Source organism: Nyctibius grandis, chromosome 1, assembly GCF_013368605.1.
Source record: "Nyctibius grandis isolate bNycGra1 chromosome 1, bNycGra1.pri, whole genome shotgun sequence".
NCBI lineage: Eukaryota > Metazoa > Chordata > Aves > Nyctibiiformes > Nyctibiidae > Nyctibius > Nyctibius grandis.
The window spans coordinates 17,031,970-17,176,148 of NC_090658.1; the positions used below are offsets into that span (position 1 = coordinate 17,031,970).

The 144,179-nt window shown below is 40.5% G+C and overlaps 2 protein-coding genes across 5 annotated transcripts; one reads left to right on the forward strand and one right to left on the reverse strand.

Moving 5' to 3' along the window:
• The first annotated feature begins 8,497 nt into the window (after positions 1 to 8,497).
• FBXO11 (F-box protein 11) lies at positions 8,498 to 89,218 on the forward strand. 3 transcript variants are annotated; one of them, XM_068412512.1, is made up of 23 exons: positions 8,498 to 8,955; positions 47,501 to 47,628; positions 47,748 to 47,829; positions 54,537 to 54,681; positions 56,035 to 56,164; positions 57,223 to 57,306; positions 57,388 to 57,520; positions 63,657 to 63,763; positions 63,862 to 63,973; positions 69,045 to 69,151; positions 69,237 to 69,374; positions 80,767 to 80,984; positions 81,291 to 81,376; positions 81,458 to 81,552; positions 82,521 to 82,643; positions 82,749 to 82,834; positions 83,202 to 83,278; positions 83,390 to 83,533; positions 84,435 to 84,545; positions 85,734 to 85,841; positions 87,197 to 87,305; positions 87,707 to 87,805; positions 87,887 to 89,218. In XM_068412512.1, exons 1-23 carry the CDS (start codon positions 8,853 to 8,855, stop codon positions 88,014 to 88,016), a joined length of 2,655 nt encoding a protein of 884 aa, XP_068268613.1. In that variant the 5' UTR covers positions 8,498 to 8,852; the 3' UTR covers positions 88,017 to 89,218. The 3 variants fall into 3 exon arrangements, with proteins under 3 accessions (XP_068268613.1, XP_068268697.1, XP_068268782.1); XM_068412596.1 differs by having other exon boundaries at positions 54,540 to 54,681; XM_068412681.1 differs by lacking the exon at positions 8,498 to 8,955 and adding an exon at positions 13,188 to 13,205.
• Positions 89,185 to 104,205, reverse strand: MSH6 (mutS homolog 6). 2 transcript variants are annotated; one of them, XM_068412382.1, is made up of 10 exons: positions 104,036 to 104,205; positions 102,574 to 102,776; positions 99,632 to 99,807; positions 95,599 to 98,143; positions 93,988 to 94,253; positions 93,248 to 93,365; positions 90,924 to 91,013; positions 90,285 to 90,436; positions 89,889 to 90,088; positions 89,185 to 89,354 (listed from the first exon to the last, which is right to left on the reverse strand). In XM_068412382.1, the coding sequence occupies exons 2-10, from the start codon at positions 102,731 to 102,733 to the stop codon at positions 89,273 to 89,275; spliced, it is 3,789 nt and encodes a 1,262-aa protein (XP_068268483.1). In that variant the 5' UTR covers positions 102,734 to 102,776; positions 104,036 to 104,205; the 3' UTR covers positions 89,185 to 89,272. The 2 variants fall into 2 exon arrangements, with proteins under 2 accessions (XP_068268483.1, XP_068268390.1); XM_068412289.1 differs by having other exon boundaries at positions 95,599 to 98,146.
• Between the last annotated feature and the right edge of the window lie 39,974 nt (positions 104,206 to 144,179).

Consider the following 144,179-nt stretch of genomic DNA (forward strand, 5'->3'; position numbering starts at 1 on the left):
AGCTAATTAGTGGCAAATAAACATTCAAGACTCATTACAAAGATTGTCACCCTGGAAGTGAAACAAATCAATATTCCACACAAAACAACCTTTACTCAAAGTCCTGGAGTCTCAAGATGGACAGAGATTGAGGGACTACGCTTCAACTGGCAACACCATAGTGACAGGCATCAAGATCAGTATGTTCGGAGAAGGTGAGAGATGACCCACTGAGGACAAGAAGACAAGAGTTCAGAGCTCACCAGAGAAACAGCGTCATTGGGAAGACAAAAAGATCACAACCGAGCCTTTGACTGATGTGGTAAAGATGGAATAGGAAAACCTTCTCGTTCTAGAATAATTTAGGATGACAGCTAAGCAAGGGTTCAGAGATACCTGCAGGATGCTACCCTGAAAATCTATTGTATTTTGTCAAAGTTATCCTTATTAAAATACTTTCTGCTGTTGATTAGCTGATTCTGCTGAGGTATAGAAATGTTTACATGCAAAATAGAATACAAATAGGAGCACAAATGTCCCCACCATGTGGATAACTGGAAAAACCATGCAGCACTAGAAAAAGTCATCATAGATATTGACCTGTAAGACACTCCTTGCCAACTTATCTGCCACTTACCCTCAGCAGTGGAAGTCCAAAGCTCCTTGAAGGCAACAACCAACATCACCACCACGTGGCAATGAAGAGAAATGAACTACTTAAAATCTTGACGTAGCTTAACATCTATACTCACTGTGTGATCCCAAGTTGGTCATCTCTTAAGCACATGCTGCCACCTGCTTAAATGGATAGATCAATCAAGAAGCATAATGTGGTGCTTCAGCAGCAGCCCAAACAGATCCTACAGCAGAGCAGCTACGTCTGAGAGCATTCCAGTAAAACATACCTAATTAAAGGTGACTTTCAGCCGAAGGCCCAGGGAAGTGCTAAAGGCATGCTTCCAGGATCACAGTAAGTCAATCTGTGTGCAAGCTTCCTTCACCACACAGGGGCCAACCCTTCCCAACACTTCTCTGTGCTAACACTTGCACATGTGCCTGAAAAATAGCTGTGCTTTCAGTTGGATTAGTTTTCAGTCGGATTACCTCCTCAATCTGTGTAACTGCTGCTGCATGAACACTAGTTGACAGAACAGGGGACATGGTAGGGGCAGTAAAAACATGCCTGTGAAGAGCAGGATTGCTTCTTAATGGCAATGACAGTTTAGACCCTAATGCTCTTCAGGACATTCAAAAACTCTTTCTGGGGAAATATCTTTCAGTCACAAAGATAAACAGACCTTTTCCCCTCGCTCATCAGATAAGCCATGACCGAGAGATCTAACCGAGATTGTGAGATTGAGAAAAAGGACATAGATTCTTCTCTTCTAGCTGCCCAGTCTAGAGAAGGAGCAAACTGGCAAGAAATACATGTGACATGCTACACCTTTTTTTTTTTTTTCCCCTGGGTGGGTTCATGGGAATTAATTTCACAACCTTTCTATATTTAAAGAACTCCTCTGTAGAAAAGGATACAGTTTTGGAGCAGGACATTTAAAATTACATTGGTCTACCAGCCAGCAAAGTGAAAAACTGTAATATTCCTCATATTCTCCCTTTTTAGCATGAAGAGCTTGTTCCCACCAGTAAACAAAACCAGTTGTTGGTAGGGTAAAATCGTCAGATAACACCAATAGCACCCGCACCCACCTGCTCTCAAGATTTGAAGTGAAGGCAACTGTACCACACGTATTCATGTACTGATGGCAAGACTACAGACACTTTCAGCTTCTTGTCTCCAGGACTGAAAGAAGAATCATTTCTCACTGCTGACCCTCCTCTGTACGGAGATACCGAATCCCATTTAAGAAGCAACCCTTCTGATGCTCTACAATGCCACCAGCAGTTTGACACATTGAAAATTAAGATTGGGGTTTCTGGTGGTCATTTCACATTTAGCTGCTCATAATGAAGATGAAGCAAAGTGTCCTTAACTGCTCCTGCCACTCTACGCCTGTCTTGGATAAGCATCAGGGAACATGAGTGCTTTGTAAAAATGGGGAGCTCAGAATCCCACTGAGAGATTTCTGGAGGAGAACTATCGTCAAAACCAGCAAAAACTTCCCTAAAGAAGCCATTTTTTTCTTTGGTAGGTCTAAATCTGGAGGCAGGCCCTCATACAACTCCAGCCTCTTGGTATTAAATGATTGACTTTTCCAGTTGGTGGTATTGGAGGTACTTCTTGTAAACCTTTCTTGTTTCAATTATGTTGGAAGATTTGTTCAGGCTGTATCTTCTCCAAGGCAATATAAACAACAGACATATCAGCCATATTTGGGGGTGGGAAGCCCCAGTTCTAAACACAGAACTTATCATATGGACGTGTTGTTGATGCAATGAGCAGACCAAAAGTAGACTCCAAAATATAAAATATGAGTCCAAGACAAGTTCAAAGCTATAAACTAATGGCAAGACCTAGGGAAATTTCTTAAATCTGAGCCACAGATTTGAGAGGAACTACAAGTATAAGGTGTAGCTCATGCTTTTTTATCTCTGTACATGCACGTTTGAAAAGGAATAGTGAGAAGCAAACCTCAAATGAAAGACAACTGAGTCAAAATATTATCTACCTCAGTATTACATTAAGGGTCTAGACAGATCATTCGGGACAATCATGCTATTTTGACATGCCACCCATAAAATTATGTGATTTATACCCAGTGTATTTAAATTAATGTTAGCAATGAAGCTTTGTATCAGTTCAGACTATCCGAAACATCTAAATTCAGTACAATCCAGAGGACAAAGCTTGGGAACTTCAGTGGAGGGCAGTGGGTGTTACTGGTAAAACAAGGCTGCAAACGTAAATTGGATGCTTGAGACAGTTCCACCTTCACATGCCACAGATGTCATCACTCTACCTCCTCAACATAAATTGCTGTCATTGACCGTAGGCTGGTCCACACAGTGACATCTCTGCCCCAACACTACCTTAAAATTGTTATTCATGCTTCATCTCTAGTACACCCTGTTGCTCCTTTCACTTAGAGCTCCAGACCTCTTACACCCCTGATTAATAGCTAGGATTGAACATGCCATTTTCTCAAAATTTCATCGACACAAAGGTCGCTATCAAGCCCATTTCCCACACGCTCCCATATACAGCACACCAAGCTGCACAATCGAGCACAGTACCCAGCCCCACTACAAGCCTGCTTCTGACTCTCAAGTGCCAATGGGTTAGCGCCCATGCAACAGCCCGGCTAGAGGCCAGCACTCGGAGCTCTGATAGCAGCCCACAGGAGCACCCCCCCACCTCATGCCTCCCTCCTGAATGCTTTTCCCATCAGCTGACATGCCTCAGATGGAAAGAGCTTCATACCCCTTCTCCCTTCCCTGAAAATACTCCCAAAAAATCCAGAATGCAGGTGATGTGCATATATCTATCTGGTTATGAAACTTCTACCAGGACAGCCGATAATGCTTTAAAACTCAGACACCATCCCTCCAGGAGTTTTTTCAGCAGTTACTTTTATTAAAAAAAATAATGAGAACTGAAGTACCATTCAGGCTTCCAGAGAGCTTCTGTTAGGGCAGAATCAAAATTAACACGTTAGATAAACATACTCCAACAGTCAGGCGAGCTTATATGAAACACCACACATTTCCCCAACTCGAGGTCTTTATTCTTCCTGTAGAAACCAGGTTGGTACAGCAACAGAAAACATCCCAGCCACAGACATTTCACCCAGAAAGCAACCCACTAAGGTCAGCTAACATCAAGCTACATTTCAGGAGTCATGGACTCCACGTAAATGGATGGTAGATTTACGAGTCTTTTTCTTTAAGAGAGGGAAGATTTAGCTGCATTAGATGGGATGTAAAACAACTAAGAGGAACTGCAGGTCAGAGAAGTTGTGACAAAATGGCATTAATATTTTTGAGCTGCAGAGCAAGCAGGTTCAACCACTTCTAGGTATCAGTATTTCTGAAAGGCTCACTTCTTGTAAGAAACAACCCTCTAAGTCTAAAGAATTTAAAGTCAGTAGTCCACACTGGGTCAGTCCCAAATCTTTAATGCAGTATTTTTAGTCCAGGGATATCTTAACAGCTTATGAGATGGTTAGAAATAATAGGCAAAACTCTTATGCTTCTGAAAGCAGTAATGTGACACTGTGGAGAAAGCCTTAGATAAGGACTCCTGTACCCTGGGTTCTATTCCTGGCCCTGTTAATAGCCTGTAAATGCTCTTGGGCAAGTAATTTCAGCCCTTTTTCCTCCACTTTCATCTGTAAGGAGAGGGATAGATGTGGCTCCTTTGCAAAGCCATTTGAAGATATTAAAAAGCACAAAACTGACTTCTTGTATTTCTTGTTCAAATCCATGAGCTGTAGCTAAAGGCTCTGAGGGGGGCTTTGTGTAACAAACTGCAACAGTGCCCTCAAAATATTTCTTGTTCTCTCACAAATATTAGGAAGCAAAAGCTAGTGAGAATACTGTGCATTTTCCACTGAATTGCAAGCCAGCAAATTCAGTGGGGTTTTCTCCAATTTGCAGTTTCTGAACAATTTTTAAATAGAGCTTTAGGCCATCATACACAAGTTGAAGTTTGTTCTTACTTATCTTTTCTGAAGCCCTTAGAGTAATCCACAGATCACCATCCATTGAAATCTATTATCCTAGACTTGTTTTGATCGACTGTTAAAGCAATACTCATATCCCCAGGGCAAGTAAGGATCATAACAGCTTACATCAATCTGTCCCACATTCAGAGCATTTCTAACAGTCTCTGAAGCAAGGCTTTTCAGGTTGCTAGTGGATGTGTACATTAAAGGGAATAAAATAGTGGTAATTCCTGCAGATCACCCTGGCCTGAATCAGCCTTGCTGACTTAACAGTTTACACTGCCCCACACCCATTTCTCAATCCTGCTTATTCTGTGGCCCCACCATCTCTAGTCTCTCATTTATTCTCTACTGAGATTCTAGAAAAGGAATACTTAACTGTTCCATTATCTTGATCAGATCTTCAAGTTGTTTTAACTGCCGCCTTCACTTTAGAGAGAGTCAGCCAAATCAAAGTCATTCTTGTCTCTGCACATCACCCTCACAAACAAATAGGAAGCCCTATATCGGTATTTCCTTCCCTACAACTTGCGCTACTTCTCTCTCTGAAGCTGCCTCATTAGCTACAAAGCTTTAGCTACAAAGCTCTAACTATTCTATGTTAACACGTAATTAACAAGTTACTGTTATTATCACTAAGCACTCTGTGGCATCCCTTCCTCCATGCAAGAAGGAAGGTAATTTCTTCAAAGCAGCAGCCAACTCTTCATGTGCACACAGAGAACCAAATATCATTAACGTTTAAATACATATACATTGGAAATTCAGTGCAGCTTAGAAGATAGTCTCATTTGAGCTAGCACTTGACAACTCTGCCCAAATTGTTTATGCTGTAAATGCTCCAAGTAAACTCTTCACCCAGGTCTTATGCCTTTCTGTTCATAATGTGAAGTTGTTTGTGGGTCACCAAAAGGTGATTTGTGGTCAACATAACCAGTCTAGCAAGCATTTATATTGTAGACAATGATGCAAAAAAAAAAAAAATCATGGTATAGTTTAGTTCCACTTTCCATTCCCTCTCTTCCCAATTTAAATAAAGAAAAAGCTGTCTTGACAGAGGCAAAATTATCCTGCCAGTATAAACTGCACCTACATTCAGGAATGGTTTATTAGTACATCATACAGGATGGTTTAAAGTACCTCCACAGTGGTCAATACAATGAAGCCTTACTATTAGTTTGGACTTTGTGTCATTTTCATCACAGAACAGTGTTTTTCCTCTCAGAGGCTACACAGCATCAATGGAGGCACAGGATGGCTAAGTGTAACATTTTAAAGATTGACTTATAAAACTGAAATTATGATGATCAAATCCCAGTCATCACAAATCAGATAGGATAGATTTAATTTTGTTGTTAGAAGAGATACAGAATTCTAGTCAAAACTGGTTTTATGGGTTTTCAGGCTTTCTAATATCTGGCCTTCTAAAGCGCAGCCAAGAATATTGGATGAGAGCACTGTAACTATTTCTCTACTCCGTGCCTTGTAAACTACCACTGAATGCTTATAGGTATCACTTTTTGCACCAGTAATTTATTTACTAACTTCAAGTTTGTCTTACTCAGCATATGAGCCTCTCATCATACCAACTCAGAGCATTTTTCAAACTTCTACATAACTCTACATAGATTGCCCTCAGCACATTTTGGCTAAGTCAGCAGGACTACATACTGGAACTGATTATACATAGATTCACATTATTCCAATTTATATTAAGTTCTGCCAGACTCCCACGATCATGTCCCTAACACAAGTTACCACCTTAAGAAGCTAATTACAAAAAGTGGTTTTTTAGGCTAGGAGATCACTGGGTTTCAAACTAGCTCAAGTTCAAGACTTTTTAAGAAAGTCTAAAGCCTGCTCTGATTCAAGTTTTTAATAAAGTTTTATTCCAATATCAGAAGCTTTAGATTCTTATATGCTTTAGGTGAAAATCAGTTTGTCATCCATCGTGATCCTTGAACAGGTTTTCAAAGATTTAGACAGAGTACTGTAAGTTTGGAGTACACCAATACTGAGCAGTTCCAGGCAATCTTGGGACACTAAGAATTCATTTGCTAGATCTTGGTGAAGAGAGCACAACTAGAACAGTTGAACAGAAATGAAGTTAAACTATTAAAATACTATATTTTAAAGATTATAGGTTTTTAAAGATGGGAAAATCCCTAACCATGTCACAGTAAGTTCAGCACAGTTCTTGGGTACGGTCATTCTTCCCACTAAAAAGTTGAAGTACAGTTTCACAATGCTGGTATCAGAAGAATAAGTATTTTAATGATATGTACTTGTAATTGTGTAGCTCTACTGAATGTTTAGTACACTAGCTTGGTAATTGTTATGCCAGAAACTGGCCCCAAACAGTGACATTTACTCTCTTTCCCTATGAAGTTCATTTCACAATAGCTTAACTTGATTATTTCTTCCCCTACTATTAGAGAAGGTGGTAAGAATTACTTTTCTCAGGCATGGAAAACAATTCTCCACTATTTCTCCAGTCATTCCTCAAGGCAACAGAATGCTAAGTCTAAGATATGCTCCTTAATAGCTACTATAAGATTTCTCATACATTTATTTCTGCTCTGATATGAACTTAGAAGTACAATTTCACTGTAATTTGCTTTAGAAGCACAAGTATAAATGTTTTTAAAGCTTATTTTTAAAGCTGCCATTTCTTATTATATCTTTATTTATCAGCTTTGAACAAGCTCCTGCCTAATGTGTTTTTAATTACAGTCATTTACTTACATTTTATACCAGATAATACACTTTTCCTTCACAGGTGCACACATGGGCCTTGGTTCCGCAGACTCCAAGCACTTAGTTGAAGTATGACTACACACTAAACCCACCTTTGCAGCATTAGAAGCAGACTCCTGAACAACCCTGCAAAGAGAAGATATCTTCCTTACTGCTTGGATTCTACCATCCATTTTATTAAGTGATTTCTGAAAAGGAAAAAGAGCACAACTAACTTCAATCATTTTTTTATGCTCAAATACAAATGAGGAGAAGCCTCATATGCTGTCTAAACTGCCAGGCTAAGACAAATATCATATTGTTGTATTAGCAAAAGGTTAACAACTCGAGTGTGCACACTGACCAAGGAACACAAACATCCCCTGAGCGAAGAAGTTACCAACCAGCCTGGAAACAAGCAGCCAGTACGTGGTAACCGAAACACAGACAGCACCCCCGGCCCAAGCTGCACCGCAGCGGAGCCCGCACCCGGGGCACGGTTACCAAGGGACACAGTACACACACACGGCGCCCTCGCCAGCCGCCGCCGCCGCCACCCTCCCTCCCTCGCTCCTACGTCCCGCACGGCCTCAGCGGAGGGCTGCGGGCACTTGGGCCCCTCCAAACTGCCTCTCCTGCTGCGCTCCCACCTGGCTGCCAACGGGCGGGCCTCGCGGAGGTCCTCGGCGGCACCCGTGGCGCGAGGCGGCCGGTGACAGGCGGCCGGTGACAGGCGGCCGGGCTGCCCTCACACAGCCCGCTCCCGCCAGTCCTCCCCCTCCCCCTCCCCCTCCCTCTCCCTCTCCCTAGCCCCCCTGGCCTCCCGCGGATCCGGTGGGACAGGCGGCCCCACCAGGCCCAAGGCCCAGGCCCCGCGGCCGGCTCCCGCGCCCTCTCCTCACGCCGCGGCAGGGCCCGGCATTCCAGCCCACAGCGCACCGCCCCCCCCCCACTCCCGCCGCCCCGACCCTTATATCCTGCTCCGCCACCCCACCCCGCGCCGCGCCGCTCTCCCGCCCGCCCCTCTCCACCCCGCTCCTCATAGAAGCGGCGTAGGGATTGGCCGCATAGCCGCCGGCCGGCTGTGTGGGAGGCGGCTATTGGCGAAGCGCGGCCGCCAGCGGCCGCCTCCCCCCGAGTGTGTGTCTCTGGCAGTGTCAATGGCTCCTCCTGCCACGGAGCAGCGACGGGCTTGAGACGGGCAGGACCGTGGAGCTCCTTTAAGAGAGGGATTTTCGGGGGGGCCGGGGAGGGGGGCCGCGGCGCCAACGTCCCCCACAGCCAGCGCTCGGGAGAGCCAGCGGCCGGCGGCTCCTCCGCTTCTCGAGCGAGCCGGTGAGGAGGCGGTAACGGCGGCGGGACCCCCGCCTGGAGACACCCCCCCCTCCTTCCCTGCTGCCCGCTGCTGCGAGGCGGCCGCCCCGGGGCTCCCTCCTTTCCCCCCCCCTCCCCGACGAGGCACCGGTTGCCGGAGGATTCCCCCCCTCCCCTCCCGCCACCCACACGAGTCGGCAAATGAACTCGGTCCGAGCCGCCAACAGGAGACCCAGGCGAGTGTCCAGGCCGCGCCCGGTGCAGCAGCAGCAGGAGAGGAACAACGCAGCCGCCGGGGATCGGGGTAAGTCAGGCGCCGCCGCGCCAAGCGGGGGCCTGCGCGGGGTTCGTTGGCGGCGCTGGGCCCCGCCGCGCCCGGCTGGGCACCGGCAGGAAAAGCCCAGGCTGCTTCACCCTTGGCTCCCGCTCAGGCCGCGCTTTGTTTGGCTTGGGCTCTGCCCCGACTCGGGGCCGCTGGGCCCTGCCGCCGAGCGGGAGGGAGACGGGGGTTCGGCCCCTTCCCCGGCCGCGCTCCCACGCCCGCCGGGGAGGTGGGGGAGCCGATCACCGCCGGCTTTTCGGGACGGAACGGGGCGAACGCCCCTCGGAGCCCCCCGCCCCCTCCCCGGGGCCTGCGGGGAGGCGAGCTGCCTTCGCCCGGGGGAGCCGGTGCCTCCCCGCGGGGAGCGGCGGGCTGGGCCCCCGGGCCGGCGGAGGGGAGAGGTGACGCGGGAAGCCGCGGGGGGAGCGGCGCCCGGGGGCCTGCGGGGCCCGGGGTGGGGGGGGCGCTGGTGCGGGGCAACTTGCGCCGACACCTTCCTCGCCGCCGTCGGCGAAATGGTGTCCGGGGGCGGCGGCCCGGGTCTCGCCGAGGCTCCGCGGCCCGCCGCGCCGCGCAATGTTTGCTGCGCAGTTGGGCGCCCGGGCTTCGGTTACAGCGCCCGGCGGGGGGGCGCGGGCCGCGGCCGATCGGCCATTTATTTACCTCAGCCACACCGCTCGCGCCCGCCCCCGCCGCGGCACCCGGCGGCCCCGAGCCGGCCGGAACGGAACGGGGGCTCCGGCCCCCCGCGCCTCTGCCCTGCCCGGCGGGTCCGCCCGCGGCGGTGAGGCCGGGGCCTAGCGTAAAAATGTTGACAATTTGGAGCTAATGGGGGAGAGCACCATTGTCTGAGGGGATGAGGAAGCGGCGAGGTGGGATTCCTGCCCTCATGGAGCCCGTGGCAGGGTCGCTAGTGCTGGGGTACGGGGTGGTGCGGGTCCCTCAGCCCTGGCACTGTCGCCCCGGTAATGGCTCTTGGGGGTGCGAGTGTGCGTGTGCTCCCTGTGTGCGGGGTTGGTGGTTTTTTTTTTCTTTTTGAAGGCGAGATGGGGGTGGGATTGGAGGAGACATTTTGCATGTCTTATCTGGTGGATTGGATTTTAATTTTTTATGCATTGGCTGTCACAACTCTGGCATGATAAAGGAGACTGATCTGTGGTGCAGTTTTAGATGTACTGGTGTCTTTTTTAAATTAAAAAAAAAAACCTTCGTTGTCATCTGAATGTCTTTTGTTTGAGTATCTAGGGTATCACGTCGAGAGCAAGGTATTTTAACTACGGAGATTCATCGTGATAAATATTTCAGTGCGTTTCATGCAATCAAAACATTTTAAGCAAATGAAGTAAAGCAAATTTAATCTGAGGAAGTATTTTTAATTCTCCATTCCTCCCCCCCTCCTCTCCCTCCCCTTCCTTCCCCCGCCCCCCCTTGCACACATTGGTCAGAGCAAAGAATGTTACCCAGACCAGATTGCTGTGTATATAACCAGAGGATGTGATGTCTTATGCCCAATTATGGGTCTTGTGTAAACCTTCAAAAATCTTCAGTAATTATATAATTAAAATGACTTCTCTGGTATACTGACATTTAAAAAAAAATGAAAAACAACGAAAAAGAAATTCCTCTTCTCAATGACATGCACTGAGGGTTTTCATCATCTATGTTCCATATGGAGAATATAGAATTTTTTTCAACCCCACAGTTTACTTTTTCTTTTAAACGGATGAAACTATAACTTAGTTCTAAAAGGCATCCGGGGAGGTGTGCTTATGGATTAAATGCTGTGATTATTCGGTTTTACGTTGGACTGCCTGTCTCAAACTGTTCATATGTTATTAATTTGCTAAAGATACAGGCAGAAACTTTTTCTGTTAAAATATGAGGCTGCATTTTATTTCTATTACTCTGACATTTTGTGGGACTCTACATTCACATAAGTTTTTTTTCACATTGTTCATTGCTGTTTACTGCTCAGTGGTGATAAAATTGTAAAAAATCAGGTTCCACAGTTTGCTGAAATTACTGTTCCATACGGATCACTGCTAACTTTTTCCTTGCATTTTTGAAGGTCAGTTGCGCTAGGTCTGACTTGCCCAAAAACATATCAACAGCATTAGGGTCTTTTGTTACTCGTGTTATATCTGCGTTTGGGGTGTCTCTAGTGCGGTTCCTTTTCCTGTCTCAGAACTTGGAAGGTCTGATCCACTGTCTTTAGAAGCTAATGCCAGTTTTACCTGTGATTTTGATCGCTTTGTGCAGGGCTGTTACTGTAAAGGATGATGAATAATGCTACTAAATTATAAGCCAATATACTAGGGTTAAACTATACCTCACAAGTCAGTGGTGACTTTTTTCACCTTTATTCTCAAGCAATGTAGGTCATCTGAAAAAAGGCTGTAGAAAGGAAGCAGTATAAGTTATTAGGAAAGGGTTTCTATTAAACTCGGATTTAAATTTGTTTAAAAAAATTGTTAGATAATGTGAGTGCAGCTATGATTAAATTAAAATTATTCTTTGTTATTAATTTCTTTCCTCCTTCATATTACAGCACAGTACAAATATCACGGAACAGAGTTGATGATGTAGCACATAGTTAATCTTTGGAACTTCTTGTTGTTTCATATCATTAAAGTAGATTGCTTAGTAAAATGTGTGGTAGGTCTTCAACTTTATTTATTATTTAATGCTGCTTAAGTAGACTGTGTTTTGCTACTGTGTAAAAAGCTGTTACATTTTCACCAGTGGGTAAAAATCAAGTAATGACTCCTCTGTTATTAATAAATAGATCACTAGGAAAAACATGCTTTTATAAAAATCCTCCATCAAAGGTTCCTTGTAAGGGTTTAAAAATCACACAAAGCTGTGTTTTATACTGGGTAGCGATTCTTATTTTAATGTGTTTTATATACGTAGTATGAATAGATCTAATGAATGCATAATCATGCTATCTATATTGTAACTTGATAAACAATGATTGTGTACCTGTATTCTGATTAGTGGGGAAGGGAGATCATAAATGATTGCAGATAAAAAATTTTTCTCCCCCAAACTCACTGTGTTGTACAGCCAAGATAAGATGTCATCAGGATATACTTCCCAAGATGTTTTGCCTTATGTTCTGCTGTTCACACCTCCCTCCATCTAAATTAGCCACTCTGGCTACACTATGCTACTTCTGTTTTACCTTCTCCCTCCTGATCTCTCCCCAGTCACCAGTGGGGTTGCCAGTGGTTTATTCTGTGGTTTTGGAATTCTGCATGAAGGGTACAGAATAGATGGGTTCTTTCATTTTCTTTGGGACAATGGTCTGCCCAAAAGGAAATCTAGACTGGGTGATGTCTGTGTTTAAATATTCCTGTGTTTGCTTATAGTGCTATTTTTTTTTCCTTGAGGTTATAGGTTTGGCTACAGTATTAGGAAGAAGACAAGGTTAGACACTTATTTAAAAAAAAAATCTTGTCCAAAATGCAGCTAAAACTGTCAACCTCAGAGCCATCACAGATGAATTTTTTTTTCTTGTTTCTGTTCTTCTCAGAATAATAATACGTTAGTGCATATGTGCTTCTTTATAACGTCAGCACGTTACTGGATGTGGTACTAATGAAGTTCTGAGCTTTATGTCCGGTATTAAGTGCTTTTCGAATTGGATCCTGTATACTGTTAAGTACCAAACGAGTAGCACCATGGCAGCTGCGTCTGCCACAAGCCTGCGCGTTCCTTTTACGTGGTAGGGGTGTCCATGTGACAAGGCAGTGAGCTGGCTCTGGAGCTGCCTGCGCCAAATGCTAACTGCTTGCTTTTTTTTTTTTTTTCCCCAGGTTGATTTTTGGCACAAGTGCAAAGGAAGGGATAACACTGAATGCCTGTGGGTGTGGTGGGACTGTGGCAGCTCTGATTTAGATTGGGTTAAGCTGAATCAATACTTTGGAGTTGGGGCATATTTAATACGTACAGCCTGTAAACCGACCTTGCAAGTTTGCTTCCCCCTCTCCCCCCAATCTATTTTCGAAAGAAAACAAGACTTATACACCCATACAGTCTGTCTGTCACTCTGTAACTTCTGAACTTGTTAGCTCATTCCAACCAGATTTGACAAAGGGGTGTGAAGTTCTTAAGTTTTGTGGAAAGTATTGGCTGGGCAGAGGAAGAAGACAATGAGGGAAAGACATTTATAACTTATCCTCTCTACCCATGCCAAGAAGCAGCAACCAGCTGGCCTGTCAGCACACAAGGTAATTGAATTAGTCATTTGTCTGTATAGGGGACATGAGGGCTGGAAGTACTGGGAGAAAGAGTAGGTTAGGCTGCGTAAGACACAAACGTGTAGAAACTAAGCTCCAGTAGACTTCTTGCTCACAAAGCTTGAATTTTGTAATGTTGAGATAAATATCTCAGGAAGGTTAAGGAGTCTTTATTTGGCCGTGTTTCAAGTGCATGTGTGTAAGCATGTGCGTGATTATATTCTTTTTTTTTTTTTTTTTTATGTATGCACCAAAGGCTTATATTGGTGTGTGCTGGGCTGTAACAGTAACTCAATTAAATGGATCTTACTCTGCAGCAAATGCCCAGACTTGCATCAAAATAACTAAATTGGTTTCAGTTTTTGTAGGATCATCCTTTATGGCAAGAAGTCAAGAAGTCAGGCATCAGTTACTCCAGGTGGAAAGAATCTAGTTCAGGCTTTTCCGTGTTCCTTAAGAGAGTCCTAGGCTGGGAAAAGGTATATTTACATATGGATATGTAATCCTTGTTTCTGCAATGAAGAGTTTCCAAAGTCTACTTTACAGATTAAAGTTTTTATAATCTATAAACTTGGTACTTCAAGTACAACTTCTGTTTCCCAAAGCCTGATTCTGCATCATAAGTACAAAAGGAGTGTCTGAGTACCTCTGTTGTCCTTCATGTAGGACAAGTGCCTAAATTTATGCTAAAGCTTTCTGTGTGATTTGGAGAGATCAAAATCAAGTGTATTTGTTCTTGGTTTACACAGTAATGTTCATTGCCCATAGTTTTGTTATATTTTGGTCATTCCTAAGACTATTAACATCTGTTACAGTTTCCCAGAAGTACCAGATCTTTTTTTATTTAGTTTCTGTGTTACAAAAACTTGGAGCCCAATGGCTTAAGTCAAGAGGTAATGAAGTCTCCTACATCGGTCTATTTGATCTCTTTCTGCTCTGGGGGAAGGTTATGCTCTATGCCCTCCCGCAGTTATGGAGTAGACCAAAGCTGCCCAACGTATGGCAGGCTTTTATTGCAGGTGTGCAGGGCATTAGGCATGATAAACATTATGTGTGCTGGATGTGGAGGATTTAATGTATACGCATAGAACTGGAGCGCTGTGAATGCGTTGTCAGCCCAGCAGCAGCCTGGGAATGTCAGGCTTGCAGCTCGCTTTACATCGGCAGTTTCCTCACCATCACGGTGACTCTGGCATGCCTAGCAAGGGCTGAATTTGCGGTGCCCGTGCAGAGTGACTGCTGTGTGCGTGTGCTTCTTCATCGTGTTAAGAACATGTGCTCTGCACGTGCACCGTGGTGTCATCGGGGAGGCCAGGTGGCAGCCAGAGGGGGCTGCCACTGCAGCGAGGACAGCTCCTTTGGCCCACCCTCTCCTCTGCATCCCTTCATAAAGGGGGTGAGTATGCACCACGCGTACTGTAACCTGGGTCACCTGTGGCAGCACTTAAACTTCCTCTTACAGCTTGTGGCTGTGAACCATTTGGTCTGCTAGTAGTGTGCTTCTCTAAGATTCCTAAATTGTGCTGATTAAATGTATTTAGCCTTCTATGTTATAACAGATGGTGTAGGAAAAGTAAATCAGAACTGTGCAATGTGTGGACAATAAAAGCAAGAGAGGAGAACATGACTGAACCAACAGGCATTAAGAAAATGAAAGGTTTGTTCAGTTGACTGTCATTACCTAATCCTCTCATGTTTTCTGGTTGTTAAGTGCTCCTGTTTGTCTCTTGCTTATGTGCTGTTTCTCTGTTCAGTACTTGAATAGGAGGGGAAGCATACTTGGTGATTTTTGTTATTGTTCATGGTACTAAACTGCAGTATCTGAGTATAGCCTAGGATTTTAGTCTGAGTCCTTCAGTTCTTGATGAAGTGAGCGGGGGTGGAGGGGGGAAGAAAGCAAACTAAAATGTACAGTGAAATTACAGAACATCTATCAAAATTCTGCTTTTATAATACGTTGCTGCTTTTGAAAAAGTCTTAAATTCTTGTAAAAGAGGAGAGCAAGATCTAGATGTAGATTCTAAAGTAAAGAAGAGACTCTAGAGGAATGTATCATTTAAATTGTACTTCCTATTAGAAAGTTTAGTGAACTTTTTTTGAGGTGATTAAAATCTCTGAATCTGGAATACTTCTTAAAAGATAACTTGCATAGCGGTTATTGTGGTTCTTCTCAGTAACGAAGTTTTGCTGGTTATACTGCTGCCTGTTCTTAAAAGGTTGTTCATCAATACCTAGAAGCTGGGAGGGCACAGACAAGCAACAGACTAACACTTGCAAAACATACAGTTCTATCAGCAGGCTTTTAGGGACTGTTTTTTATGCTCTCCTCTGAGATACTCCCTTTAGTTACATTTTGACAAGATAACCCAGTAATTTTAGAGCCTGGTTACTAGAGGAAGGGATCATCCCATTATTCCTGCTTCTAGCCCCACGTTCTTATCCCCTGCCTTGCCTCAGCACTTGTAGCTCCCTGAACCAGATCACCAGGGAAACTAAGCCTCCAAAACACAATGAATGGTTATCTGCTGGTTTAGCTCTTCGAACTGACTGCCTGCGGAGTTTGGTGAGCGTGTAAGAGAAGTGGTCATCAGGTGGGCAGTTGGGAGTGGGAGGCAGGGGGCAGGATGGCCCCTCGCCCTCACAGCTAACGTGAGATCAGTTTAGCTGTCAGGTGAGACGGGAGCCTTGCACGGTGACTGGCGGTGGTCCTGTTCGTTTGAGAGGAGCTGTCGAAATGCTGCTGCGGCTCCGTTCTACGATACGTGCTATGATATGTACAATGAAACCCTACTGTTCGTTGTAACAGAAACCTGCAGTTTCCACTCCATTGCCAGGTTCATCGGGTCCGTCCTGATGTCTTAAATGTGAGAGTTCAGGCACTGCTTTGTTCTAGGACCTTGAGCTGCTGCGTAGTTGTTTTCTGCCTAGAAACATTGTCGCTGAGGCTCCTAGGCTTGTTTCTGATAAGTGGCTATATTTTCTTGGTTCTACTTAGTTTATTCAGCAAAAGCGTATGGAAATATCATTCCAGTACTTACTGGATATTACTGGTATTCCAATATCGAAATAATAGTAGTGTTTATCTTCTTGCACAACTGGTTCTGTGTTCCAAAAAACTGATTCAGCTGTATAGCTCTACCATGTGAGTGCCAGTCTAGTGTTGATAGACTATATAAAGTTTTTCCTTAGTTTTTCTGTCCTGCTTGGCTTCATTGAGCTTAGTAGGTGTTTGCAGTAGGGTTGTTTGTTTGATGATGGTTTTTGCAGTTATTAGTGAAAACTGATTTTAAAAATGAACTAAACTCCTTATCAGATGTTGCTCTTGGGCTGGGAAAATATTGGGAATGAACAGTAAGAGTACATGTGGGTTATTCTAGCTGTAGGCCACTGGAAGGATGGTATTTTTGCGTTCCAGAGAACTCTTCAGTTCCTAGCTCACGAACGCAGCCTAGAGAAACAAGCATTCCTGGGAATGAGTTTGGGAAGCAGAAGCTTGGGTTTTATCCTACTATGAATTGCCATTAAAAGGCAAAATTAACAACCCTACTTGCAATTATTACACTTGTTTTGAATAACCACTGTCCAGACCAGCAGAAGAGCTGAATTTGCAGTCTCATGGTCATCATGCTATGTGCATGCTTTTATACCAAAGGACTGGTTAGCGTGAATAGGTCATATTGCAGTAACTATTTCCTTTTGGTAATCCCAGTTTATAGGTGTTTGGAAACAGCCTGTTTGCCTTAAGGGCTCTGATTTGAGGGTTCTCTTCTGTTTCTTGTTTCCAGCTTATACCTCTAGAAGCAAAGGTTCAAGGGTTTAGCTTCTTGCTTTCTAAATAGCGGTGAGCTGTAGCTCTATAGCCAGTCTAAATTTCAAGCTGTCTTTGTATTTGGACAGGTTATTGTAGGATGACAGGTTACCATATGTCAGCTGATCTGTGGTATCTGATTCACAGTAATTGTTCATGTGTGTGCTCTTAGCCTGTGGCAAATGGAAGGTAATTTGAGTTAGCTTGACCCTCTTTCATTATGCTCTTTCAAGACACTCCCTTCTCCACGTGGATTGTTAGACCCACTGGAGTGCCTTGGCTAAAACAATAATGCAGTTTCTGTCCCCAAGCTAGTTTGGGTGTATCTATATAACAGTAAGATGAGGACTTGGCCACAGTTTCCTGTATTGTTGCTGTTTTGAGACCGTACCTTACCGAAGGAGTGAATACTACAAAGATGCTACCCTGAAAATCAGGCAGATGTTATAATTACCATGTGTGTTTTTCTTTAGCAAAACTTACAAAAGCTTTATTAGTGCATTTTAAAACACCGCAAATAAGTAGTTTATTTCACAGTATCTTGGTATACTTCTTTCTTGTTTTTAAAGAAGTAGGTTTTACTTCAAGTTCTTTCAGAAGATGCGTGGTAATTGAAATCATTCTAACATTGCAATAATGCTTTTGGATGTTCTAATTCAAAACCCACTGAAATCCTGGCTAGCTGAAAGATTCCTATTGACCACGAATGGCACTTGGATTTGATCTGAAAAATGACATGAAAGGTAAAACAATTGATTTTCTTTTTAGTGCTTAGTTCGTATTTGAAATTTGATTTTGCAACAGTAAATACATAGCTATCCAGTCTCGTTTATCAGTAATTGTTAAAAATCTAAAATACTACTTAAATGCATATAGGAAAATACTTTTCAGTAGTCAGATATTGCCACCCTGTCTTCCTGCCTTACTGAATTTCTGAGGCTCCCAAAGAGAAACTCAGAACTGTCTCTTGAATCTACCTCATTTCCCCTTCTCCTGCGGATGAATCTGGTTAGTTAATTACTGCAGTACTGATCTTATGTGTATATGACATATAAATAAAGCTTCCTCCCCATTTTTCGTTCTTATTTGGCCAATGAGAGTTTTTTAGGATGTATTGGGTAAAATTTACAGTTCCCAAGCTTCTTGTACTTGGGAAAGTGAGTGGAAAAGTGTGACTTTTTACTTTACTTGGATTTCAGTCGTCTTAAGGCATAGGCCTTGGTGCAGACTTCCTGTAGTCCTCTGAGAAATAAATAGTTGTGAAAGTTTGTCAGTGTACCTTTAGAGAAAACTTTATGCTGCAGAAGCATAGGAAAACAACTGATTTTAGCCATTTTTCTAAGAGCTGAGGACAAAATGGATGCTTTTTGACTAAATAAGCCTTTCCTGACTGTTGGGAAAGAAAGAGACCAGAAAGATGACCCAAATGCTGTTGGGTCATCAATTTAAATTGTGTGCAGTAGCTGTTCAAATTAATGTTTGCTATTTCCTTAAGTTGTTGCTGTCTTGAAGGAGGAAGGACAGCAACGTTGTTTAGATGGTTGTTATATTAGTCTTTGGCAAGATGTGACACTTCACCTTTCTCTGAAGATGGTAAGATCTGTGACCATCTTTTTTTGTCAGAAAGGTTCTGCCCTTTCACCTTCTTCAGCAGTTATTGAAGATCAGTTATTCAGAATAAACCAGAGTTTACTCTGGAATTTCACTTACTCTGTTTTGACCTGTATTGACTGCAACTGCCCAAGTCAAGAAATGGATAGGGACAGGAGATAGCTGAGCTCCATCCTTTATGACCTTGGAAGGTGAAAGACTGAAAGTCTAGGGTGGTTGCAGTATATGAAAGTGAGTAGCAGGTTTTCCATCACAGAAGAACCATTTTATTCACCTCCATTTGGAGCCTCCTCTCTGTCTCCATTTTTAACTCTCTGCAAAGCTATAGAGTAATTGAGCCTCTAAGGCATTTGCTTCAGATTGTTGTTGAGAGAACCTCCTTCAACACAGCTTGTGCAGTTGTTTGGCTAGCTGAGCATCAGTGGGAAGGCAGGAGGTAAATGCTTTGGGCTACTGTTGCTGTCTGGATGACTAGAAGAAGAATGGGTGTGATTGTGGTAATGAGTAATACCTGAATGACTTCAGGTGGCCTTTGATAAAAAGTTTAGACCCTTTCATACCTTGCCAAATTTCTTAGCAGCAGCTGCTCATTGATCAGCAGCTTGTGATTAACAATCTGCTGATACACTTGATATCAGTATGGATGCTTGCCATTGTCAAATTTTACCTTAATTTAAAAGGTTTGAGTAACTGAAAAAGGCATACCTGAGTGGGTTCAGTGGGTGTCTAATGCAGCTCTGTTCTGAAGGTAACGCCGTCGTAGTACATGTCGATGTGGTGCTGGATTTCCCATTTTGTCTAAGTAATGTTTAAACATCTAAGTTTGTTAATGTTAAAAGTGTTAACTGGAAGTAATGTTTTCTGACAGCTCCATCTCATGTAAACCTATTTTTTAAATGCCAGAGAAGAATAATAGGTAAATTTATTCTGATTTTCAGTTATAGACAAAATAACCTTAATATGTAATTTTAAAGGAAAATCTATTGGTCATGCTAATGTTGAAATAAGCACTTTATCCTTTAGGGGCTTCTTGCTTTAGTATAACTATTAGCTATAGTTTCCACATTTTATTTTCAGCCCTATTATGAGTATAAAGGAAGTGTTAACTTGTTTGTAAATATGTGGATAATGTGGGAAAACAAAGAACAGGAAATTAATTTTAAACAAAATTTTATTTGAAATTTTCAATGTTGATATTACGTGGTAGTCCGGTTTAAGATCAGTTTTCACATTCACTTCATGACTTTTTCAGCCTGTGTTTTTCTGGATAACTTTTTCAAGAAACTGATGTGCACTGTGCTGTGGGTTGCTCTCATGCTGCTTAATATGGTGGAAGTTAAAAATAGGTAGTGTATGGAAAAATCATGATTTTTAACTTCTCTATTTGAAAGGCCTACCAAGCAATACCTGCCATCCACTGATGCTGTCAGAGTGTGTTCATTACCATGTTCTTGGGTAAATCCCAACAGACTGACTGCATGGTATGTTTCATTTATTTCAGTTGTCTTAATGACCAAGATCACAAAGAGCACTATGAACTGCCAACATTTTTTTTTTGCCTGTGTAAGATTTAGAAATGTTATACAGTCGTGAAATCAAGAACAGTGGCTGAAACACTGAGCATGCTGAAATCCTAGCAAGTTGCTCACAGTGATTTTCAGACTAAATAGACTTTGGGTGCCACCCCAATGTTTCTTCCTTAGCAGCAAGCTTGGACCTCCAGCATTCCTCTGGACTACCACTATTAGCAAACAGATAGAGTCTGTTGAAGTAGTACTGTAATGGCCAGGGAAGGCAGAAATTTTCAACTGTTTCTGTCACTTGAGTGGTGGAAATAATTACCACCTTCATAATAAGGAAGTGTAATGAGCATGTTTTAAATAGTAAGAAAAACTGAAGAAGTGATCTGTTTTAGTATCTTGTGATGTTTTGATGCAAATGTAGCCACTAAAATTATGTGTGCGTACTGTGTGTTAAACATTCACTATGATTTTTCTTAATATTTGTGTGTAGGGTCCTCTTGGCAGAAAGGTTATATTTTTCAGTAATACAAATCCTCTGAGTGCATTATGGTGGCTGGGGGAAGTGCTTGAGCCTGGTTAAGTGTTCTTTTGTAACATTTCTGGGATATGTATTTTGTCTTTCTCCTAAATTCTTTAGTACTGCAGAAGTGGCCAAATATATTACAGAAAATGAATTTTAATTCTTTAGTTTGTGAAATCAAAATATGGTTTGAGAAAGGGGCAGAGGGGGATAGATCAGAATAGGAAGATTTGAGAACTTGGTATCCACAAATCGTGCTTGTGTTGGTTTTGTAGATCAGTTAAAAAAAACAAACAAACAAACAACCTGTTCCTTTTTTATGAATACAGGTAAGTGATACTGAGGCATGCCTCTTCCTCCCACCCCCCCAAGCAGATATTTTTCACATATGTGGAAACAAAATTCTTAAGTATCCCTTTCTCCAAACCTAGCTGGCAAATTCTCCCCACCTAGATAAAATTTCTGTTAGTGAGAGTCTTGGTAAAAGACTTAATGATCTTAGGGGTTTAAATTAAATAATAAATTACCTTTTTTGTGACTCTTTTTCTTTTAAGAATAGGCTCATATGTATGTGTGCATATTTAACTTTTTTTCTTTGAAGTGGGAGGAGTAATTCAGTGGTTCTTTGTTTCCTCTTTCAGTGTTTCTAGTAACAGTAATGCAGTGGGTGGAGTGAGGCTGAGGTGCAATTTCTAGTCCAGAAGGTTCCTGACTTACTGATCTCTTCACAGAAATCCTTATTTTTGCATATGCTGAGAGTTTACTTGGGAAGGAGCTGTTCAAGCATTCAGTGATGTAAAAAGATACTAATCAGTGCACTCGACTTTAATCCTTCCCTTCTGCCTGAAGGTCTTGGGTTGGTGTTGCAGTAAATATGGGGAAATGTCTCTTATCCCACCGTTTCTTACAGTGATTCTATTGATGGCCTACAATAATTTCGGGTAAGGTAAAGGATCCCCTTTGTTTTACTAATTTATAATAGAATAATAGAATCGTTTTGATTGGAAAGGACCTTTACAATCATCGAGTCCAGCCATTAACCTAACATTACCAAGTCCACCACTAAACCGTGTCCCTAAGCACCACATCTACTCGTCTTCTAAATACCTCCAGGGATGGTGACTCCAACACTTCCCTGGGCAGCCTGTTCCAATGCTTGATAACCCTTTACGTGAAGTAATTTTTCCTGATATCCAATCTAAACCTCCTCTGGCGCAACTTGAGGCCATTTCCTCTCGTCCTATCACTTATTACTTGGGAGAAGTAAATTGGGTATTTGTCTTGCAGTACTCTTGTGTCTTGAAGGCTTTCAGTCTCGTCTGTAGCTGTCCTCATTGCATACCTGGGATGTAGTGAAGTACCATTGTTCCTGACTTCAGCAGTGGGAAATGAAAGCGTAAAAAAATGATGTAACTTGGCCAAAGTCACCAGGGAAGTCTGTAGGCACGGTTTCACCGTTGGTTTAAGCAATGTAATTCCAGATGGCCACCAAAAGGGATTTTCTTCCTTCCTTTGTTGGTTTTAGTGACAGTGCACCTGTACTATCACAGGCCATTGTGTGAGGGCACTGGTGGAAAAAGGTCTGTACCCTCCTTTCTGGCAGTATTATACCCTTAAGTTGGTTTAACTTTATCATGGTACCACATCTGTGGCAAAGCACAGAATTGAACATGATGCTCTTGGGTTCCTGTGGTTGGTAGTCTAGTTTTGAACTGTACAGCCTCTCTTGGTACAATACCTGTCTTCTCTCTGCACTTATTTTAGTGTTCAGCTCATCCCAGGATAAAAACTGGGTGGTTGAAGTGGGCGTCATTGTTCTCAGTTGTCATTTGTCCTGTGCACCCAGCTGATCCCTGTTCAAGGCAAGGATCACTGAATGGCTCAAAACATGGTTGCGGTGGTGCTTTAATCTTTCAGGGCAGCATATTAAGGTAAATGGGAATTGCAGTTGGCTGGCTTAATTATGCTATGCTGAAAACTGGAGCTGCTCTTGAATTGCCACGTGAGCTGTACGGCCATCTGTCATTGGGGCAACAACTTGTATTCTAAGGGGCAGCTGGCAGGGTTGAGGCTTGCTTCAGCTGGCAGACTTTTTTTTTTAATTTGTCTCTGCGTGTCAGTCAGAGCCCGTATTTGTGGGTAAGGAAGAGAGTAGGGGTTGCCTTAATTGTGCAATTAACTTAAAAAATCCCAAGAGGAACAGTGGGCATTTCTGTGAGAATAAATTACGTTCGTATAACTTGCTTTCTGTGTCCTTATAGACTGTTTCTCACAGTTTTGAGGTATAACAATGATGTGACAGTTGTGAAGCCATAGGTGTGCCTGTGGGCGCACTGAACCATACATATGGCACAAGAAAATTATACATTCTTACTAAAATGTAGTGTTATGTTGTGAAAGCACAAATACTGAAGGAAATACATTGAGAGACAATCTATAGAAAGGATCATGTGGAAGATTCAAACATTTAGATTTTGCACTAGTTCTTTACAAACTTTATATTATAGGCTCCTGAGTAAGGGCGTGGGAACTCTTAGTGGTATTGATCATATGGACACGTTGCTGTGAACAGAGAAGAAAACACTAATAACGTCATTTTATCTGGGGAAGACTACGTGGGTTTATGAAAGGTAATTATTGGGAAAATAAGTAGTTGGAGAAAACACTGCAGCTGGCAGTCAAACAATATATGGCTTCTAATTTGAAATGCTTTGAATATTTTAATCAGAAGAGGAGGTGCTGTTCCCTCTCTTTTTGTTTGGTTGGTTGGCTTTTTTTTTTTTTTTTTGTTCAAGACCAGGAATGAGTTGATAGTTTACTGGTTTCGGGAAGTCTCAGGGAGCCTGGGACAGCATTTTACATTAGCTCTTGCATAAGTCTAACTACTATTACTAGTTCATCCCATACAGCTAGCTAATATGCTGTGGGTAGAGAGTAGGAAACAGCATAACTTTAATTAATAATGGATTCTTAGTCCTCAGTCATAATCTGGGCTGGTGCAGATGATATTCTGCTCTAACTTAAACCAGCTGCTGGCTGCTCTAAAAGGACCTTTATAAAGATAATGATAGCTGGCATATATGTGCTCTGTCCACTTCCCCCCACTTTTCTAGCATGTCCAGTAGACCAGAGACCATTAAAGGGAATATGTGCAACATGCATTTATTGACTTTGTACTGGTAAGAGACACTGGTTTGGTCTCAGAATCTGTCTTGGTGTTGATTGTGCTTTTCCAAAGTTTAGAAATAATTGGTAGGGCCCCCAGGTTGTTAAGGTTGGAGTCTTATGAACATGCAGTAGGACGTGTCTGAAGCATCTCCTCATTGCTACATGTAGCTCAGAGAACAGTCTGGAATTAAAATTTTCTATAGAGCTGTCCTACTAAATTATGTCGTTTACTAAGTGAAAGCAAATTTTTGATGGAAAACTTCTTTTTTGCTTTCAGATGTGGTGGAAGAATTTGCTTTTAATAATTGCTTCAGATTTCCGGGAAATCATATTTAGTTCTCTGTACTTTTCAATCTGGAAAATGTAGTTGATTTGGAAAAAAAAACCAAACTCATAATGACTTGGAATAAAAAGTTACAATTGTAAGTACCAGAAAGGGTACTGACAAACTATTGTACTCGTACTGGCAAAACGAAGTTCAGTGGCACTTTCAAAATTACTTCCAGTGTAATTATTTCTGATAAAGGATTTACTTGATATTGCCAGTATTTTGAGATGTTCAAGTCCATGATTGAGTTGCCTCGATTTTGATCTTTATTCTGGCACCGTATGTAATAGATGTATGTAATAGATACATTAGAGACAGCTTTGTGTTGGCAACCATGCTGTCTTGTCTGAGGCTGTCCCATTGTGGGGTGGAGAGGCTGTGGAGTCTTGGTATTATATTTTTTTTAATGTTTTTAATTTGTGTTTTAATACACATTGGTCTCCTGTCTCCAATGTCATTTGTGGTGATGAACGAGGAGAATGTGGTGGTATGACTTTTTCCTCCCCTTCTTTTTATCTCAAGTCTCTTCTTTGTTGGGAATCCAGAACTCTTCTGTATATACAGTGAGCAACTAGTTCATAGTAAGGTTTGGTTTTATAGAAGATTAAAATTCATTTTGAACTGCTCTTTACTCAAGATGTCTGCAGCTCTGTATTTGTCCATTGAGGGCACCAAACCAGGTCTTTTTTGGCACTTGTGTCATTGACAGTTTTGTTGCTGTGTTGGTTCTAGAAGTTTTCCCTTTGTATTATTTTCTTCCGTTCTCAACACTGTCATAGCTGAAGGCTTGCATTTCTTCAGCCATAGTCCATTACTTTTCCTTTAATGAAAGCTTTTCTCCTTTCCCATTTGTTTTCTAAAGAACACAGAAGATATTTTTAAAAGGCTTTTTTCTTTTCCTAAAAATCTAAGCTGAAGTGGCAAAACTGGATTTTGGTTTTGAAATGCACATGACGTCTTTTATTTTACTTTTTAAGTTTGAGGGCACTAGCTCTCAAGCGTGAAACGTGATTAACAAGTTTTTCAAAACCTGTTATGTTATCTCACAGCTCTTCACTTTGTTTGCAGGAATGCTGACATTTTCTGACTAATAGATGGCAGCAGGTATAGTGTAAATGGTTCTCACCCTTGGAATATAGAAGAGTTTGCTGCAACAAAAGATGATTTTAGTGTCTTACCTAACTGCTGCTCTTAAAGTCTTGTTAGCATAATACTGTTTTGTGTATGCTTAATTATATGTATTCAGCAGTTTACTGCGTGGCAGTAAATCTAGTCTGAGCTCCAAATACGACTTTTACTCTCCCAGTCTAGGTTGTTATAAATGTTTACTATTTAATTTTTTTCATTCTGGTAACTGCATTTTACTAGTGCACTTGATCCAGAAAGTATCTAATATGTTATTGCTGTACCCTTTACTTAGTACCAGATGGAAACCCCAATGTATGTGAATTGCTTCTCTGTATGTTTTAATTAAAAGTAATACGTGTGTATTGCTTAAAGGAGCTGTCAGCCTCTTGCCTGGTATGCAAGGCTAGAGTTGCTTGTGGACTGTTTCTTATACATGGTGCCTATGTATGTACTTTCTTTTTTTGTTGAGTGGTATGGACTGCTATGTTACCCACATCTCAATTAGGACATAGAGCTGTTACCTAGCACCAGCAGAGCACTTTCTTTTGGGGTAGGACGGTTGGTGTTGGGAAGAGGGTATGAATAGCAGTTTCTTCAGCTGAAACTACAGGAGAAGTTACTAGGAAACAGGAATTTATAAGTTTGTATTGAGTAATTCCTCTCCTATCCCCTATTCAGGAGAATTGGAGGGTGTTCTGAACAAAGAAGAGTTATACAGAACTTTATTTTTAATTGCAATAGGTGTAGAGGTTCAATATAATTATTTTTTTAATTAACCTAAAGTCTGAATGGTTACTGTTTGGTGGTGTGTTTTGTTTTGGTTTGTTTTTTTTTCCCAATTTCCAAATTACATCTGATATTAGTCTTGCACAAGAATTTAGGTCTCACTTGATCACAGAATGCTGGAGTCAAGCAATGAATGAGTCGTTCTCTGATAGCGCCTTCTCCCTTTCCTGGCTATGTGGGGAGTCTGGGCTCCTAACTTAGGTCATCCCTCAAAAATGGATGGAAGAGTCTTTTGAGCTGATCTTTTGCTTATTATCTTATTTTAGCTCAAATAAGCCATATTAGCAAAGCCATGGCTGCCTTGGAAAGGGCTCACAGAGTTCAGAGACTCCACAAACTCTCCAGGCAACCTGTGCCAGTGCTTTGGGCCAAAGAAGTCTTTGGTTTTATTTTAAATAATATTTGAGCAGTTTGTCCTCCAGAAGAGATAATTACCCCTACCGAGGTAGGGGAGGAAACGTCGCAGCACTTGTCATTCATGATGGATTTCCTTGACTGTTGGGTTGCTTACTTGGTTGGTGTCCCTCCTGTTCCATATCCCCCACATGCTGTTGTATTTGGTTTTGTTGTCTTTATTGTTACAGCTGTCTTATTTTTCATGTACCGTATGTGCACACTCAGATAATAAAAAGTAGTTGGATGAGGATATTTGGAAATTCAAAACTTTGAGTACTCCATGCAAGTGAGGCAGGTGATTTTTCTGCTGAAGAAAGACTTAGGGTATCTATTCCCAGCTGTGTCTACAGAGACTAGTTGGTGACTGCAAGGAGGGAGAGGTTTATAATTTTGCAAGTAAGGCTAGTAGGAGTAGAGGAGAATCAAGTGCAGGTAAGTGTCCTGACTGGGGGCATGTCTTGTCCTGCAGCCTCTTTTAGTCATTAAAACTGAATGACCAAAGGTAGGAATCTTAACCTCACTTGGAGAAGTCTGCTTCATTGTCAAAAAGTGGAGGTAACTCAGTGGTTGGGTGCATCCTAGTGGGGGACAGAAATGCAAACACAATTTTATGAAGAGGAAAAGGCAGAGAAGATCTTAGCAGTGGTTTATATTGTTGTTACTGATGGGTGGGTGAAGGCTAAATGTATCAAGCTTCCACGAGAAGGAACTGAAGGGAGAGAATCTTAGAAATGAGTGGATGTATTCTGGAGTGTGTTTATTTCTTTGCCTGAATGATTATGAAAGCAAGTCATGTTTAAACAGGTAGCATATACTGGAGGATTGTGCTGTGAAGGCTTCGTCCTCTTATTTGTGCTTTATGCCTTGAACTTTCTGAAATATTTGGGTATCAGCCACAGCTGCTGGTGGCTAGTCACTTTGTGTACTGATTTGTAGGTTTGGAATCCTCCTTTGCTGCCTTCCATGGCTTTTTCTGGAAGTGAAATTTGTAGTCCAAAACACTGAAACCTCAAATTTTACGGAAGCTTTGCATTATCTAATCTTATCTGTATTAATAAATTTGTACTAGTACATTATTTAAAGATCAGATAGGAAAAATATTTCACATTTCTAAAACAAAGGACAGGTTGCTTCATACAGCTTTCTGTTAGGGTATGTGAGGGAAAAGTAAGTAAAAGTGAGGAAAATGTGGAAGAGGTGAGATGGTGGTGGAATTCTTTGTTTTTCATGTTGCAAAAAATGAAGAGTCTTCTGGAAAGGGATTTATCGTTCTTGGTAAATCAATACTAGCCATCCCTCCTTAACAGAGGTAGAAAGTTCTTAGGAGAAATACTTGTTCCTATCAATATACTAGTTTTTGAAGTTGGGAACAAAAAACCCAATAAACCCAAGTCAACTAAACCCCAGAAAGCTGACCCAAACGGCATATTTATAGCAACTGGTTATAGGATGGATATTGATATATGTGGAGCAAAAAGAGTAAAGATCACTATAGAAAACTTCTGGATTAACTTCAGAATGGTGAGACAGGATGCGTGCTGAAAGTTAATATTTTAAAGAATTTTTCTTAAAATCTGTATTCTGGGTAAAATAGTGATAAACATTACATGTGAACAAATTACTTCAATAAATATACTGGCATTTTTAATATAAAATGTTTATTTGTTCAATCTATAGAATATGAACAGTTTGGTTTTTAAATTAGCCATAGTTTGAGAATAAACATTTCAACAATTCCATCTGTTGAGATGTTGAGAATACATCTTAAGACAATTTTTGTGCCTATGTTGAGCATGAATATAACAAAGATGGCTGATATCCTGTGTGCTCAACCAAAGTACAGGGGTAAACATGGCAAAGCTCAGTGCACTTGTAAAATATCCTTGAAACATATTAGAACACATAGAATATTCCAGTTTTGCTAGTGGAAAAACAAACAATGAACAGATCTAAGGGTGCTGTTCTGGATGGAGTATAATTAATAGTTGACAAGTATTGTATATTTTTGTGGAGGAAAACATCCGCTTACTTAGTAGGATGGATTTAACTGGGTTAGTGACCCATGTGGCATACTTTGAGTGTACAAAATGTACTTTACTTGCTAAAAATGTTTTGAATGCTCGTGGTTTAAGAACAACTCGTGAAGGATTCTTTTCTTTTGAGTATTTAGTGATACTGAATCTGCTTGTGGCTATCCTTGCACTTCAAATATGACAGACTGGATGAACGTAGTTGCGTAATGGGGGCTTTTTATGCTTCCAAATGGACAGTGTCCTGTACGTTCTGCACGCGTAGGATTTGAAACTTACTGTGATCCATGTACTGAGGTTGCGCTCTATACTCTTGCTATCTTATGATAGGCATTGATCTGCTGAGAAAGTGGATGTGGCACATGGAGTGGCTGTTTAAAAGGTATCATCAGTCTGTAGATGCTTTGCATGCAAGGTTTTCCTCTAGGAAGACTTAGACAATCTAGAGAGGCTCTGTTTGAGATAAAGGTTCTAGATGGTCAATAAAAACCTCTTGTCTCTAGAAGTGATGGTTAGTACTGGATTGGGGCTGAATTGTTGGCATTGACAAGTGTTCCCTGAAGTACTGCAGTTTTCCAGTATGAAATTATGCCTGAAAGGTGAAAGGACAGGAGCAGAATGAAGCGGGCTCTGATTCTTCTCAGTCTTTAAAATTCTTTCTTTTTTTATTGTCTAGTATCTGTATGTACACATGCATAGCTCTTACTTTGTGACAGAGGTCTTGAACTTTCCTCCACCAAAGACAGAACCTCCTGTAAGTCCTTTGAGAGTCTGAAATATAAAGTAGAATATTTTTTTTCTGGAAATATTTTTCTGTACTTCGAAAACATATCTGAGAGGTGTCTGTTAATGAAAATAAATCTCTATGGTGATGTCTCAGTTTTGTTTACTTGATAATTTCTGATTATAACAGGACACTTCCAGCTACCATAATATTTTCCCAGAGTATCACTGTAGGTAGTGCAATGCATCTGTCTGCTACTAGTCTCCATTGTGCCTATCAACTGGAAATAAAGATTTATTCCATCGTCATTCAGGCACTGGCCTGTTCCTCATCTTGTGCCAGTATCAGAAATCCACACAGCAGTGACATGAAATGATTCACTGACTGTTAAGTATTACACTTCAAAGATAGCAGCCTGATTTGATGTCAGGCTTCATAGTTTTTCAATCATGGTTTGACTGATGCACCAAAATTTCTTTGTGCTCCTTACTTGTTAGTCATCAATGGTGGCATATGCTCTGACATCTAGGGGAAAAAAATATTGTCAGCCAGCTACAGGGTTCTTCAAGGCGTAATCTGTATTTCAAAGTAGCCTGCCTTGTAGCCTTGCTGGCTGGAAACCTTAGGTTCCACGAGGTTTGAATAATGCCCACCCCTTACTTGGGAGCATAGAGAAGCCATGGGCTGCGTATTTTCTTCACAAGTTTAACTGCTGCCCAAAGACTTTTTGGGGGTGTTAGGTTTGTGAAACACATGCATGCTTCTATGGCATCAGGATGCTTTTGTTATCTTTGGGGTGGAGGGAAGAGGTGGCCATTCTATCAAAATTTCATTTGCACAGAAATGAGCATGACTGTACAGTTTGCAGGTTCAGTAAAGAAAAACATGGGATAAATGTGGTTAATGAAATTTCGGAGATCAATTCAGTACCAAAAGTCCTTAGCATTAGCACAAGGTAAAGTAATTCAGATCAAATGTCAGAAATTGTAGTTCACTAGATACTTCTTTATTGTCACCAGCAGTTTTCAGTGGTATTTAAATTTAAAGGAGTTCATAGAAAATACTTATTTTACCCCTGCTGTACAGCAGTCATGTCTGAAAGAAGCAGCAGTTGAAAGAATATATGCAGCAATGTCTTTTAAACTCTCCCCACCTACTTTTCACAGAATCAGCTAGGTTGGAAGAGACCTCTGGGATCATCGAGTCCAACCTTTGACGACCTTTGACGTAACACCACCATGTCAACTAGACCATGGCACTAAGTGCCACATGTAGTCTTTTCTTAAAACACCTCCAGGGATGGCGATTCCACCACCTTCCTGGGTAGCCCATTCCAATATCTAATGACCCCTTCTGAGAGGAAATTTTTCCTAATGTCTAACTTAGCCTCAAGCTGTGCCAGGGGACGTTCATGTCCTCTAGTCCTTTTGGAAGACATTAATCATTTATATGCTCATGAATTGGGTAGAGTATCTCGAGATGGCAGTAGCCAGTTCTGGATTGGTTCTATCAGTTTCAAGAAAGTCTTTGAGGGCAGTGTTCTTAAACTATGTGGCCCTCATCCCTGATGGTCAACGAGGAGAGGAAATGCCCGTAAGCAAGCCAACAGGGACAGAGATGTGAACATTGTTCACACAACCCCTAAACACTGCACAGTCAATGTGCAGGTATAAGCCTGTGTGAAAACAAACCCAACATGGTTACCTTTTGTGTCTTCTTTTCTTCCTGTTTCAGTCTTGCTTGCAACCATGTCTGTGAGCTCTTCAGGGTGAGTTTGGGTTTTCCCCCCCTGCTTTAAGTGTTTCAAGTGACTAACTTGGCTGTGTTTCCAGGTGCTACTGCAAGTGAATAACGGTGGAACAACTGAGTAGTTTACAGGTGTGTCAGATTGGTAAGTTCAGAACAGGTGAAAGTGTGACAGGATGACTTGATGGAGGAAACTGGAAGTAAGATAATGATTACAAAGACTGACAGAAAATAAGGCCAGAAAAATAAATTCAATTTACTGATGTTATATAACCATCTTAGTGCAGCCTGTAGATTCATTAGTTTGAGAACATACTTTGTAAGGGAGAGTGATTGCGTGTGGCTTCACTTCTAGCAAATTGACTGTAATTTAGAGTGAAGGTGTAGGAGGTTGAATATATTATTATTCTGGGTTTCTAGCTGGTGTGATCTTGTCTAGCATATGAGTTTTTTAGTGTGTTCAGCCAGCGTGTGTTCTAGCATGCTTCAATTTGCAGTTGCAAAGATCCTTGAAACCATGAATTGGCACAGTAGCACTTCTTGATATTTTTTTTTTAAATTTGTTTTAAACACTGAGGGCCTAAAACAATAATATGGAAAAAGAATGAATTAGCTCTTTTTGTACCAGGAAGATATTTACAGATTTGTACAAAGATGGTGTACAGCAATAAAGTAAGTATTTCATTCCACATGGAAGATAAAGGGAGGGGAAAGGCACTGTTTTGAAGGTCACCCTTAAGTAGGTGGTACTTGTAAGCGAAGTATGTCATCCATCCTGGCACAAACAGAAATGACTGGAAGAGCATGAGGTGGGGATAGGAAGAGAGCAAAGGGAGCGGAGCTTGCTGCAGTTACCTCTGCTGGACACCCATCCTTTCTGAGCCATGGGAGAGCTCAGCGTGCACAGCCCACGGGTATGTGCCTGGCAGGACTGCCAGCCTCTGCTCAGGATGCTGTACCTGAGAGGGCTTTACTTCTGAACAGAGGTGGGAGGCTATCAGTGCTCTGTTCCCACCCTAGCATTTAATTTTGAAATCTTAATTCTCTTATGGAAAATCTGTTGAATGTCTTGGGCTTTGTCTCACTTTCATTCTCAGCTCTAGCGGTAAGGGATAAATCTTTTCCTATACCTCTGTAATCAAAGCTTTTGTTTTTGTTATAAGCAAGTTTGAGCAGTGTATATGAGATCACATGATTAGGCAGGAGTTTATTTATTTCTGTGTGGCTATCTTCATGCTCAGCTTCCAGGGTGAACAGAAATATCTCTTTGCTTTTTGGAAAAGTCTTTAATGTGAAAAGGTGAGGAGCTTTGAGTCTTCCTGTTTGAAACTTCTGCAGATCACCTTTGAGACTGACCTCTTCTGTATTTTTTTTTTCTGTAGATATAATTAAAGAAATTGAAAGTGATGTTTTGATCAGTTCCTCATCAGCATTCCATTTTCTAAAAAGGTTGCTACTAGTCTAAAATAGCTTTTTGTTACAAGTACCTCATCAGTTGCTAGCACCTTAGCTGTTTGTTATTAAATAAACATAGTGTGTTTGTAAAGGCTTGGTAATGTTTCACTTGCCTGATAAAGTGTGTAGAAGTGCCCTATGATGTTTTACAATCTAACTCCTGGTCAAAATGCTTGGTAATGGTGTTTTTTCCCCTCAAACCTCTGGACCAGAAAGGTGATGAAATGAAACTGAGTCTAACAGTTGGGAAGGAATGAGGTAATGTATGTTATGGGAGTCTAAGAGAAGAAGGGAGTTTCTATAACTGCAGAACACTTTAACTCAAGTTATATTTTAGTACTTTTAGACAAATCTTTGACTTACTGTGCTGAGGACGTTTTGATTTAACCTAAAATATTCTTCTTATTCCTTCATAATAGATTTCTTGCTGACAAAATGTATTTTGGTACAGATTCTTTGATTGCTTAACATAGTAACACTTGCCAGTGTAGAAGATATCTGTGTTTATATACCAGTGTAAGCTACGTAAAGCTGTGTAGTTTTACATGTGTATGGTTGAAAATACTATGGTCTGTCTTCCTATCCTAATGTCAGGATGTCTGGGATTTTTGTGTGTGTGGAGTACTCAGCAAAGTGAAAATGGGCTGAGGTTTTCAAAATACTAATGTACTACAAATTTATGTTTTATGACAAAGCATTCCTTGGGTAAAAGCAGTTGGATTGCAGCTTCAGTGTACTAGCAAGGCCATGTAATAGGAAAGCTAGAGGGTAAATACTTAGAAGTCTTTACGTGTTCAGAAGGAGTGGGAGAGCTGTTACCTGCCTGATGTGAGAATGCTGGAGTCAAGCAATGAATGAGTCGTTCTCTGATAGCGCCTTCTCCCTTTCCTGGCTATGTGGGGAGTCTGGGCTCCTAACTTAGGTCATCCCTCAAAAATGGATGGAAGAGTCTTTTGAGCTGATCTTTTGCTTATTATCTTATTTTAGCTCAAATAAGCCATATTAGCAAAGCCATGGCTGCCTTGGAAAGGGCTCACAGAGTTCAGAGACTCCACAAACTCTCCAGGCAACCTGTGCCAGTGCTTTGGGCCAAAGAAGTCTTTGGTTTTATTTTAAATAATATTTGAGCAGTTTGTCTTCCAGAAGAGATAATTATCTGTAAGATTATTTGTCATACAGAACTTATCTGAAGGTTTGTTAGCCATCTGTCTTATTTGTAATATGATGTTCCATCTTAATGTTAATACTCTTTATTCCTGCAGCGTTTTAAGGATATAGTCAGATGACCTAAAAACCACAATAAATTAATACTATGAAGTGGCAGCCCTCCTCAACCGAGGTATTGCAACTCACCTAGTCAGTTGACGTACTAAGTAAAATTAGTTTGGCTAAATGAGAGGTGTTTATCTTTTCGGGTGGATCAGTGTGTTTGGCACTGTTCCAAGGCTGTACACCTGTGACTCTTCTCTTATGATGTATTTTTTGTATATATATCAAAATTGTCTGCAGAAGAATGCCTGGACAGCTATGTCTATGCAAACAGCTGCATTTCTATTCTGTATATATTGTTTAACTTTTTATCAACACTAAGAAGTGCTAAAAGGGACAGGATCAAACTTGCGTAGGCTTGTTGGGAGTATGGGAGTAGAGGGGGAGTCAGCACTAGTCATGGGATGGAGGGGAACCTCCCCATGGGGCAGCTGCCATGGAAAATCTTGACATCTTTTAATACTCTCTACTCAGTCTTTTTCCTTTTTTTTCTTATTCTTTCTGTGGAAAAAAAATGAGGAAATGTAGGTAAAATAATCAGAAAAAGGAGTTTAATGATTCAGGTTTTTTCTGCATGTGTTTTGTCCACTGACTCTCCAGAGTGTCTTGGTCTCTAAATACCCTGCTTTGTTTGTATGCCTCAGAGAAAATATGTGAGGCAGGTGGATAATGATGGAACTATCCAGACTTGAAAGGAGAAGTTGTGTATTAAGATGGGTCAGTTTTCTAAATAATCTTTAATTTTTTGGCATGGCGATAAAGAACACTTCTTCTTCCTCTTAAAGCGTCTTTAGGTCCTACTGGCCTTCTAGCATAAGGGTTATTTTTGATGGCAGTTTCAATCTGTATTTTAACATCTCACAACATGGGATTACTCTGTATAGTGAAGGGCTTTGAGAGTCTGGAAGGGGCTGTGTTATTGGACTCTTTCTCCAACCATACTATTTCCCTGTTGCTTTTTGTTGCATATGTTCAAACAGCTTTTACAGTTAATGCACATTGTTTTTAAATACTTTTTAAAATAGAAATTTACCATACTGAGACATGATAAATTATAGGGAGTTCGTAGGAAGTGTGGTGGGTCAGGACTTCAAAATCGGTGTGGAATAAATGACAAAGAGCCATCTGTCTGGTCTTAAAATGGGTGAATATCCAGAACTGTGAAAATTAAGCAAAACAGGTGTTCAGGTGCATGAGAAGGAGGACCTGTTTAAGACAAGGAAAAGTTTAGGATTCTGCTGTAGGTATACAGAAAGACTGGACATGAAAAGCAGTGGAGGGAGGAAGAACAACCCTATTGAAAACTTTCAGCACTTAGTTCTGGATAATTTAGACAATATGAAAAATTAATAGTTCCTCTCTGTTTTGTGACTTACACTTGCTCTCAAGTAACAGCCTGCTAGTACTTCATTGTCTCTTAATATTGTTAAGAATTAACTTGAAATGCAAATAGCAAAAATATCCTTTATTTGGGGAGGGAATCTAAAAGGCTTTTTTTTTTTTTCATGGTGTTTCCATATTGTTTCGTATAACAGCTTTAGCCAGATTGGGACCATGAGAAAAACAGTTGAGAGATGCTTAGAAAAGAAGCTAGATTTTTTTTTTTTTTTTTTTTTTTTTTTATGGAATTCTCATAGTTGAAAGTAGTTCTTCAAGATACAGGGCATCATCTGCAGCGTTTTAAACTTGAGAGCATTCCCTGAAAACATGTCTGAATTTGAAAACTCTTAAATTAAGCTGCCATTAAGTTTTACTTCAGAATTTCTCAGAAAAAAACCTGTATCTGCAATTAGTCTTGCAATTGGCAAAAGACATAATTAACAGCCAAATACACTGATTTTTGCCCTCCACCCCCACACACTCCTTAGCAGTTGCAGCTGTTGGTGTTTTAGCCTCTGAAGTTTTACCAAAAACGGCATTCCTGTGTCAAAATCAGTTGTATTAAGTATTAAAAATGTGGTTTTCTGAAGTTCAAATACACTTAAATGTATATATAAACCCATGTGTAAGAGCTACTCACAATGTGAGATGACAGTATTAATAGAAAATAGTAATGGACATTTAATAGATACTAAGAAAAAGCTTTTAGAAGTTAATTGATGGAGCATTTCATGCATGATACTGCCTTTAATGGTAAAAATACATCATCAGTCTGCATCTGACAGCATGTTTCCATTGCAGTTGAAAACAGGGGAAAGTTAAAACTAGGGGAGCGTCGTAGAGTGGTTGGTTATGAAGTGCTGTGGAGTGAGCTGGGAAACTAATGTGTATAGAATTTACACAGCATGTTTAGGTTTAAAAAAAGAAGTATGTGTCTTTGAAAATAAACATGGCTTTAAAAAAGTTCTGTTTAGAAGGAGATGAAACAAACAACAAAGGTAGAAACTTGGATTAATATATTAAAACTATGCCATTTGGTTTTCTAATAAAAAATCAGGATGTAATTTTTTTTTTTCTCCCCCTCCAGATGACCAAGAGCAGTAACTGCTGGGTTGGGGTGCTTAGGAGATCCTTACTCTACAGGGCAAGGAAGATCAGAGTGTCCTCCCTGTTCTGCAATTTCCGTGAACATATAATACAAAACGTTGTTTCCAGCTTTCCCGATGATTGTTTTGCAACACATGTTGGCAATGGAAAACAGTCATGTTCTTTCAATTTGTATTTATATAATGTATTAGTATGGTAAAACTTGGTAGAAAACCTGTTTAATTTTAGCTCCCAGAGTAGAAGGCTTGACTATGGATAGTTGCTCTCTGTATAGGGTTTACTTCCCTTTCTTTCTCCAAGCAGCTTGGGTTTAGGTAGGCTGTTGGCCCCTTAGTACTTTGGGATTTGGTGTTGATAGCAGTTTTTTATTTTTAGTGTAGCTCTTAATGAATTTAGATTTGAATTAGAAGTTGCCTACTACACTGATGTTCCAAAGTTTGATGACAGTTTTCTTAATCCATCTTAATAACATATATGCTGGCAAATAAGTAACGAGTAACAAAGCGTTTTCTTCCCGTGCCCTGACGATGCTTGGTTTTACCATAGTTCCACATGCTGTTTTCTCACAGTCGTTTCCCTGAAGCTAAGCAGAGCCATGCTTTCCTGCTCTTGTCAGGCACTTTGGAGTTTGTACTTCAAGTGATAGAATAATAGGAACAGTCATTTAGAAAAGTTTTCAGAGTAAGTAATGATCAGATAAGTCTGACTTGGTGCATACAAACTTTGCCACAGTCTTGTAAAATTCAGCCTTATTACAAAGTACATTAGATACAACATACTTTTGAGTGATCCAAGGATAGTAAATGCTTGCTTTCTTTTTTTCTGTGTGCTTGTTTCTGGCATAATTGTAATTCAATAGCCTTGCTGAAAATCAGGTTAAAAATAACTATATACTGTAATAGGGTTCTGTCTTTTTGGTGAATAAAAGACTAATTTGGGAGGATCTAATAATTTATTTTTTTTGCTCCCCAATCTGTAGTGTATTTAAGTTTTCGGTATACTGTTGCTCGTCATGTTGTTCATATGGTGGCATTTCATGTTTTTGGGGTTTTTTTTTTTAGCTGTTTTTTTTTTCATTTCAGGTGTAGCATTTGAAATACTTGTCTAAGTGTTGATTGTAGTACTGGGTAGGAGGAGAAAGTAGCATGTATGTTTAATATCACTGTAGTAATAAGTTAGGGGAAATAGCCAAAAGAGGTAGCAGAATTAATATTTTACCTTTTGCAGTTCACACAGTTACCTTTTTCTAGTGACATGCTCTTGGATATCCAAAATTGTGAGGAGTATTAGCTCAAGGTGTTTTTTCCTCCCAGCTATCTGTCAAAGTTACAAGATCCAGCTTTTTGCCTCTGGACTGTTTGGTGTTCCTCTGCTTCTTTCTAGACTAATGGTTGGTGTGAATTGCCACCGCAGCTGAACATGACTTGGAAACTTTGCTTGGTACAGTATGTATTTGCCCATCTATACCAGTAGGGATTTCTCCAGCAAACTACACTGTTGGCTTGTATTGTTTCTCAAGGCTATGTCAAAGTGTTATCTGGGATCTATAAAAAGTCAAGAATCACACTAAGATTTTCTTGGTGACCCTCTGTTTTCCTAGTTGCATTAAATCATATAAAGTGCTTAAGTTGATGGTTCCTGGTTCTTGATTATTATTATTTTTCTTCCTCAGATGTAACATAATAGTAGAATACAGAAAGGGAAGAATGACAGCCAAACCCAGTAAGCTTTAAAGTACTATTAATGTACTTTTTCCTCCTCTTGCTTCTTTCTTGGAGGAAATAGTACTGACTGTACCCCCCTTGCCCCCGAGCACACAGGAAGAACTGTCTGGCCTTTCATCTTGGTTGCCTTTTTTTCCCCTTAGGTTTTTTAGCGACTGCAAGACAGATCCATGACTGCCTTTCCTTGTCACGATAAGCATTTAAGAAACTTAATTCTGAAGAACAGTAGGAAATTCCTAGTTTAGTGTATCAAAACTCTCCTTGACATAACTAGGTCCAGCTGGGCCAATGTATTGATAGATGTCACTCACTTTTGATGTAGAGTCCATATAAGGCAGATGGCTTTGCATGGCAAGTATCTCCAAATCTGCTACTACTCTTAGTAGCAGGAGATACGTATTTTTTGTCTGTCTCTGTTACAACAGTGCTCTGCAGATGTGGCTTATGGCAGGGAAATCTGTGGGAGGCTTTCATTTCCTGAAAATTTGGTGAAGTGATTGTGCCCTGAGATTATGCTTTACGGAGTTTTGCTTGAATAGTTGCAGTAGTGTTTAGTCATAATGAGACTTGTAGCTATGTGGATTGTTTTATTACAGATAAACTTTCCTGTCCTTTGAAGGGGAGCCATGTTTCTCTGCGCAAGGTTTCTCTTAGCTTCCCATGCATCACAGAAGATCTCTGCAAATGGATCAGTTACGGGCCATAGAAAATTTGCCGTATAAATTGTAGCTGCATTAAGTGAAATCTCTGCATTCTCACTGACGTTACTCATTCCTGTACTGTGGGTTTCCCCCCATTTTTTTGCAAAGATATCAGATATGCAAACAGAGAAGAAAAATTAATAGTGTCATGCTCATTCTTTCGTTCCAGCAGTGTTAAAGGCAGTTACTCGTGCAGGATGAGATTAGGCTGGAAATAATTGCCACTGGAAGTTAATAAAACCAGGAATTTCCAAACTTCTAGTTCATTCTTTTTGGAGTTTATGGGTATCAAGAATATCCAGACTTACTCTAACTGAAGAATGTAAGCTTTCTGCTTCATAGCTCAGCTACTGTCTGCTTATTAGAAAGAACCTATCCTCACAAATATCTCATATTTATTTTACATATGCTAGCTGTTATCTAGCCTGAGCCAGGCTGTCAGACAAGATGGAAGTACTGGTTTGTCTTAATGGCCATTCCATAAAACTAATTTACTTAATTGTCCCAGCTGACCCCAGCCAGAGTTTGCCCTCTTCCCAATATGTAAGTTTTGGAGGATGGTTTTCATCCTATCAGTGTCCAGCCGTTTTACTAACAGCATAGTTCAGGGAAGCGAGTTATCTGTTGGGTTTTGGCTTTTTTTTTTTTTTTAACTGCCAGTGACAGTTTGGTTCAGCAATTCCTGTGTGCCACTAAAGTGCATGTGTTATGGTCACTTGGTGTTGCTGTTGGAGTCTATCATTTCTTCCTGTCTGAGATACCATCTCCTGGTAAGGTGGGTTTTTTGTAGGGGGGAAGAGGAAGAAGGGGTTTGTGTTTGTGTTTTTGTTTGGTGTTATTTTCCATCACAGTAGCTCTAAGGGTGTGGTCACAGGGTTGCATTCTCGCTTCTGTTCAGGCGCCTTGAAGTATTGCCTGAAGTTAAAGTATGATGATTGATCAGAACCATCTTTCTGGTCAATTGTAATGCAGAATAAAATGGGAATACTTGAACCTCTTTCAATGTCTTTTTATTGTTGTCACTGGCTATGCTTTTCTAATGAGATGAAAGTTGCTGTATTCCAGCCAAAGAGAGGGATGACCTTTGAGACTGGTAGGTAGCTTGACTGCTCTAACAAATGAAGCTATATAACCAGGTAGAAATTTTAATTAAATTGGTCCTAGTTGGAAACTCAAGTCAGTAGTCAGAATAGACAGAAAAAAAAATCAGCTTGTAGTAATAAAGTCTCTTTTCTTAGGTATCACTCAGAAATGTAATGAGGAAAGGCTCTTAAGCACTACATAGGAAAGGCTCTTAAACACTGCATATTCCTGAACCTTTAAAATCTACTTGGTCAGCTTTTTCACTGTAGCATCAAGGAACCATGCAGCAAGGCCACAGCTTTGAAAGTATTGCTTTATTAATGAGGAGAGCGCCCAAAAAGGGATCCTTGTCCCTTCTCAATGAAAGCTTGTCAGAGCAGGAGTCAAGCTGCCTATTAAGCAGAAAGGGAAGTTCTCTTAATAAAATACTTGCAAAGCAGCCACCTGGAGATTTGTTTATTAGTTTGCTAAATGTTATAGATGATGCTGTAATACTGTTATCATCAGTTTGGGAAAACAGTGTAATTTTAAAAAATACCAAAGGAAAAATCTATCTCCTTATTCTAGTTTGTCGGTACCTATTCTATGAAACACGCTAGTACCAATTATTAGAGCTGCTGGTTCTAAAAAAGATTTTTTTCCTTCTCTCTCTAAAATGAGTTATCTAACAAGTAGCTCAAGTATGCAGGTACTTGCACAATTATTCTGTCTGTCTAATAAAAATGTACATGTTAATGTATTTTTTTAGAAATTCAGTCTTTAATCTGGTGTTAAATACCTCTTTTGGGGAGGTAGTTGTGGAAAGAAACTAGAATTTTTCATCAAATCCTAGTTAGCACTTTCTGCTCCTGGCTTTCTGGAAAGGAAAATATTCTTCATAGTACCTGGAGGGGTTTTTAACTAGTGTTCACACATGGGTTTTTGTGCTAGATGGTTTTAGACTATGAACTCCCTAGTGAACGAGGCTCAGAGATGCGAGTAGCTGTTTGTGATGGTTGATAGTTTTTAAAGAAATATAGTTGGGGACAAGTTTTGGGCTTGCAGCCAGTTTATCTTTCCCAGTTGTCTCCTTTCACTTTCTGTCTGCTTTGTGCCAGCTCTAAGAACTTAAGTTTTTCCCTTGTGTATATAGGCTGTATTTTATTATGCAGCATTTTGAGGGTGCTAGTTGACCTGACAGACCTTTGAGGGAGTGTTTTCTCTCCCATCTGATTCAAGTGACCTGCACAAGGATTGCTGTAGTGGGCTTCACAATGTGCTGAGGAGGAGAAACGGTCAGATTCTTGGATAAAAGTTAATTTCCATTAGATCCTAAGAATAACACAAAAAAAATAAGAAACTCTCCGTGTAGATAGAAGTAGTTACTTTTCTCCTTGTAGAAACTACATTTAAACGTGTTGTAAAACTAACATGAGCGTTTGAGCAAGTGCAGATAGAATTGAGCATCTGATCTATTCTTATTCTTTTTAGGCCATCATGGCTGCACGACCTATTTCCAAAGAGTAATAAGCTGTCTCTTTTGGGTATTGATTTTTAAAAGCTTAAAATGTAAATTCCAAAATGGTACTGTTTGATTCTTGGGATGGGGGGTGGGGTGTGTTTTTTATATTGTGTTTTTATATTGCTCTATACAAGTACTGAGACTTTTAGCTTAAAACATAATAAACATAATTTTTTTTTCTTTTAATTTAAGAAATAATTTCCATACAGGAAAAATTCTAGGTATTCCACATATACTTTTTGTTTGTCAAGTAAACTGTTACAAATTACAATAAGCTTGCATATGGTTATATATCTTTGGTTTATCAGTAAGAAATTGTATGTATATTTAAAACATTCTAGTAGTCAGTAATGGTTATTGTGTTTAGTTGTTGCATCCCAGAAGGCAGAATCTCTTTATTCCATATGTTGTTCAGTAAGTCTGATCTTTCTGTGGTCTTTAAGAAAGCATACATTTTTAATGTTAGGTCTGTCCCCTTTCCAAACTGAAAGCCTGCTACTGCGAGTGGAGATCTGGCTCTGCATCTTTTTCTTGCTGTGTCTCTTCCAGTTCCAAACAGCTTTGACTCCTGTCAGAGATTAATCCTTCTCGTTGACCTGTGCTATCAGAACCTCACAGAAGTACCACCTCTTAGATTTTATCTTTATGTGAGTCAAGCTGCTTTGGATATTGCTTGGAAAATACTGCAGTGTTTCTTTCCATAATGATAATAGAAGTATATTACAGTATTTATTAAAATATCTTTTGTGTTAGTAGTGGATGAGTTTGCAGCTACTTCTTATTTTAATATAAATTTTTTTTAATATGAAACATAAAATGGAGGGAGTTGCTGTATACAGGCCTCCTGTTTCTTTTGTGGGTGTGTTTTGTGGTTTGTGGGGTTTTTTTTTTTTTTGTTGTTGGTTTTTTTTTTTTGAAAGTCCACTTTGGAGAAGTGGAACTTGACAGTGAAAGACCACCAAAATGCTCATGCATTTAGGACATGTTGGATCTGGGCTCAGTGAACTTTGCATGGTATCTTTCTCAGTTTTTGAGTTGTTTTTGTTTGGTGTGTTGTTTTTGCTTGTTTGTTTTGGTTTTGATTTTTCTTTTTGTGGTGATATTCCTAGCCAGTGGCTTTTTTTTCGGAGAGGTGTTGAGATAGCTCTTGAAAGAAAATGGTCTCCATTTCAAAAGCAACCTGCCATCCATGATTTACACTAACCGTTAAATGCTGCCCTGAATCAACGGTAAAGCTTCTACTGGTGTGAGAAACTCTCGCTCTGAGATGTGGAGTAGGATGTACCATTTCTATACTCAGTATCTTTCAGGTTTTGGTACTGTATCTGCTTTCACGGATCAGCCACTTGGGAGTGTTTGCAAGGACACAGGATGAGTGTCAGTCACACTGTTGATACATACATTTATTTAACAGCTCACTGCCAGAGATTTTGCCACTTAAAGAAAAATGGTGGGTGGATGTGTTCTTGTTTTTTGGGTTGACAATTTGTTACGGAGATGTTAGTGTTTTTGTAGTTATTGTATGTGTAAATACAGAATTCCTGCCTTGTACATCTGTAAGTTATTTTGCCTTTTTTTTGCTGTCTCTTTTGTGTGTACTGTCCTCTTCTACTCCCTTAAACTTGTGTTGTCTTTTTTTCTCCATTGCAATTTTCAGCTAATCCAGCAGTGAGGTAGTTGGAGCTGTCATCTAACAGGTTGGCAGGAAGCCTTATCCATGTTTTGCCAAATATATGGCAAGAATTGCTCTGCCCAAAGCAACTGAGCTGTATCAGTTCACATTTTAGTTGCATTTCTCAGATTTTCTTGTAATTATGAAGATGGACAGTGTGGGGATTTTTTGTCTTAATAGTTTATAGTGTTAATAGTGTTAAAACTAAGTGATTAGACCCTACAGATTAGTGTATGAGCTTCCTCCCTTGAAACCCCCTCTTTTTCTTTTTTTTTTCTGATAAGAGTGTATTTTGGGGGTTTTAAATATTTTTTTTTTAAAAAGCTTTTATCAGCCTTACTGTCTTCACAACAGTTGTTGTTAATATTTAAGATGACTCTTGGAAATATTATCTGACACGTGCAAGGTAGAAGTGAAACCATGTGCGCATGTTTTGTAAAGAACATGGTGCAGACATGATAAATTTTCTCTAGAAGTGATCCGTGTAATTTTTTTTTAATAAACTATTTTGACAGTCCTTTATCACTTTTCTGTAACTTACAATGTCTTCATGAAACAAACAAACAGGTTAATTGTGTACTCTTTAACGTACCCACTTAGAAGTACACGCTTCCATAGCATTTGTGGAAATGCAAGACAGTCTTGATTGATTATAGGAGTTGACATAGTGGCAGATTAATTTTATTTTTCTTTCATGCCTGGAAGTATTTGTGCTTACTGGTCTTTTGAGGGCATTAAAGCTTGTAGTGTTATGGTTTAGGTTTCATGAGCCATTTTGAGCTATCAGGTAAGATACTTCTTAATTTAAATTTAAGTTTTGACCTGTCAGTGTCACTTAAGGTTTTAATTTTGAATAAACGTGATTTTGTTTGATATTATTTTATCTTACTATACAGTGTAATTGGTATAAAATATTCAAGTAAATGTTTATTTCAGAGCAGATTCAGCTTGATTTAATCTCTTAAAAAATGCAAATGTATTGACTTGGTTAAAATTGTGACAGCATCTGGCAGTCATTTCAGCAGGTGTTTGTATGAGGATATTAAGATTACACACATACTCCCTCAAATTTGTTTATTGACTTTTATACTTCTACCATCAACAAATGTGATTATAATGCCTTTTATTTATGTTATTAGATGCAGTAGCTGATATTGTTACGCTTTAAAATAGGGTTTTTCAAAGTATTTTGGAGGCACTGAGGTTCTGTGTTTTAAAATTGATTTTTCCGCTTTAAAGCAGGCGTGTGTCTGTTATGTGAGTGTGGTTTTTAGGGGAGGATTTTCAAAATACAGCTCTTGGAATTCTCAGTCTGTATTATGAGTGTTGTCATGTTGCTCGCTCAGGGAAGGGTAACGTGCAGTCTTCAGGAAATGCTTTCTGAGAAGCATTTATCTGAAAGCTAGCGCCGTAGCTCCTTTAGCCTGTTCAGAGCTCACCGTGGAGCACTTGGAAGGCTAGATAGAAACAAGCACTGAGGCTGCTTCTGTAACAGATTCCCTTAAGACTTTCAGGTTTCCTGATAGCGTTTCACTTGACAGTAACTACACAGGCTACATTTGGTAAAATATTATCAGTTGTTAGTGTTCATGGTATGTTCAAAATCTGTGCAGAAGCTGGTCAGCTCCTCAGGAGTGTGACAAAAACTGCTGGTGAGAAAGAGGTCATCTAACTCACCTGGCTCTCATTATCCTTCTATAGCCAGCAAATTACCTGCAGGCTATTAGCAGGTTTGTGACAGAGTCAAGCCAGAGGCTCTTGGTTCCTGAAGCACTCTCCTCCCTGTGAGCTACTGTCACGATACATGAGCTGCCGTCACGGTATGTTCCTCATGCACTGCCGCAGGGACTGGTGCCTCCATGCTGGCACTGCTCAGCAGTGATGGGCACCTTGGCACACGTGTGCCCTGGGCACCCTCCTGCTTCCCACGCGCTGGCATGGATTTGTGCTTTCCTCTGGTGCCCTTCTCTCATTTTCCTTGCTGCTAGGATGGAAAAAAAGGAAGATTTTAGTTCTTCTGATACCCGCTGTGAATCTGAGTGAATGTGTGCATATCCCGTAATGTCATTTGTGCTAGAAAAGTGATCTTCAAGTGGGACTCCTGCCATCTTTCTAAATCCGCTGCAAGAAAATGAATACATTTCTTTTTTGCTTAGCCAGTCCTTCAGGGTTTCAGCCAAACTGACCTTTACTTCCATTTTCCCCCATAGGCTTCTGCCTTCTCTTTCCAGCAGTAATACGTTTTGTCCTTAGTGGCCTCCACGGGTTTACTTCTAAGGACCTGATTGGGGTTTGTCTCTGCCCTTTTCATTGCCTACCAAGGGATCAAAATTCTGTGCTTTGATTTTTTTTTTTTTTTTTGCTTATTATGCTTTTGCTGTGTTTCATGTGGTAATTTTGAACTATTGTACTGACCATCCAGAACAGGGGGGAAAAAAACCAGCTGTTCTGACAGTCATTTTGTGTCTTCAGTGCAAAATAGGGGAATGGGCTTAAGACCAGGCACCCAGAATCCCTGAGTAGCATGCTTCTGGGGGATATTGGCAACAGAAATCATAATTACTGTATCAGATCTTAAATAGAAACAAGGGGTGCAAAGTAGATACATGCTGCAGTGTTTGAGTACATTTGGGTGTTTTTGCTGTGAGGGAGCCTTGCTGCTGGTGGTGGTGGCTGCCTGAATCACTCCTGGCAGGGAGTCCTTCAGGCCCGCAGCTCCTCTTCTGCTCTGGCGTGCGAGGAAGGGCTGGGAACTCTCCTGTAGCAGCTTCTCTCTTGTGCCTGCTGATATCTTGTTAAATGGGTGCGGTATTTTCGATGAGAGGTGAAAAGAAATGGGTAAAATTAGGCGACTGAATCGTGAGCATGCAAAGGGTCTGCTCTGGGGTCGGTAACCTCCCGCAGGTGCACGATGCCAACACTGGGCCAGATCCTTCTTCACATGAAAATGTGCTGCAGTTCATCTGTCAATGTCCTTTAGGTTTTTTGTATAATATATAAATCCTTAGCTTTCAAAGGCAGAGAAGTGCTCAGATGCTAGTGAGGTGTGTCATGTAAGTAGCAGACGGGGAGAGGCAGAGTGAACTAGCTTCTAGCTGAAGTTATGGAGGTTGCTCTGTTTTTTAAAAAATGGTGGGGTTTTGGTAGAAGTTTCACAGATCACTTCTGTCCTTAAAAACCTGTGCTGTTGCTGCAAAAGGGGTGGTGGTTCTTCCCAGCCCTGAGGTCTTGTCCCCTCCTTGTGGCTGTGCTGAGCTCCAGACCGACTGCTGGGCTGGCCGAAGGCTGATCATGGAGGTACTTCTGGCAGGGTTAGTTTTCAGGTGGATTAATGAGCTGATGACGCTCTCCTAGATGGCCCTGAGATGACTGTGTGAAGTTGCACACATACCACCAGCTAACTTCATCTTTTTACCAGCTTCTGTCCTCTATTTAGATGTCCTGGTAGTGTTGTGATCTGTTTATGATACACGGCAAGGTTTCCAATTTATAAATATCTGCTAAGGTAGAGGAAAACTTGAGGCCAGAAAAGAGCAGGAGGACACTGAAATAGCTTTTTCTTCAGAATTCTGTTGGTTAGCTGTCACTGGTGTAGCAGCTTGGGCTATGATGACATGCCTAACCTTATATAAATGCAATGTTTTGTAATTTATGTAAAAAAACAAAACAAAACAAAAAACCTGTAGGAAAATCATGAGATTAAGATCTTGAAATGTAAGAGAATCTTTAGAACTTTTAAAATTGCTTTTCTTTGTGTTTTAAACAGACTGGTTTAATATTTGAAGGGTAGGAGGGGTTTATGGTGGGGTTTTTTTTGACATCAGTCTCTCTTCACCCTAATGTATTCAGGAAAACCGCTTACTCTACAGTATTGCTTTTCTGGACATCAATTTTACATCATGTTTTACCCAGTTTAAAAACAAAAAAGCAGTTAAAGCTAAAAGGAAGTCCAAAATTCTTCTCTCACAGTTAAGTAGAACATCTGCAGAAATTATACCTTTTACTTAAGTGGAGCTGGGCGTTAATTTATTTTTTAGATGGTTTTTGTTCTGGCCTTTTTAAAATTCTTGTAACTTTATTATGTGATGCTAGTTGTAGGGCATGCAGTGATAAGTAATTATTCCTTGCTTGTTTCAAGTATGTTCCATAAATATATGGACATGGAAGATTGAAACTAGTGAATCAAAAACTCTTAAAATTATACTCTGTCCTTTTTTTTTTTTTTTTTTCTTTTTAAAGGGCTCTTTTTTTTTTTTTTTTTTTTACTGTTACTTTTCTAAGTACAATTTAGGTAAACATAATGTATGTATTTAAAGCTACTTCCATTTTACAGAAGGGTTTGTATTCTGGCCTGGGCTATTCCTGAAGTGTTTGGGGAAAATTCTGCCTTGAGTTTTGTACTAAATGCCATGTTTACTAAATGATTTCTTGATAACATCTGGTTAATAATTGAAACTCCAGTGTTCTTAGTTATGCTGATAGTGTTAGGGGAAAAAATTGAGGTAATTAGGTGATGGAATTAGCACAGTGAATTACATGCCTGCAGAAAAACTGAAAGCTGTAGCATTTTTCTGGTGTAAAACAAAACTACAGTTCTAATTAGCAAATTTCCTTTTTTGTTGACAGATGATGATGTACCTGCAGATATGGTTGCAGAAGAATCAGGTCCTGGTGCACAAAATAGTCCATACCAACTTCGCAGAAAAACTCTTCTACCTAAAAGAACAGCTTGCCCTACAAAGAGCAGTATGGAGGTAACTTTTGTTTGTTTTTCATTGTAAAGTAAACATTACTATTTCAAGAATAGGAAGCTAATTAGTACTTTTCATAAGTTACCTAATGGCCAAACTAATTCTCACTTATTTCATTAAAGGGTGCCTCCACTTCAGCTACTGAAAACTTTGGTCACCGAGCTAAACGTGCTAGAGTATCTGGAAAATCCCAGGATTTATCAGGTAATAACTTCTTGTACAAAAAAGAGGGTGGGGAAGAAGGGGTGGAGACATTTTGACTTCACACACCACCCTCGAATTTATTTTTCCTGTCTTATCTCCAACTAAGAAACAGTAGTGAAAAAACAACTACAAACTTGTTCTGAACTTCAAATTTGGAAGCATGATTTAATCTGGTTTTTACAATCTGGTCCTTTAGTCTGCCTGCTTCACTGCAGTCATGTTGGTTTGGGTTTTTTTGATTTGGTTTTGGTTTTGTTTGTTTTTTATTCTCTCAAAGTGATGTGTAGTTGTATCCAAGCTACTGTTAGAAGCAGTAGTGCTGCAGTGGTGCAGCACTCTGACTAGGGTTGTTTACTATTTCTCATATTAATGTATTGTTCCAGTGTATTGTTTAGAGATAGTTTTGGTGTGTCATTATAGCACTTGTTTGTGGACAGGAGAGAGTTTGTGTGTGTTCTTGAATAAAAAATACACATATACCTCCATACATATATTTACAATATATTTGCATATATTTCACACATATACAGTATATGTACATTGTATAATAAACACATGCATGCAATACATGTGTATATAATTATATTGTGTGTATATATGTGTGTGTATTTTTTATTTGTCTGCACACACACATTATTTATATATATATACACACACAAATATAGGCACAAATATCCTACTTGTTCTTTTTTTCTACGTCATTTTTCAGTCACTGCTCCTACCCCTTTTTGTCCTGACACGCTCTTTAGTTCTAGGAGATCTGCTGTCACTTTTCCTGTAAAATCAGCACCAGCACTTGCCAGCTCCCAGTGATGTGGTTTCTGTTGCTTTTCTTGGGATTTTTTTCAGTCCATGTCTCCCTTAACATTGTGAATTAAAACTGAGCAGCTGGCACAAGACTTTGGTCTGCTTTTATTGCTTCTGTTGAAGTCTGCTCTTTCTGCCCTCTCACCTTCTCCACAGGGTAGATTTTATCTTTCAGACCCTCTGTCTCTTTCCTCCTCTGTTTTATTCTGTCTCCCCCCCCCCCCGCCTTGATTAACTCTTTTAATTTCAGCAACTGTTTAAGAATCATTTAACCTCTCAGATTTATATCCTTGAAATAGCCAGAACCAACTGAACATCAACCTGTGTCATTCTACTTCCAGTTTCATTTCCTGATTTGATATCTGAAGCCTTGTGTAAAGTCGTCTTGTCATAGTCTTGATTTCTCTTGCCAGTTCTTAGTTTTTCTTCAAGGTCATTCACTTTTGATGCATTCTTCGTTACGCTTTTACTTGCTTCCTTGCTTTAGTGAAGGTAATGTAACTTTACTCGAGTCCTGTGGTACAAATTACAGCATGAATGACACTAATTTCCAAAGGAATTCTGCACACTTTCTCTGCGCATTCCTTTTGTTACAGTCTTGAGCTCATGTGGGGAAAGTAAGGGGATTGTGCAGGCTTCTCCAGCATGGAATTACCAGAGGAATTGTAAACAACTATTTTATAATTGTACTTTTAAGATTGTATTCAAACCAGTCACAGTCTAACAAGGGAGTATCCTTTTCAACATATTTTCTATTAATCTCTTTCCCAGTGTGGATGATGGTTATGTTTTATTTTCTCTATTGAGTTCTTGAGATATTCCTCTAAACTTGTACAAGTATTGATTGCGGTGAGATTTTTTTTTTCTTTTTTTACCTGTTTTTTATTAGCATAGGTAATTATAGCTGTTGTGACTGAGTTGAAAGCATGAGACTTTCTGGATTATCATCAGTGGAGATTGTGTACGGTCATCTGAAACAGCTGTTTATTTAGAACTGTAGATGAAATGAAGGCATGAGACTAGAAACACAGGACAATGTCTTGGTGGAAGACCATTCCTTCTTGTATAGACTCAGAGTTGAGGAAAATTTGGCTGAGATGAAAGGAGAAATGCCAGTCAATTTGAGTTTCCAACTGGAGTGGAGCCAGTAGTTGGAAAAACAGAAGACAATTCCTTATTTTAGTATTGATTTCAGAATTAGTGCTGCTGAGAAAGAGTTGCTATTTCAAATTGTAAGGAAAAAAAAATCAGTCTCAGATACTGTCAAGAAGAACACACTAGAATTTTGAAATATTGACATGTTTTTTTCTCTTATTTGCAACTCTGTCCTCCAGTGGTCTCTGTAGTGGACAATGAGTTCTTCAATCCTGAGACAGAAAGATTAATGAATATACAAGAATCTTGATGAGAAAGGCAACACATTATAGAAAACATGTAAATAATTTTTCACTTAAACTCTTTTAAGTAGAATACAAAAAATGAGGAAACCAACATCTTAGATAAGAAAAAGGTATGATGGACCTGTGCTGCTTACATCACAAGTGACTGGTGATCCTACAAATTCAGCATTTGTTTGACATCTGTAGAAAACATTTACAGCTTTTAGATCTTACTGATCCAAATATTTGTATCATATGCTAATATAATATTTCTTGATTTACAGAAAGATTTAAGTTCAGTTTATTCTGATTGTTTCCTTAAGTTCCCTCAGCTGTAAATGTATGCTTCCACTTACCAGGTTATTTCAGTCTTCAGTACCACTTGTCTCTCGTCATTTTAATCCAGGGTTTGAATCATTTGACGTACTCTTCCTTTTTGTTTGTTACGGTGTAGGCTTTTTCCTCTCTTGCTTTAAGATCGCTGTATTTACATATCCGTTGTATATTGGGCAGTTCTTGCTGACTTTGAACCATCTTTGGAAGACTTCAGTTCAGAGACATGTCATTTATTTCTTTTCACTGAACTATGGAGTTGCAGTAGATACTGAGACTCTAGGTTACTGGATCACTCGTTGATTGTTCCACACATTAGGTGCATGCGCAGCTCATAGTTCACAGTACTTACTGCCTTTTCAAATTTATCTTTGACTTTTCTTATTGATTTATAAGATATTTTTCCAAGAACACTGCATGCTATGTTTTCTGACATATTTCTACTTCTTAACAAGAAAATATTTTTACTAAATGCCTCCTTATGGAACAAAAGCTATTTGTCTTAGTCTTCTCCACTAAAATGGACAAAAAAGGTGTCCATACAAGACATAATGTACAATTCGGGATTCATGGGATGGCATTCTTGGTCTTTGTACAAAGAAGGTGATTCACTTTCAGGCAGCTTTCCCTGCCCTTTGTCTTGGTATTACTATACTAGTTTCTATCTACTAAATGATCAAAATTGAAACTGAATTAGCTTCACACATATCCTGTGGAAACAGAATGATATAACCAGCTGTGTTTCTTATTTTCAGTTGTCTGGCATATTAACACTTTATTAAAATCATAAACAGTTCAACTGTCAACTTATGTTAGGGCAAAGATAAAGATTGGTGATGACCTTTTGCACTTTGTTTTTATTTTTATTCTTGTCTGTTTTTAGCACTTATTTGGAAAACTGTCTTTTTTTATATAAGAGTATGCATTTCATTAACCTTCACTTTGTCAATAGGCGTAAAACTGTCAGGAGTATCAGCACACAAATGTTTCTGATACCGTGGCCAGACAAACCTTTAAAACTGTTTTGGCTTATTTTCGTAAACTGGGAGGAAGAACATATTGAATGCATCTTTACTTTGACAGATTACTAAAAGATACTCAAAACGTGAAGTGTGAATTTATAGAACAAAAGCAGGGAGTTCTCTCTTGGACCCAGAGGATATTTAAGTCTTCACATTAAGAAATGAATTAGCTTTTTCAAGTTACACTAGAGAATTCCACCTAGTAATCACTATATTGGTGATTTGAGTGGAGAAATCTTAAATCAACCCCTTCTTAACTGAGCAGAAGGGCAATTTAAATTAAATCGTTCTTTTTTACAGGATTTTGGTTAAAGGTGGGTGAAGATAGCAAACACCTGTAAAATCATCATCTTCATCTTGCAAGCAGTGCCTATGCTTCCAATTAAATACAAGTTGAAAAATTTCAGGTGGGGGGGGGTTATTGTGGCTTTTTTTTTAATTGCAAGAAGTTTTTTGACACTTCCAAAGTTAATCCCTGCCCCTTGCAATGAGGAAACATCTGGATTTCAATTTTCATCTTGAGATAGGGCCTAGGGAGGAAAATGGGAGTGTGAACTGTTGAGCAATGGGAGGCACTACACTAGTGAACTGTACTCTTCAATAAAAAATTGGTCAAGGTCCTAACATATGTAAACTTTAAGGAAGAAAAAATTTGCCAGGTTGTTTAAGGAATTAAATAATTGTCTTGGAAAGAAGATGAAGTTGTATGCCTCAGCGATTTGTGTGTTAAAAGGAGAAGACAGGTCGTGAAAGGCTTGTGAGGATTTACAGCCTTGCATTCACAACATCGCATTTCAGCTTGTAAGACAGTAGAAGACTCTATCTCCACATCTAACTGGAAAGCTACCAGAAAAAGATGAACTCAGAAGCAATGTCCAATTATCCTGTGATGCATTTCAAGGGTAATTGGGACTGTAGAATGAATTGCTGCTGCCTGTTTGACACAGGAAAGAACCTTTATATCTCCAGTGGAAAAGGACCTTTTTAAAAACCAGCATTGATTGTACATGTAACTTTTTTTTGGTGATGCCCAACCACGCTCATCTTATGGACTGCTGGTATACACTCCCCAGACTTGGGCTCCCCAAGTGTCTCTTGAGGATAAGGCCTTTCCAGACTACTTACTTTCTCTTAGTTTTGCTAACTTATTGGCTTTGGCCTGGCTTGTAAGTTTTTGTTTGGTTTTGGTTTTTGAATAAAAATAATTTTTTAATCTGGCATTAATAATGCTGCTGAAGGGAACTGTCTTGGCCAGCTTCTGGGTATTCATTCCTGTCTCCTTCCTTGTGCCCCTGCTAGCGCTTTTGTAGCTTGCAATGAACTATAACAAAGAGCTGATCCATAAAAAAATCAGTTTAGAGAAGGATGGGTAAGGATGAGGAAAAAAAATTCTGATGTATTCTGTGTGTGATGAGTACTGCCAACCTAAAGGATACTTTGGGAGCAAATAGCTATGGGCATGTGCAATGGTGAGACTCATTCCTTTTGTACAGCATAGATTTTTGTTGGATTAAAGTGGTACGTACCTATAGTTCAGGACTGTAACCTGTGTTACTGTTGAGAGCAGCCATCAGTCAATTGGATAAATAACTTCCTAGCATCTTAGAGGAAATCAGTATTTGTGAATCACCAAGGTGACATTCATACAATGGTGCAACAAGAAACAGGTTCAGGGAAAGTCACTGCAAAGTCAGTAATATTTTGGAATTTCTACTGACTGGTACAACCACAGATATAAGCATGACACCCTGGAAAAAACAGCTTTAATCGGTTCTCTCATAGTACACAGGTTCTGGTGATGTGCATCTCTCATAGTATACAGGTTCTGGTGATGCACAGTTTAGCATCTTCGTAAAAGCCACAGTTCTGGTCCTTACAGTTCACGTCTTCTCTCTCCTAGCTGGAAATAACATAGTTATTTGTGCTGCTTTGCCCAGAGAAGACTTGGGGCTTACCTTTTTCTTTTTCTTTTTCTTTCTCTCTCTCTTTTTTTTTTTTTTTTTTTTTGTATATGTGTGTGAAATTTCACGTGGGAACTGTTCCTCAGAATGTTATTCCCTCAAATTTAGTGGGTTGTCTTTCTGAGGGTCACTTGAGTAGTCTTCCTGTAGTAGCCAAAATCATGATCCTGTTGCTCCCTAGGTTCAGATGTTCTAGGAAAAAATAAATAATGCAAGGAGCATTACATGGATGTAATTGCATTATGAATGTAGCAGGAGCTCTTAATGCCTTGCAAACAAATCCTCTAAACCTTGGAAACTTCTGTGTGGTTCTGCACAAGAAAGGATCCTAAAGACAATAACCAAAACAAGTGACTTGTGCAAACAGAACTGCACTGTGAGGATACCTGCCACAGAAGGGTCTCATGAGAACACAAACTAGAGTTGGGGGTTTCCTATATGAACTGTTGTATGTAGGGTGCACATGTGCCCAAGAGCAAGGGTTTAACAAAGTGCGCTCACATCTCCACACAATGATACGGGAATGCCACTTCCTCAAACCTCTAAAGAAATACAACATCTGTCAAGGCTAACATTTCTCCTGGCTTAGATTTTTCATTTTAAAAGAAAGGGCATAAATGCGAGTAAGTGGAAGGAGGAGACTTTGGAATTATTGCTGGCTACTCATTTCCTGCATCCCAGACATCCTTTTTCCTCATGTGTTCGTTATGGGAGAACAAGGTAGTTTTACTAGTAGTTTTTCCAGACAGTGACCATTACTAAGTAAGTTCTTTTGTGTTTGAAAACATTTGCAGAGATTTTGACTTTGGGACTAGATGATGATTATTATTATATGGGTAATGTGGGTTAATTGAACCACAGTGAAGCTAATAGCAATGGGGAGCCAGTATATCTGGAACATGCACAGTAGCCTACTTAACGTATCCAACTGTCTGCAGATTGATTCCTTCAATAGAAAAGGTGAACTAAAAAGTTTTGAAAGAGGACTTGAAGTCTGTAACTTCTACCTGACTCCAGAGTCAACCATGTACCTCTTTTTTTTTTTGCCTTTAGATTTTTTTAGGAAAAAAAAAAAAAAAAACTGCTTTGAGATCATTGACGTTTTTATATGTGAATCTTTCAAACGGCAAGTTGGTGTTACATTTTGGTCAGAATTTGGGCTAGTTAAATATGTCAATAATCTTATATAGATCACTGTTTAATAGCAGCACCTGCAGAACAATATCTTCAGGAGAAGTTACCAGATGAAGTGGTTCTAAAGATCTTCTCCTACCTGCTGGAGCAGGATCTCTGTAGAGCAGCTTGTGTGTGTAAACGCTTCAGTGAGCTGGCTAATGATCCAATTTTGTGGTAAGTGAAAAGCTATTCCTCATTATGTTGAGAAATATTAGATGTGCAGCAGGAGATACCAGTACAATAGAAAAATTGAAATGTTGGTTGCAATTAGTTGAATTAAACCCAATTGTATTTTAATATGTCTGGTTTACTTAAGCATTATTTGTTACTTATAAATATCTGATTATATGTGTTAAACAGTAAAACTTTTGATTCTCTGGTAGTGTAAATACTGGTTAAATAATGGCTGTTTTAAAAAATCAGTGAGGCTTTCCTTCAGTAGCCACTCCTTTCCTTTTTCCCCTCTTTAACCTTTTTCAGGTTTCTGTGGGGATTGTGTTACTTGATGCAAAAGAAACAACACATTTCTTAATGTTAGATGCATGTTTTGTGTAGTGTTACTTAGATTTTTTTGTTTGGGTGGTTGGTTTGATTTTTGTTTGTTCTGTTTAATGGTTGGATACTCAGGCTGTTTTCCCCCATATGAATCCACCCTACCCATGGTTTATTGAGAGCTTGGATAAATGGGATCTGAATTTGTGATTTTTTTTATAAGGGAAAAAATAACATCTGTTTCTTAAGCTCTTTTTTAAAAATAAAGATTAAAAGAGAAGAAAATTTGAGTGTAATATCACAAAAATGCTCCCCCCCCCCCCCCCCCCCCCCCGCTTTTTTTTCTGTCCTAAAGACAATTTTGGGGGATGTTTTATCAGATGAATTACAACTTTGGAGATTCAGTGGCATCCTGTAAGTCTGGGCTTAGTATCAGCAGGCTCAGACACTGCAGTTATTTGTATTCTGGCACTAATCAAAAGAATCCAATTGTCGTGTGCTTTGTGTGATATTTTCTTCTTTTTAAGCCACTGTAATCTGTCCACTGATGGAATTCTTTCTGAAATACAGTGCATCATTTGTTCTCTGTGACTGCATTTTTTCAGCCTTTTTTTTGGCAGGGTGAGGGAAGAGGTGGTGGCACACTTTGTCTTTAAGTTTTGTTATTCTTATGCTACTAGATTTCGTAAGTGTTAATGCAATGCTGTGGTTAATATACAATTAGACACTGATTCCACAAACAGTGTAACTAACTGCTTAAATTTCTTCATGGAAATGACATGTTGAGAGCTCTCTCACTTGGATTGTGAAACTCATGTCAAATTTTTTCTTAGAAAAACACAGAAGTCAGTCCAAGAGTAAAATTGTTTTGGAAGTGTTTTAAAGTGGTTGGTACTGATCTTGGTCAAATTCACTGTCACAGACTGGCAAATGCTGTTGGAAAAAACTCAGTTTTTAACATGTGGTGTGTTTATTAAAATGGAAGAGTGATCAGAAATACATTAATTTTATTTTCTGCTTGACATTTCTGCTCAGGAAAAGATTGTATATGGAAGTATTTGAGTACACTCGTCCAATGATGCATCCTGAACCTGGTAAATTTTATCAGATTAATCCAGAAGAATATGAACATCCAAATCCCTGGAAAGAAAGCTTTCAGCAACTGGTAACAGTAGTATTCATTTATATTCCAATTTAAAGATCTTTTATAAAAGTAAAAACCCCAACTTCTGAAGTGTGGCTGACAATAGTAATTATTTCGGTTTTAGATTGTGGGACAGAGGAGCTGAGAAGAGATCCTTGTATTGTGTTATGCAGTAGGGGGATATCTGAAGTTATTTCCTGTTTTGAGGCACACTTTAGGGAGGCATTATGGTAAAATGGACTTCTTGAGCATCCAGCTCTTCTATCTTGGGTTTTCCTCAATGTTTTGCATCACTCAGATTCTATGGAAGAGATTGTCATGGTCTGTTGCTCAGAAATAAACTTCAAATATATTGTTGTTGTCATATGTTACTACTAAACCAGTGTGCACGCTGGTTGTCAGATTCGTACACGTCTTCCTCTAGTAAACCGAACAGTATATTGATAATATCACTTGGGCTTAAAAAGTGATTTACAGCTGATATGACTGGAGCTAAACAAGTTGTCTTTAAGGCATGTGATTGAAGCTCTAATCCAAAATGTCAAAGGTATTGTAGAATGGCTGGGCATGATATTGATAAACATAAGTAAGGGAAATAAATATCAAGGTGAGTATATTGTACCAATTGTGTAATTGGTTAATGAAATTCTGAAACTTGTTGAGGACAAATAGTTGACTTGGCTTCTTTGTTCAGTACTCAGTCAAAAGTGAAGGTATAGGGTTCTTTTTTCCTCACCATATAAATGCAGTTTGTTTTGTGGAAAGCTGCTAGAAAATAAGAACATCTGTTGTGGAGTGGATATGGTACACTTAAGCTTTTCAGTCACTTCAGAGGCTTCTGACTGTGTAAGTAGGTTAGCCTCTTGGTTTAGTTGATCACTCTTTTAGGCTCAGACTTTTCTTGGTGTTGCCATTTCAAATGAGGTGCCTAATATGGGAGATCAGAATATGATCCTTAGTTCCTGGAACAAACTGATATCAGCAAATGACTTGTTAATCAGGGGATTAATAGATCTCTTGTCTGTGCATTCAGATCCACTGATCTGCAAGCTTATCATAAACTATTTTCCTTGTTTCAGTACAAAGGAGCACATGTAAAGCCAGGTTTTGCTGAACACTTCTACAGTAATCCTGCAAGATACAAGGGAAGAGAAAATATGTTGGTATGTTTCTAAAGCAGTTCTTAAGAATATTTATATATCTTTGCAGGGTATTTCTCTCTAAACTTGTATCTTTTCTTCTAGTATTATGATACCATTGAGGACGCCCTTGGTGGAGTTCAAGAAGCTCATTTTGATGGACTTATCTTTGTTCACTCTGGTATATATACTGATGAATGGATATATATAGAATCTCCCATCACCATGATCGGTGCAGGTATTTAAACTGAGAGCATCTTTGTCTCAAAGTATGACTTGTGTTAATTACCACCTTAATTACAAAGATATTCTGGTGTATTAAATATCCAGTAAAAATGCCCATCTTTCTTCATCAGCCTAGTAAATAAGTATTTTCTGTACAGAATCACAGAATCGTTTTGGTTGGAAAGGACCTTTAAGATCACCAAGTCCAACTGTTAACCTAACACTGCCAAGTCAACCGCTAAACAATATCCCTAAGCACCACATCTACTCGTCTTTTAAATACCTCCAGGGATGGTGACTCAACCACTTCCCTGGGCAGGCTGTTCCAATGCTTGATAACGCTTTCCGTGAAGAAATTTTTCCTAATATCCAATCTAAACCTCCCCTGGCACAACTTGAGGCCATTTCCTCTCGTCCTATAGCTTGTTACCTGGGAGAAGAGATTAGCACCCTCCTCGCTGTAACCTCCTGTCAGGTACTTGTAGACAGCCATAAGGTCTCCCCTCAGCCTTCTTTTCTCCAGGCTAAACAGCCCCAGTTCCCTCAGCCGTTCCTCATAAGACTTGTTCTCCAGACCCTTCACCAGTTTCATTGCCCTTCTTTGGACCCGCTCCAGCACCTCAATGTCTTTCTTGTAGTGAGGGGCCCAAAACTGAACACAGTATTTGAGGTGCAGCCTCACCAGTGCCGAGTACAGGGGGACGATCACTTCCTAGTCCTGCTGGCCACGCTGTTTCTGATAAAAGCCAGGATGCTGTTGGCCTTCTTGGCCACCTGGGCACACTGCTGGCTCATATTCAGCTGGCCATTGACCAACACTCACAGGTCCTTTTCCACCAGGCAGCTTTTCAGCCACTCTTCCCAAGTCTGAGTGTTGCGTGAGGTTGTTGTGCCCCAAGTGCAGGACCTGACACTTGGCCTTGTTGAACTTCATACAGTTGGCCTCAGCCCATCTATCCAGCCTGTAGAGATCCCTCTGCAGAGCCTTCCTACCCTCCAGCAGATCAACACTCCTGCCCAGCTTGGTATCATCTGCGAATTTACTGAGGGTGCACTCGATACACTCATCCAAATCATTGATAAAGATATTGAACAGAACTGGCCCCAATACTGAGCCCTGGGGAACACCACTTGTGACCGGCTGCCAACTGGATTTAACTCCATTTACGACAACTCTTTGGCCCCAGCCATCCAAAGTACAGGTGTCACTAACTAAAAAGTAACTCATGCTTCAGACTGCAATACCATCTACTGCTTTTAGTTCTTGGAAAAACTTATTTATCTTTTTATTTCATTAGGGAAAAAAAATTGAATTTGTCAGAAAGTATACTCAGTTACCTGACTGCAGTTGAAATTTTCAGGTGGTTCTTATGAAATTTGTTTATATATAATCTATATCCAGAGTAGACTCCAGCAGTGGGAGCAAGCCCAAATTAGTATCTGTCCCATTTTCTTGCATCGTAATTCCATCTCAAGGAGGGAAATGAGAGCATCCAGCAGAAAGATTCTGAGACTGGAGGTTCTTTCTCTATTTGTGTCCCAACTGTTCCTCTAAAGGAGAAACTTTATGGAGAAGGAAATAAGATTTTCAGAATAGGAAAGGTTTAATATAAAGTTAATATAAGATAATATAGCTGGCTGCAAATTGTCATGCTTGTGGAGCTTTTTGCTTTTCCTGTCCCCAGTGTGAGCATGCTAATCCCCAGTAGCACGATAGCGTGGTAAGAATTTAGGCTGTCTTAATGTCTGGTAGAGATCTTGGTTAAGAGGTCTCGGACCTCTTGCTCCTGTGGTGACCCAGAAGTGAGTTGCCTGCTGCCTGCTTTTTCTGAGGTGCTGTCTGTTTGGGTTGATTTTTTTGGTTGGTTGGGGTTTTTTGGGTGTTCGGGGGGGGTTTTTTGTTGGTTTTTTTTTTTAAAGCCTGTCTTTTCAGGTATCTGTTCAACATACCAACTGTTTTATTCTTGAGTGAGCCTGTTCTGGCACTTCTTGCCTGGGTTTTGCAGCCTTGGCGATGAGACTGTTTTTGAGCAATGCAGTCAGATTGTTCCAGTGTTAGTCTTAAAACTTGTCCCTGTAGGTCTGCAAGATGAAAGTGTGTTAGTATGTTAGTTTGTCAGTTGACTGTCATGTCATGACTACATTTCTGAAGCTAACATCCTGAACATCCCCACTTAGAGTGCTTTGGTTTGTGTTGTGGAGAGGTTTTGGAGCACAAACTGGATTCCTTTTGGATGAGACTAATCCAAGAGGCATGTTCCTGGAATACTCTTACTGCACTCTAGTAGTCTGTGTATGTTCAGTCAGAGGGACCAGGCTAGGACAAGTCCGAAGTCACAGTCTCTTCTGCTCTCCCTGTCCCACAATGCATGTGGTGTGGATGCCTGATCCTCAGCACTATTCACTCTGTACCAGTTTAGTACCACTCCTGTTACGCTGCAGTGCTTGCTAATGCAGACGTGACATTAGACAAATAACAAAATACCCCTGGCTTCTGTTTCGGATAGGGGATGACAGTAACAGATGCCAGTGCAAATAGGGCAAGTCATATTTGAGAAGTGTTTAAAATCCAGAAGAAACTGGATCAGGACTGTCCTAAGATACAAAATTTCTCAATTACTTCATGAAGCTTAGGATGACATCTTTGATATCTGGTTAAACTTCTGCGTGTTCTCTGGCTTCTTTTTAAGTTTTGAAAGGCCCTGTGCTTTCCCCTCCACTGGAATTAACCTAAGTTATTCAGAAAAACAGTTATCTTAACTACATCTCTTTAAAAGCGAAGGATCTGCTTTGTGTATTTTTGTAACAGAATAGCTGTCTTGGGGAACAAAACCTCCAAGAGGAATCCAGAAATGCTAAATGTATTTCACTTTCTGGCACTGCTGACTCTTCACTTCCTCAGACTTTCTCCACTGAATGGTCAGTGACATTGTAGAGGGAGTCAGTTTTCGTTTGTCTGGAAAAGAAAACAAATTAAAGTGAACTGCTAAGCGCTGGAGGACTACCCCTTCTCTGTTCAGTCTGGCATGCTTTTCAGAATGGTAGGATTAAGGCAGCACCAAATCTCTCCGCAGTTCTACTCAAATTTCTTTAATAGTTTCTTCTGTTGATTTCTGAAGAAGCACAACATTATTAGAAAGGCAGCTTTACATACCTCAAGCTTTCAAGAAGCTTCTGCTTTCTCATATAAGCAAAATGATTGTACAAAATAATGCCTGGTATTCTAGGCTTGTTCTGTTTAATTTTGAGGTTACTTATTTCTTTCCTTAAATCTAGGGAAAGGAGTCAGGCTCAGAAGGAATTCTTTGGAGGTATTGCTAGTACTGTGGCTTATCTGAACTGTCAAGTAAGAAGCAGGAGTAGAGATCCTGTAAGGAAATTGATGCATCTGGTTCAGTGGACAAAAATACCTATGAATTTCTTAAGAGTTTATTTCCCAGGGCTGGGGAGGGGGTGTCAGATTACTGGAGGAATACAAGCCTTCCATGGAGTGCTCATCTCACTCAAGACACGAAGTCTCTTGTCTTAATAGCTGAGTTTCAGCAGTTGCACAGACATGTGTCATGTTCTGAGAATCTTCACTGAATATGTGGTTTTTTTCCTGGGTTTTAGGAGATACAGCTTTCATTTTTTCCCTTTATTTTCCATTTGACTTAAATAATGTGCAAGTAAGTGAAAAAGGGATTATCAAAGGATTTTCCAATCAGGAAAAATATTACTAAAAACTATAAGAATTATTGTAATTTTAAGGGTAGAAAAATCTAAAATGGTAAAGTGTCATAATTAGGTATTTTTTTTACTTTTGAGTGCAAGAGAATTTTCACATGCCTGAACTCTTATTTAAATACCCATTCTGCGTCTTTGAATTGAAAATTACATTTTCGACTACTTTAAAGCTGTGTTCTTTGCTGTAGATTTTACAGACTGTGAGATCTAAAAGGGCCTCTGGATTTGTTGCCTGATATGATTGAACAGGGTCATAATTATTTCCTGCAGAATACAGTTCTTTTTCAGTTAATGCACTGAAAAATGAAATTGTTTTATTCCTTTTGAGGAATAAAAGAATTCTGAGGCAACATCCAGTTAACTTTTAATTCTTTAGGCAATCCCTTATTGTAGGCTTTCTGTTAAATTATTTCTAAGTGGTCTCATCTTGGTCCTTAAACTGAGCGTGAATTTTGATCCCATGGAACATGACTCCCTTAGACTACAGCAAATAGACTCTCTTGGGAGCTATGTTTTGCTTGATTATAAAATTAGTGGCCCTTTTCTTTCTTCTCCCTTTCTTCTACTGGTTTCTGTCTTCTAAAGTGGTCTAAGCCGAAAGCTGAAATATAGGTATTTTTCTGAAGAATTATTTTGCAAAGATTCAATAGGATGTTGCAGAGAATTTCTTTGGTGCATTTAGAACGAAACCAATACTTGAGCAAGTCACCTTCCCTCTTTCAGCCTTTTCCTGGGAGGGATCTAAATGCAGTGGTCTCACTAATTGGCATGTTCTATAATGGGCTTTCTGGGACCTTCCAATCTCAGAGACCTGTAAAGTAACTCATGTGCTGAGAGGAAGGAGATGTCTGTAGGGAACATCATCCAAGTGCATGGCAAACACCTCCAAGCACAATTCCAGAGATCTCTCTGCTTTGTTTGATAGTATTTCAGAGCATCCAATGTGAAGTGCAATTTTTACTTGCCCCCCTAAGAGGGAACACAATTCTGATATTAATTTATGTCTCTTTTATTTCCTGTTACGGGCTCCATTTATTTTCTGGTTTTGGTTCACCTGCAATACTGTGGTGCCATTCTTTCTCAGATGCTGAAGTATACCGATTTGTGTATGCCGGTGCATTTGCCCCATGGTGAACATACAGAAATGTTACCATGCCACAGAAAAATATTTTGTATGATGACACGAGTCCTCATCAAAGCCTCTTTTAGTTGTTATCTAGTACTAAGTGAATAGTGGTGTGAAGAAGCGCTAGACTACCTTAAAATATTTGCAGCTCTGCAGTAATGAAAGCAGAGATCTGGCTTTTAGATAGTGAGAACAAGCTGGATAATGATGTAAATGTTGCTTCATTCTGACTGGCAACTTTCTGCCTGTGTGATAAAGAACAGGACATACCACTTGTCTGTACTAGTGTCAACAGATAACAGAAGAAGATCTGCTCGTGAGAAATCCTATGCATAAACTCTTCAAAAAAAATACAGAATTTAGGGCAAACATCTGGTCAAGTTTGTGTGCCTTGAGTTGGGAATGGTTTGAAATTGCTATCAGATAAGTTATCTGCTATAGTATGTGAAACTTCCATATTTACGTTTTGTGTATTGAGGAAGGCAGCTTCTGGCTTGCATATTTAATGGGCAGTTTTGAATCAGACGAACTACCTTGCTTGTGAATGAGTATCATTGAATGTATATCCGTGTAAGACTGTTGTTAACGTGTGCTCCCTCTGCTGGCTGTTGCCATACCGGTGTAAACATTTCCTTCCCTTACATTAAGGATAAGGAATAGAGCAGAGCCTTGCTGTTAACACAGGAAATCAAATTGCAGGTTATGGGAACTTGCAAATGAACCATTTTGAAACCTTCTGTACATACTTTCAGAAGTATAGTTCGATCTAATTTTATAAGATTTTATTCTAAAGAATAGTGAGGATATCAACTCAAAACTCTGAATCTTACGTTTGGGAAGTGTGGGGAGGTCAATTGTAGGTCATGAGCAGATTACTAAATAGTTGTTTAAATTGGTTCAAATTAGTGATGGAATGTATGTGTTTAGCTTTAATAAAAGGGTTTAGAATACCAAAATAAATTGTACTTAGTAACAGAATTACAGTGCCTCTAGACTGGTATCCATGTTTAAACTGTTAATTCAGTTCGTAATAAGTAGTAGTCAAAAACTAGCTCTGTACAAGGGAAGATTTTTCTCATGGTACTAGATATTAAATTGGTGCAAGATTGTCTTAGTTAGATTAGTTTCTTCACTGCTCTTGAAGCTTTCTGTTCTAAGATTTTTCTGACATGAAGACTACTTATATGCCAAGAATAGTGTTCATTTTCCTTTGTTGCTTTGAACAGAATTCTGTGAATCTTTTTAGGAATTTTTTTCAGTGGCATAAACTTAGATTTAATAAATGTCTTCTTTACAGCACCTGGAAAAGTAGCAGATAAAGTTATAATAGAAAACACTAGAGATTCCACCTTTGTTTTTATGGAGGGTTCTGAAGATGCGTATGTTGGATATATGACAATCAGGGTAAGAATCTCAAACTTCAGCAGAGCTTTTCATAATTTCATTTTAATGCCTGAGCAATTAAATAAATACTACATTTCTGTGTTGTCTTCTTTTTTCAGTTCAACCCTGATGACAAATCTGCTCAGCACCACAACGCACATCACTGCTTAGAGATTACCGTGAACTGCAGTCCAATTATAGATCACTGTATTATTCGAAGTACTTGTACGGGTTAGTGGGCTTTTTATTGTTTGAAATTAACACTGTGTTTAAAGCTACTAAACTAACCAGGGCACATGGAAGCAGCACACAAATTGATTATGATCACTATTGGCATATTTCATTTTTTGATGCAGGTGTTTAATACAGGTCTGAAAGCCGTATTTACCTTGAAATTGCATTATTACAGTGACTTCTTTGTGTCCAAGACCTTTGTGATAATATATACTTGGTCCTCTATTTGAATTGGTTTGGACTTTCTGGGCAGTTAGTTTAAAACCTGAAAAGTGACAGTTTATATAAACTTGTCTGGTTTTTGTGGTATATGGTTGTAGCTGGCAGGAGAGGGCATTTGAAGGGGGTGCACATGGGACTGTTACATTAGGTTCATTGCAATATGCAGTATTGGGATTGATGGCATTAGAAGTGTCATGAGCTGTAACTACTAAGTTCAGTTTCCTGTCGGGAGCGTAATGATTTGATATACTCATACTTTGAGTTCCAGGCAGAAGAAATGCATGGTGTGGAAAGTTAGACTCATTTCACAGTCAGAGCTAATGAGGAATTTATACTGCCTGATTTGAAAAGCATTGGTAGTGTAGATTCAGGAAAGAAAGGGTCAGAGGCAGTGGAAGCGAGAGGCTGGATGGCAGTTCACCGTCGTCGGCAGGAAGGCATGGCAGTTTGCAATCACTAGACACACAACGTGGCAAGTTTAACATGTTTGAACACAACCGGATGAAATGGAGTGTCAGAAGGAAGAGGTACAGGAAAATTAAGATATTGAGTCTTTGGATGGAAAGGGCAATATGAAGTTTATGTACCTGAGTTCAGCTAGTGAAATGGAACGGATCTGCACAGCAGGCTGTGCGTAATGGTTGCTCAGCTCAACATAAAGGCAAGGAAACAAGGAGATCTTCAACTAGATGTAAAAACTACACTTTTCTGGTATCAGCTGTGGAGGAGTGAATTCTGCAAGGAACCATAATAAGAATGGTGGAAGGATTCCTTATCTGTGCCTTGTAGAGGAAGATGTGCTCTATCTTGGAGCTTTCAGGCTATAAAACATCCCTTTTGGTCAAAGCAGCTCTGTGTTTCATGTCACCATCTATTTTATTTGAGACATATCAACTAGTATATGGAAGTGTTAAAAAATTTAAAAAGAGGAACAAAGGACAGCTAGCTGCTCTCAGTATTTTGATTTATTTGTTTAATGCAAAATACTGGGAAATTGAAGTATACGAAGAAAATTTGTTCTGGAAGTTCCTATATCCCAATATTGAGCACCCTGATAACAAATGAGAACAATTAGATTTGTTTCTTGGACCACATTCAGCTTGTTCATAAAAGTAGTTTGAAATGCTGCATAGCTTCATGTTGAAACATGTAGGTCTTGATGTTTTTGTGAAAATTGTTTATTAAAATTAAGCTTTGATAATTTTTTTCATGACCACTTTTCATTCTGGAAGACTATTTCTGAGAATTTTTGACTTTTGCCCTCTTCAATACTCTGGATTTCTGAATGTTTGCTGCATTGAGTTGTTGCTTCTCTTCTTTACAGTTAAAATTTCTGGTCAATTTTGGAGGCTGTGTGTAGGCTGTACTGTGATCACTTATTATTAATTTTTATTGACTTTTTTTAATTCTACCAAGCCTTGCTGTAACCTACTCAGGAAGTACTGAGTGTGTGTAAAAAGGGAGGAAGAATGGCAGTCTGCCAGAAAAGGCATTTACTGTTTCCAAGTCAATGACGTCTCTGAAATATTGATCCATAAGCATTCAATATCTCTTTCCTAGCACATGCTTGATACCCTTTCTGTGGATCTCCTAGTTGTATTGAAGCGTATTTCTACATTATGTCATGTGTAAAGTTCTTAATGTATGTAATATGTAAAGATGGGAGCTATGTAAGTGCGGGTGATTTAAGCTGGAGGTCTCTTACTGCCAGTCCAAAGCATCTTTGAAATATTTTTGAATAAAGTTTAAATGGCAAGATCCTGAGTCTTAGAGGTTCTGTTGCATCCATTGTAGAGGAAAGCTGTATTAGTCCTCACCTTGATAGATAAAAGTGGTAGTGGATGGCAATGTGCCTTTTTTTTAAGTATTATTTACGTGTGTGCAATCATTATATTCTGAGTAAACAAAATAAAGCCTAAACCAGTAATACATGTGCTTGGTACTCTAAAAGGACCAATTTCACACAATCAATAACCAAGTCCAGTGAAATGAGTCAGAATAAAAATTTCTTTCATTTAAATAAGCGAAATGGGATAGAGGTATGCTTTTCGAACATCACACCGGGTTCCCAAAAATCCACAGTTCCTCGATGTCACCAAAAGACATAGGGGAAAGGGGAGTGAAAGCAATTATGAAATACAATAAATGAGAAGGTATTAGCAATTAATATAAATAGGAAAATATGAATTGCAGGAAACTGTGGGAATGCCACCAAAATACAAATACCCAAACAAAATACCCCTCTACCACCCGAAAAGAACTTGATAAACAAGACAAGATATAACATCTGTCTAGAAGAGACAGTGCTTGTGTCTTAACTTGGGGAAACAAAGGTAGTTTTAGCAGTGATGCTGATCCATCATACAATGGAAGAATTTGAGTGGCAAAGTGTTGTGTAATTTTTGTTTCATATTTAATGAGAATAGGCAGGAATGATAAATGTGCTCATACCCTAGAGGGATAATGAAATACGTTCCACTCATGACAGTAACTGGATGAAGTTAAACAGCTGTAAAAATAGACATTCTAAAATCATGCAGGAGTTTAAAAAGAACTGGCCAAGAAATCTTCTGGACTCCTATTATGTATCAACAGTAACTTGAAACGTGGGTGAGATGGTGTATGTCCCTGGGGGAAGAGCGGCAGGGGGGAGACTAAGCAGGATGAGCTATGGCAGGTGGTAGTGCCTGTTGATCCTGGGTAGAATAATGAGATAGTAAATGCAGGGGTTTGGTCAGTCAAGAATTTAAAATTTATGATTGAAGCAAATTAATGTGTATTTACAGAAAGTTATAATGGTTGCATCACACTGTTAGCATTTTTGATGATTTTTTTTGACTAAAAGGAGGTAGCAGGCCCAGTATAATTACATAGATCCTTGAAAAATATTTGACTTCAATGTATAGTGCGATCAATCTTAAAACATTAGAATTTTACAGAATTACCAGAGCACACATTAAATAGATGAAAAATAACTTTCAGAGCAATTATAAATGGCTTTTTTGTGGCTGTTTCAAAGATGACTTCTTGACTTTAAGCCACTTTATCAATGACTTGCAGAGAAGAAATAAAATGCATATTGATGAGACTTGTAGATGAAGAAGACTGAGGGTAGTATAAATAACCAGGAGGATGAGTCACTGTGGTCTTTTTGGAAGGTGGGCTCTCAAACAATATTCACGTTAGTGTGGACAAGTGTGAAGTTACACACACAACTCACTTTTGTTCCTAGTTTTAAGTGATAAACCTCTCTCCTGGGAAGCTGGATTCCTGGGAAAAGCCTAGAGGATCATTGTGGATAAACAGCTAAATATGAGCCCTCATGTAGTCGAGTGGCCAAAAGAACTGATGCGATGCTTAGTTAGACCTGTGGGAATATTGAGCAGAAGTAGGGAGACTGTACTCCACCTCTGCTTAGTCCTGCTTCAGAATAAAGTGTTCTTTCCTGGTGTCCATAGCAACATGTTGAAAATTTAGAAGTGGTTCAATGAAAAGTCCTAAAAGATAAAGCAGAAAAAACCCCGTTGTCATTAAAAACATACTGACTGCAATTTGTTACTTTATCAAAGAGAAGGCTGAAGGAGTAAATACGTGCATGCATTGGGTATGACATACACTGGTATAAAGAGAACCAGTAACTGGGTGCTAAGGCTGGAGGAATTCAGATGAGCAATTAAAGTGTAAATTAACAGGGTAAGAGCTCTGTAACCAGCTAACAAGCTTTATGGTGGTTTCTCAGTTGTTGGAAATATTCACCTCAAAATTAAATGTGTTTCTAAAAGATATGTGCTGAAGTTCCTGCTACTGGAATTGAAGCAGGAATTAATTCAGGGAATTATTAAGCCTGTATTATTCATAAGGTCAGACTAGACAATCAAAATAATTTCTTTAGGATTTAAAAAAAAAGCTCTGTAAATGAGTCTATGAATTATTAAAGTATAGTCTTTGTGGTGCTATGCTAGAAGGTAATATGAAAACTTACTAATAGAGCACGTACTGGCTTGCCTATTTAGTGATGTTTAGTTGTGGGGAAGGTGTGTGTTACGTCGGCCAGATACCCAGAGATGAGGTCTTACCTTTCTGAAACCACGGTGAATCTGCCATTGATTTTTAGTGGCTGCAGAATTTCATGTTTTCGTACTTCATGGGCTTCAGGGAATTGAGCTGATCTGATGAAGTCCTGAGCAGTTTGAGTCCTAGTTGCCTGAATAGAGTTTGTTTTCTGGGTAATGGTATGGTAGCTGAAATCACCTAAGGAGCTGCAGCAAGGAGGTTTGTAATTCAGCTGGGAAGAGACCTGTTGGTTTCTGATGTGTAGTTCTGTTCTTGAGATTGTGCTGTTTGTCTCCTGCTCATCTTTAGTTAGACAGTATGTCTTTGTATGCTACAAAATTATTATTTGTTTGGGCTCTTTGAAGTACTGGGTTATGAAAGTTTAAAGGGAAGTAAAATAAGGCAGTAATTAGCATAGAATTGTATTATATTTCTGTTGTCCTTTGTCTGTTGTGAACGGTCAGTATACAGTGGGCCTAATGTAGGGAAATAAATGAGTGAGAACTTTCATAAGCATGAATTATTATATAAACTATTGTCTGTTCTTGCAATCATACGCAGCTGCATAACCTTGGCAGACTGATTTTAAAGCAACTCCTACCTCATTTTTTTTGCATCTGCAAAATGATGACATTAGTGTTTGTCTGCCTGTGGATCGCAATGCTTTGGAACTGTGCACGCCAAATCTTTTTTAAATATCAGTTCACACTAACTTTTCTTGCAAAAGCACTGCCAGACTATTTATAAATACACTATGCTTTGAAGCTATGGTAACTGTACTGTTTTCTTCCAGTTGGCTCTGCAGTATGTGTTAGTGGCCAGGGAGCTTGTCCTACTATTAAACACTGTAACATCAGCGACTGTGAAAATGTGGGACTTTATATTACAGACCATGCACAGGTATTTTTTAATATCAATTTCTTTACTTTGATAAAATTGTTTACTGTTCTTGATTCACGTCTTAATTTACATTTTTATTTCCCAGGGAATATATGAGGACAATGAAATATCCAATAATGCGTTAGCAGGGATTTGGGTTAAAAACCATGGAAATCCCATTATCAGACGGAATCACATTCACCATGGACGTGATGTTGGCGTTTTCACTTTTGACCATGGCATGGTAACGTATATGTTTTCTTTTGAAGAAAGAAATGTAGATGTTGCGTAGCTGAAGTCTTCAAATTTTGCCTGTCATTGAAGAAGTGTTTAAAAAACCATACTTTTACATGTGAACAGATATTTAAAAATATGCCTACTGTTCTTCTCTTGCCCTTCAGTGGGCAACTTCACTTTAAAGACAATTTTAGCTGAAAGAGGTTTAAGCAAGTTTTTTGCAGTTGATTGGCAGCCTGTTACATTGCATTATGTTGCAGTGACAAAATACTTCTTGAAATAGGATGTAAATGGTAGGGTTACATTTACACTATCGCTTCATTCTTTTTCCTTTGAAATGGAACAAAAAATAAGGTGTTGGAAGATTTAAAAATGAAGTAAAATGCTCTGTGGAGATTTAATCAGTCTTAGTTTAATGTTAAATCTCTGAAACAGGGTATGTCCGGCTTCTCTGGGAAGAGGACTTTCCTAGCATGGAGTTAATGTGAATTTCATTTCAGTATTCAGGCCTTCTTTCATAAAAATGTTTGTTTCAGTGGGATGAAGGCGATAACTTCCATATACATACAAAGTAGTGAGTAATGAGTTTGTATAGCCCTTGAAATAAGCAATAGTTTTTTGCCACTGAAATAAAAGATGATTATTTGCTGATTTGTTTGAGCAAAATATTCTGCATGTCTTCCAAACAGTGCCAAATCATTGTTTTTCCTGCTTGAATGACAAAGTCCCAATTCCCCCCACCCAGCTGGCAAAATGAGCAGTTTTCTTCTAGTCACTCTTAAAATAGCAGATCTTTAAGGATGCTTTCCATAGAACGCAAGAGCTCTTGATCTCCAGGTGTAAGAAATCAGGAAAGGAAGGCAAGAGACCGGCATGGCTGAGTCAAGACCTGCTGGTCAAACTAAAGGGCAAGAAGGAAGTGCACAGGCAGTGGAAGCAGGGTCAGGTGTCCTGGGAAGAATATAGGGACACTGTGTGGTTGTGTAGGGATGGGATCAGGAAGGCCAAGGCGCAGATGGAGGTGAACTTTGCAAGGAATGCAAAGAATAATAGAAGGGCTTCTACAGGTGTGTCAGCCAGAAAAGGAAGGTCAAAGAAAGCGTTTCCCCCCAGATGAGGAAGACTGGCAAACTGGTAACAACATACAAGGAGAAGGCTGAGGGACTCAACAACTTTTTTTCCTCAGTCTTCACTGGCAGCCTCTCTTCCCACACATCTCGAGTGGATGGACTGCAAGACAGGGACTGAGGGAGCAAGAGAAAGATCAGGTTCGTGACCACCAGAGGAACCGGAACATACATAAGTCTATGGGACCTGACAAGATGCGTCCCAGAGTCCTGAGGGAATTGGCTGATGTAGTTGCCAAGCCACTCTCCATGATATTTGAAAAGTCGTAGCAGTCAGGCGAAGTCGCCAATGACTGGAAAAAGAGGAACATTGCACTCATTTTTGAAAAGGGTTGGAGGAGGACCCTGGGAACTGCTGACCCATCACCCTCACCTCCGTGCCTGGGAAGATCGTGGAGCAGATCCTCCTAGAAGCTATGCTAAGGCACGTGGAGAACAGGGAGGTGATTCGAGATGGCCAGCGTGGCTTCACCAAGGGTGAGTCCTGCCTGACCAACATAGTGGCCTTCTATGATGGAGTGACTACATCAGTGGACAAGGGAAGAGCTATGGATGTCATCTATCTGGACTTCTGTAAGGCCTTTGACATGGTCCCCACAACATCATTCTCTCTAAATTGGAGAGAGAGATGGATTTGATGGGTGGACTGTTTGGTGGATAAGGAATTGGTTGCATGGTCGCATCCAGAGGGTAGTGGTCAATGGCTCAATGTCCAGATGGAGATCAGTGACAAGTGGTGTCCCTCAGGGGTCCATATTGGGACCAGAATTGTTTAATGTCTTCTTTAGTGACATAGAAGTGGGATCAAGTGCACCCTAAGCAAGTTTGCAGATGACACCAAGCTGAGTTGTGTGGTTGACACACCTGAGGGACGGGATGCCATCCAGAGGAACCTGGGCAAGCTCAAGAAGTGGGCCTGTGTGAACCTCATGAGGTTCAACAAGGCCAAGTGCAAGGTCCTGCACCTGGGTCAGGGCAACTCCCAGTATCAATACAGGCTGGGGGATGAAAGGATTAAGAGCAGCCCTGTGGAGAAGGACTTGGGGGTAATCATGGATGAAAAGCTTTACATGAGCCAGCAATGTGTGCTCGCAGCCCAGAAAGCCAACAGTATCCTGGGCTGTAGAAAAAGAAGCGTGGCCAGCAGGTCAAGGGAGGTGATTCTTCCCCTCTACTCTGCTCTGGTGAGACCCCACCTGGAGTACTGCGTCCAGCTCTGGGGCCCTCAGCACAGGCAAGACACTGACCTGTTGGAGTGGGTCCAGAGGAGGGCCACAAAAATGATCAGAGGGCTGGAACACCTATCCTATGAGGAAAGGCTGAGAGTTGGGGTTGTTCAGCCTGGAGAAGAGAGGTCCAGGGAGAGGGCTGGACAGAAAAGCATTTATCAATCAAAAGTTTCCTTTCTGAGTTTGACATGACTAAGCTCTACAGCCCAAGTGATTGGGATAGAAAACCTTTTAATTCATTGTTTTTAAAGCTATGTTGTTATTTTTTTGTTGTTGTTCCCTCTCTTTAATTTTGATACTATGATCCTTAAAGGCTGGCATACCGGGGACAAGCTTTTTAGCACGGCCTGTTGCGATAGGACAAGGGGTAATGGTTTTAAACTAAAAGAGGGTACGTTTAGATTGGGCGTAAGGAAGAAATTTTTTACTATGAGGGTGGTGAAACACTGGAGCAGATTGCCCAGAGGGGTGGTAGATGCCCCATTCCTGGAAACATTCAAGGTCAGGTTGGACAGGGCTCTGAGCAACCCCATATTTGAAGATGTCCCTGCTCATTGCAGGGGGGTTGGACTAGATTACTTCTAAACGTCCCTTCCAACCCAAACTATTGCATGATTTTGTGATTCTATGAAAATTATACACATAAAAAGTACAAAATGTGATCAGAGTATGGTGAACTAAATGTCAAACTAAATAAGGGATGCTGAAGTTAACACTGCCTACTGTCAAATCAAATGTAACGGTCAAAGCAACATGATTTCAGATCTCTTTGCCTTCACAAGGGTACCGCAGAATTTGATAGTCTTGCTGTAGGTGTTGGATACTGCAGGACATGGGTTGCCTATAACTTTGGTGATAGGGAATAACAAACTATATAGTCAGTTGCTTTGGGGGTTGCATTTTTAAAAGTGCTGTAGGTAAATAGGAACCTCTTCTCTGGTGCTGTGCTCCTGCTGTTATGAAAACCTCACTGCAACAGACTTGATTTCAGAACACTGCTGAAGAATGAGGCCAGCCAAACCAGTGCACGTTCCACGTACTCTGGGATACTGGTGCATGTTCCCCTCCATACATTTTGTTCCCAGCCGTACTGCCTGACACACTTCTTGCCTTGCTATAGCTAAATATATGCTAGGCCCGTTCTTTGGCAAGAAGACCATAATTAGACCTGGTATGTTATATCCATGGATGTTTTTCATAAGTAAATGTCTTCTATCATCTAAGTAGTACTTTTGCTGGTAGGTCTTACTTAGTCCCTGAGAAAGATAAATAATACTTGTAAAAAATACTTGTAAAAATGCAAGCATTAGACACTAATGGCTTTGACTATCTGAGAAAGATGAGTCCCAAGTCACACTTTTGCAGATATCACTTGGGTGTAGACTGGACCTCTGTTTTCTCCTTTCCATTTTCTCACTTTATCTTCTGACCTTTGGATCTGCTGTTCCTTCCGGATCCCTCATGTATTTCATCTCACTGTCACCGCCTACTCCCCCACCTCCAATTTAGTATGTTCAGAGATCTAACTACAGTAGACAATTTTTAACTTAGACTCATTCAATGCTTGCTCCGAGGAAACTATAGTCCACCATTTTAAAATAATCTTATTCCTAATTAATCTGGGTACCAAATTGCTTTAGCTTTCCTACTGGACTTGTACATGAGGATTTTCTACACTGTGTTACAGGTTGGGGGACTGGTGGCTAGGTCTCAGATGCCTATTGAATAAAATAATAATCTCTCTTAATAAGCCATTTCTTCGGGGAAATAAATTTCCGTAATTTTGATGAATGATTAATGCAATTATATCTAATACATAACGTAGCAAGCCTTCAGAAAAAAAAAAAATGGGTAAGAGGGAGAAGAGAAGCAGCTGGTTTTTGAAGACTAATATTTTGATCCCTGACTGGGTGTTTTTTAGGCTCACTAAATTGTGGATCTTTTTTCCCTTTGTTAGGATATCTTCCTTCCCTTCTAAGTACTTGTTCTGTTGCTTTAGTTCTAATCCAAATCTAGTCAGGTTCTTGATGAATGTTGGCAGTCTGGCAGTAGTATTAACGGAAAATCCACTGTGGATAGAAACTAGTGAGGCCTTTCTCCTTTCCACCCAAGTTGATGGGGAGGTGGGGGTAAAGGAGAAATGCAGTACTAATTGTAGCTTTTTGATTTACAGTTTCCTGATCTCAGTGGAAGTTAAACAGGTCATGGAGTGCTGTTATTTTTGCTGCTGGCATAAAACCTTCTTGCTGGGTTGGAAGGTCAAACGTGGTGGGATTCTGCACTGTTAGGTGCCTCCTCTCCACTCTCTTAGTGGAACACGTGTTCTGTGTTGGGCAAGATTATACCAGCCCAGAGGAATGCCCTTCTAGTAGTCTTCTGCCAGATTTCTTAAGTACATCTCTAGAGAATATAAAATGATGTAGTTTGGCCATTTTGCGAAGAGTGGTGGCAAACTTAAGATGTTATGTCTTTGTTTTATATTATCTCATTGTTTGGACACTGCCACTGCCTGTAGTAACATATTGTATAAGCATTGCTAATCTGCTTCAGCGGGTACGTGTATCCATACATTCCCTCCAAGACGTAAACAGGCTCAGAAACATGTAATGAAGTGATTTCAGCTATAGAAAAACTGGTAAAGGAGAGTGCTTCAATAACTCCTGGAGGGGAGATGTCTGTATGTAGGCTTGAGGGTTATTTGGAAAGTCTGGTGAGGAGCTGCTTCTTGTTTAAGTATTGAAGTATAAATATTAAATATATGTGTATTGAAATATTAAAAAAATGAAATAAGCCAGACTGAATTAACTTGATTCATTTTAAATAAAAGTGTGTTTCATCTGTTTTCTTACTGGTGGAATGCCTGTTCCAATGCTGTGATCAGTGTGATATCACAAGCAAAATGGAATAGAAATAAATTTTTCTTTTTTGTTTAAAGGAAACACTGGCACATTAAAGAGAACATGTGAATAATATTCCTCTCAGCTCCAAATATTATTGAAATCTTTCTTAGTCATAAACTCCTTTGAAAGATTTCCCACCCCCTCTTCCATCTTCTTTGGCAGCATCCTCTGTTCTGTATCATGCTAGTGATAGAGTTGATGAAATGACATCACGGGCAATATTTACATACTCTTTAAGTGACATGGTATCTTTCAGATACAAATTCTACATATCTAAACAAATTAATGGATTTTCTATGTTCACTTCTCTTGATTCCCTTCTGTTATTTTTGGGTGCGTATTTTTTTTTTCATTGCTTGTGACCGTGAAGTGGGATAAGTACATTCCAGTGCTGAATTCCTACCCTACACGTTCTTTTCCCGTGGGTTTCTGTGCTGGAGTGCTGGCTCTCAAAGGTTCAAGAGTGCTTTGTTTTTCAGTTTCATGCTCTCAGACTGTTCTTTGTATTTTGATACTTGTAGAAACTTAACCTCTTATTTCTAAACTGGCAATATTCTGACGTTTGCCTTGGTGCTTGTGTCAAATGTTTAACAAGCAGGCATTAAAAATGCAGCGTGGCATTGACAGCCCTCAGTGCCTTTCACTGACCTCTCTTGCCGGTTGCCTGAGACGAGTTACCAGATATTTGTCATAAATTGTATTTAGTAGTTGTATGCAAACAACAGAGAAGTTCCAATTTATAGAGGAGTTCCAAGTATGAGCATAATTTTATAGTTTGAAGCTGAGATCTAGGCACAAGTCTTCATTTTCGTTGCTCCCAAATGAGAAACGTAGCACTACTGCTTTTTTTTTTTCCTTTGTGATGAAAGAAAAGTATAGTAGCATGTGTCTGAGTTGGGTGATTGTGACTAGTTGGCAGCTCAGTCTTTTAAATACCACAAATCAGATCATTTTAAAGTGTGTATATAAAGTCCAAAAAACATAAGTGACGCTTATGCCAGTTTCTATACAGACTGTATAAAAACTCAGTTGGCCTTTTGCTGCAATAGCAAATTTTTCCTACGCACTAAAAATAAAGGGTTTGTTTTGCATCTTGAGTGTGGTTTTCTGTATGCTGCATTTGGATTTTTATAAAATCCACCAACTCTCAAATAAAGACCATTCCAGGCTTTTGGAGGCAATTTTTTATAAACTTCTTTTTTATGCTGTCAGTCACACTTATTATTGCTATTTAATTAAATTGATACAGAGTCAGATACTCTTTAGCAGTTCATTTTCTATCTTGGTCTCCTGGGGTTTTTTTCCTTACCGTGTTGGGAATACTCATGTCAATAAATATTTAGGAAGTTTTAAAGCTTGCACAATTATATCTTTTTTTTTTCTTTTAAACACCTGTATTGTTCAAACAATAACATTAAAACCTCTGTATTTGTCTAATGTTGTGATCTTTGAGACAGAGAAGGAAAAAAAAGGCCTTTTTAAAAATACATGGAGGAAAGAATTCATCTGAGAAGTGAAAAGCAGTGAACAAAATTGCATCAGTTACAAGTTTTAACCCTAGTGTACTTCAAAGCAGTGTTTGTTAGCCTAGATAAAGTGCAGAAAGAAAAAAAAAATCCAAGTTCAATTACTGAGTTAGTCTTGATGTAAAAAGTCTTCTGAGCTTATCCAGCTGTGCAGGAACCCTTCTTTGTCATCACATCAGATTTTTCTGTACACTAAGTAGTGTGTGGAAACATCAACATGACCATTACTGTGGTGTTTGTTCATGATTACTTTCTCTGCTCAGATCTTAACAGGCAGCAGCGGGTGTGTTCTTGCCCACACTTTCTGTCACTGTAGCTGTCATCCTGTGCCCACAACTAATGCTTTGCCTAGTATTTTAAATAAATTGGGTATACAGAGCTACTGTTCAATATTTTTTTTTTCAAGCAGAAAGCTACTGCTAAGGTATTTTGAGCGTCCTTACACTTGGCAGTTTTGCGTAAGATTGTAATATTTTTTTTTCCCCATGCATCCCTTATTCCTTTTTCGTTATTAATCACAGAGACCTCTTTTTGTTCTTAAGCAATCCTGGCTTCTACTGCTACTTGATGAATTATAACCAGAAACCATCACAAAACACAAGTAAAATACCCAGCACGCTTGAAAATCGTTCTTAGAAGAAAGTGGAGGCAATATAACACTCGCAATCCCTCTGTGAAGAGGAGGAGTATTGACCTTCCTGACATTAATAGCCACCTGGCAGAGTCTCCATAAAGGACCTGGGCTTGAGCTACCGGACAGCTGGACGGAGCTTAAGAGCTGCAGGTTGGACAGCCCATATGTGCTGTTAGAACTGTAAGAAAGGAACAGGCTGTTTCTAATGGTGTTACTGGTTATACTTGGAGCTGGCAGTAAGCTTTGGGTTTGCAAACAGTATTAGTGGGCCCTATGAGCATTTAGTTCTATACTTAGAAACACAGTTTCCTTGTTATTTCCTTGCTAACAAAATATTTGTTAACTTTCCAAGAAGAAAATCTTGTCTGAACCCGTATGTGGTTTCTTGGGATCCAGAAGTTCATCCCTTTAAAAAATAAAAGGGAAAGATGTCTTTGAGAGGATATAGTTCAAAGGCACAACAATGCCTTTTGAAGGGGAGTGGCTGTGGTGGCTGGAAAAAGATACCAGAGCTTGCCTGGGGGCATCTTAAAGACTGAAATAAGTGTAGCCCTTCTCCCCAGGGCGTGAATGTGGGCCAAAGAAGTTGTTGGTTTCAACAGACAACGGCATAGAAACAGTCTGGGAATGAGGTGGTGGCTCAGGACTGTGGAAGAGCATGTGTTTCTGACAAACAGCAATCTGGTTTAACTGAATTAAGTTTAATAATTATGCACACAGGTGGTGTTCAGGCATGGTCTGAACAAGTGCAGAAATACACTGGTTTAACTGCATCAGCTCAAAGTCAGCCGTTCGGCTGACTCTGCTTGAGGTGGACCGAACTTTTTAATGCAGCTTCTCTTTATGAATATTGCATGTTACAGGATCTTACCTAGCAGAAAGCCTTGACTTTCTGACCCAACAGTCAGCCTTATAAAGGAATCTGAGATCTAGATTATTTTTTTTCCTTCTCCACCTTTTGAGGAGCACTTCCTTCACAGAGGCTTACAGCAAATTCTCAGTTTCTTCTGAATCAGCGGTCCTTTTTTCGAGAAGGTAGAAGAGCAATCATTTTGAAGGCTCCATTTTCTACTTTTTGAAGAAATGACCCTTGTACTCTTCTCTCAAGTGATGTTATGGTATACTAGGACATAGTGGGCAGAGTACAATTAATCTACAGGTACCTCTTCTGTTCCTCTCGGAAGTTGCATATTATGAAGGTACACTGGGACACAAGCAGATGTGAAGGAGCTTTCTCTTTCACTTCATTTCCAAGCAAGTTTAAAAGTTACACAGTATATGGTATTGTTTTCAAGAATTAAAAGTATTTGTACCAAAATTTCCTTACTATTAAATAACAGTGCTTGCTGAAGCTCGCAAAGATCCTGCTGACCACATGATAAAGGCTCTGCTTGTTGGCAACTTCTGCATGGCATCTGAACTGACTGTGATGAAGCATATCTGAAATACCTCTTTTCCTTCATCGTATTGCCATAGTCACAACGTACTTGGCACTGAAAGGGAAGATAATGTGTGAAGTAATTAAAAAGACACCAGGCCATGTATAGTAATATTTTAATTTAAATTATGTATTCCATTAAGAGGATTAAGCTTTACTTTATACCAAATTGTCGTCTTTCTTAAGTTTCTCTGAGGGCTTCATTTTAAGTGAAAATGAGGAAAAAAGGTGGTTCCTTTTGGGATAAGAATTCGCAAAGATTGCCTGTTGGCATGAAGGTGTATTTCTGAGATCTCCTTTAGATTCCCCTGTCTGTTAGTGTGTGGCTTCCTTGAGAACTCTGAAAGCATCTTGACTCACTCTGAAGAAATCTAATCCTAAATCCTGGAAAAAAATATATTCTGAATATTTACAGAAAGCAGGCTTTTTCCATTTGACACTTTTCTTTGTCACCCAGAGGGGCCTGGGGAGCCAAGCTGTGCACACTGATAGTACTTTTTTGGAGAATGTTTAATCAATGCAGTGCCTTTCCTGGCTGCAATCCTCAAAGTAGGGAGAACTGCATGCTGACTTGATTTCCTAGTTGAACTGTATCTATTTCTGCTTTTTTGTAATCAAAATATGTTTGATGAAGTCCCTTAGCAATTCACAGCACATAAGTAGCACAACAGTGAAACAGAGTGCTTTCTACCTGGGTTGGCAGTAACTTAAGTAGTTTCTATGTGGTAGGTGATAGAAACTCCAGGACTGAGGTGCTCATGGTAGTAGGTCATGTGAGTACAAACATTGGAATCCAGTTACTCTGAGCAGTAGGAGGAATTGTGCTTTTTTGTAGTTTGCAAGTAAAACAAGTCTCATCATTAGCAAGACTTAAGTAACTAACTTAAGTGGCTACAGGAAAAACAGTATTTGGACGAGGTGCCTATGAGGGCGACAAAGATCAGTGAAAGTCGGGCCCCCTTCCTTTTGGGTCAGAAGTTTTACCTATATACGTGTCAGCAGTTCGTTAAACGGGTCACCTTCTGCATGATGAGGACTGATACTGCTAAAAGTATAGCTAGAATTGTTTAGATTGTTTATACTATAGATGGCTTTGCAGAGCATAGAGACAGACATCTAGGAGAAGAGAGAGAACTAAGATTGGTTCACATTATCTTTCAACCGCGTGTTCTCCAGTGTAAGGGACAGTGCCATTTCGGTGGTTTGTCCGCAGGAGAGTACTGCTCTGAATGTCATCTGCTCTGGTTTTAGTCTTGCCCTCCGCAGCTGCTCGCTGGAGATAATCTGGGTTACGGCTTTCAAGAACTTGCATCCAAGCCATCCAGAAATCAAAACACACACTGGGTGGTTGTCTACCATCTCCAATAAGAGATGCTTCCTCTCTTTCAGTTGTTTACTTTCTGTTCTCTTATTTGGGCAAAATGGACATACAGTACCATTAAAGTTCACCTCAAAGAATACATTGAATTTAGTATCAAAATGTTCTAAACCCATGTCAGAAAAATACTCTGAAAGGACTGACACAGTTACTTTGCATGGCCCTGGAATGAACTAGAATTGGAGAAATCATTGGGCAGAAAATAAGCATTTTGCCAGATGAATTTTCAGAGAGACCAGTTCATCGTGCTGCTACACGAGTGCTTGTTGGCATAGCAGAAGGAGAAGGAGCGTGCCTGGAATGGCTTTGTGGGATGTCTTCTTTTCTGTTATTTTGGGGGTTTTTTCTTTTTTTCTTTTTTTTTTTCCTTTTTTTCTTTTCCTTTTTTTTTCTTTTTTTCTGTTTTCTTTTTGCTTTTTTTGTTTTTTATTTTTTACTTTTTTTTACTTTTCATTTTTTTCTTTTTTTTTTCTATAGCTATGCTGTTTATAAAGCATTTGTTTAAATACAGTTTTGTTGTAGGCTTACTACTAGTATTGCACTGTCTAAATGGAAGTGTACACCATTTAAAAGGAAGGGGGGGCGGGCGGAAGTTCACCAGTTGGCCGCTCAGACCAGTCCAGCCCTGGAAAAATTACTCATTTCCCACATCCATATGTATTTATTCTGACCAGAATTTCAAGGAAATTTGGGACGCTTCTTCCTAAATAAATCATATTCTTACCAAATATGTATGGTTCTGGGTCTGAAAGTAAGTAGGTAGTCTTCTCCATAGCACTGTCCTTTTTATATTGGACCTGCACGCTCTATGGCCTTTGAAAGGAGTCTGATCCTTAGGAGTGCCTAAGGAAACCTGATATTCAGTCCTCTTCGAGATGCTATATACAGAGTTGCCATTTTTTATTGGTATTCCGTGGATAGTAATAAATAGCCATGCAAACACAGTGTCTTTGAACCAATATTTTATTTTTTTGGGGGCAAAAAAAAAATATATATATAGTGACAGTAGCTGTTTCAATTAGCTATATAAGTACTTACATATTGTCAGTTTTGGTACTGTTACCTTTTAAATGAGGATTGTATTTGGAGGGAAGGGAGGGGAGGGAAGGGAATAGCCTTCATTTTAAAAAGGACTTTTACAGGAAACTGCATGTTTTGTGTCTTAAGGGTTATTTTGAAAGCTGCAACATACATAGAAACAGGATAGCAGGTTTTGAAGTGAAAGCATATGCCAATCCTACGGTAGTTCGATGTGAAATCCATCACGGCCAGACTGGAGGAATCTATGTTCATGAAAAAGGAAGAGGACAATTCATAGAGAACAAAATCTATGCAAACAATTTTGCAGGTGTTTGGATTACCTCAAACAGTGACCCAACAATAAGGTATCGTTTTCCTCATTGATATTTTACTGCTTAGAAGAAGAGATTTGATGGGGATGGGAAAAGTGCAATTTTATTTTCATTTATTTATAATTAACTGTAAATACTCCTGTGAAATTGCTGTCTGTGTTCAGTTGAACTGCATTTTTAATTTGCGTGTCTACTTGGAAGTATGTATTTCTCAAAGCAACAGAACATACATTTGCTATTTTAAATCTGAATATTGTACAGTCCTAGAGACTACATACATGTATAGTATTGTACAGTGTATTATAATAATTTCATAATGTGGATACTTTTCTTTCTTAGGGGCAATGCAATTTTTAATGGGAATCAAGGTGGTGTTTATATCTTTGGTGATGGAAGAGGCCTTATTGAAGGAAATGACATTTATGGTAAGCTAATTTGCTTATTGCATCTTGAATTCTGAGAAAAATGAGTATCTAAGTTGTTTTAAATAACATTTTTGTTAACAGGTAATGCATTAGCAGGAATACAGATTCGAACAAACAGCTGTCCCATAGTTCGACACAACAAGATTCATGATGGTCAACATGGTGGTATTTACGTAGTAAGTATTACCTACAGACAAACTTGTTTTCTTTTCATATAAATGTTGGAAAAGGGTACTTTATGTAAAAAGTTTGATTGTACTTACAATGACTGAATTTCTTATGTTATAAACTAGGTTAATTGTAATAGACTGAAGCTGGTGCTGATATTTAAAAGATGAAGGCTCTTACGAATGTCACTAAAATTATTTCTATTGCAGAGGAAAAAGTTTAAAATGGGACATGACAATTTCACAATTTCTTGGTTGAAAGCTTTTTAAAGGCTTAGTTTTCATAGTAGTTTGTCATTATTTTTTTTAAAAAAAATTATAACTGTTCAGCTTTTTTGGAGTGTAATGTGTTTACCACTAACCTCAGAAAATATTTTTTTTTGCCTTCAGGATGCTATACATTGCAATTGCTGTACGGTCATGTATTGTAAAAGTGAGGAATAAAGCGCGATTTCCAGCGTGTGCAAGGGCTCTGCTAATGCTGCAAGTGTGCAGCTTCATCTATTCATTCTGTAAATGTAACCAGAACAGCTTACCCTGAGCAAGAATACTGTTGCTTTACTTTTAAGCACAAACACGTGGTAAAGATAGTTACCTTAAGAGACATGCCAATTTTTTCTCAGTCTGGTGAGCAGGGCTTGGGTGTAGGTTTCAGTACTAGGTGGCACAGCTTTCATCTGATTGCGTGGCACTGAGGAGGTACCTCTTCTACCAACAGCTAGCAGAGATTTGCAAATACTACTACAGAGCCTTGAAATATAATGATTTACATGCAGAGTGTTCTTCATTTCATGGCAAACATTCAAAATCATCATGTACTGTTATTTAGGGGAAAAAAAAGTGAAAATATATACTCAAATAGAAAAGAATAAATTTGCTAGAGTAAAGAAGCCATGTTGGGGAGGGATGGGTACAAATAGAAAAACAGTATTGGCAGTTAGCAGGTTTTCTCAGCTCTTAAATTGTCTTGTATTTAGCATGAAAAAGGACAAGGTGTGATTGAGGAGAACGAAGTTTACAGCAATACTTTGGCTGGAGTCTGGGTGACAACAGGGAGCACTCCAGTCTTGAGGAGAAACAGAATACACAGTGGGAAACAGGTGAGTTTTGCTCTTTGTTTACAAGGGGGCCATAGAGAAGAAAGTTCTTCTGTGTTTTTATACTTCATTATTTTGGAACTAATACTATAATTCTCAATGTCTTAGGTTGGAGTTTATTTTTATGACAATGGACATGGCGTATTAGAAGACAATGACATCTATAATCACATGTACTCAGGGGTTCAGATAAGGTAAAATGTACTCTGACTTTATGTTAAAACAGATATAGCTTGTTCTATGCTCTTTTTGTGTCTTTTTAGCTGTTCTTGTAATTTTGTTTCTAAAAATATTTTTTTTTAAATCCAGTATGTCTGAATATCCTCTGCTTCAACTTACAAAAAAGTTATTACTAATACAGCCTGGATATTGACTAGAATGTGTGGCCCCTGAATTCTGTAAAGCTAAAATATATTTGCATGTTCAGAAATAACCATATTTTAGTGAGATTTTTTTTAAGCAGTGTGATCTATGGGGCACTTCTGTAGACGTGTTTAAATGTTTGGCCTTGGGAGACAGTAAACTGTTCTAAATTACTTCTTTGCTTATGTTTCTTTCTAGAACTGGAAGCAACCCCAAAATTAGACGCAACAAGATCTGGGGTGGTCAGAATGGTGGTATTCTTGTCTATAATTCTGGTAGGTTTGTTTCTCACATTTATCCAGAATTGTTTATGTTCTGCAATATTATCTCTTCCCATTTATTATCCTTTTTGATTTAATTTTTTTCCACCCTTCCTTCAATTTTAGGGCTTGGATTTATAGAAGACAATGAAATTTTTGATAATGCAATGGCTGGTGTATGGATTAAAACAGACAGTAATCCTACACTAAGAAGAAATAAAATCCATGATGGAAGAGATGGAGGCATCTGTATATTTAATGGGGGAAGAGGTAGTTTTTTCCCTTACTGGCATATACTGAACATTCTGGATAAGAGTTTAATTTCAGATTAAGCAGTGTCGTTTTTGAAATGCTCTTTAGAAACCTAGCTCTGGTCTTCTGAATAAAATAGTTGTAATGAACATACAGTGATGCTTTTTAGCCTTAATTACATCAGTAATACTGAAATGTGTAGGAGGCAGAGAGGTAATTAATCTCATCCAAGACGACTGTTAGATTGCTTCCTAGGACAGTCCTTTTATCCCATCTGCTTTCGTAAGCTTTGCCATTTGACTGAAAGGCAGTATTGAATTCAAGTCATGGAGCTGAAATCATGCATCTGAACAGTTCAGGTTCTGCCAGTGTCAAAGATTTATGGGGAAAAAAAGCCAGATCTGTAAGGAATCTCTTGTGTACTTTTAAATGTAGAAGTGGTTCTCCTCTGAAATCCCCTGTCTGTTGTGTGTCCTGATATCAGCTTCTGATAGTTTGTAGATAATCTCTTGCTGTAAAGGAGCTTTAATTTTAAGTTCAGCATTTTAAAGTAATACTGTCCTGCAGTAACAAAAATGCAAGTTAAGCTTTGCTTTGGCAGGCTGCTCGTTTTAGAAGACAAGAGCAGAAAGATGTTAGAAAAAAGACTTAGTGTTTCCTCAGAAATGAAACTGAGTTTTCTGTAATGGTGCGTACGATCCCAAATTCTATTCTGTATACTGAAAAAATACACTTACATGAGTATACACTGAGAATTTAAACTTGTATCATTAACTTCAGTGCTGTAGGTGGGTATTCCCCAAATGAAAGGAATTAGCAGGATGATGATACATGAGATCTTTTGAAAATATATCACAGAATGGTTACAGGTAAGGCAATGTTAACAAGCTCAAACATCATGTTTGTTGACCTGTCATAGGTCTTCTGGAAGAGAATGATATCTTCAGGAATGCTCAAGCTGGTGTTCTTATCAGCACCAATAGCCACCCTGTGCTAAGGAAAAATCGAATATTCGATGGATTTGCTGCAGGTTTGTGTTGTTTAAATCAAATTTTGAAGTGTTAGAGCTGAGGGTAAGCTCTTCACAAAGCTAACTCTTGAGGTTTTTTTTTACCCCACAGTATTTAGACATTTTAACAGAGATTGGGATGTCCTTCGGTGTATTCTAGAAATCAGTTGAGAATTCAGAATTGTAGCCAGAATATCTTTACAGCAGTCTCTGGAATTACTAGCATGTTGAGAAACAACACATGTTCTGCCTTCTCATTTTTCTGCGAAATACTTTTTCACCATTTTGTTTTAGAAGTAATTGATAAAGTTGTCTAGGACATATTTATAGTTAATCTGCTGGATGCTGGTTTAAGTATTTTATCACTGCTTTAAAACCTAGGAAACAGAGCAAATGTACATTTTAAAGAGATTTGACTGCATCTCAAGTTCAACTTTCTCACTCCGCAAACTTGAAAAATTATTAAAATGAGCATTTCTTACTCCAGAAGAGATGAAGAATGCCTAGTAGTGATTTTTGTGCAATTTACTGTTTAATGATTGCAGTTCCATATGTCTTGCATTCCATTCCATTTCAACTAAAATTGCATTCTTGAGTTTTCTCCCATCTTTCTTTCAGAAGAAGCAAGTTTTCTGAGAAGAGCCTCTAAAGGTGTTGTTTCAGTGTGGTGGGGGGGAAGGATAGGTTGATGTCAAGAGCAGTCCTGGACAAATGGCTTGGAAGACACGGGTTACTGATAAAAGCTAAGATTTAAAGAAATTAATTTTAGGTGCCCATCTTGAGAACTTTTTAAAAAAGATATTTTTAAAAGGGTAAGGTATGTGCATAAGAACTTTCAAATATACGTGAAGATGACAGCTTTATGCACCCAAAAATCATATCCCGCTTGAAAATACACGATCATAGGTGTACCATCATCAAATGCCAGTACCATTTTATTATCAGACAAACTAGTAGTGTCTTGTTACTACCAGAAGCCATGCATGCCAGCTGTAGCACTTTGAAAGGATTCAACAGAAGAACCTCAGATTTATAGCAAATCACAGTGCCATTTCTAGCTATGTCATTTTCCTTTTTTTCCCCTGAGTTTATGACGGTTTAAAAAAAATGAACAAACTATGGATCATGAGAGAGGTACAAATGCACAATCACTATGGATTTAACTTTCCCACTTTCTTTTCTCTGCTTTGTTCCCCTGACCCAATAAAGGTATTGAAATAACAAATCACGCAACTGCAACATTAGAAGGCAATCAGATTTTCAACAACCGCTTTGGAGGTTTATTTCTAGCATCTGGTGTCAATGTCACGATGAAAGGTGAGCCTGAGCCCTTGTTGGTTGTGTTTGTTCACTTTGCAGTTTTTTAGTTGGTGCTGGGTTTTGGGTTTATCGTACCATTTTTTTCCATTTTTGGCTCAGATTCAGTACCACCTTAAGCTGAGTTGTAACTAAGAGTTTCAGCTGAAGGTAATAAGCCAAGCTGAGCTACCTTAGATTTTTAGACAGCCGGACACTTTCAAAGGTAACTTAAGGTTTTTGTATCATATTAAAGCTGTCATTAGCTCTTCCGTCTGAAAATCGTTTCCGAACTGGTTACTGGTCTTTGGCCCATCTCAAATTCCAATTCTAAGTTAGGATAATGGGAAGTCTTTTGTCACACATCTGAAAACAAGTGTCCAGTAAAGAAACGTGCCACGCTTGGCTTTTAGGATCTAAAAGCGTGAGTATTCACAATCTTAAAATCACTTTTTCAGAAAATAGGAATAGTTTACATACATAAAATCCCATATATAGTGTGAAAGTGTGCATCTCCTCTTGGAGGAGATTCGAGTGATGGTTTGAACACCAGACCGCTCTAGCAGGTTATTCTAGAAGGAAAAAGGTTCAGTTTGTAGAGGTTTTACCTGCTTGGCTGTACTTGTTATGCCTTTTCCTGTATATTCTTTACACCACTGAAGACACAAGCTCTGGTGCCCTGCTTCACAGCTCCTGGGCTTATTGGCTGCACCAATCAGTGCTGTGATGCTACTGGGTGCAGACGAAACTAGTTTGAGGTGCACTTTGGGACTTGACAGAAGGTCTAGTAGCTGAATAACACAAGAGGATTATCAAATTTGCTATGCCTTGGACGCATCTTTTAAATGCTGGAGGTGGTCAGACCTCATTCCCACTTTGGTTGTGTTGGAAGGTGCCTTATTCTGGAACGCCCCTGGGGGGAGAGCCATGCTTTTCTGCTTTCGCAGGGATGTGTAGAAGGTCTCTTACAGTAGACGAGAGGCTTTCAAACGTTTGGGTTTCAGACTTCTCAACAGTAAACTTAAGCCTGATAGGAAGGCTTGTTTCTCTAACTATTTATTCACGAACCAGTTCACAAAGAGTACTTAAATGAAGGCTTATCGTGTATTTTATGCAACGCGTGCAGAGAGGAGCGGTCTTTCTGGTCGGAGGAGTGCAGTGCACTGTCTGGGCATCTGCCTTGTAATCTGGCATTGAGGATTTGATAGCTTAAATGCCAAAACTAAAATGCAGGCATAGAGCTAATGGGTCCTAATGGGTTTAGCTCTTAAAGGGCTGGAGCGAGGGGAGGGCTCTGCTTTAACACCTCAAGAAAAAAACATCATTGATACAGGTGTGATTAGTTCTTGGCTTTTTTTTTTTTTTCTCCCCAACAGATAACAAAATAATGAACAATCAAGATGCCATAGAAAAAGCTGTCAGTAGAGGCCAGTGTTTGTATAAGATATCAAGTTACACCAGCTATCCGATGCATGACTTCTACAGGTAACATTCTGTCACCTACAGTACAGTTTTCAAATAAACACCATTTCTTTTCTAGCAAGACCCCTAAAACTGTTGTCGTGTGTCTGTTAACGCACAAACGTGTGCTCTTCCTCAGCCGCGACAGGGGATTAAACAAGTTCCCATTGTCTTGAATTTACTGTGGGCTTGAGGAAAATGTATTGCTACAGTGAACTCGAGCCTAAGGGATTACACGGCAGAACTGCTTTTTTGAAACAAGTAGCCAAAAGTACACCGTGAAATCCAAGTTCATGTAAAATTCTCAAGTTTTAGTTTGGTGCCCAGCCTTTCTTTGGTGCTGTTCTGCCCTCACACCCTCCCCAGGCACTTTTCTCAGCTGCTCCGTTTTTGATCCATGCCTAACGTGATGCGTTTTAATTCAGATGTCACACCTGTAACACCACAGACCGTAATGCCATATGTGTGAACTGCATTAAGAAGTGCCATCAAGGACATGACGTAGAATTCATTAGACATGATAGGTATGTTTCAAACGGGTGCATTGAGCCATTTTGACAACGGAAGTGAAGTAGACACTAAAGAGTTCTCCTCTTTCTTCCTAGGTTTTTCTGTGACTGTGGTGCTGGAACACTGTCTAATCCCTGTACGCTTGCTGGAGAGCCTACACATGATACAGATACACTATATGACTCTGCTCCACCTATAGAATCTAATACATTGCAGCACAACTGAATTCCTTTCAGAAAGAAAGTCCTGCCATTCTAATATCATAACTGTTAAAACTTTTTTTTTGGAGGAAGTTATACTTGCCCATTTCTGCAGAAAGAGACTGTATTAAAGCGGATGTGTGAGGTGTTGACACTATGGAGCTCAACCTACCAAAAAAGAAAGTGGCAATATGTTGACTCAGGATAACAGAACTGGGCGTTTTAGCATTACTGTGTAAACAAAGACTTTGAAGGGACAGAAGTGAAGAAAAATAAGCTGCAATTTTGTACAGATACCAACTTCTGAAAGCTGGTGTTTTTACAAGTAGCATTGAAACGCAGTCCAATTTGCAGTAGTACTATTCTGTAGACAAGCAGCATTCTTTGTTGCTGCCTTTATGGACATGGGTACCAATTGCTTTTGTAACATGGTAAAAAATGTGAGCTAGCACTTCTGCATTTCTTTTGATTTTTTAACATTTATTCAGATTGAGAAATATAATTTTAATGCTTTAATCTCATGTAGTTTGTTTCTAATTTCAAGCAAAAAAAAATCTTATTGTACTTGAATGTGTCCTGTTTTGTTAGCACACCTAGACTTGCTGTACCTGTACTCATGTCCCAGTATGTACGTTCTTTCTATGAAAGAGAAAACACTAATCTTAAATTATATCCAGCAATTTTTCTGGTGTCCTCTGAAGTTAGAATAATCTCCTTCCCTGCCCCAGCAATAGTCTCTACTCAAACCACCTTAACAAAAAAAAGTGTTTTAATGAGACTTCCTAGACTCTAATGCACTATAAAACAAAGTACCCATGTAACTAAGTTTTGTGAATGAAATTTTACTATGTTTTAAAGTACACAGTAGAAAGTCTCCTCAAAACAGTCTTGTACTTTACTCTGTTCATAGTTTTTTTTGAACAGTCTGGACATTACTTACATAACCTGCTGGAAATCACAGCAATTTCCTGCTCTATTGAAGCTGAGACAAGTATATATACAGCCCTATACAGTTTCATAGCTTTTTTCCATTTATGTGTATTGGTGACAGTGGGTAATCAACAGCCTGAAAGTGTATGCATGTACCATAACATCTAGACTTAATATATTGTGGAGTACTCAATAACCATTATGTAGAGGGTAGATAAGAATTTAAAGGGTTTAATTTCCTAGGAAAGACAATGGAAAAATGGTCATTTTTAAAAAATAAAGTTTATTAGATCATAATGTTGTCCGATACCACCTTTTTGAGAAACTGGCAGTACAAAAACACTTGTGTTCTTAAAGATGGTTGATCATAGCGGTAAGTTTCTGAACAGCATTTGCATCGCGTGTTGCACCATCCACCACCAGGCACAGATACCTAAGGAGAATAATGAAGTCAGCTTTACCCAACAGGGACACCGAGGGGCAGAGCCTAAGCTTCCTGTTACCTGCACAGCTTTAGAAGACAGAGATGCCATGTGCTGGTGCAAAGGCTGCCAGCAGATGTTGGTGCCTGATGCACAGGCAGCCACCCAGGCTCCAGGACTGCTGTATCATACCCCCATGCCCCCCCAGCACTGCGCAGCAGCCATCAGCACTGGGCTTATTCAAACATTCCTTCGCTCTAGCTCAGCGCACAGCCCGCCCAGCTCCTCTGTGCAAATGAAGCTCTTCGCCCTAGAGACTAGCACAATGACCCGAGGCATAAAATACTGCATTACTCATTGTATCTGCCATCTCGTAGTCAGGCTTTAGTACTTCCCCCCTCACTGCTTGTGAAGTACATTTCATATTCACAAAAATAGTTTTAACTTCCCCATCTGCTGTGAGCCTATGAGCAAAAGCCACTGCCCAGATTTTAAAAGGGACGCCTGCTAAGCAATGTGCAACTTAAAAACAACCAAGGCCTTACCTAAATGTTCTCAGTGAAACGGTCATTTTTTCAAACTCTTTTGCTTTTCTGTGCCCCTTCTGAATAACTTCCTCTGGAATATTAGCAAGTCTTGCTGCATTGAAGCCATAGCTTTTTGGACATGCTCCTTCAATGAATTTATACAGGAACGTAATGGTTTCCTGGCTTGGATCTTCACTCTCATTTTCAACCATACATGCCTAGAAAGAGCAAGTTACAAGTCAGTGTATGTAATACAGACTAATAAACACAAGAAACGTCACATCCTTTTCTCGGGGCACCTCTGTGACAGGGCAGAAGAGTGCAGGAAAGCACACACAGCGTGAGATCTGTCAGGCACAAGGAGAAATCCTGCACATGGGTGCCCACAGCTGGTGCCTTACAGCTTACACGTACCATGTGACCAAGCCGCACAGCCGTGTTGTGGGAATAATCCTCCACCAGCGAGTGGTAGTGGGTGGAGAACAGAGTCCGACACCGGATCTTTGTGAGTTCTTTCACAACTGCACTCGCTATAGCTGTTCCATCAAAGGTAGCCGTGCCTCTGCCTGGAAAGGAAATGGAAAAGCAAAGACCAATGCATCGTTTGCCATGTATCAATTTGTACTGTTTGTTTTTCTCCCTCCTTGCTGTGTGGAAGATTGACAAACAGCAGCCAGTAGTGAGAGCGACCAGCATCAGGGTGAATGACCCGAGTATTTGCCCTATAACAATCACACTGTCTTCGGCACTGCAGAAAAAGACATCTCTGCTCTCGAGACTTGCTACTACAAGGTTTGCTGCAAGTGATTATGCAACAGAAAGCAGGAAAACTCAGCTATAAATAGGCTGATAATGACTGGGGGGTGGGAGGTGGTGTATTAGTTCCCAGGGCACCTAAAAAAATAGAGATATTTGCATAGATACTGACTAGTTAAACATTAGCAACATTAAGATAAAGTTACCCCTGTGTACTTGGTTGCCATTTAGACAGCCCAACAGCTAGTCTTTAATCTTAAGATTTAATTCCCATCTATTACAAAATAGACTAATTACCCAGTTCATCCACAAGAACAAGGGAGTGCTCTGTTGCATGCTGCAGAATGCTGGAAGTCTCACTCAATTCAACAAAGAAGGTACTTTCGCCTTTAAAAGAAACAAGAGCCATGAAGTATTAGTCAAAGATCTGAAAAGCACAACTAAAACCCTGTTTAATCTGCACTTGAGCCTCAGTCAAGCTAAAATGAAGCTTGACAGCAAACTATGAACAGAAACATAAAGCTTTTTTCCAGCAGGAAAATGGTGGGGTTCCATTTGCCAGAAAAAAGCAGGTTTTGGTTGCTTAAGAGTATAGGCACGGGCACAGGTACAATTAACTGAGTAAGTTTTAGGCCACCTTATCTGTCTGCTTTTCATAGCACTGGTCAGACATACTGCTGGACAAGGAGAGGGACACAAGGGATACAAGACACGGAGAATCTTTTGTCCCTTCTTGCTCTTAAATGCACGTAAGGCGGGCCTAAGGTGTGGGGCTTTTCAGCGTAAAAAAAGCAAGCAGAAAATCTTGAAAGACTGAAGAGAGTAGACTTATTGGTTTGGTTGTTGATGTCACAAAGTAATGAATTAGTCAGATAATTAAGACTGTACTCATACGTACTCTACTTTAGTGAAGTATGACAAAAGAAATATACTACTGCTAAGGACTAAACATCTTACAGGAGTTCCAGCAACCCAGAAAAGATGAGGCTTGAAATTTAGACCCAAAATTGTTTTTTAGCAGATTACAAGCACAAGTACACAATTATTCAGACCCTTGCACATGACAAATCCACATATATAAAGTCCAGATTTACTAGTTCTTTGTAGGGTTCATTCCAAATAATCACATGCAGCAGCAATTAATTAATGTAATTCCAGAGCAGGCAAGTATTTACTTCCTGTACTCATGCTGCATGAGTGCTGCTGTGCTCTAACAAGGTTTTCAACATGAATTACTAAGCAGTGTCCTGCAATCCTGATTTTCTGCATTCATTTAAAGAAATTTCCAAGATTGAGTATGTTTTTAACAATGTTTAGGAATATCCATTTGTTCACTTTAGAAAATAAACTCCTAAAATTACATATGCAATTTTGAAATGATACTACTTAAAATTTACTTCATAAAAGTCCTGTTGACATCCATTATGAAATGACTGTCATGGCACAACTTTTGCTGTGCTTTCATTTCTACACGGTGTGGAAACTAACAGATTTCAAAGCTAGTTCTGCTGTGCAGTGTTCAGCCTCGTGATGTGAAATGTTAAAACATTTGTGCACATATTTGGAAGACAAAAGTGTAGCTCTCAGGTGATAGGAAAAAAAGTTGAAAAATGCTACATTTTTCTAGACCACCTCTCTTGCAGACAGGGGAGTTTTTATTTCTACCGTAAGCACTTAAGTACTCTTCTATTCTTAGGATTTCTTTTTGTACTGAAATGAAACAAAATGCAAAAAAGGTGGGCAAAGAAAGCCTTAATAAAATTCTCTAGCTGCAAAGAAAAGCCTTGATTTGGGGAAGTGTAAATATTTTTTTTTTTAATTAAGAACTCAGAATGATTCATTTCCAAATTCCTTATGTGCAACAAGTTCAGTAGGCTTAACTCCTTTCATATCCACTGACCCACATTTTTCAGCACAAAGATCACAGAAAATCTGCACCCTCCTTAAATGAGCTGTGATACTATTATTACCACAAAACATACTTTGATTTCCTAGCCCCACGACACTTTGCCTACCACCACAGGCAGACTTTCCCATTCCAGTTGTTGTGTCATCCTCCACTTCTGTCTTCCTCTGCATGGAAGAAACAAAATACTCCAAGAACTGTGAACTGCTGCTTCTGAGAGGGAAGCCTGCCCCTCTCTTCATCATCTGAAGAAATCTGATTTCAGACATAAGGCAGGCATCCTGATTGAAACAAGGGACCTCTAGTCCTTGCAAGAAGGTAAAAAAACAACTCCTCTACAGCAGCTACCCTACCTGAACATCACTGTCCCATTCCAGAACACTTAGAAAAAGATACCTGTGTAAGTAGAACACAATCAACTGTACAATATCCAAAAAGATACTCCTCAGATTTGCATCCAGCTGGAAAGTAGGCTTTTAATATTAAAATTCGTTAAAAAGTGGTCCTGTTTGTCATGGAGGACAAGCATATCAAACGAATCAAGCGTTAACTACAATCCTGTTTGCACTCTGAACAATGACGGGCAACAAATTAGTTGCCCAGCTCTCCCCTGCAAAATCAACAGACCGTCCATTTCCAACTTGCCACTCAAAGCAAGAAAAGCAGCTTGCTCAGTGGCAAAAGCACTTGAAACAGCTGGATTTCAGAAACTCACCTGACATAATTCTGTCCGAGGCACCAAGCCTTGTAAATACTCTGTCAATTGGTGTAAGCCTGCAGACTTCCGCAGGCACGTAGCATCCCAGTTGAGCCATTATAACGAGGAGACCAGCCTGCAGAACAAACATTAAAACATTTACATTTTTACTATGTGCTTGGAGCTCTGTTCCACACAGAGAGCCGGGGAATGAAACTCTATTTCCCCTAAAACAAAGACTAGAGTACATAAAGCTTCCCTACTGTTTTAACAGCTCCAGGCTGCAGCATCATAATCTCAAGTAGGACTGAACTACTCTGAAAGCCTTCAAAACACAAGTTATCACAGCAAGCAGTGTTTACAAAGCAAACTCTCTGTTGCTTTCCCAGTTGCTGCTGATCTCTATTTTCATCTTCTTCAACCTGTAGAAGCATCTTTTGCCAGATGATGCCAAGTCCCGGATAAGGCCACTTGAAAACAATAAAAGATACTCTACCACTTTTTCCCATCCATCTCTCATAAGAGAAATAAAACTTATTCCTCACTAGAGTAAGTAGAAAATCTACTATCTAACCGTGGGCATTTTCTACCAGATTATATTTTGTCTTTACAGTATAATTGCTGTACTGTGCTGCACATCCTGAAGACCACTGCTGGGACCTCCTTTTGACATTTATGAACAGTTAAGTCATGTAATTCCTTTATGCAAAACATACAGGTACTCTGCAACATTCAACCTTACATAGATAGTCAATCACCTGTCTCATGAGCGTAGATTTGCCACCCATATTCGGGCCAGTTACTAACACACAGGAAGCTTCACTACTGCTATCTTCATCTTTGCTGCCTATCACGATGTCGTTAGGAATAAAATCATCCCCAAAGAAAGTTTTTGTAATGCATGGATGGCGTGAATTTTTAAGTTCCAGGAAGGGAGGAGCACTATCCACAGGCAGTAGAATTACAGGTCGGCACAGTGGTCCATCACCATCTTGACTGTAGTTAGCAAGGGACATCAAGACATCTATAAGATTAAGAGAAATTCCAGTAAGTCATGCTTTCACCTTTCTTTACACATTCACTGGAATGCATTTACGCATTGAATAGCATTTTTGGAAACAATTTTCCACTTCCATTCCATTTTCCTGTTAAAGAAAACACCCAAGAAGTACTCCAGAAGAACAAGTAAAAGGTGGGGGATATTCACAATGTCTTTCCTCATTCCTTCCGGATTTCTACTGATGGCAGATTAAAAATCCTCCCCTCTAGTATTTAGTTTAAGTCTTTAAAATCCACATCATTTCATTTCACTTCAAAAGCTATTTTTTATGTACATGCATAAAATAAAATATTTTCTTTTTGGTTTTTGAATTGGAACACAGTAAGTAAGGAGGAAATCAGCTTCCATGACAGTGAATTACTTTGTTAAGAATCATAATACTGCTTGAAAGTTGCCAGAATAAAGTATCAAAATTCCTTTGGCCTAACAGAAAGCAGCAGCACAACCCCCCTCAATTAGCCTAGCTCTAAGGTTCTAAAAGCTGCTTACCTACAAAATGAGACCACGTTATGTGATTTTTGAGACTTTATTACAGCTGAGCCCAAAAGCTCAGTCTCCCTTGATTTTCAGTACGTGCCCTGATACTGTTGTGTACCTAGCGTGACTGCTTCCCAGCAATCCCAGCCCACTCAGAGACTTTTTTTCCTAGACAATGGGCAGCAATGTCTTTTCTGCCACAGTGGCATTCAGAGAATGCTTTCATTTTTCCCTGGCGCAAAGACATCCCAGAGTGCCTCCTGCTAGCAGAAAATTCACAGTACAAGAGTATGCCCGTCTGAGAAGGAAATATAGGAGACTATCCTACCCCAGAAATTTAAGGAAGATTTAGGGATATCTAGACTACCTTCTTCAAAGTAGCGATAATGACCACTTTTTTATTTTTAAAAGCTACTGAGAAAGCAGCCTGCTCAGAGGGAAAGGAGATGGCTAGCAGGTTAGACTTTTATACCTCCATCTGCATTACTGCCTTCTTTTATTAAGAAGCTACTAATCCATACATGAGAATCCTAGACGCAGTGGGAGACCCACCAGGTTATGCTGAGCTGTGAGAAATACTCAGCTGCACACCTACAATCACACAGCAGGAATGAAGAAAAAGCTTGCAAACATCAAGACTCAGCAACCCAGCTGTTCTGCCATTTACTGTCAGGAGGGAAACAGGTGATCACTGATAATTATCAATGCTGTTATCACAATAAGAGTTTTTAAGCTACAAATTAAGAGCTGGCAACAAGCCTTTTATCCTGATCAGATTTCATCATTTACTACACAAGAGTATTTTTACGTCAAAATGAAGAAAACCTCTTACCTAACACAGCAATGCATTCCACAGCTGTCTGCCAGTCTTTGCTGTTTTTATCAAAGTTGTAAAACAAACGCCTCATACAGTCTTTTAGTGCTGCATCTCTGCGCTCTTCAGCATTAACCATCGCAGCCAGCATCTTCTCGATCTCCTTGGTCCAGTAGCGCTTATATCCCTTCCTGGTTGACTTCAACTCGTATTCCTCAGGCAAATTACGTGATATTACACTTTCCGGTATTTCCATTTGGTATCGGTTTTTGCCTGCCCCCCAGTACAGCACGGATTTGAATCCAAGTAGTTTGCGTTGCTTATCCAGGTACTTGTGAAGATCTTCCTCAACAGCTTTAATATCCTGTAGTGCTTTATCATAATCGGGGTCAAAGCCCGCCTTTGGGGTAATCACTCCTGTCTTTCGAGCCTGGTTATGATCAAAAGCAGTATCCCATCTTTTAAGCTCTGCACTCAAGTCTGGGAAGCGGCCCTCTGGATTTTTGGCTTTGCGGGTGACTAGCTGCTTAAGGACTTTAGATTTGAAGTCACTGGCAGCTTCTTCCATGACATCGACAATTTCATTCGTTACTTTAAAGCCCTCCAGTGCAGACAAAAAGTCAGCAATTTTTTTTTTGCTGTATTTGATTTCTTCATAAAAGATGGCCCTGCTGTCAGGATGGTTCTGACTTTTAAGTGGTGATCCAATACTGTGGATTTTGCTGAGCAGCCTTTCAAGGTCAGGCAGTTTCTTCAGGTGCTCACTAACTTCAGACATTTTATCTGGCACTGCCAGAAGGTCCTCGACAGCATCTAAACGGTCGTTGATGGATTTAGGATTACAAAGCGGAGCACAGAGCCACTGCTTCAGGAGTCGCTTCCCAAATGGCGTACAACAAGAATCAATCCTTTCCAACAAAGTACCTTCTGTGGTTCCATTGGTTCCGTTCTGCAGGACTTCCAAGTTCATCAGGGTGACTCCATCCAGCACCATCCGCTGGTCAGTTTTGGCAAAGAAACTCCTTGAACTCGTAGTTTTTGCAGTATTGATATCCACAGGGACATACTCCTCGAAGTTTGCCAGCGATAACAGCTCCTGATCAATCAGACATTTTTTGAGATAGAAGACACATCCTCCAAGAGCTGACAGAGCTAATTCACTGTTTTCACCAGGAGTTAATCCCAGTGAGTCACTCTCTGAAGTCAGAGATTTGATTACAGAGGGCAGAGAACATCCATCTTCAGAGTTCTGTTTCTCCCTGAAATACCCTTCTTCAAGAAGGGCTTTTAGTGTTTTAGATGCATTCCAGAACTGGGAACCAGAGATCAGCCCTTCCTGGATGCAAGAAATGAGTGAGCCCTTCAGTATCTTCTGTGTGTCCACAGACAGGTTCCCCTTCTCATACAGTACCTGCACAGGAGTGTAATGTGCTACTAAAGTCCTAAACCTCGAACAGTGCCGGTCATCTGAGAACTGGCCTACATAAAACTTCCCCACCGATGTGTCAACAAAGCAGACCCCATAAACACGTTGTCCAGAGGAGTCTTCTTTTTCCTTAACACACAGAAGGTATTTGTTATGGTTCTCAGAGGGATCACAATCCAGAATGCTGTAGGTCTGAGTGCCTTTGGTGATGATTCTGCATATTTCTCGGCGTACAACCTTGTCAAATTTTGTTGGGTGGGCCATTGCCTTGTAGCGTGTTTCCATCATTTCCGGAGTTTCTGTTTGCTCAACACGGGCTACCTTGTAGCCCTTCTGCACTAGAACATCAGAGAATCTGCCAAACGCAGTTTCTGGAAAGCCTGAATGGGCCCAAGTACCTTTCATAAAGATCAGGCCCAACTCATTTACACCAGTGACTGCATCCATATGATACAACTCATAGAATTTTCCAACTTTGTAGAAAATCACAGCATCAAAGTTTTGACTTTTCAACTGCCACCACCTCCGCATTCCTGGTGTACACTTGTTGAGATAGTCCTCAGGGACATACAGAGTACATGGGTCATAACCAGGGTCACTCTGCCGTTTCCTGTGCGCATCTTTCTTTTTCCCTTCCTGCAGCCAATCAAGCTTTTCATGTTCCCATACTGCAAAGCCACCCACGCCTCCACTGCAAGCATTTGCTTGAGATTCAAAACTTTCAGGTGCTGCAAAGGACGTCAGCTTAGACTTGGCTTCCAAAGAAACAGGTACTGCTCTTTTGGGCGTTTCAGAACGTTCATTTTCTAAGCTACTCCGTTTAGCAGGCTTACTTATGTCTCGTCTCTTGCGTTTAGAAGGGACTTTCACCGGACTTTCTGCAACACTTTCTGCATCTGTCTCTGTGTCAGCAGATTCATTTTCATCCACCCCACTACTAGCTTCATCGCTGCTTGTCGCTTCTTTCACGTCAGGCTTGAACTCCACATCAGAGCCATCGTGATCACTGTCAGAATCTAACACTCTTCTTCTTTTTGCTTTTATGGCACTTTCCCTGCTCATTACTCGCTTATTATTCTTCACATCGTCCTCCTCACTATTGCAGTCATCACTGTTGCCTGATGCACTTTCACTCACCTGCTGGAAAAATAAATTATTTTACCTGTAGAGAATTCTGGCTACAAAGTAAAGTATCGCTGCTGCAAAAAGAAGCCCAAAAATGTGCAATAATGCAGTAGCTACGATACTTCAAGCAAGAGATAGGAGAGCCACAGCCAATTCAGTTTACCTTCACAGAATTTGTTTTCTGGATAACAAACTGCTACAGACCAGTGGCATAATTACTCCTCTTTGTATTCTTTACAGCCTCATTCATTACTTTGCATAAGTGATGCTGATGAACAAAACATTCGCACTGGACAAAAGGCGTATGGTATATGAAATTCAACACAAAGGAGAAATGCCTCCAATAAGGTAACTCTGTGCTGTGATTTTTTCCTACTGACCTACGTCAGAAACATGATTGTTTTTTGCAGCCTTTCAGTACAAGCCTATGTGAGTTTTTCCCATGATTTTTTTTTTAACTACCTATTTCCACCTACAAACAGAACAGCAAAGACTACTAACTTATAGTAATCTTCAAGAAGATCGTGCGTTCTAGGAGAAAGAAAAGAAACTCCATTATTTGCCTTTTCAGCTTGAAACTTTAAGAACTCCAGCACCAGTGATGGAGAAAAACAGCAATGGAGGGAGTGGTAATGAGTACGAAGTGCCAGTGCCCACTGCACTGCTGCCATGAACGTAACACAAATGCTTGGAGTGGCACCTGTCCCTCGGGGCAGTGTCACGCTGGAGACAGAGTAGATGGGCCACACTGACAGAGGAGGTAAGGAAAACCACTATCCCACTGACAGTTTCCTCATGCCATTCCTTTACAAAGAAATCTATTCCAATGCATGTGGTGGTACTGAAATAATATTTGAGTCATTCACAATACAATGTGAATACAGTACAATAAAAGATTTCTTTTTAGTTACCCTACCAACAGGTTGATGTTAACAGTACAAGAATTTGTATTTTAGTGCTACTCTACAAGATGAGGGCAGGCTCCAAAAATCCAATTTAATGCTTTAAGATGAATTCTCAAAAAGCCAGAAATTTCTACATTATGACAAATGAAAACAACTGATTCAGACTGTAGGAGAACTTGGGCTATGAATAGCAGATCGAGAAGATAAAAAGATGCATCAGAAAAAATGTGATACATTTATGAGTGAGAAAGTGGGTCATCTGGGCTAATTGAGGGAGTGATCAATGAAGAGAGATTATATACTTTATAGAGAAGTTAAATAACTTCCGAGGTCGGTCCTTACCATACAGAACACCAGAGAGATATCAGACTTGTCTTTCCAACTAGAAAAGGTGAGAGACCAGTGTATGACCTCACAGCACAGAGGCAGTACAAACATAGACACAGGCATACAGATGCATGCATGATCAAAGAGCAGATAAGCTGTGATTACTGTACCATGGAACTGCAGGATACCCCATGCTTAGCTCCAAGAGACACCTTCTAAGTTCTAGCACTATTTCTGAAAATGACAGCAAGTAAAAAAAAAAATTTACCTCCATTTCTTCCTCTTCTTCCTCCTCAGTGTCTGATGGTTCACTGCATACTGCCAGCTCAAGCCGCTTAGTTTTATCTTTACTCATTGCATCGTCTGCTAGCACCATTGCTCTTTTAATTTCAGGCTTTGTACTATGAAATATACCTCCCTTCAGTGCCTCCTCATCTGATGAACCTGTAAAACAACAAATAATTTGTCAGAAACTGAGGTCAGTCTAGCATTTAGCCAGTCCTTTAGTTAGTGTTCGTACTCACTTTTAAATGTATTCAGACAACTAGTACAATCATCTAACATTGTGTTGTCACCAGTCATTATCACCACATATTAAATATAGCAACCCATTACTCATTCAGCCTGATAAACTACCCCTAGAGAAAGTCTAAATGCTCACAAATGAAATGCCTACCTAGCACATGAACACTTGGAAGAATTGCTTCTATTTCTGTAACTCATTACCACATCTGAATACTTCTAAACTAAGCTCTAAACACCCTCACACTAACTGTAGTTACTATTGAAAAGCAACACTTTAAACTACCAGTGCAGCAGACTTGACTGAGACCACACAGCTGTTTTAGCAATGATAGGTTAAGTGCAACCACAAAGATGTCTTCAAGTTATGAGCATCAGTCACCTATGACATAGACCTCTTGGCTAAAGCTCTGCTGGCCATTCAAACTGCTCCTCTAAGTGCAGCAAGGCACCCAGACCCAACACCAACCTCTCAGCTAGATTAGCTGGTCGTCAATTAGCACTGGCAATTCACCCTGACACTGCAGGGTATCAAGCAAAGCCTACTATTAATACCCACACCACTCCTTCATCCTCTTTCATACCCCTTGAGCTCCACAGTTCCTCCTTCCACTACCTGTACATAAAGACAAAAACAAACCCAACTAGCCTGCAGATTGATTTCTAGAAAGGGTCCCCAAAGACACCGAGATTCATCATAATGCCATGCTCAAAAAGTGAATGGTATATAAAACACGTTACATATTCAGCTTGGGGAAAGAAAGAAAGAAAGAAAAAGGGGAGATAAGAGTATGCTATAGATGGGGATGGGTGATTCCTTTTTCTGCTCTTATAAGTTTAGCTGTCTGCATAGGACAGTAGGATCTGCTTGAACAGGTCCCTACACCCACTCCTGTGAACCCCTTCATAGGCTGCTATTAACTGAAGCTTCAGCTCTAAGTCAATGGTAGACAAAAGGCAGCTGACTTGTAGGAGGCCAACTGCCTCAGAAATAAGCCAAACAGAACTGTCAGGTTCATTTCTTTCAGCTTGCAGTAGCAAAGGATGGAGTTACAAGTAGCTGCTTCTACAGCACAAATGCAACACATTAACAAACCAGATCTCCATTTTAGTTTTGCAAATGCAGTGAGACAATCTAAAAACATTTTGCATTTAATATTGACAATTTAACAATGAGAGGAGAAAAAGCTCATCATATAATTTAACTGCACACTCAAGTGTGCAACACCTGCACATTCACTTAACCAACCCATAAGTAACTAACTCCACTTCTTGCGTGCCCAACTGTTAGAAGTCTAGCCCTGTGCTGTCTATATTTATTCAGTTACAAACAATAACACAATGTAAGAAACTTCTTAATTTTCTTACCCAAAGACTCCAACACTTACTTTGTATATAAAGATGCTTTTTGTCTGAATTTAAAAGCAAATAATGTCTTTTAAATATTTTTACTCTGTTCTGCATTGACCACATTTCTTGTAGACAGATCAGTGTTTCTGCGCTTAAGCATTCTGAACACTTATTATTTTTCTGCAATTTTCTTTTGGTAAACAGATCAATTCTCCTTACCTGTATTTGCTCCTAAGTGCAACGCAAGCTGTTAAAATGTATTTGATTCTTTTAAAATACCCTCAGGTAAGATACAAATAAACCACGGACCAATTCACTTGTGTTAAATTATGCTAACACTTATGGTAATAGCATTACCATTTTAATTTAAAACCAACTATGGCTTAAGTGCAGTACAGTTATGTATTTTGTTAACAAGCATAAACAAGCCAAAAAAAGATGACTACACGATCACATGAGATGGAACTCTGACTTGTAAAAAGGAAGAAACTGTTTGAATTCAGTTGTTTCACTGACATCATAAGCAAATCCTACAGTGTATCAAAAATACCGTATTACACCCAAAGTACTTGTTTGGCTAACAAGAAGACAGTTTACAGCCAATGATTCACAGTTTTCAGCAACAGTAAAATTATAAAACAAGGGGAACACCGATCATGATTATTAATAATGTGAGATTTATTATGCAAAATGTTGTTTTAATTCTTGATTACATTTGATTTTCATTAGTTAGCTATTTAATATCTTCAAGACGACAAACACCAACTCTGCTCTGTAACTACGAGCACTACCCTAACAAATACTCTGAATTCTCAAGTTACGTATTTTATTAACAAAACTGTACTGCATTGCTTAAAAGAAATAACACCACGATAGAATTTTAGTTACCTAATATCCTGTGCCTAGTCTTTTGATTCTGGACAAAGTGCAGTTCTCAAATAGCTGCTTAAAAACTGGGTTTGACATTCCTAATATTTTAAGAATTTCAGGGCTAAAAATTGAAATAGTGGATTTATCTTTTAGATCTTTTTTATATTAATGTGAGAAATAAAGGAAAAAACTTAAAAACAGAAGCAAGCTTTAAGTTTGTGTTCTAACCTAATAAACAAGACGGCTTAGTGTTTTATGTTTAAAGAACTGTATAACCATAAATGCACCTGTAACCCTCAAAAACTTGCTTTCTCTAACTTACAAAGCACAAAACATGCTTTCCCACTCAATACTAATCTTGGTTTTGCTGCTCTTTCTCTATGGAGAATACCATAGCCTATACTCCATGCCTATTTTTCCAAAACAAGTGGCATATTTCCATTTCAAAGTTTTATTTAAATCTCTTACCTTTATATGGCCTCAGATATTTAATACTGACCCAGCCCCTTGTAGGGCTGTCATCAAAAAACTGTACGTGGACACGAGTGAATCTCCCTTTTCCTCTGACTATTGTTCTTTCAGTCGGATGGTTGTATATGAGACACGGCCACCAAGGATAACCTTCCATCTTGGCCCAGACCAAGTCACCAGGTGCATACTCACAGGAGACACTGCAAAGACAACAGATGCGTAATTTAAGGAACATAAACATTTAAAACAGCTTTCTTCATAAATGTAACCGCACACTGCTGCTGAGCAGCTTGCCCTCTGAAGGTCTTGGAAGGCTCCTAGGTGGTGCAACCTGGATTATACAGTCCTTCTATATCACTATCAATACTTCTCTTAAAATAACTTTTCTGACTTGCTCCTCCAGGTTCTACTGGATCCGCACACTGACAGAGCTTCAGTCACAGAAGCCTGCTTGAGGCTGGAAGGGATCTTTGGTGCCACCTCGTCCAATGCCCTTGCTCAGGCAGGGCCACCTAGAGCCACGTGCAACTGGACTCTTAGTGGATTTCTTAAGGGAGGGGAGAATAACTGGGTCCAACCAGACAGTAACTAAAAGATCACAGGCAGGCTATGTATTACGAGCAGTCAACCTACATAACTGAGGCAAGTTTTCTTGTACAGACTAATTCTCAACAAAGGAAACGAGTCAGATTCCAAAAAACCCTCCAGCTACAAAAACCAAACCAACTCTGTCCACGCTGCACAGCGCTTGATGCAACTTTTATCCGCTCTCTCCTTCGCCCCCAGGTTTTAGCCCAGCCCCCGCCGATGCCCGGGGCTGTTCCTGCAGGCTGCAGCCACACAGTCAGCGACATTCCGCTACCTGACGCCTGAGACACCCCCGGGACACAGAACAGAAAGGAAATTTAGGCTCGAGTGAAAAAAAATGTACCTCAAAAACTGGAAGAACTAAACACCGGACCCCCTCTCTGCAGCTGCCGGCCCCATCCCGCCTGCCCGAGCCCCGGCCGGGGGAGAAGGCCGCAGGCCCGCACCGCCCACCGCACCCCGCTTCTGGGGGCGCCTCCTCCCCGCCCCGGCGCCGCACGCCGGGCCCCCACCGCCCCGTTTACACACACGGGCACCTCCCGGCGCGGCCCAACGCGCCCCCGCCCCCCCGGCGCGGCCACCGCAGCGGGAGGCGGCCAAAGGCGCGGGGCTCGCTGCAAACCGGCCCCCCGCGCCGGGAAGGCCTCGGCGGGCCCAGGCGGCGGCGGTCGGCCACAGTGTCCCGGGGTGGGGGACGACGACACCGGCGCCTCCGCGCCCCGAGGGGTCCCGCTCCCACCGCCACCGGCGACAGCGCCCGTCCCGCCCCCTCCCGCCACGGCCCGCGCGCGCCGCCGCTCCCGCCTCCCCCCCCACCCCCCGCCCGCCCCAGGCCACGCTACCGCGGCCTCCTCTCCCCCCCGCCGGTTACCTGGGGGCCTCGGCGGCTGAGCCGCCCCTTGCGCCCTTCTCCCCCGCCTCCTTGCGCCGGGCCGCAGCTCTGACCGGTGCGCCGTTGCTCGCCGCGCCGGCGGGGCTTGTGGCGGCCTTGCGGCCATTCTGCTCGCCCGAAGCACGGCGGCGGGTCCCCGCGCCGGCCTGCGGAGGGGCGGGGGCGGGTGCCGGTGCAGCCGCCGCCGCCCGAGGCGGTGCCGGGGAGGCCTTGGGGAAGAAGCGGAGCAGAGTGCTCTGGCGAGACATGGCCACGGCGGGAAGCGCGGCCCGCCGCCAGCGCGCGCCAAACCCGCCACCGCCCGCCCCGCCCCGGGCTCGGCCCCGCCCCCGGCTCCGCCCCCGGCGCGCGCGCTGCCAGCCGCCGCGGGCGGGAAGCGCAGGGGGAGGGTTGCGGTGGTGCTGCGGTGCCGCCCGCTGCCCCGGTCCGCTCCGCCCCGCTCCGCCGCCCGCCCTGGGGGGCCGAACCCCGGCCCCCGGAGGTGCTCCTCAAGCCCTCCGTGCCGGGGCCTCCGTCTGTGCCCGCCCTCCCTCTCCCCGCCGCTGGCAGAGGGCGCGGGGCGCCCCAGGGCCCGCCGTGTGGCAGCGTGCGGGCCTGCTGCGCCGCGCTCTGCCGGGCAGGCGCCCCCCGAGTTCGGTAGCTCACAGCAAGGTCTGTCCTCACTAACTACAGCCCTTCAAACACTGCTCCTTGTCTGCAGTGAGGCCACAGTGGTTGTTACAATTAATGGTGATATGGGATGAGCTGGGGCCTTCCCACCGTCAGGGAAGGGGAAGCTGTGGCACCTTCACTGCAGAACTTCTTTCCCGGCTGTGCAGGAGAGGGCGAGAACAGCGGTGTGGTGGGAAGAGGAGAAGCTGGTACGTGGATAAAGCAGCAGCTGGGACAGCTGCTGACCCTGCTGCCAGGCTGCAGGATGGTACCCCTCGGCCGGCTTTAGTGGCAGATGCACAGCAGAGCCAAGAAATGGCAGCTAAAATAATAGGATCCCTTCCTCTACTCTCCCTACGTGTTCTTTTCATATTCATAGGTGAGGCTATATCCTTTAATAGCAATTTTTTGATGCATTAGAATACAATCCATTTCATGGCTTTTAACTGTATTACAGAGCAAAAATAATAACTTAATATAAGCATAAATTCCGAGAAAATTATTTACTGTCACTAGATGTCTGTTAGCATAGCTTTTTCTTTCACTGAAATTGCCGTTCGATATTGCAAGCCAAAACCTCTCCTACCGTTCAGCAAAGGGCAGCCAAAAATGCCACAGGCGCGCTCCCACCGCGAGTGAAAAAGTGGATCTGCAAAGCGGGCATTGACCACAAGAGGTCACGCAAACCCAAACGATGCTGGAGGATTTTAAAAGCGTGTTCCTTTTCCTTCTAAAATAATTATTTCCGTTTAATTTCAAAGCATAATTTCCATTTAACTTATCATCTGTTGCTTTCATAAACAATCTGATCTGTCCTCAGCTACACACACCTCAAATTGAAGTAGAAAAACAACTGCATTTAACTTCCTGAGGATAGTCCAGGGAATTCCAAAGCACACGGACTGTGAAGTGCTTGGAAGTGGAACACGCTTCAGGATAACCACCTCGGCAGGTGTTGCTGTAACTGTCAAAAACACTCGCCAGGACTGGTACCTGCACAAATGTTTGGGTAACCCTATTTAAATTCATAACTGTCTGGAAAAATTGCCCTCTGATTGTCCATCTGGCAGGTAGAAGCAGGGAGATGGGCTGAGGCATGGAGGGGAAAAACTTTGGAGAATACTGAAAGCAGACTCAGTCTTTAAAGATGAAGCCTGTTTTGAGCAGACTCCTGATGATAGATGCTGGTAGTTTCTCCCTGGAGATGACTGTTGTCTGTTCATATGAGGAATGGAGACGACAGAAAAACATGAAGGGTCACGTGAATTTGGTGGCCTCCTGAGCCAACATGGTATGAGCGCCATAGAAGTCACTTTGGTGTTGGGGTCGGTTTTGGTAGCCATGGGATTTCTCCAGGCTGGCAGGAGAACGTGAGTCAGCCCTGGTGACTACTGGAAGAGGGGCATGTTACTGATTTGGCACAACTGTGGAGGTCTCGAGAAGAGACCGTGGTCCTTCAAATTTACAGACCACATGGTCCAGAAGCTGGAGCAAGAGGGTTGCTGTATGCACCTGTGAGAAGATTAATACTTTGTTTTGCTGCAGCTTTTGAATTTGTCCCATGCAATGATACCAGTTCTCCAGGTCTGTGGTGTCCCCATGTCTGGATCTGGGCATTCCTCCATTTGTGGTGACAGCCACTTAAGAAATGCCACATACCTAAGTCTGTATTTTAGAAACTCTGGATCCAATGCCAGGTGCCCTCCCCAAGGTGGGGTAGCTCTGCACTTTGTTATCCACAAAAATGTAGGAGTTAAACTTTGCAGTACTGGATTATTGTACATCCCCTTTTCTCTGGTGGGGTCAGGCTGGGAGAAACACAGATCACACCAGTATTTATTAGCTAGCCTTTTATTATGCTGTTATTAATAGCAAGGGACTCATGGCACACTTATTCCTTCACACAGTTTACAAACATGGGAGCCCAACCCCAGCTGCTTACTTAAAAGCAGAAGCATGTATTGGTGTGCCAGGGCTTTGAGGTGAGTGTTCAGGAAGTCCCTCTAGATGATTTGTTGTTTCCTATATATACGTGTGTGTGTGTGTGTGTGTGTTATATATTTATATACATAGTAGATAGATAGATAATCTTGTAGTTTTGCATATAGCAGCCTTCTTGGATGTAGCCTGGGTTGTACGACCCACAGCTGATGCTAGTGGATTTGGACAGATTCAGCAGGCTCTGGGTGTTCAGTGCTTATCCGTTTTTGTGGGTTCAGCAGGACTGCTAGTCTGGAGCTTATCGGTTCTTGGCAGGCTTTCGCATGCTACCGCTTGGCACATGCTTTCCCTCTCTTCAGCCTGCTCTTTTCTGGTACCTATTTCTCCATCCACACACATGCCTGTAGAGCCATTCACGCAAACTCACACAGAGGGGGCTTTTATGACATGGTCTGCAGTTTCTCTCTAGTAAAATATAGAATTCTACTTGTTTTTCTACGAGTCTCAATAGGGTAGGTTATAGAATAATTAAAACATGAAAGTATTTGAAGTTGTTTGATAGGAGGCTATAAAAGGTGACATTACTGAAAACACTATATACGACTCTGTGCTTCCCCCTTTTCTTGAATATCCTCTTTTGAAGAGAAAACCATAGGGAGTTGTTAAGTTGCTGTAGTGCAGACTTTACACCAAGCTCAGCTGAACACTGAAAAATGCTGTATTTATCTTAATTCTTTTCCTCCCTCTCCCGCTGCCAATGCATACGCAAATACTCCCACACAGCCTTCAGCTGTGCTTTTTAGCTCCCTAAGTGGTTCTGAACAATTTCCATTCTAGGAACATTGGAAATGACAAGGATTTGGCTTTTTTCAAGATAATATCTCAAAATTTTTGAAACTGAAACAACTTCAGTTATGCATTGCTTTACTAGATTATACAGTACCTTCTCTACAGCTGATACAGAAAAGGATGATGGGCTGTTGTTAATGGTGGAGCAGGATCCAAGAGCTAGCTTGCAACACAATGACTCTCTGCTACACCTAGGCTTTTCTCTGGAGTTTGGAATTAATCATTTCTATCTTGTTAGATGCTGGAATAAGGAAAATGCTAACCAGGTAATTTTGAGGTCTTTCGGGAAAAATGAAATAATGTAAATCAAGAAGGATACTTAGAACAATAACCTGTATAGAAATTTTCCACTAGATCAGGTTGCTCAAAGCCCCATCTAACCTTGCACACTTCCAATGATGGAGCATCCACAACTTCTCAGGGCAATCTGTTCCAGTGTCTCATCACCATCATAGTAAAAAATTTCTTCCTATGTCCTATCTAAATGTACCCTCTTTCAGTTTGAAACTGTTGCCCCTTGTCCTGTCACTACAGGCCCAGGTAAAAAGGTCTTTCTCCATCTTATAAGCCTGCTTTATATATTGAAAGGCCGCAATAAGGCATCCCCGGAGCCTTCTCGTCTCCAGGCTGAACAACCTCAACTCTCTCAGCCTTTCCTCACAGGACAGGTGTTTCAGCCCTCTGATCATTTTTGTGGCCCTCCTCTGGACCTGCTTCAACAGGTCAGAGTCTTGCCTGTGCTGAGGGCCCCAGAGCTGGATGCAGTACTGCACGCAGGGTCTCACCTGAGCAGAGCAGAGGGGCAGAATCACCTCCCTCGACTTGCTGGCCACACTGCTTTTTCTACAGCCCAGGATACTGTTGGCTTTCTGGGCTGCGAGCACACATTGCTGGCTCATGTAAAGCTTTTCATCCACCAGTACCCTCAAGTCCTTTTCTGCAGGGCTGCTCTTAATCCTTTCATCCCCCAGCCTGTATTGATACTGGGAGTTGCCCTGACCCAGGTGCTGGACCTTGCACTTGGCCTTGTTGAACCTCATGAGGTTCACACGGCCCACTTCTCGAGGTTGTCTCGGTCCCTCTGGATGACATCCAATCCCTCAGGCATGTCAACCGCAGCACTCAGCTTGGTGTTGTCTGGAAATTTATTGAGGGTGCACTCAATCCCACTGTCTATGTCATTAATGAAGATATTAAACAGTACTGGTCCCAGTCCAGACCCTTGAAGGACACCAGTCATTACTGGTTTCCACTTGGACATTGAATTGTGTGGGCAGAGCAGGGTACTGATAACCACAAAGCCCCAGACAAAGCAAGGGGGTGGACCAGATCTGGGGTCCATCCAGGAGACAGGGCTGCAGGCAGGCACACCTGCAGCAAGCATCTCTGAGGCAGGGGCTGGGTGCCCAGGTCAAACAAACTGTTGATAACAAACTTTTGAAACCTTTTCAGGCAAAATTTGCTAAACCATTAGCAAAAGAGCTATGTCTGTGATGGTTAATGTCAGGAGCAGTCTAGAAATTTCACTTTGGTGGGTGTTTGAAGTACAAGATATGTGCACTACCCCTCTTTATGTGTCTGCTGAGCAAAGTAACAAATTTGTCTTCCAGAGATAACAGAAACCTCTTAAAGTGAGAAAAAAATCCAGGCTATTATAGGGGGATTTTTTTCTTTTTGAACAAAACTGTAAGATTTTTTCATTCCAATATTCTGCACGTGTCCCACTGGGACAAATGTAACAATTTTCACTTTTCCCTTTTAGTATAAACACACTTTCTGAAAATTTTTTAATACCTTTTATTTTCATTTTTTGGCAAAAGACATGTCTATGGAGGAAGATTGTGAGTCTTAACTCTTTTTTTATAGGGCTGCTGCAAATACCCAGTAACTCTATCAAAACCAAGTGAAATAACTCTGGCATGCAAATAGCTTAATGGGGAGTGGAAAGAAGAGTCCACTGCTTCATTCAATTAATGTGTGTCCTTTCTTGGATGTTGACTTGAACTACTTTTGTACCCATAGAGGTGAGATGATCAGAAGTAACTTTAAAGCAGTACTAAATGCTTTATGGGCCTTACCTTGGTGACAAAGGGTGCCAGACCAATCTTAGATTGTGAGGTGGAACAATTTACAGAAATAGTTTCATCATGCTAATATAGACAGGACTGAAGCCGATGTTGACCTTTCTCAGAAATTCCCCCAAAGGAGAATTTAAGCATGAGATGTCTCTGTATTATCTATGCTGTAAATAAGGTAACCAGTGAAAGGTTAAGTTTTAAGAAAATACGACCATGACAAAATGTTAATGAATACTGAGGTCATCCTGACCTAAATATAATTGATCTGGTAGGCTGGTAAGAATCAGATATCCTAATGTACTAATTTTGTGTAGACTTGGAAAAATGAATATGGAAGGGTGTTGTAAAAGTGTGTTTAAAGGGCATTTTTTCCCCAGTGCTAAGTTTACTGCTTCTCAGCTTCCTCCTCAGCATCCAGCATACTTAAAGGGCTAAGCATGAGTAGGAAAATAAGTCAGAGAGAGACTGTTTATTCAGTAGCTCATTCTTCTGTGGCTGGGTTGAGAAACCACCTTTATTTTAGTAACAGAAGATAATTCATTTCCTCTTTGCTTGCTTTTTGCATGTCTGCAGACATGCAGCTTCCTTGTACCAGTTTTAGAGGCGCTTGTATAGCAGCCATAAATGAGCAAGAAATGATGTTTATTTAGAGTCCCTTTAATTACACAGTCTATGACTAAAACCTTTTTACTGGTTTTCTTACATGACAAAGCAGCAAAATGAAGAGATGAAACTGTAAGATTTCTGAATCGATGACATTTAAGGATGTTTTGTTTACACTGCACCTCCTTTTAGATGCAGGTCTGAAGTGAAATGAGAGCTGCTGGAATGGCATGTAGCAGAACTACCAGAAACGAGAGTTCAAAAATCAAGAAAAGTCTAAACTTAACCCGTGAAATTGATTCACAACCAAAACCGCAGACAGACTGCATCTCCAATTCAGAGGTTTCTCATGTGATACAGTATAGATCCATGCATAATAATAGAATGTCCTAAAAAAATAGAAAGAAAAAAAAAGCAGGAAACAAAAGAAAAATGGGCCAGGGTTGAAGGCGATCAAACTCTTCTCCATGGTTCCATCCTGCCCCTGCAGAGCAGGAACATTCATCTGCTGATTTCATTGGGTTCAAGATGCTCCTGCTTTTTGAAAGTGTAGTAGCCACCTGCAGTTATCCTGCTTCCTGCCTTCTGTTTTGTTGTGCTTCTTTTAATAGTATGAGCGCTTGTGGGTTTTTCGATGATACAGTTTAATAATTTCAATTTGCAAAGAAAAAAAAACTCATAAATTCAGAAAAAACAACTGCAATCAAACAGTCTGACCTGCATAGCACAGGGCATTGGATTTCCCTGAATCAATCCCTGTTTAAATCAGATAATCTCTTGTGGAAAATAAACAGTTTTGATTTTAAGGTTTGCAAAGACAGATCATGACAATGGTTTGTTAATTAAGTACCATGAGATATTTGCAGCTATCAAGGCAGGGAACATAAATTAGAGCTGGATAGATAGGGTTAAGCAAGTTCCAGTTTTTTCCCCAGCACTGAATTAGCAAATTAGTGTTGCAAAAAGAAAGTATTTGTATTTTGCATGACTGATGTTCTTTTACTTCAGAGATATCACCTGTCAGCATTGATGATGGGTGAGAGAGGCAAAGGGAAAGCAGCCTGGTGATGAAGAAGAAGTAGGGTCACTGTCTGGAGAATTAAATGTTTCAGTTCTGCATCCCTGCCAGATACTGCTCGGAGAGTCAAAGGAAGATTAGTTCCTACTAATTAAAATGCAGGGGGAAAAAAAAATGAGGCTTCTTGATTTCCTTCTTAAATCTGTAACTTTGTTCCTTATGGGGAGCTAATCTCCTGCCAAGTGACATTGGCACTAAATCTGGGAGATGTCTTCCAAAAGTTGCTTCTCTGATGAAGGTGCAGATCAGGACAAGAATGAGGTGACACGGGGCGAGGTGGTCTGTTCTGTTATGACAGGGTGCTTTGAGTTTCACTCTGGAGGAGTGCTGTACCCACTGTGCCCTGTCCATGCTGGATCCATCCCCTGACTCAGACCTCAGCTGACAACTGATTTTCATAGCGAGGGAGATGTAGCTTAACTTTTGCTGAATGACTGTGGTTTACTAGGAAATAATAACCCGTCAGCTAATTGGGAATTAATAGCTTATTAGAACTACTACTCTGAGCTCTTTTTTGCAGTCTTCTTGATGCAAATGCTCTGAGAGGTCTCTTTCCTGAAGTTTCTGTTTTGTTAGCAGCTTTATGTTTATGTGGATTTATTTTTAAAGTATGCATACACTGAGTTTGTGACAGTCAACAGTTTATTGACTGAAGTGAGTCTAGAAATTAGTGTTTCCCGTAACGACCAGGTTAGTGCTTGTAAAATAGCACAAAGGGCAAAAGGACTGAGGGACTCAGAACACAAATTCAAATATTTAACAAGAGTTCATTTTCATGAAAATCACTGCCTGTATGCTAGTGGCTGCACCAGAGAGCTGAGTCGCTACACATTAACCTAGTAGTTTACACTGTAAGATGCTTCAGTTTTAGAACATTGTTTTTTTAATGTAGCTTGGTTTTCACAATCACTTCATATTTCAGCAGGCGGACTTGGGAGCCGCATAACATGAAGCTTCCAGAGAGACAGAGCTTGAGATCTCTGAGGTGGCAGTAATGACCTCGCCTTAAACCACTCATGCTTGGCCCAAGGTAGAGCAGGGATCACTCCCTGGTATGTGTGGTGGAATATAAACCTGGGGAAACACGGAGGCTGAGAGCTCTCAATGGAGTTACCAGGACTCTCATCCCACTCACCCCTGTGATGGCAGAGACTCTCTGTGCCATGCTGTTCCCGTCCCTGTACATGGCAGTGGCTCTGTGTGTCACCTCACTTGCTCCTCTTCATACCATTTTTGCCATCCCTCATAAGCTCAGGACCCTCTCTGGGGTTAACTCCTTTTTTTGCTGTGTGTACCATATCTCTCTTCACACACTGGGCACACAAGTTTTCCTGTTCTTTTATTTTTTCTGTAAGCCTTCCTTTTCCCTACAGGCATCTCCAGTGCCTGCCAAGAGCTCCACTTGGTGCTGTTTTTCTTTTCTTTATCTTTGAGACGGAAGCCATGCAAAGTGCTAATATTATATGCTCCACCAAGCTGCTGTTCAAAACTGACATACATAAGGGCAATGTCATGCTGTAGGGTGTTGATCTGTAGGCGGTTATCAATCTGTCCTCATTCCCCTCCTCGTTTTTACAAAGTTTTGACCGCCATAACTGAACAGAAACAGCAGCAAACCCTGCAAACAAATACCACCACTTTTGGATATAAAATCCATTCCATTATTTTTTAGTACTGCTTTAAAAGTTGGGGCAAAATATTGTCAAAGCATCAAATAATACAACCAGTACTGGTCTTCTAGTGGGTACCTAATAGTTATTGAAATCGTATAATTGTTTTGGTTTATTTGCTGATAAATTATATTATAATCTGCAATCAGTTTAGTAATCTCCTATTGTAGGTCTTAAAAGAAAATAAAAATACATTAAATGTATCTGGATGGCATGCTATTTCATGATACAATATGGCAGGCTGGTGAACTAGTCAGGCAAGGAGTGATATAGGGGCAATTTGCCTACAGTACAGAATTATTAGATGTATTTGTGCAGCTGGCATCCACACCTTGGAGAGGCAGGGGATTTAAAACTAAATGCATTTCAGGTAAGGACAAAAGTATATCTTCAAAAATTAGAGATAGTGCCAAACACACTAATTCTTTCCATAGATCAGGCTTTAAAAATTATTTCCTTTCTCAAGCAAGTTTCTATTTTAATTAAACACCCTAAGATTTATTGATATCTAAAATAGGCTACTATATACAGATGTCCTCCAAGCCTTCCTTTAATTGCCTGCTAAAGCCAACAATTCAGACATGATCCTGTGACAGTTGCATTGCCATGGAACCATGCAGTCATGTTCTGCTGATCGCAGTGGGACTTGATGCAGCCCTGGTGGTCTGCACTGAGCAAGAACGTTATTTGAAGCTTCATTTTCAGGATCACTGCAGTATTTTCTTCTCTGTTTTCCTGTGGAGAATTTGGAAGAGATGTGCATAAGGGTTTTTGCCAGGACAGAGCAGGTAGCCTGCTGCATGGAGTCATGGAAAGGATGTGCAGCCAGCCCTTGTGTGCTCATCGTGAGACTGACTTTCAGTCCCCCACTTTGTGTGATCCAGAGCACATGTAGGCTGGCCGTAGCTGGTCCCCCTCCTCAAATACTGGACGATGCTGGTGGTACTCATCCGAGGGCTTTCTACGTTGCCTATGGGCTTCCTACATTGCTCTGCAGAACCAAGTCCAACTAACCCTTATGTCAGAACATTGATGAGTGTTAAAAAATTATGGACACCACTTATATTCATTTTACGCGTAACACAGGTGTAAAAACTATTATATAAAGTAAATAGTTCTGATTTTAAAGGGACACTGAACAAGTGCATGGTTTTAGAGGTTTTTGCCAAATTGTAGCGGAACGATTATCCATCTTTGAACAGAACTGCTTAGCCATGAATGGTAAGTATCTTGCCTGTGTGACTCTATAACCTATGTACTGTGATTGTCATCAGGAACGCAAGTTTGTGTGCCTGTGCCAGACAGAAAATAGCTACATTGCTCATTCTGTAGGCACTGGCATTTTCACAAATTTGACACTGAGCAGTTGAGAGGTTAGACTAGTTGCACAGTAAGTCTGCTGTCAGTGCTGCCTGAACTTCAGAAGTCAAAGCTCCTAGCTGTGACATTCATTCATGCATAATTTAAGGTATAATCTCTATCACTAATTTTGACTTTTTTACGGTGTTACCAGGAGACAAGGTCTCATTTTACACACTGCCTTTTCATTACTATTTTTTTGTTTCACATTTAATGGTCTTCTGTTTGACACATTCTCTTTTCTTCATAGTTTCAGGAAGGTAACTTCAGCAGGAAGACTCCCACCTCATTGCTTGACTTCTCTATTAACGTGTGTCTTGAATATCCTGCATTCATAGTAATAATACAATGTAGCTTTTGTACTAATAGAAGTACACCTAAATAATTTTCACTTGTCTTGGAGCATCTGCTGTCTCCTCTCACATTCTTCCTTAAATCTTAAAAAAGGGTCTCTTAAAGAAAACTCTGCTTCATAGTTAAACTAGCTCATCCCATTGGTGCACTTTTTAAAACACATTTGTTTTTCTGTGAATGGAAAATGCACTTCATTAGTTTGAAACACTTTTGTGTTGGAAAAATGACTAAATAGCTGAAGCACAGTTTGTTAATTTTCTGGGTAAAGTTTCTATTCCCTGTCTTTTTCTCCCTGCTCAGGCAGTGGCTTACTTACCTCTCAGCCAATTACAGCTGACCAGCACTCGCAACAGGGATTCATAATTTTAGAAGAAACTCTTGGAAACAGATGGCCCATATTTTTTTGGTGAGGACTGCTGAACTCCTTTAGTATCTAATTTAAGTAAAATCTGTGAGCTGACAGCAGGATAAGACTTATGCTATATTGCCAACTTCAGGCATTAAAAAATAACAAGTTTTTAAAATGTAATGAACTTTTAAATTGGCCTCGTGGTTTTTGGAGCTCCAGGTGGTCTAATTTTCAAATATTTCTCTGGAAGGATGAAAGTTAAAAACCTGCCTACCTTTCAAATAAAAGCTTAAATTCTCATGTAATCCTGGGGATTTGGAAACTGGGGTTTCACAAAAGGTATCATGTGCTGTGAATTTCACAAAAAAAAAAACCCCTGGGACTTGCAACTGTGCAGCTGACGGTACACAACAGGGCAGTTCTGCACCCTCACTAGAGTGCACCTAGGGTGTCCACCCATGGGTATGGGTATGCACATGCACATAGACACATGGTGCTAAATTCAGAATGTTGTCTTTGCCGACGTGATCATCCTTCCAGTAGTGTGTGAAAGGTAGTCCATTTCAGGAACTGTCCACTGGGAGGGAGAAAGTACCTGTTAGTAGGCAGAGAGAGTCTAAGGGAGTAGCTGTACATCTTTTAATGGACCTAGCTGGAGTGGTTGCAAATGGCACAAGAGCTAGGTACTCACAGTCATCTACCAGCTGGACGTTACCTTCCGCATCTGCTTTAGATTGGAGGTGACCATGTGAAAACTTCAGTGCCAGTTAATTCCACTGCAAAGTTAGACAGGAGCTCAAATCACAGATGTTCACTGATTTTGCGAAGATACAAAGGAATAACACTTACACAGCATTACTCTGCTGCTGAGAGATCAGGTAGTGACCTCCCACACAAGCACCACAGTCATTCCAGGTGTCTGCAAAGTAGATGTAAATTTCCATCTTGTTTTCAAATAAGCGTGCTTAGAACAAGTGCAAATTGCCGTTCAACCATTTTCCACATCAGTTCTAAATGTAGCCCCAGTCCTCATTAATCTGTTTCTACTTGATTAATTGAGAGCAGACCAGCTTTGTGTAGCACAGGGGTGACAGGTCACACTGTTGTCATACTGCACTGAGATGGGGCACATGTAGAAACACAGATCTGCCCCATGGTCCCCAGCATACTTCCTCTCGTGGTTGTGTGGGTGGCAGAAGGTGGTTAACGCTTAGTTTTCGTGGCATTGGTGCACTTTAATAACTGCAGCATCAGGATGCTGAACCAGTTTCTTTTTAGGCTGCCAGTGCATTTTTCTCCACTTAAGGATTTTGTGACAATGGTATTGTCAGAAAAAAACAACAACTCCTTTCCAAGCAGCTTGCCTTATAAAGACATGGTGAGACAAAGAAGATAAAAAAGGGGAAATAAGCCCAAAACAATAAGGGGAGGAAAAAAAAAACACAAAAGGAGAGAACAAGGATCAGGGCATAGGAGAGAGAAAGTACTTGTAAAAGGAGAAGAGTAATCAATGGAAGCAGGAGGGAAAGAAACCTTAAGAGACATGAGACTATCTGGAGCCCTTCTGGAGGAACACCCCACCTCCTTAAGGCATCTCCCTGCCTTAAAAGGAGCTACAAGGCTCCAGCTGCACCTGAATCTCTTTTGGTGGAGTGTTTTGTCTTTCTGCCAGCTCTACTATCTGAAACGAGGTATATCTTCGTGACTTACACTAGAGAATCATAAGGCTATTTCTTAGCGAGCTAAATTTATTAGTGTGATCTTTGGGGTTGGTTGGGTTGTTTTTATTTAAAATGACTGTTTCTTTTTTCTCATAGCCAAGCCAGAGAACCCTGACAGGGATCAGCAACACCATCTAGGATACTGCAGTAGAGGGAGCCACACCATCACCATCCATAACTGATAACGTAAGTACATTGCACTTACCTTGCTCCTTCATGAACATCTGTCAGCCAAGCGAACACTCACTTGCTTGGGTAGAAAATGATCTACAGAAAGAAACATGTACTGAACACTCAGGCCTCTTCCATCACTACAAAGTACCAATTTATTTAACCAATACAAAATCGGAGCTGTCCCAGTAAGAAACATAATCAAAGAGGAAAGTCGGTACACTGAACCCACCCAAAAGGGTTTATTCTGTTACATGGTAGTGGGTCACTTTGCCTCAGGTTAGACACATTTTTCAACTACTTTCCAGCAATGTTGTGTTTACTTATATATGCATGTCTGCTGCAGTGACCAAAGCTCTGAAGAAAAAGGTATAATTGCAAGAGTACTTAGCGTGCTTTGTATTGGTTTCATGATAGTGATTTTCCTGTTAATCTCTTATCTTCCAGTAATATGATGTTCTGCTTGCTAGGACACCAGATACCTCCACATGCTTCATGCAGTAAGATAAATTGAAAGAAATAAGAAAACAATTCCTAACTCCAGGTGCTAAAGGTTTAACATCACCACTGGGCATTATTGTCTGTGAATGCAGTTGTGTCAGGTTAATACAATCTTAATCATGGCTTTGTTACAACAGACAGAGCAAATAAAGTCTAACAGTGAGCTGCTGAATCTTAACCTGATAGGACTTTCAGGAAAAAAAGGTAATTTAAAAAAAAAAAAGGTTCAAAATGTAGACTTCTAAAGGCATTTAAAGATCAAAGGGTACAAACAGGAGGGTCAAAGGGTGCGTTCTAATATCTCTATGTACCTGTTTCTTAGAGGGCTCCTGTTAAGGCTGCCAACTCACTTGTGGAAATAGGGTTAGGCTTAAATGTCACTCGCATGTTTTTTAATTGTACTCGAAGTAGTTTTACTATGTTTTGTTTTTATTGCCGGGAAATAAGTATCTTTTAAAAACAGGCTGCAGAATGTTATTGCTTCAAGACTTTCTGTTTTTTAAATGTTGTTTTTATAATATTTTATGTCATTGCTGTAATGTGCAGGACGGACTAATTTGTTTCACTATCAAAGGGATTGAGGAAGTATATTTTCCTTATATTAAAACTATAATCGGGTTCAGATTAATTCATCTTTCTGTTTCTTATGCGTGAAAGTTAGATAAACTGGACCCAGGATGGTTATTTTCCTTTCCAAGGGAAAAGAAAATAATTTCTTCTTTAAAAATAATTTCTAAACGGAACTAACAGATTATAACTGTATCATAAGTGGTATATCATATATGTAAACGAAAAGCTTAAGTCACTGGGAGTCACACTGCAGGTTCAGGATATACTGAGTTTGTTTATGTTCTGATGACATTGTTATAATTTAAAAATAGTTACTAGCTATGTGTTGAACCTAACTTTTACAATAAATTACTACTAGAAAGATGTTACAATTTTGAGATCCTTTACATGATTTTATAAATTGCACTTTCTTGTACCCCTACATAACATGTTGAGAGTATGGAATCTAGTTAGCCCAATTGCTCATTATTTCCCCTCTCCCAGAGCTTTTGTTAAGTTAAAAAATCCAGTAATATCGCAGATTTTGCAACCTTTGGGGTCATTTGTAAAATTCAACAAAGCTCTGATACAAGAACACTTTTTAGGAAAATTCCAAGTTTACATTGTATTGTAAAGAAACAAGCAGGGGTTGCACCCCTGTCATAGTCGGTAGTATTTTCAAATTCTGCCAGTAAGTACCGTCAGTAGTGGGTTCTTAATAAATGTTTTTCATTTTTGCCATGCTGTAATTGTCTTTTTTCCCTGCTTATACATTTTGACACCCTTAACTTTTTGTCACCACTTTCCCCAGTCTTATTGCTCATGGTGAAAGGCAGGCCAGTTTGTATTTCTACTGTCCAACATATCTCCAAAATTATGTGTGGTAAATGAGAGCTCCCCTACCAACACCAAAGATCTTTTTTTAATGTTTTTTTATTAAGTAAAAGTTAGATAATTATTCATTTTGAATTGTAGAGCAAGGTAACAGGAAAAAAATTAAGCTAGAAGAAATTCTTCCTGACTGATAAATGATATTCCCTAGGTTTGCTAAGTAGCACGTTAATGATGCATATGCATTATTAAATTCTGTAGAGTACATCACTGGCATGTAAATTTCCCTGAGGCATGTGGTTAGATCACTAAGTACGTGCATTTGTCTTTTGAAAGAGTGATTCATACATAGGTGATCATGATTTCATACCAGATTTACACCCTGTGCAAATCCCCCTTCTGACTGACTTCTTGGTCTGCATGTTGACAAGAACCTTTTTTAACTTGGACACCTAAGAGGTTGTAAGTAAAAATTATCAAAAGATGGATGTAATGTGAGGCATATTCAGAGGTGACACTCTAGGCCTTTTCAGATCTAAGGACAGGAAAAAAGGTATGACACAAAACAATTCTGCTTTTAAGAGGATTGATATCTAAAAGAGAATTAATGCAAATTACCAAGTTAGACTCTAGTTTAGTTCAGTTTAATAGTATGGAAACAACAGGAGCAATACGTCAGTAAGACGTGAGATGAGCAGTTTGAAAGTCTGGCTTTATGCAGCTGAGAGAGGAAGAAGTGTGAATTACTCTCAAACTAGAATTCTCTGTGCATTAATTACAACATTCTACTTCGATATTCAGTCAAGTAATAGAACACATGGTACTGTAGTACGTATCATTTTGTTTACGATTGCAAATGGAGAGATTTGTATATAAAGTTAGCTGAAATTTTTCTTACCAAAAATTCATTTGCAATTTTGGATCAACTGGAACTACTTGAAAATTCACACCAGAATTTGGGCAGTAAGCTTCAGCGAACAAACACAGAAGACCCCCTAAAATGTAACAGTTTGTTTTAATATAATATTTTATAATGAATTGTGCCACTTTTTCATTTTAAAATAATGTTTTATTTCAAAATTGAGTTAACTATTTAAGATGGCGTGAAAGTATATTAAAATCTAATGAAATAGCAGTACTGGATTTCAAAACTATTTAGTTTGACCTAGCAATTATTGTCACTTTCTATTTTGATCAGGATGAAACCCCAGACTTTTTTTTTGAGTAGGTCTTAAATAAATTGGTTTTAAAAATCACGTATTTGTTCAGCTGCTTTATTTAAATGAAGAATGTATTTCTTTCTTCTGATTTCATTTTAGAAAATGCTTTGAGCTACCATTATACAAAATGCAGCTTGAATTAGGCTCGACTACCTTCTGCCAGCAGATACCTCACATGGGAGGGGAACCTGGACTATTTCTTGCAAAATGCAATTGAGGAATAAAAGCATACGACCTAAAGGTGCTTCTAATACTGAAGGCAAACGATAAGTGTGCTTAATTCTTGTGTGGTAACTCTATATGTTGCTGATTTACAAGGACAAGGAGGATTTCATGAATTATAGGAAAGATTGCTAGTGGACATAATGCGCTTGGATTTTCAAAAAGCCTTTGACAAGACTCCTCATGAAAAGCTATTAAAGAAATTAAATTTCCATGGGATTGGACAAAACGTCCTTTCATGGTCTGAAATCTGATTACAGGATAAGAAGCAAAAGGAAAGGCAAAACTGTCACTTTTCAGGGCAGAGAAGGGTGAACAGTAGTGTCGCTTGGGAACTGGAGGTGAGGCTGTTTTCATTCAACATCTTCATCAGTGACCTGGAGAGGGTGGCAGACAGCAAAATCCCCAAATTTATGGAGATTAGCAGTCAAACAATGCACTGATGGTGGGGAACTGAGTGAGGGGTCAAAAAGGTGGCAGATATGCTTCAGTGCAGAGAAAAGTATAGTCAGTATGTCTAAGTCATACTTACAAGATATTGAAGTTAAAACAGGCAGTGACAGCACTCGGGAAAGGGCTCCTGCAGCCATCACTGGCAGGTCACTGAAATCACTGGCTCAGTGCACAGCAGCAGCTGGAATAGCAAGAAGACATCATCAGGGCACCATCAGAAAGGGTCCTGGCAACAAAACAGATGGTGTCTCAGGGCCACTGCAAAGGACTGTGGCAAACCCACATCTTGCCCCCTGCATGCAGGCAGATCTGGTCCCATGCACCTCAGCGTGGGCAGAGAGGCATTAGACATGGCAATGAAATTTTCAAAGGATGGAGCCGTTGCCTTGCACGGAAAGACCAAAAAGACTGGGACTGTTTGGTGTAGAGAGGAGAAGGCAGAGTGGGATGTAACTGAGGTTTACAAAGTCACGATAAGCTGAATGGGGAACGGTTGTTCACCAAGTCTTGCAACGCGAGAGCTGAGGGTCACTCGATGAAACTAGTAGGAGATGGGTTTAAAAGAAATGAAAGATGTACTGCTCTACATAGCAAGGTCTGAACTTCTGGAACTTGCTGCCCTAGGACATTGTGGTTCTGATGCTGTCAGCAAGCTCAAAAAAGACACAGGCAAACTGTCTTCAGCTCCATCAGTAGACAGTAAAGGGACATACCCTATAACATCCCCAGTCCAACAGTTGTGGCTACTGAGGGACTGTGCTGCAGAAAGTGGCCAGGCTGAGGTGCTCTCCTTACACGGCTTCTCCTATTGCCAGTGTTGGGGACGAAGCACTTGATCTGGATGGTCCCAGCAGCTGAACCCAGCAGGAATGGTTTTCTATTCTTATATGCCTAATTTTCAGTAAAGTATGGGGTGGTCAATTCTTGTGGTACTGAAAGTAGCTTAGTAGAGCCGTCACCCCAGCACAGGGTGGGTTTCGTACCAGACTAAGGGGTTTTACAAGTAGGGAGGAGAATAGAGTTGGTAATCGCTTACCTTCACAGGGTTCCCACACAGAAGCTGGGCACAGTCTAAAGTTTTCTCATGTTGCCTTTATTTTATAGGGGTGAGAATAAGCTTTTTACTGCCTGAGGGGGCTGGGTCTGTTTAGTCTGGAGAAGAGAAGACTGAGGGGGGATCTTATCAATGCTTACAAATACCCTAAGGGCGGATGTCAAGAGGATGGGGCCAGACTATTCTCAGTGTTGCCCAGTGACAGGACAAGGGGCAATGGGCACAAACTGAAACATGGGAACTTCCATCTCAATATGAGGAAAAACTTCTTTACTTTGAGGGTGACAGAGCACTGGAACAGGCTACCCAGGGAGGCTGTGGAGTCTCCTTCTCTGGAGATATTCGAAACCTGCCTGGATGCAACCCTGGGCAACATGCTCTAGGTGAACCTGCTTTGGCAGGCGGTTGGACTAGATGATCTCCAGAGGTCCCTTCCAACCCCAACCGTTCTGTGATTCTGTGTGAAAGTCATGGAATGACAGTGACTAGTTTGGTCATGTTCATTTTCACTGTAACAGATCAATCTTTCTGTCACTTCTCAGAAGTCCCTTCTTGGAGACAGTGGCAGTCCCTTCTGTGGTGCTTTTTTAAATACAGAATAAACAGAGAATTCGGAAAGACACACTCCTGTCTGAGTCACCAGCCCTGTCCAAATGATAGCTCAAAGCTGTATTGTGCTGGAAAGGCTCATAACTGTGGAAGCCAAATTGAAAAGTACTGATTCCTTAATAAATAACGATGAGTAACTCCAGTGGAAAGGGATTGGGCTGGCACAAGACACCTCCCTTCTTGGTGTTAAAGGTGTCCTACAATGTCAGATGCTTTGACTGCCTCTGGGGTGCCAATACTGCCTGTAGGAGATAAAAGCAAGTATGCATTGAGGGCACAATAATATGAAAAACTAAGCCGCAGAGTCTTTGTGTGAGTAAGACATCCAAAACTAATCCACAAGCCTGTAGAAAAGGACAAAAATACTAGGGTTTATGATGAGAAATACATGTCAAAGGCTTAGAGATCTAATATGCCTCGCTTTTCCACCGTAAAGCTTTTTGTGAGATTTCTGGAACATGAAGCCACACAGTGCTGCCAAATCTGCAGCCACAGGGGGTTCCCAAGTCATAAAAAAAAAGCTCTTTATTCCATTAACTTCTTTGGATTTATAGGATTACCATGCTGAGGACTGGCTCAATGCTAAGCACCCTCCCACAATTCAACTGGCTGTTGAGAGAACAGTCACCAGTTGTTCTCCCCACCAAAACTGATATCTCTGAGAACATCACAACGGTAAGACTTCCTACTCAAGTGATCTCTCAGTGTCTCACCCCAGCACCTCCATTCACACTCCTCTGTGGTGAGTGAAGTGAGGGATTTCACAGTTTCACAAAGCTGTGAGATCCATGCTCAGGCAGACAAAAGCCAGGACTGCTTTGCAGAATTGAGCTACAGCTTAGGGTGGAAATATTGATCTGGCAAAAGAAGTAAGGTGTTTCTTATAGCTTTAAAAGTAAAAAAAAAAACACCACCAAAAAAACCCTACACCTGAGTTGCACCTGGGGACTCACTAGCAGCCCATGCAGCGCAGATCACTGCCAAAGACTCCTCTGGAACAGCTCCTGGGTTATAAGCAAACCACTGCATTTTGCAGTCTCTTCCTCTTCCAGGTGGCCTTGAAGCTTGTATTGCTGTAGATCTTTGTTGCTCCACTGATACACAGTACAGATGGTTTATACATCTGAGCCAGATTCTGCTTCATTTGGTTCTTTTCCCTAACTTTTTCTTCTTGATTTCCTGTTCCTCCAAACTGATGCACTTTCTCTCCCATTCTGTTTGCAGTTTTTATGCATCACATTCTGCTCTTAGTTACAGTAGTAAAAATCTGGTGTTGTTGGATTGACACAAATTCAGGTGGTCAGAAGTGCTCAGCCGGCAGCTGAGCTGGGTTATTGGGGTTACTATCACTGAGTAGAGCCTTGTATGGATGTTACTGCCCCTGCAGTAGTACTGACTTCAGAGCTTTTGGCAGGGTTGCACATTCAATGACTCCCTACAGTCAGTTAACACAACTCAAATCTGCATGTTCAGTTACGCCTGCAGATCCTGGAGAGGCAGTAACATCAAGGGGGAGGTGGTGACGAGCAGCTTCAACAGTAACCTCTTCCCAACTGGAGCTACAACAGCAAATGTGGCTATGGCCTACGCTGCCGTTTCCCTTCTTTCTACTTTTATTGTTTGTCAATTTATTTCCCTCATTACTTAAAAAAAAAGTTCTGAACATCTTTCTCTTTCTTTCATCTTCTTTTCTTCAGAAATGTAGCCACAGAAATGGGGCTAATGAGAGAGAAGTAAAAATAAGTAGAAATGCATACACATACAGATGTATTTCTGTTCCTATTTGTATTCCAGATGCTTTACCATGACTTCTTTCTTCAGTTCTATTTTCTTTTAGCTCCCTGTTAAGGTTTTCTTTATTCTGCAATCCAATAGTATACCAAAGGTTATATGAAGTTCACTGTCGGATAGAGACCTCAGTCAGTTAAATGTCATGGTTACTTTTAGTAAATCAGAAATGTGCATATTTTTAGTCCCTTGAGAATACACTCTCAGATCACAAATATTCAAAGCAACTACTGTTAGCTGATTAGCAGCTGAGCAATTAAAACAGCTTTGCCCAAAGAGGAAAAAAAAACACTTAAAAGACTTTATTAATTACAAAAAGACTTAAATGATTTAGCAGATGAAAATAGTAACAAATACCAAAAGGCCAGATGATGCCTTCAGTTATACCACATAATTGAGTTTAAAAAAATAGAGATGAGCCAATTCTAGAAACCGAGAGAAAAGCAGGCTGATAACGTTACTGCTCAAAGGGAAGAATGGGCTTCATTAGTTCTAGTTTTCTGCAGAGTCACGGCTTTTTTCTGCTTCTAACCGTAACTGCATAATTGTTCAACACAGTTTCATGACTGATTCATCTCTTTCCCTTACCCACATGTGTACTTCCAGGGCTCTTTACACAGAAAAATAATAATCTACCAAGTCATACAACATTCATGAACTTTCAACATTACTTTGCATTACATCCACATATTACATACACATATTACATCCTCTTACGAAATGACATTCCCTATATAAGGTGGCTGGAATAAGATAATTCAGAGCCCCTATGTATTGCCAACAAGCCTTCCATGGCTCCATACTCAGTAGCCTTCTGCCATAGTCCTACTTAACCAGGGAAAGTAGCAGTGGAAAATAGGAACATTTTCTTTTTATAAGAAAGGAAGCAAGAGCAGCAGGATAACTGTAATATCTACATTAATTTGCAGGTCACAGTGACTTAGTGAGTAGGCAGGGCTTACCACAATTATGTGTTCCTGCCTTTTCACTGCTCTTTGCAAGGGTGGTTGTCACTAGCTTCGCTGGGACTGTGGATTCAAGGATAAATACGAAATGAAGATGCATACTGCAGTTCATGCTCTTTAAAGCACATTTCAGGCTCTCGAACATATCACATTGCATCAGCCTCTTTAGAGCTCTTGTTTCAGGCCTTCAGGCAAATGATATTGCATTAATTTCATATTTTAAAGCTTTTCTTCCTTTAAAGCTTTCTGTAAGGGCAAGAAACTTGCCATTTCTTTTTTATGAAAATGCAGATTCTGGTGTAATCATATGGCACTGTGAACTGAAGCCCAAAATAGCTGTATTATATTGCCTTGGCCATAAAATTACTGAAGGATTTACAGTATTCCCTAAATGTTCCTACAGAGGAACAGCACTACTAGTGCAAGAGCTAACATTATTGAAAGCCATTTAAACAGTACAGAGATTACAAAACTGGGTAAAGTCTCCCATGTGCGTCGCACTGTGTCAGCTTGGATACTTCTGAAGTATTTCGGTTCAAGGAACCTCAGACTGGCAGCTGTGGGATGGTCCCCTCTTCACAGGGAACGTTTCTTAGGGAACCTGGTAGGCCATTGTCCTTTCATGCTCTGTGACAACATTGAGAAGAAAAAAAGAGCCATTCCATTATAGAAAACCCAAGCCTTTCTTTGCAGTATGCCTACGGAGACTTTGATTGCCTGAATGGTATTCTGCGCACGCCCACCGGTGTCAGGAGTTCAAGCTGCCTGGCATGTTCAGTGAAGCAAGAGATCAAAGGTTCCTAGGAACACAATATTCACTTTCCTTTGTTTTTGCATTATGCTGACAAATGCTATCCCACATCAAGGAAGCACCTACCAAAGTGTATATATATATTTTTTTAAGTGGAAGGACTCTCTAGTTCTTTCAGATTCAAACCTGATATTAATAAGTGCTGACAGTTTGACTTCACCAAAACTAGTGTTCAGATTCTTAAACTATTATCTTTATTTTGCATTGCATTGCACAGAGTAATTTCAGTTTAATTATTTCTGAGATGTGGGTTAAAGAACTTGTAAGGAGTAATATATCAACCACAATGTAGATTGTTCATCACCTAAAAAAAGAAATATCAATTGTATGGGTGGGAAAAGTGATTTAGTTTAATATTATACAGAACAGAACAGGTCTAATTTTCTTATTACTTTACATTTATAGAATCAGCTTTGAAATAGTAATTTCCCTCTATAGTAAATCTCTGATACTTGTTTCTGTTTTGTTATGTGCTAAGAAGGAATTACTGACTAGATCTTTTAATAGTTCAATTCACAATGTGGTTCAAACTATGCTTTTAGTAAGGATGCTGCGCTACTTTTGCAAAAATAATTTAGAGACAGAGTTGGTAGCCAATCTGTGTGCCAGCCAAAGCAAATAAATGTAGTTAACACATAAAAATTACTCACTCAATGAGTCCAAACATGTTTTTTAAGGGTTGCATTTTATACTCACAGGGAATTTTTGGAGCTAGTATTTTTAGTCTTCAGGTAGCTTCCACTGGACAGAGAGAATCCCTCACCACTCGGATTTGCTAGGCCTGGCTCATTTTCCCCAAATAGAATTCGGATAGCATCATAATAAAGCAGAATTTGCTGGTTGTGTACGACAAGATGCATAATGGGTATAAATCACAAAAAAAAAAAAATATTGAGCACCAGCAAATAACAAATTTGAAAATGCTCTCAGAGACTTATTAATATGAATTGCTAGATCAAGAGAATATGATTCCATGCATCTGATACCTCTTAGTCCTTAATTGCATTTAATTAAATCAGTTGTTTAGGAGCTCACTGTATCTTCTCAGATCCTCAGATAGCTGCCACATGAGTTCTAATAAGTCTGAGTTCATAAGTAGGGTTAGTCTCACTCTTGCCAAAAGCATCAAAACTTATAGAAATATTCTGGTAGATAATTTCTAGCAATGGGAAGCTCTTCACTCTCTGAAACATCTCTGAGATGATGGAGTTCAGGATCTCATGTGACAGGAACAGAATAGCTAGCACAATCACAACCCTGGACTTCAGTAGGGCCAACTTTGGCCTTTTCAAGCAATTGCTAGGGGAAATCCCATGGGACAGGGTACTAGAAGGTAAGGGGGCCCAAGATAGTTGGTTGGCATTCAAGGACTGCTTTTTCCAAGCTCAAGATCAGAGCATCACAACAGGTAGGAAGTCAAGAAAGGGTACCAGGAGACCTGCATGGTTAAACAGGGAACTGCTGGGCAAACTCAAGTGGAAGAAGAGGGTGTACAGATCATGGAAGGAGGGGATGGCCACTTGGGAGGAATATAAGTCTGTTGTCAGAGGATGTAGGGAGGCAACTAGGAAAGCTAAGGCCTCCTTGGAATTAAACCTTGCAAGAGAGGTCAAGGACAACAGAAAGGGCTTCTTCAAATACATTGCAGGTAAAACTAACACTAGAGGCAATGTAGGCCCACTGATGAATGAGGTGGGGGCCCTGGAGACAGAGGATAAAAAGAAGGCGGAGTTACCAAATGCCTTCTTTGCCTCTGTCTTTGCCTCTCCTGGAGGCTGTCCTGAGGAGCCCCGGACCCCTGAGGCACCAGAGGAAGTCAGGATAGAGGAGGAGTTTGTCTTGGTTGATGAGGGCTGAGTCAGGGACCAATTAAGCAATCTGGACATCCATAAATCCATGGGCCCTGATGGGATGCATCCTTGGGTGCTGAGGGAGCTGGTAGAAGTCATTGCTAGGCCACTCTGCATCATCTTTGCTAAGTCGTGGGGAATGGGAGAGGTGCCTGAGGACTGGAGGAAAGCAAATGTTACTCCAGTCTTCAAAAAGGGCAAGAAGGAGGACACGGGTAACTATAGACCGGTCAGCCTCACCTCCATCCCTGGAAAGGTAATGGAACAACTTGTCCTTGGTGCTGTCTCTAGGCACATCAAGGATAGGAGGATCATTAGGGGCAGTCAACACGGCTTCACCAAGGGGAAGTCATGCTTAACCAACCTGATAGCCTTTTATGAGGACATAACCCGGTGGATAGATGATGGTGAAGCAGTGGATGTGGTCTATCTTGATTTCAGTAAAGCGTTTGACACAGTCTCCCACAGCATCCTCGCAGCTAAACTGAGGAAGTGTGGTCTGGATGATTGGGTAGTGAGGTGGATTGTGAACTGGCTGAAGGAAAGAAGCCAGAGAGTGGTGGTCAATGGGACAGAGTCCAGTTGGAGGCCTGTGTCTAGTGGAGTCCCTCAAGGGTCGGTACAGGGACCAGTACTATTCAATATATTCATTAATGACTTGGATGAGGGATTAGAGTGCACTGTCAGCAAGTTCGCTGATGACACAAAACTGGGAGGAGTGGCTGACACACCAGAAGGCTGCGCAGCCATTCAGAGGGACCTAGACAGGCTGGAGAGTTGGGTGGGGAGAAATTTAATGAAATATAACAAGGGCAAGTGTAGAGTCCTGCATCTGGGCAAGAACGACCCCCTGTACCAATATAAGTCAGGGACAGACCTGCTGGAGACCAGCGTAGGGGAAAAGGACCTGGGGGTCCTAGTGGACAGCAGGATGACCATGAGCCAGCAGTGTGCCCTTCTGGCCAAGAAGGCCAATGGCATCCTGGGGTGTATCAGAAGGGGTGTGGTTAGTAGGTCAAGAGATGTTCTCCTCCCCCTCTACTCTGCCCTGGTGAGGCCACATCTGGAATATTGTGTCCAGTTCTGGGCCCCTCAGTTCAAGAAGGACAGGGAACTGCTAGAGAGAGTCCAGCGCAGAGCCACGAAGATGATTAAGGGAGTGGAATATCTCCCTTATGAGGACCTCATTAATGTTTACAAACATGTAAAGGGCAAGTGTCATGAGGATGGAGCCAGGCTCTTCTCAGTGACATCCCTTGACAGGACAAGGGGCAACGGGTGCAAGCTGGAACACAGGAGGTTTCACTTAAATATGAGGAAAAACTTCTTTACGGTGAGGGTAACCGAACACTGGAACAGGCTGCCCAGAGAGGTTGTGGAGTCTCCTTCTCTGGAGACATTCAAAACCCGCCTGGATGCATTCCTGTGTGATATGATCTAGGTAATCCTGCTCTGGCAGGGGGATTGGACTAGATGATCTTTCGAGGTCCCTTCCAATCCCTAACATTCTGTGATTCTGTGATTCTGAAACGTGTGCGATGGTCATGAATATCTGTTGTAATTTTGTGACTACCAGTGCTACATTTGCTTGTCTTGCCCAGCTGGGTCTTTTTCCAATCTGTAAATAGACTGAGATTAAGGCACAAAAAAATTTCCAGAGGCACTGGGGAAAAAATGCTCCCATTTTCTGAAGTATCAAGATCTACGTTATGAAAACTGAGCAGGGAGCTATAATCATGATTCCCCTCCCTCAGCCTTTGTTTATAACATTTACAGTGTTAGAGCTGGAACTTGTGCAAGCAGAGCAGGAGAAAATCGATTTTGAAATACAGTATGAGATGGTGCGAAGCGCTTTGGACACAGCACATAAAATAAACAGATATTATTCTTTCAGGAGACAACAAAACTAGATCTGCAAATCCTGCACATTCACACAGCTTTCTGCTCTCAGGAGGATGGTGAATACCCATGTTGTGCCCTAGTGTGGCGTTGGGACACAGCTGGACGGAGGAGCTCTGCAGCTCTCTGGGATCTCCCAGTCGCAGATTGCACACCTGTAAGGGTTACAATTCTTCTGAACTGTTTTTATCTTGCTGCAATAAATCTTGTGACTTTCAGGGAAATCTAGTTTAACTTAACCCAATGAATTTCTTTCCCTGTAAACTGTCAGAGTAAAGCTACATTTTTTAAGCTGATTTTCAATGTTCTTATATTTCTCACTCTGATTATTTCATTTTTTTTTCAGCACCAAGTGTTTTAAAACACCAGTAGTAGTACTGTTGGTCTAAGAGAATCACTGAGGGTGATAAGGAGAAAAAAATATGTTTTAACAGATAGCCATGGAAAAACAGATGATCTTTCAGGCAACTAAAAACTGGCTAAGAGTTTTAATAATACTTTAGGTCTCCCTTGAGAACCTAGGATGACTTGAAACCATCTGTGGTTTTGGTCACTCATGAATTTAAACAGCATAAAGAGGCTTTGAGCAATCCTAACACATTAGCCCCTGTCATCCTAAATGTTCGTTTTCCACCGCAGGATGACTATTTTCCTTTTTACTCCTCAGTGTTCACTCACCCTTCCCCCATGATTCTGTCCTCTTTGCCTGATTTTTCTTACTCCTATAGACTAAAAATAAGCACAGTCCTTACGTATGACTTGCCTCTGTTTCTTAAAGTTAGTCTGATAAAAGCATACTTAATGTGTGCAATAAATTATTTTTACAAAACATTATTTTAGCTTTACATTTTTAAAATTATGTTCATAAATGTGCCCATTTTGCTGCTTTATTTCTCTTGCCTTTATTTTCTCCTCACCTCTGAGTTCAGTGTGTTTTCTTAGAACATCTTTGTCTCTCTGCCTATACGTAATGTACCACTGCATTTCAGCAGCTTCAAACTTTTACATTTAAAAATCATGAACTCTCAGAGACACAGAATGGCTTTCAGCAAGAGAAATATCACTGGAAACTGAAGATTTTTGTCTACAAAAGAGATGTAACACCAATTTAAATATCTCATGCACTCTTGTATCCATTGTGCCTCAGCCCTGACCTTACAGATTGGAATCTGCAGCTAATGGACCGCATGATAACTTTTGATTTTCCCAAGGTTTCTAGTGGTGACTATCTCATGGCCCATGCCAGGAACCATCAGTCTCTCAACCCTTACAAAGGCTAGTGGCTCACAGACACCTGACTTTCAACTGTAGGAATATGATATTTTAAACTGCTGCCTTTCTTGTCCGTTCAAATTCTTACCCCTGTCAATTGAATGTATGTCCATTAATCAACAAAACACACAGGATGAAAAATTATTATTTTTCCTTCTACTTCTTTTGCAGCATGAAGTCTATTTGTCTTATGCTTACAGGCTCTGGACAGTTTAATGAAGTGTTGACATGTACAAATGATAGTCAGAGAACTGCAGCACTTCTTGGAGGGTTACTGTCTCCTCGTTTCAGATTGAGGACATCAGCGTACTATAGCCAGGACTTTAAACTACTACAGGCAAAATACAGAACATTTTGAAGCAGACTCTTCAGAATTTTTGAGCACTGAGCAAAATTGAATTCATATACTACAGGGATTTTACACATTTTTACAATATAAAATATTGACCACCTGTGATGAAAAAGAGCGATGTGTAGATGAGACAATAGGCGTCTGCAGTACCTTACAGAAGAGTTAAAAAACATCACTTGAAGTCCTGAGGTTTTCTCAGTCTGATTCCTCTGTTTCAGCCAGTTTGCAGAGCTTTGCCATTCATGGTGTCACAATAGCTACAATGAAAACATGTTATAAACATAAGAGGCACAATTATCAAAATAAATAGGTGGATGGGCTAAATTATGCTCCTTCTTGTAGCTGCAAATACAACATATATCAATCCCAAACTTGTGTAAACTCCGTGACACACAAAGATCAGGTACAGATTGGTTTTGGATCAATGTCAGAAAATCTAAACTTGATTATACATATTTTTTTTTGACCAAGAAGTCATACAAGAATTTGTTTATCAGATGCAATTTAATGTAAGAATTTCAGTTTGTTACAGTTTGCTCCTAATTTTTGCTGAAGTGAAACGCTGACTGCCAGGAATTATTTGGATGGCAGGTAACATGGGTTTGTATTGAGAAGCAGATGTTAGGGGGGGATCTATTTTAGTAACCTTTTAGGAAGCTCTCCAAGGAGATTTTCTCTGCATAGAACTGCCCATAGGAAGCATCTTGCTTTTAGCAGAACTATGCACTGCCAGCAAAGTGCTTGTGCTGTGATCACAACACTTGGATTAAGCAAGAGGACATTTAAAGTTCTGAGTCACGTGAAGAGTCCCTGCTTGTTTCTTTTTTGCCACTTGTATTTGTGAAGAATAAAAACTACATAGCCTAACCACAAAAAGGTTATGTGGCACTTATTCAAGATTGCCAGGTACTTTGCTATTTTTCATAAATTGGAGAGTGTCTTTACTTCCAGCAGAGTGTGTGGCTTGGACATGATTATCAGCAGTCATTTATGGACACCCCCACACTTAGAGAAACACCATTGTACTTTGCAAGGCATGAGACAGCACATCCTCTCCTCCTATTCTACTGACAGATGCAAATTTTTCTTACCTTCCCACTCTGGTTACCAGACCAAGCTGGAGGCCTGCAAGGTGGAAGACTTGGAACAACCAAGAGAAAAAGGTACTACTAAGCTCGGTTTGCTTTACCATGCCTACCACCTGAAGAGTCAAAAGTCAGCTAGTTAGACCCGGAAAGTGGTGCTTTAGAAAGGATGAAAAGTTCATCCCCGTGCATTATTGCCACTGGGATGGAGTGATTCATCTTCCCCAAACTTGTACAGGAGCTCTGCCCTCATTGAAGCATCCAGGATGCAGAAATCTGGCAAAAAGGTGGGATAATTTATCAAAAGTCTTTGCAAGAAGCCCTGCTCTGCCTTCCAGACACTCTTCATTTACCATCAGATGGTATTCACTAAAAGGGAATGTCAAAAGGAGGTCAAGTGTTTTACCATACTGCAGAGGTGACATACATTAGTTAGTAAAAGGCAGCATACACAAACTTAGAGCTGCAGAAGCTCTGCAAGTATTGTGCACTTTTCCTCTTCTAGGAGACAGTATTGTCCCTGACAGTAAATACAAATGCCATCCCCCTCAGCTCCTCCTCCATATCTGCTCTCCTACTCTGAGTTCTCCTTTCTAGCTTTCCTATTGATGATGATTTTTTTTCCTTTCCTCATAAAACCCAAAAGCCCATGTCTTATACAAGCTGACCTACTTCAGTGCCTTCACAATGAAACTGAAGGCTATGAGGACAAAATTACACCTTTTAGGAAGTTTTGAAAAATAACTTTGACAGTTCAAATGCAATTGCAACATAGTTCTTAATTGCCTGACATCTTCCGCAGCACTCCTTGACCTGGACATACTTGACAGGTAAGATCCAATACAGTAAAGATATCTTTCTAAAGAAACCTTATGCATCACAGACACTGAGAAAATACTTAAAAAGAGAAAGTGGAGTAAAAAGGTGAAGTGGAGTTTCATTTCATCAGCTTTCTCCCTCTGTCAAGTTTCTGGGATGGAAGCTGAGTTCAGTGTGATGTACTTACTAGTTGTCTCACTCCGGGTCTGCATGTATTTGCTTCAACACTAGATCTTTTCCTTGATGGAAAGAATGGTTATACTTTCTCCTTCCCCATTTTTTCCCAGGACTGAACAGGATTCAGTATCAAATCCACTGATACAGATTTACTGCTTGGACCCACAGAGGATGATTTCAGTAAATGCCTGCTGTGGGGCTTCCTGCTCTTTTAAGGATATGTGGCCAAAGAGTGCTGAGTGAAGTAGGTTTTTGTCTTACTTCTATCCTGCTAACTGCCAAATGTATTTTTAGCAATATGTCTCTCTGGCCCTGCCAACTTTGTTCTTAGTGAGATCCTAATAAGTGCTGGCTATTATTCTGGGACCATGGTTTCTGCTTTCAGGCTGATTCTACTTGTTTGCTAGAGCCTGACTGCAGCAAAATGCATCATGCTGGCTCAATGGCAGGTTGACAGTTTTTCAAGCACTCTTGAACCTGATTCAGACAGAGCTTACCAGTGGGACAGCTTACACTGCTCCTGCCAGCAAGGAGAACCCATCATGTTTCTTGTACCCTGGGCCAGATCCCTCCTGGGCATTCATCTTCTGCACAGTGAAGTCCGGCTGCTTTCCCTGGGGCAGACAAATGGTAGCATCATAAGCAGGGCAGAGCAAGAAAGGTATGCACCCTGCACCCATGTGAGGGGTATCAAGAGGAGGCAATTACACCAGAACTTCCAGAATTACCGCTGCCGCTGGTGCCTATGCAGCAGGCTGAGCAGGCAGTGGAAAGGTAGGAAGTCTGGGGACCACCAAGAGAGAGGACAGGAAGAGAAAGAAGTTGGAGGTGTGGAAATGCCACATCTTCTTCCCCACACTCTGGTTCTGTGCCCAAATATCACCCATCCTCCCATCTTCCCACTACAAGTAAAATGAGGGTGCATACGGTGAATCCAGGCTGCACAGCCCAAACATGGCTTTGCTTTTTCCTTTCCTTCCACCATGTACACAAGCTCACTCCCAGGCTTGGCCAAGGGACACAACTGGCTGGATCTGGCAGCCCGAGGCAAAGGGGCACGCCCCAGGGTAGCCCTGTGTTTTCATCCCAGCTCTTTCATGATGGCTGGGTGTTGTACTGGGTTCAAGAAATGCAGGAGGTGGTAAATGGTCATTATTAGAATAGAAGTATATAGGTCATATATAGTCTAGTTTAGCTAGTCTATAGTTTAGCACATAGAAGTGACGGTTATAGGCAGCTCAGGTCAACTTTGTTTTAGTTAAGCCAGTTGGCAGTTATAGGATCAGAAAATAACAGAGGAATAAGACAGAGAACCAGGGCTTCTATGGGCAGAAGGGTAGGAAAAACAACCTGAGTACCAAGCAGCTGACAAACATACATTCTTTCTTACTTAAACTTGAGATGTTACAATCATATCCAAATGCCTCTTATAGTTTGAGCTATTTCATAGCCTCAAGTAAGATAATGAAAGCGAGGGCTTGCACTCTGATTGTACCCTTCTGACCCTGAGCTGTGCTCAGGCAGAACTTTCTGCCCACAAATTTCCAAACCCTTCTTGAAATACAGTCATGGAACTTAGGTAATGCAAAACAGTGTCAAAAGAGGTAGTTTCCTTCTTAGCATTTCATTGGCATAATCTCTACTCTTGATTTTATGTATCTACCTTTCTTCTTTTACATTTACTTTTATTTTCTTTCTGTATTCACAGAATCATAATTTGCATACAGCAGTTCAGCACATGACTGCCAGTGTCCCATCTGTATCGCATTGCTCTTTATTTACCCATTCTGCTGCAAGATTAGACAGTGGAGTATAATTTTTTTACCTGTTGCCATGAAAACCTTATCTTTGGGGAACTTTGAACTCTTGATTTTTCCAGCTTGTACCTGGAATTCCACACTGAGACTGGCGGAGGGCTCTGATGGCTCCTGAGCTAATGCAGATGAAGAAGGCAAAGTGGGGAGGAACAGATGGGCTTCAGGGGTTGGGGAAGTACCCAGTCCATCAGTCTATTTAACACTTCCAGGCTTAGGATAGAGTTTGTTTCATTACTTTTTTTGTTCTGCTAGGCTTTCAGTGCATTAGCACTGCTTTCTTGTGCCCAAGAGACTCTTTCCATTAGGATCCTTCATATCTTGAATTTAAGAAAAATCAGAAGTGCCTTACTGACCTTTCCCCAGCCAGGGCTGCAGTATGCCTCCCCCGTTTTCTCACCAAGTCCATGCTAGAGGCATCTTAAGAGATGAACGAAATGTGTGCATCCTTTGCAGTCCTTAGCTAATGTCTAAATAATTAAACTATACCATGTAGTTTCCTGGGACTTGGTGGATCTCACAAAGTCCTCAGCAGCTGTAACTTCCCACTGCTGAGCCAGTAGCTACCATGAATCTTCCTGGGATTAAATCTCCCAAAGTGGGTCTTCCCAATTTTATCTTCACTTACTAAACAAGCTGGCTGTAGTAAAGGCCACCTGCAGAAAAAGCACTGAATCCTCTCTAATAATCTGTAACCCTTACATTTGTGGATTGGATTTTCCTTGCTAAAATTCCCATAGCTTTAGTGCTATGACTGGCTCCTGAACTGTGTACAGAGACGTGTTAACTACATTTTCTGTAACATTCATCATGTGCTGCTGCTAGCTCTGTTGTTTTGCCTACTAGTACAGATGTTCCCTGAGCTTATCAGGAAAGTGCTTATTACTTTTCCACTGCTCTCTGCTTGCTGATATCAATGCCCTCTTATACAAAGTTCTTCCTTTAGTCTTTCATCAGTTGTACTGGGAAGACTCTTTTGACAATCTGCAGGATTTGGATTTGCTTCCGTTTTACACTGTCATATTTTCCTGGCTGACAATTCCTGCAGATTCGTGGACAGGTTACTTGCATGGAGAAGTAGGTCCAGGAAGGGTATTCCAGACATCCCTTGCCCCATGATGAAGATATCTCTGTCAAAATACAGTGATACACAACACTTGTGCCCACCCAAAACCCCTCCAAAACATACCCCTTAGCTGAAACTGTCTCAACATGGGATCAAGTATCCCAACTCTCCGTTCAGATCTTACATCTTCTCCTTTATTGAGCTCAGCCTTATTGAGAGGCAATGTACCTCTTCCAAATATTAACCTGCTTCTTTGCTGCAGAGCACAGATTGTTGAGAAATTGTGCTCTCTGCCTGCATGTGCCATCACCACTGGAGCTGATGGTGGGCTTAGGAGGAGTGGAGATGTTATTTGCAAGCCATTTGACTCACTGCTTACAGCCTCCCATTTGTCAAAGGTAGCTAACAGCAAGCCCACACCATACAGCCAGAACAGGTGGTGGCTGAAGGTGCCCTCAGATAATACTTCTTTCCCTATGCCCAAAGCTTTTATGCAGTTCACTTCCTTCCCCAGCTTTCACTTTGATTACTGTAATCTCACCTGTTTCACAGTTTGATGTCACAACTGGAGAAACAGACAAATCAAAGAGAATCAGCAGAGCTCTGGAAAACCTCAGGTGGCAAGGTTGGAAGTTTGAGTCACATAAATAGTTAGGCAAAATAGGTCATGGAATCATAGAATCATAGAATAGCTCAGGTTGGAAGGGACCCATAAGGATCATCAAACCCAACTCCAGAAAAGGGGAGGGGGAAGAGGAGAGAAATGCATATAGTTTGGCATCTGTGACAGATTTCCATGTGCAAAAAGCATGGATATTTGTCCTTGAGAACTCATTGAGCATCCCAGGGCTGAAGATTAAAGCTAGAGATGTTCATGGGTGGATGCAGACCTTTCTGAAGCACTTGCTGGAACCAGATGAAGCTGCTGTGTCAGCAAAGCCTCCATCTCCCTGTGCCTGAGGATGCCGCACAAGGTGCTTCTTAGTGTCTTGGCTGAGTTGTGGGGAAGGGCTCTACTGTAATGATCATTTGCTTTGAAGAGTCCTGCCCCATTGACAATGTGCACTGTCTCTTCCTGGGTTGGATGCCAAACTGTCATTTCTTCTCTGTTTTTTTCCGTTTTCCTCCAGTCCGGTGCTATCGTCATTTTTTTGGCAGAAACCTTGCAGCAATCAGGCATGTTTATTTTGGCAATACCACGCAGAGTCTGCACAGAGCTCGCTTCCTGCCTGCCCAGTTGGTTTTTTTTAATCAGGTCATGCCAAACTGGCTAATCCCAAATCTTTCAAGGACAAAGCGGTGGGGCAGTAGGTTATGACGTGCTGCAATTACTCCACAGCTGAGTGTAGCTAGGCCACAGAATAACTACAGCTTTTGTAACCAGGCTTCATTTCCATGTTTTTAAACTGAACTCCTACATTGGTAATGTTTTGAAGATAATGACCTTTAGGGTTTTTTTAGAATTTTTTGCTTGGAGCAGGGAAGGGATTTATTTCATTTCACTGTTCCTGTGTAAATGTTGTAATGCATGGTATTTTATAAATACTTCAGTAGGAAAGTTTATAGAAAAAAAGGGCCATTTTTGCAACCATTTTCCAGAACAGTAAAGAGTGTATTTTCAGCAACACATAACAAAAGTACTGAGTACAGACAACTGAGTTAGTTAAGAAGTCTCTCTTCATGTCAAATAAAAAGTTGTTATCTATCTAAAAGGTCTCTTGACTGCCAGAAGTGCTTATTTCAGCTTGTTTCAGCTGACAGTAATAGCAGTTCTGTAAATGTAACTTAATTCTATCAAAATACTTGACTATGTAGGGCCAGGTCACAAGGAATGCCGAAAATTTTCTGTGTTCCTATGACAGTCAATAAAATTAAGAGGCATTTATCTCCTTTCAAAAACTGGACCTTGAACTCTCTCACGTGCAAATTTGCTCCAGTTTTTCTTTTCATCTTGAGGATGGGTCATCTAGCCAGAAACTCCATTGGCTTGAAGAGTGCCAGCAACAAGGCAGTATAAGTTATCAATAAAAGACTTAAAAGGTCTCTTATAATGAGGATAATCCTGGAAGCATCCTACTCTGATGGAAGCATGCTACACTCATCTCCTGTACAATTTTGAGATCAAAAGTGGTAGCATAGGTGCACAGTGCTTAATGAGCAATGGCTTTGATTCCAGAAACACAGAGTTTGGGGCACTTTTTTGTTGCGGCTCTCTGGCCTTTAGTGCAGGATCTCCAGCATGAAGGCTGGCAGGGAGACACCCTGCCCTGGCTTGTGCTTTCTGTGTTAGAAATGCATGTCTGTTGGCTGAGTTATTTTCTCTTGTGGCAACAGTGCTAAATGCATCTCTTCACCAACAAGTTCTCTTGATCAGAAGATTTCAGTGCAAGAAAGAGGGGTGCTCCTGCAGTACCCACTCATCTAATTGCTTGTAGGAGTCAGAAATGTTCTGTGTATCTTCTTTATTTTCCAGCCCCTTCCTTTTACGGTGAGCTAATCCCTGTGCCAGGAGGTCATTTCATCTGCTTTATTTATCTCTTGAGCAAAAGTTCTGCCCTGACGTCCTACAGGCATCATGGCTTGCGGAAATCTCTTAAATTTCTTCTCCCAAGCCTCCTCCCATAAGGTCCGGTTAGCTGTGCTCTGGATAGAAGGTGACCGACTCTCACTTTATCGAACTGTAAAACTTAAACCAACACATTCCAGAACTGCATGGCTCAAGGAAAAGGTACTGAGGCCTAAAAATGGAGATGTAAAACAACAAATAAAAATAAACAGGATTTAAACTGGAAGTCTTCCTTGCATGGATTTTCAATTCAATTTTGCTGCAAGAGAAGCTACTGGGACAGAGATCTGTAATTAAGATACATTGTCTGAGGGGGGAAAAAAAAAGTTTTCAATAGTTTATGTCTGAATTTTAAAAATGCTACTTGCCTGGGCAGCACTGATTCCAACACTTCCCATTTTTGAGGTTTTGTAATCTGAATATTCTTCTAAATAGATAATTTAAGTATATGTTCCTGGAATGTATGTCCATTTCTTAAAAGGAGATATGTGAGATGCCATTGATAATACCTGGAGTCACAATTAGAGTTTGATGGTTACTGCCCAGCACAGACGTCTGTCCCTTGAAAAAACAGACTAAATAGTAGTGAGGGTGGGTGGCAGCTTAGAAGAGTAAGGGAAAAGGAGTAATACAGAGAAAAGATGCAGGATGAAGGAGTTGGCATCTTTTTCATTCAGTTTGTTGGTGGATTGCTCCAAACAGAAATCCTTCAATGATACAGTTTTCTCTACACGTTGCCTAGGGACTACTTCTCAAAGAAAGAGTGATCTTTGACAGCACCCTGTGATACTGGTGAGATGGAAAGGAGCCAACTGGGAGAATGAACTATTTACACCTGCCTCTGAAGAAGCTCCTACTTTTTCACTTTGACTGAGGATCTCCTAAATTCCTTTCAGCCAAGTCGAGAAATAGGTACGTCACTTCAGGGAAAATGGCACTGACATATGAAACACGGAGTTCTGAAAAGACACATATGATATTTCAAGCTTTTTTGGTTTGGTTTCTTTGTTTCTTTGCTTGACTGCATTCCTCAGTAAATGGGACACAGCTATATCCAACCTGTTAGAAGTGGCTCTCATAACTGTATTTTTCCATACTGTAGCAGTTACATCATTGACTATAACTCTCATGCAGCTAAAAGGTGGAGACTCACAAGGCAGGCAACTAAGAGAAATGCAGCTGTTGGGCAAACGAGTTATTTTCATCCAGTGTGCATGTTGTAGTGACTGTGTTTTCCCACAACTGCAATACACTAAATCAGCAAAAAAATATGCCGAAGAAGCTGGTAGTTTAATTTCAGGGCCAAAATCAAATGGATATATACAGCCTCATGTCCCACCAGGGATGGTAACAGAATTGAGCTCCTTTGTTTATTTTTTTACTTTTGCTTATGAATTTGGCATTTACTGAACTCTTCTTATGAGAACAGTTTTGCAATGTGGGTTCATGATCTTGTTTTGTAACAGACTTTCTATGTGATGTGGTAAAGAAGATAAACTGTTGCATACTTAGAAGGGAAAGATTACTGATCTTCCCTACAGGTGTTGCCAAGACTGTTCATTTCTGAGTTGCTTAGAGGTTATTTTGAGGTGGTTTCTACCATACACAAAACATGAATTCACTGAAATTAGCACGTATTCAGAAAGAGATGCTTTTCAAGTTTTGCTAAGAGATGACAGAGAACACAACAGTTTTAACAGGACTACATTTACCGTATCAACTGATATTCAACTAAACAAAAACAATGCTGGGAAGACTTCACTGATTTCTCTGAATTGTGCATATCAGTGAACAGACCTAGAATTCCCAGACGCTTTTCTTGTTTTGATGTCATGCTTTAGTTAGAACTTTCACCATTTAAAAAGCAAAATCAGTTCATTAACCATCAAAAACAAAGCAAGAAGCATGCATGTGCTGTAGCAAACTACAAATACTGAGATGCTCCTTGCCATAAAGAGTTTAAAGGCAAAGGAGGTGGACGATACAGAAAATAGAAGATGCAAAATTATTTGAGTGTGCATTACATCATGATGGCTTGTGTAATTATGGAGATTAGCAGTGCTGCCTGCTGGGAATGACTGACACCTCCCTCAGAAGACCATTACTAACTGCTTGTACATTTGCCAGATGTAACAAATGTCATACAAATCATGTGTTCAAGTTGTTTGTTCCAATCCAGCCCAACAACTGTTGGTGGCATATCCTGAAAACATCAAGCATCCCATGTGATAGAAACTAGTTTTTATGTTTTCTTTGGTTTTATTCTTCCTTGGTTTATGGGCATGAGTGGGGGAAGAGACATTTTAAACAGCAAAACCCTGTCACAGAAGTCAGGTAAGATTGGAGTTCAATGCACTGAGTTCAGTGCAGTTCCATTGTGTGCATCCTCACTGCCATAGCCGCCTTCTCTCACAAACTTATTCCTTCTATGTCCCTCCCAGCCCTAGACCCCGGCTTTATTCAGCACTCAGTTTAATGTCAGTATTTTGTTCATATTCAGTGCCTGATTTTCAGATTAATAATTTGCTCTTGGTCTCCTCGTAGTATTCATTGTAACTGTATCCAATGCTTTATAAGAAGTCAATATGCCTTCATAAAACTCCTGTGAAGTCATAGGAACAGAGTTGCCCTTAACAGTGAGTTAATTCAAAGTCTGGGGAAGGTAGTAAAATAACGGGCAACCCATGCTGCCATCAAGAGTTTTGCCATTTTGGATGTCCTGCCCAGCCTAGACACTGCAGACAGACCATGGGGCAATGATATCAGTGCTAGGTTAATTAAAGAGAAGGCTCAGACTCTTTAGTTTTGCACAACCAGTATCACCAGAAAGAATGTGCACACATAAAACAACCAGAAAAATACACCCAGCACACTCCTTTCCTTGTTGACATCCCTGACTAAAATGATTTAGACCACAATCACAACAGTCACGAATTGCATCACACTTACACTGCTGTTGTGATACCCTTTGCACTGCCAAGAAGAAAATTCAGAGTGTGATTCTTTCCATCAGTGCAAAACTTGCATGTGTTCCCGTTTCATCTAGCATAGTGTTTATGCTAAGCCTTTGGCCAGAACCAAATTTTTCCTTTTTGCCCATAAAGGGAAAATACAACAGTGAAACAGAGTTACAGTCTTGAATTCCCTAGCTTCCTAAAAGCACCTTTGGGATAACTGCATCGTGTCAGTGGTGTGGAATACCAGTTGTATGAGGCTGCCAAGATGTTTTGGGAATTACCCCACAAGGACATGGTAGAGAAACTGTCAGAAAATCTGTTGTTCAGGGGCATCCTCCACAAAGATCGAACTCCTGATGAATTAATGTGTCTTGCTTGATCTTTCAAGTTTCGATGCTGTGCAATTGGATTTCATCTTAAAACATGTAAACAGAAATATTCTGCTACAGTTTGCTCTTTCAAAAAAGTCATTCCTGTCTTAACATTCATTTTAAACCAAGACGCTAACAAAGTCCCTTTGTAGCAATTAATATTGCAGTCACATAGACAAGAGCTGACAATCGTTCTTTGGTCTTTTCTATGGTGGCACAAATCTGGTGTCAGTTTTCCTTAATCAATTATTCAAGATTTACAGTAGTACAAGTGAAAGCAGGATCTAATGTTTTAATGGTTTTACCTATTATGAAGCAGTCTTGTAAAAAGTAAAGATCTTCAGATAGAATTATTTGAAGTGAAAAACCACAATTAGGCTTTTAGGCTCCAGAGTTGGCACATGTATGTCCTGCAGTAAAAGAATAAAGTCACCCTTCTCTTACCTACTGCTTTAAATAAAAGATAGGAAATTCTAATTCCTTTTTTAAAAACCTTAAACTATAAGACTTCTGCTCTCCAAATCAGTATGTTCACTTAACATGCAGTGAGCTAGACGTGAAAGGTCACAAGGTAGCACTGAATCATTATCTATTTAAGAGAATTAAGGGATAAGGGGAAAAAAAGTCAAGTCTATTTTTAGCTTTGAAATTTATGGCCATGATAGCATCTGGCCAAATGAAAGTAATCTGATCAAAAAGCTGAAAGGCAGGGATATTTATCCTTCATGCATCTTTAAAAACAATACAAGCCAAGATGTTGGAACCACAGGGAAGAAGCTAATCTTACCTTCAACTAAAAGATTTACTAAAGCCTGTGGCAACAAATTTAAATGTTAACAGATCAATTTCTCTTGCAGAAACACAGTTCTACCGATTCTCTTACATTTATTATTAATTTTCAGGCAAGGCTCTGTAGAACAGGCAATTTAGGATGGGAGCAAAGCAATTTATCTTTATATGCTAAGACCACATGAAACTATACAGCCATTAAGAGCTTCTGTGTGGCCTCGGAGTTGTAAGATTAGGCCACTTTAAGTAGCTAAAGATAGTCAAGTCACTGAGACTCTCCTATCCCGCTTCCTCCAACCTGTAGGGAAGAAACAGCTTAAGCACTTTATATGGAGTTATATCTGTATATAAGGATGTATATCAGGATGTATTTTTAAGGAAAAGCTAATTCAAAGGAGGTTTGAGCACGGTGAGGACTGAGGTCACTTTGATATATTGTAAAATAAGTGCCATAATCCAAGTTTATTTCCCAGAGCAGTTCTGTCCCCTGCAATTTTTCTTCCTCCTCTGGGTAGACAGTTTCGTTATTTTAGTAGAAGTTAATTTTCCCAGGGAGCCATGGCCACAAAAGTATGTTACCTTCCAGAAAGTTGGAAGACTAGACTCAACAAATGAATGCAAATGCTAATCTCAACTCTACTCAAAGGGAATTTCTGTGGCTTGTTGAGGGTACTGACTTGGAGACCTGCATTGTTAAGCAATAGCTGGTGCACTACAGAGCTTTTTGAAAGCCTTACAAAAGATATTTTTTCCCTTCATTGGTGCAGACTGTGAACCCCAGATTTGCTCAAAAGACAGATTTTAAAATAAAATCTCATGTGAAAACATCTTGTTTCCCTAGCAGATGTCTCCATGTTGGCCTGCATCATGGAAATGCCACGCACCAGCAGCAGCAGTATGGAATGGTCACCAACCAATTTCCTGCATTCTTCACAGAAGCAGGGGAAGAAAGTCTTTAACGTGCATGGTAAGAAACAGGATCTGTTGGTCAGAAAAATTAAATTTGCAATGCTGGTAGTCTTAAAGTTGTGGAAGAACAGGATCCTTGGCTGCCTATTTTGGGCCAAAATTATGCAGAATTTCTTTTTGTTTCTTCTGACAGCCTTGCTATAATACCATGTTTAGTCTTTCAATGATGAGCAGTCCAGCAATCCCAGACATTGATTATAATGTTTCTCTGATGCCATAGCAATTTATCTCATGTCTGGCTTGTCTCATCAGATTTCCCTTGTACTGGAAGAATTTTTGCTGACTAGATCCCCAGCAAACTGAATCCTGG

Bases quoted from the DNA above. Each gene is read 5' to 3' on its own strand.
- MSH6 (XM_068412289.1), bottom strand. From the start codon at position 102,733: ATGGAAGGTTATCCTTGGTGGCCGTGTCTCATATACAACCATCCGACT. The intron at 99,808-102,573 runs GTAAGAGATTTA...GTTGTTTTACAG, and splicing joins ATATCTGAGGCCATATAAAG to GTTCATCAGATGAGGAGGCA. The intron at 94,254-95,598 runs GTAAGAGGTTTT...TTAATCTTATAG, and splicing joins GGAATGCATTGCTGTGTTAG to ATGTCTTGATGTCCCTTGCT.
- FBXO11 (XM_068412512.1), top strand. From the start codon at position 8,853: ATGAACTCGGTCCGAGCCGCCAACAGGAGACCCAGGCGAGTGTCCAGG. The intron at 69,375-80,766 runs GTAACGTATATG...TTGTGTCTTAAG, and splicing joins TCACTTTTGACCATGGCATG to GGTTATTTTGAAAGCTGCAA. The intron at 81,553-82,520 runs GTAAGTATTACC...TCTTGTATTTAG, and splicing joins AACATGGTGGTATTTACGTA to CATGAAAAAGGACAAGGTGT.